This window comes from Gobio gobio (assembly GCF_949357685.1).
Source record: "Gobio gobio genome assembly, chromosome: 4".
NCBI lineage: Eukaryota > Metazoa > Chordata > Actinopteri > Cypriniformes > Gobionidae > Gobio > Gobio gobio.
In genome coordinates, this window is record NC_137100.1 from 10,045,979 (window position 1) to 10,190,157 (window position 144,179).

General features: G+C 40.1%; 3 protein-coding genes across 4 annotated transcripts; all 3 read right to left on the reverse strand.

Moving 5' to 3' along the window:
* Positions 1–41,405: 41,405 nt before the first annotated feature.
* LOC307125824 (uncharacterized protein) lies at positions 41,406–43,606 on the reverse strand. The gene is made up of 2 exons (XM_079815976.1): positions 42,764–43,606; positions 41,406–42,666 (listed from the first exon to the last, which is right to left on the reverse strand). The coding sequence occupies exons 1-2, from the start codon at positions 43,189–43,191 to the stop codon at positions 42,165–42,167; spliced, it is 930 nt and encodes a 309-aa protein (XP_079672102.1). The 5' UTR covers positions 43,192–43,606; the 3' UTR covers positions 41,406–42,164.
* An 11,600-nt stretch (positions 43,607–55,206) lies between these two features.
* LOC307126006 (interferon-induced protein with tetratricopeptide repeats 1B-like) lies at positions 55,207–112,387 on the reverse strand. Of its 2 annotated transcripts, XM_079816325.1 has the most exons (9): positions 112,273–112,352; positions 90,522–91,891; positions 88,282–88,859; positions 88,097–88,164; positions 87,799–88,013; positions 85,350–85,600; positions 85,129–85,266; positions 74,130–74,292; positions 55,207–56,169 (listed from the first exon to the last, which is right to left on the reverse strand). In XM_079816325.1, the coding sequence occupies exons 1-9, from the start codon at positions 112,275–112,277 to the stop codon at positions 55,910–55,912; spliced, it is 3,048 nt and encodes a 1,015-aa protein (XP_079672451.1). In that variant the 5' UTR covers positions 112,278–112,352; the 3' UTR covers positions 55,207–55,909. The 2 variants fall into 2 exon arrangements, with proteins under 2 accessions (XP_079672451.1, XP_079672452.1); XM_079816326.1 differs by lacking the exon at positions 74,130–74,292 and having other exon boundaries at positions 112,273–112,387.
* Positions 112,388–122,594: 10,207 nt separating this feature from the next.
* LOC307124810 (interferon-induced protein with tetratricopeptide repeats 1B-like) lies at positions 122,595–128,861 on the reverse strand (the record flags this gene model as incomplete). Its single annotated transcript, XM_079814258.1, has 6 exons — positions 122,595–122,650; positions 124,699–124,913; positions 124,997–125,064; positions 125,182–125,759; positions 127,398–128,761; positions 128,848–128,861. 6 exons carry the CDS (start codon positions 128,859–128,861, stop codon positions 122,595–122,597), a joined length of 2,295 nt encoding a protein of 764 aa, XP_079670384.1.
* Positions 128,862–144,179: the final 15,318 nt, after the last annotated feature.

The following is a 144,179-nucleotide window of genomic DNA, read 5'->3' on the forward strand; positions in this document are numbered from 1 at the left end:
TCAACATTAGAGTATAAATAAAAGCTATATCAATTCCAAGTGAACTTAAAACAATATTCACACAAACCTATTATAAAAAACGTCTGGGGGACATTTGGAACATTTCAAACTTGTGTTGGAAAAGGTTACACAAACAAGGCTTTTGTTACAGTATATTATTTTAGAAAAAAAAAATTCTACATTATTTTCTGAATTCTACATTTTGTCTTCGGTTAGTTCAATAATATAGCCTACGCATCATTGATAAACCCTTGTTATAAAAAAAATATATTAATAATTCTCTCTAATTGGACTCATTAGCAAAGCCCGCTAAAAAACACAAGACAAGCAGGGCCGTAACCACACCACCACACACAATATCAGAAAGCTTTATTAATGTTTTTACTGTAAAGTTGTGCAGTTTAAGGGGGATTTGTTTTTGTTTTTTTGCCTCTATTTAAATTATTACAAATTAATACAGTTATATAAAATGGCAACATTTTATGTAGCCTAAAATCCACTTTTAAAAAATATCTACATTTCTCATTTTCATTCATGATGATAAAGTGAACATGTGCTTTGGTTTAGTGGAGGATTGCTGCCATCTACTGGAAAACAAACACTTTTAAAATTAAAATAATACTATTTTTACCTTTATGTGTAGACATTTTAGACAATCATTATTATAACAATAGAAACGTCTCTTATCATTTTTGGGGTGCGTGGTGAGATATAAGTAGCTAAACATTTAATATTTGACAACTGTTTATGATAGATGTATTCAAGGACCCACAGTAATAATACAGTGATGTAAACTGTTCATATTTTTTTATGGAATTTCGCCATATTTAATTAAAATATGTTATAAGACACGTTTTGCACTTTTGACATAGTGAATATTGAATGTGTGCATATTTTAAATAAAATACTATAAGCAAAGAGTTTAGCCTAAATGGATTACCTCACATCTAGGCTACAATTAGACTAGAACTGCTTTTACCATTCTTATTTCTTTTTTTCCTTTATTACCTTAAATCCCTTTTAATCCTTATTTTATTTTCCAGGTATCATTACATGCTTGGCCTGTGTTTTCATTGCATTTCCAATTTTGACCAGCATGGGTCGCCATTTGTGTATGTGTTTTGTGCATATCTCGCATGCATTTCTGAATTACAGTGTGCGATTCTGGATCTGATTTCACTCGATATAACGGAAATTCAAGCTCTTTTCGGGAAAGACGGCCGGATCATTTTTAGATGACCATTTATGTATTATTATTATATTTATAGACAGGATCATTTCAGGCATGTTAACACAGCTTTATCATTTCAAAGTTTCTGTTATGGCATCTGTTAATGTTCTGAATTCTCCATGTTCAGCATAATAACCGGAGATGCGCGCAGAATCAGCGCTGCACGTTACAGAATATTGCGCAACATGCGCAGCTTACGCTCATTTAGTAGACTGAGAATATGCGTTTTTACATTCAAAAACATCATAATGAATAAGTAATAGGCTATTTTCTGCCTTGGTTTTGAGGCTCTCTGAAAAACACTCGGATTTGATGGGCGTGCCGCACTGAACACTTGGAAGTAAACGCCCACGGCTAGGATTGGATAAGATTTGCATATTTAATGAGCTTCAGTCAGTCCATATGGGTATCTTCTGGGGAAATGCTCAGAGGACTCGCAAAATATCAACAAACACAATGATTAAATCACACACACTCTCGCGGACACGGACACACACACACACACTGGAAGTTTTCAGCTCTGAAACTTACAGGTTATTCTTATATTACCATGACCTTTTATTTATCAAAAGCTCAAGGGAAAGTTGATTTCTCAGTTCAACACCCCTTTAAGGACTGATTAATGAAATATGTAATGGGCTGTATGTATGGGTCTCTTTGTGCCTTTTTAGAAAATTAGTATCAAGGCCATAGATATCCATGGCCTTAGAATTTTTTAAGCCATTGATGCTACTTCTGTTTCAGTTATTTGTGGTAAATATAAATCGGCTGTGCATAATTAATGGAGCAAATAGAATAGCTAGGTGAATTAAAAAGTTGAGTTGTTTCATAAACAGAGTCTAGAAAGAAAGAGTTCTGTTGATATGATGGTTGGATCTGTAACTAATTCAGTGTTAATTTTCAACTCTAAATCTTTATTGTTATTATTATGTTTTCTGCCAATCAGCTTGTTGATGGTTTGCCATATCTTCCTCCCATTTCCTCTTGCCTCTTCAATAGTATTGATGAAGAAGTTGGCTTTAGTTTATCTTTTTTTACTTTATTTCTTAATGAGGTACATTTTTGTCGGTCTGTTGAAAGACCTGATTTTAAAGATTGTTTCAATAATTGATCTCTTTCCTTCATAAGTTTCCTACACTCTTCATTTAGCCAGGGCAATGTGTTTTTCTTCGACTGCCTAGTGAATCGACGCACCCAGGGCACGGTTGCCACACATAGACTGTAAATAAATATGAACGTAGTGTCCGTGACATCACCCATAGGTTTCTGAAGCCTAAAGTGCGGCCGTTGCCATCTTGACAGCATGTCACTCCCGGATAACTGAAAAGGGGCTAAAGATGAGCTAACAGGTGGAGTGGGTGGAGCTAACGGACAGCAGACAAACAGCAGGGGCAATCCACCTGTCACTCGAAGTGGCCACGCCCTTAATTATGCAGAACTTTAATGCTTTATATAATGTAAACGAATGAGTTATAAAAAAATTCACCCCCCTCACAGTTGTCATGAAGGGCAAAATTAGCCGTATAGACCAAAACCACAATTTGTACCAGACTGTAAACATGTAAATCCTGCATACTTTGGCCTTGAGAATGATTTAGGTCAATCTTGAAGCTCATAGGAATAGTTTCCCAAAAACGAATAAAAAGTTCTGTCCTGAAACTCTAGATGGCGCAGGCTGATAGCTCCTTAAAGGTGCAGTAAGCGTATTTTCTGAGAAACGCTGTTGAAAGTGGATCGGACCGAGCACTAAAACACACGTGTAGCCAATCGGCGTGTCCACTCATGAGGGGGGAGGTGCTTGTGCGCCATAGCGTGTTTGTGAAGTTGGGGGTGGCGCTATCAAGATTGGGGTGTGATCCTTTTTGGTAGGGGCGTGTTTGTTTTGGTGATTTCAAATATCAACAGTGTTTCTCAAAAATCGCTTACTGCACCTTTAACTCAATCTGCTTGCAATCACATCATTCTCTTTAGAGCACATCTGATTGGTTCCTGCTGTATCAGTAGCCAATGAGCTGTCATGCTCAACCTTCAAATGCTTTGTTAGCATTTGCTGTAGTTGCAGCGCGATTTTAGAAACCCTCCACCTTTGCCAGCTCCACCTGTATTAACTGAAATCATAAAGAATTAGATTAAATCTGACATTTTTGGTAACGTTACATGTCAAATTACACATAAAACGTGTGATTTCGAGTAAAATGTTTCACTTTGTTAAACTTTGATAATCAAGTAGTCTAGCAGGAGACATGGGTTCCCGTGTATCCGCTAGGCAGTTTTTTGTAACCTGTTTTTTTTGAGACCCTAATGGTTTCTTGTTAAGAATTTTTGCCGTTGCCGAGGTCAACTAATGTCCCATGGGGTTCGTTTGGCGGCCATCTTAACTCCTAAACCACACAACATACAAAGACAAATGAACCCCCTTGCTAATATAATTCGGACACCAGGAATCAAATGGAAAGGTCCTTGACATGGTACAACCACTCTATTGGTGAAAAACAGGCAAATAACACATTTAGGCTCATAATGATGTAACTTTTGCTATTTGTGTTGAAAATTTAGCCGTATAAATCAAATTTTTTCGGTTATAACAATTGCAAGGTTATTAAATTGATCACTATTAAATGGATCAATGATCATCATGGTTGTTTATCATCAATCTCCACCTCATCCTCTTCACCCTCTCCATCATCTTCAGCAAACAGGTCGATGAGAGATGGGGCCAGAATTGGTCCACAAGACCAGACAGGCTCCAAAATCCCTCCGTCCGTCTTCTCCCACCCCTGACCCTCGTCATAGGGTTTAGGCCTCCGGAAGATCGGCTCAGCTGCCCGCTTGCCCGCTGGATGTGAGGGATGAGTGAGTCTTGGCAGTGGGGCAGGCGAGCAAAATCGACTCTCGACTTAATGCTGAGGGTCTCGTCTTCTCCCACAATCTTCTTGAGCATCTTGCTCCTGACCGGCTTGACTGATGTCTCACATGCTTGACTGTACATCACACACGTGAAGACCTCCAGCTGCTCCTGCACTTCCAACTTCACCTTCCACTCATCGCACAGCTGTCTGGAGGAAGATTGTTGGGATAATTGCTAAGTTTGCTCTCTCCAAATATTTTATTCAATACATTCAAATTCAATTGTCTAAAATTCATCCACCAACCTGAAAGCCTTTTGAAATTTGGGGTTCTTCTGGAGCTTTTTGAGCGGTGTCACCTTGCCCTTGCCTTTGAAGGTGCTGGTACAGTCCTCACCACTAAACACACAGTAGCCGAGCAGCTGCTGCAGTACGGCTGCCCAAGAGGAGTGGCCAGCTCTGGGACATTGACCAGCTGACGGTGGCGGCCCATGCCAGTGTCGAGGTAGATGACGAGGTTGATGGTGTCAGCGTGATGCAGGATGAAGAAGATGTCGGTGTCCAGGGTCCTCACTACTGCCGACTTGAATCCCAGCTTGACGGCATGATGCAGGCAGAGCACAACCGGCTGTCTATCTCCTCCTGGTCTGACTGGAGGGCATGGATCTCAATAAACTCAACCTGAAATGGCAGAAAACACCCCAATGCACGGTAGCTTATATTCTTGGCAAACAATCTGCTAACACAAGACCTCACTGAAGTTTCCTAGGTATGGATCAATCAACTTCTCCATCCGACGACATTAGCTGATGAGCTGTTCCCTCCACAATGAGAGCAGCCGCCTCGCACTTCTCCAGTTGGGATGCTTCCTCCTTACTCCCCCAGACCTTGAGCATCAACTGATAAACGACAGAAAGCGAGTTTAATTGTATCGATAAGAGCAGGGGTTTGGCAGCCCTGAGTGAGAGATATTAATATTATTAACCCTATGAAGCCTATTGTATAATATTTGATATGAACATTTCTAAGGCCTCTTTGATCATGATAAACATAATCAAAACTTTGCTGAAAAAACATCTGCACACAATCTACTGTTGTCTGATTAATAGTTTGATTATCCATACATAATGTTTTAGGAAACCCATGTTAAAATGTGAGTATCAAATATGATCCATCAGGCTTTTGAGTTTATTTGTTCATCTCTCAGTCATCAAAAACTACAGAGCATAGATTGTGAAAGCATTTCAATATAATCTTACTAAGACATTATTGGGGAATATAGAGTGACAACAGATATTTATATGCATTTTAAGACTATTATAAAGATCTCACTGACTGACATTACAAGCTATCAGAATTTCATCTAATGTTTTGACAATATAAATATCAGCAGGTGCAAAAAATTACACATTTTTGCCCAGTTTGGGCTTCTGAATAAAATTAAGGTGTTTTTTTCCCCTCTTTGAAAATGTTAATCATCGTATAATAATATCATAGTATATGTGCCATAAAAGCCTGAAGTATGAAACTCAACTAAACACAAACACACATACATAAACTTACATTTTAATACCATAAAAAAAGTTTAAATAATAAGAACTAAAAAAATTCACCATTAAACTAATACAAAGAAACATTATTTAATTTTTTTTTTATTCATATGCAATAATATAGAAAAATATAGTAAAAAAAAAAAACAAATAAATAAAAGTATTTAGCAACACATTTTGATGCATGCAGAGTAAGGAGACCAGATTTCTGAAATGGAAACTTGGACATTTCAGAAATCTCATTTGTTATTAGGCCTGTCTATTAATTAAAAACAGGGACAATATATTTTTGAATGTTTTTTGTTGTCGTTGTGGGCTGGGCTCCCTATATTATTATTAACATTAATAATTATTATGATTTAGTTTTATTATTATTACGATTTTTGGTCTGGTTTTAATACAATTCACTGCACCCGCAAAAACAAAACAAAAAAACAATCAAACAATGAAAACAGTTCATAGTAAAACCACCACTGTAAATCACAAGCCGTTCAAAACAATATTAGAACATGATTTAACAAAAACACATTACACAAATAACATAAATATGGAATAAAACTATTTAACAAATATAATTGTATTTAATACTTTCATTTTCACAAGTTTATACTGTATAAATTACTTTTTTTCTTTTACTTCAAATTTTTTGTTACGTTTGTGCTTGAAATAACTGTTACTAACTTTAATTGGTCTTGTTATTTTGCATTTTAGGCTTATTTTAAGCATGTATTTAAGTATGTGTGTATTCTGCACATGTATTTGTTGTGAGCTAGGGTAAGGTGTAATTGTTTAGTTTATATATATATATATATATATATATATATATATATATATATATATATATACACACACACACACACACACACACACACACACACACACACACACACACACACACACATATATATAGGCTAGTTAAGATGTGTGGTAATCACTGCTTTGTGACTGGAACTTTTGGGGACAAAACAATCCCGCACCCCGTTGAGGATCTGTTATAGAGCACATGCAAACAGTATTACTTTAATTTAACATGAATAGTTAGTATGTTACTACCTTGAAAGTGATAACGATGTTTCTTTTGATATTTGACGATAATGGCGCTCTGCTCTCGGTGACGTTCATCATGAAGCTGCGTGCGCGCGACCAAGTAGAGTCAGCGCAGCTCACAGCGCCATCTGCTGGTGAAAGAATCACAACACTTTTTTGCAATGTATATGCGTTGTTGTTATGTATATGTTGTTTTGAACGAGCTGTAAAACGGGGACCTCTGAAGCAATATTCTCACCAGTGTTCAATCAGCTTTGACATATTTAAATATGCATATTTGTGATATGTTTACCTTTTTATAATTTTTCGATAATCTTATTAAATATAGGCTATGCTTCAGTTTTCCTTTTATATTCTTAAATTGAATCTATAAATTAGATTAGAATAATACACTATAGGCTGTTACCAATCAAATTAAACAATTTACACTGAAAAATTACAACTGCATTAAATAATGTTATTAGATTATTTTAAATATTTTTTAATATACAAATAAGAAATGTTGGAAAGATGAGACTAAACCACCAGTAGGTGGCAGCAGGTGACCGTCTTAATGAGTGAGTCATTGAGTCGATTCAGTGAACCGGCTGATTCATTCAAGAATTAGAAAACGTCCAAATTAAGTTCATAACTATTCAATAAATATGTTCAGATCGATGCGCTGTCACGTGCTCTGCTCATATGAATGATTTGAATTTTAGTTGCTATGGCGACGCATGTTATGAACATTGTTATGAATTGATTCTGACTCATATGTGTCACATGTCTGTCCTGTCTTGTGGAGCACATGTGGTGTGTTGTTGTTTTGGGCTGTGCTCATGTCTTTGTCTGATCCCTCCCCCTTGTTATCTGATTAGTGTTTGATTTCCTCCACCTGTGTTCCCTCGTTACCTGCCTTATTTGTCCCCTTCATAAGTTCCTTTGTGTTTGCAGTCTTTGTGGTATCGTTGTAATGTCTACGTCTCCCTTCCCTGTGTTCCGCTCCCTGACTTAGTTTGGTATGTTGTTTGGTTTATTTATGTTTTCCCCCTTGTGGGTTTTTGTTTTGTGTTTCTGTTATTTTGTTAAATAAAACGTTATCTGCACTTGAGTCCTCGCACCTCAGTTTCCTTTAGACGAACGTGACAGAACGATACCACCACTAGAGGACTCAGCAGAAGATGGGTAGCTTCCTTTTTTCATCTCCCTCCAACTACCTGCAAATTGCCAAGTATGTGAGTTTCAACTACATCCGTCAGCAGGGGGCTGACGTGAGGGACTTCGCCTGCAGTCTCCTCATTAAAGTAGACCACATGACTTACACTGAGGCTGAGATTAAGGAGGTATTGAACATTTGTTTGGACATGCCTCTCAGCCCGGGGGAGATGGAAAAGCTGGGGCATCTGGGATTCTGGGACTTTGTCCACCACATCTACCATCTTGGTGAGTCGGAACATCTGCGGCTAACAGAATCCCAGCCCACTGACAGTTCCCTTCCATCGACTGTCAGTGGAGGCCCCAGTCCTCCGATGACCCGGAAACGGAGAAGGAGGAGGAAGAGCAGGTCTACCTTGTCAGACACCTCCACTGGAGAGGATCCTACTTCGGGGGTAGGAGAGCCGGTGGTCCCAGTTCCGGTGGATGGTGTTCCGGTGGATCGTGCCCCGGTGGTCCCAGTTCCGGTGGATCGTGTTCCGGTGGTCCCAGTTCCGGTGGTCCCAATTCCGGTGGTGGTCCCTGTTCCGGTGGTCCCTGTGCCGGTGGATCGTGTTCCGGTGGTCCCTGTGCCGGTGGTCCCTGTGCCGGTGGATCGTGTGCCGGTGGTCCCTGTTCCGGTGGTCCCTGTTCCGGTGGTCCCTGTTCCGGTGGTCCCTGTTCCGGTGGATCGTGTGCCGGTGGTCCCTGTTCCGGTGGTCCCTGTTCCGGTGGTCCGTGTGCCGGTGGATCGTGTTCCGGTGGTCCCTGTTCCGGTGGTCCCTGTTCCGGTGGATCGTGTTCCGGTGGTCCCTGTTCCGGTGGTCCCTGTGCCGGTGGTCCCTGTTCCGGTGGATCGTGTGCCGGTGGATCATGTTCCGGTGGTCCCTGTGCCGGTGGATCGTGTTCCGGTGGTCCCTGTTCCGGTGGTCCCTGTTCCGGTGGTCCGTGTTCCGGTGGTCCCTGTGCCGGTGGTCCCTGTGCCGGTGGTCCCTGTTCCGGTGGTCCCTGTTCCGGTGGTCCCTGTTCCGGTGGATCGTGTGCCGGTGGTCCCTGTGCCGGTGGATCGTGTGCCGGTGGATCATGTTCCGGTGGTCCCTGTTCCGGTGGTCCCTGTGCCGGTGGATCGTGTTCCGGTGGTCCCTGTTCCGGTGGTCCCTGTTCCGGTGGTCCCTGTGCCGGTGGTCCCTGTTCCGGTGGTCCCTGTTCCGGTGGTCCCTGTTCCGGTGGTCCGTGTGCCGGTGGATCGTGTTCCGGTGGATCGTGTTCCGGTGGTCCCTGTTCCGGTGGATCGTGTGCCGGTGGTCCCTGTTCCGGTGGATCGTGTGCCGGTGGTCCCTGTGCCGGTGGTCCCTGTGCCGGTGGTCCCTGTGCCGGTGGATCGTGTTCCGGTGGGTCGTGTTCCGGTGGGTCGTGTTCCGGTGGGTCGTGTTCCGGTGGTCCCTGTGCCGGTGATCCCTGTGCCGGTGGTCCCCGTGCTGGTGGTATCAGGGACGGCGGACACTGCTGTGCTGGAGGTGCCGATCGGGCGCCCCGCACCACCCCGGCGCCCTGCTCTTCCCGCGCCGCCCCGGCGCCCGGCTCTTCCCGCGCCGCCCCGGCGCCCGGCTCTTCCCGCGCCGCCCCGGCGCCCTGCTCTTCCCGCGCCGCCCCGGCGCCCGGCTCTTCCCGCGCCGCCCCGGCGCCCGGCTCTTCCCGCGCCGCCCCGGCGCCCTGCTCTTCCCGCGCCGCCCCGGCGCCCTGCTCTTCCCGCGCCGCCCCGGCGCCCTGCTCTTCCTGCGCCGCCTGAACTCTGCGGGCCGCCCTGGCCTCCCGAACTCTGCGGGCCGCCCTGGCCTCCCGAACTCTGCGGGCCGCCCTGGCCTCCCGAACTCTGCGGGCCGCCCTGGCCTCCCGAACTCTGCGGGCCGCCTGAACTCCCCGTGCCGCCCTGGCCGCCTGAACTCTGCGGGCCGCCCTGGCCTCCCGAACTCTGCGGGCCGCCCTGGCCTCCCGAACTCTGCGGGCCGCCCTGGCCTCCCGAACTCTGCGGGCCGCCCTGGCCTCCCGAACTCTGCGGGCCGCCCTGGCCTCCCGAACTCTGCGGGCCGCCCTGGCCTCCCGAACTCTGCGGGCCGCCTGAACTCCCCGTGCCGCCCTGGCCTCCCGAACTCTGCGGGCCGCCTGAACTCCCCGTGCCGCCCTGGCCGCCTGAACTCCGCGGGCCGCCCTGGTTCCTGAACTTTTTGTTTCCCCCTTCCCTCCCTGGTCTGTCTCCCCCGTCCCTCCCTGGTCTGTCCCTCCCGTCCCGCCCTAGGTCTGTCCCTCCCGTCCCACCCTGGTCTGTCCCTCCCGTCCCACCCTGGTCTGTCCCTCCCGTCCCACCCTGGTCTGTCCCTCCCGTCCCACCCTGGTCTGTCCCGCCCTGGTCCGTCCCTCCCGTCCCGCCCTGGTCCGTCCTTCCCGTCCCGCCCTGGTCCGTCCCTCCCGCCCCGCCCTGGTCTGTTCCTACCTGGTTTGTCCTCCCGGTCCCGCCCTGTTCTTGTGGAGCGTCTGGTAGCCGCTCCTTAAGGAGGGGGTAATGTCACATGTCTGTCCTGTCTTGTGGAGCACATGTGGTGTGTTGTTGTTTTGGGCTGTGCTCATGTCTTTGTCTGATCCCTCCCCCTTGTTATCTGATTAGTGTTTGATTTCCTCCACCTGTGTTCCCTCGTTACCTGCCTTATTTGTCCCCTTCATAAGTTCCTTTGTGTTTGCAGTCTTTGTGGTATCGTTGTAATGTCTACGTCTCCCTTCCCTGTGTTCCGCTCCCTGACTTAGTTTGGTATGTTGTTTGGTTTATTTATGTTTTCCCCCTTGTGGGTTTTTGTTTTGTGTTTCTGTTATTTTGTTAAATAAAACGTTATCTGCACTTGAGTCCTCGCACCTCAGTTTCCTTTAGACGAACGTGACAATATGCAGGCGCACAGATCGCGATCTGTTGTTGAGAGAGACGAGGCGAATTCAAAAACATTTGCAGAATATTTTCTGTGCTGACTGAGATTTTGAAGCTGTTCGGACGATTCCTGAGGCAAGAGTTTTATTCTGGAAGAACAACGCAGGAGATATCCTTTACACAGAGTTATATTTTTGAGTTTTAGTTCTTATTATTTCTATAGTGCTATCTTATTGTTCTTTTCTTATTTTAGGAGTTTCAAATTTTATTTCTTTTTATTTTTTATTTTTCTGGGAGGAGTATTTTTGAGGAGAGTTTATTGTATTGTGTTGTGTTGTGTTGTGTTGTGTTTTGTGTTTTGTATTGTTTTTATTCCAGATTGGAGGAGGATGTCGATGGCGAATATGATGGGTGAAACAGGAGGTGAGTGCTTTAGGTGTTTCATTTGTTTATGGGATGTTATGTTACTGAAATATTCCAGCCTCAGGCCGCTCCAAATCCAGGAGAGCCACTTTCTCTCAGACGGCTGGTCAGGAGGTTTGGAGACCCTGTTCTGTTCTGATGACCGACCCAGACACAGATGCAGGAGCTTCCTACACATTTAGCACTTCTGTCTTCTGAGTTTTGTGTTTCTGTGTCCACAGGTCAGACGGACAGGAAGAGGGAGTGGCAGAGCGGCAGCCGGGAGAGCCAGGACGATGGACGTCCATCCACTCCATCTAAACTCTTTCGCAGAGGTCAGAATAGGCGTTTATTGAAGAAGTTATTGCTCAGTTTTCAAATAATGTGTCATTGAAAATAGAAAGTTGAAAAATAAATAAATACAGTAACAATTTGATGTGACCACTGACATTGATTATTAATATGATAAGAAATATCTTCACCAAGCATCATGTCCATATCATCTTTGTCCCTCTCTGTCAATATAGTGAGGCGGTTCTCTAGAGAGTCGTTGAGCCTCAGCAGCCGAGGCACATACATAGTCGAATGGAGGTGGAGTGGCGATCGGTCGGATAGCCTAAGCGAACAGGGCAGTTCCAGCGACTGTTGTTTGTCCAGGTCCGACAGCCTCGAAGAGTGGATGTGCCCTCCGCTGCCAGGTCAAGTTCCCGTCGAGCCAACGGAGACTTCAAATGGCCTTATGGAGGCTTCACCAGTGAACAGGAGCTCAACAGGTGAGACTGAAATAAAGCTGGGCGGTGTAAAGTGTACAGATGGAGATTTTGCTATTTCATATTTCATTCTGACAGTCACAGTACAGTCACATTTAATTTCCTTTTGCTGAAATTTTCTTTCTGGATTTAAAGGGGTGGTTCCGTGTTTTTTTTCTAGGCTTGGTTGTGTTTATGGGGCGCAGTATAACATGTCTTAATACATCTTTTTTTTTAAACGCCGTATTTTTATTCTTATATTTTACCTTTATTCCACACCGCTGTCTCCACTGTCCTTTGAGCGGCTTGTTTGCTTCCTGCTTCTATGAAGCCCATCCCTCTGAAAAACGCAATGGTCTTAGATTGGTTAGATGGCCAAATGTAGTTTGTAGTTCTGCAACAGCTCTCTCTCTCTCTTTCATAATGACTGCGACGTGGCCTCGCCCACTTTGTTGCGTGTTCACGGGGGCAGTGTTTATGTTAATAGCAAGGGTTTATGATATCAACAAACCGGGAAGAAGCTTGTTGTAGTCCAAACCGGCCGTTTTTGTAGGCAATAAACTGCCATAACTTTAAAAGACAATATCTAACTTTCAGCGCTGTAACTTTGCAGATACTGTTTATGCTCAAGCAGCAACATTACACACTAACTAAAGTTAAAAAAGTGAAATCGCATGCAACCACCCCTTTAACAGTAAAATGTAAGTTATGTCATTATATCACAGCCTAATTTGGCGTCAGAGATGTTTCTAATAATTCAGTTTTGTTTTCTTCATTTCAGAAAAACCTGCCGATTGTAAGAAGAGGAAAGGAGATCGTTCTTTCTTCAGGAACGTGTGTCAGGCTATGAGGCGCTCGCTCCTCTGCTGTTGTCTCAGTGCTGAGGATGTTGTGGAGCCGTTTGTTCCTCCAGCGGATCTGGAGCCAGAGCCCGATCCTGGTCCATCATCACCTGATCCAGATCCCTCCGGCGTCCAGCCAAATAACGGTCAATCCGCAGACATTATTTCTCTTGTTTTACATTGTTGTGCCATCCTTGATATGTCTACTTAATATCTTGACGGCCAGCTAAACTTTTTCCCCACACCAAGACTCTGAAGATTAATTCTTAGTTCCACAGGTTTATTGGCGTTACAGAGAAAAGGTGAAACTGCAACATACAAAAGAGCAAGGACAAATTAGCGACATGCCAATTTAATCCAACCTCAACTCCACATGAATAAATGCTGATATACACTATTACAGTTGCATTTTGATAGTACTCACTTTAGCACTATTATATGAGAAGAAATAAATGAAAACAACGATCTGGTCATTAACAAACGACACACGTGAGCTAACATACGCGTAGCCGAAGTATATACAAACATCCTCAAATTATACTTTATAAATTTAAAAGTATTATAAACATAATGAATACTTCTAGACACTCACAAAAACAAGTTATACATACCGAAGATGCTAAGCCAGACACAAGGAGTCGACAGATACGATGAAATGCATGGATTAACAGCCTTGAACAAACCGCTGAAAACGCGCATGAAGTGCGTGAGTGTTTACTTCCCCAAACTACGGGTCGCGTAATAGGACATTTAGAACCATGCGCTCTTAAAGTGAACATGACCTAAATAGACACACATAGGAATGCATACTACAGGAACACATACCACAATGCTGACTAAATGTAAATCATGTTTATCTTCTCCAACTTTAAACTTAATGCTCATTTACATTTTCTTACTCATAACAAAACACTCCCCGCCTGACGTGGACACACGTCACCCCACAGTCCATGCACAGTCCATTTGCTAAACAGTCCATTACTGTGCCTCTGGAGGTAGAAGGAGAACTATTTCATTGACTGGCCTGAGAAAGAGGCTAGTCCCGCCTGGTTTAATGATCTTTACCTCAACCTGGCGCACTTTCCCATCTTTACTAGGGAAGGCCTGTGTAATCCGTCCAAGAGGCCATTCATTCCTAGGTGCTTGGCTGTCCTTAAGGAGAACAACGCTTCCAGACTGAATGTTTGGCTGAGTGGACTGCCATTTCTTGCGGACCTGAAGTGTTGGGAGGAATTGTTTCCTCCAGCGGTCCCAGAAGGTGTTGGACAGGTGCTGAACCTGTCGCCACTGGGACTTGTAGAGGTCTGCAACTCCAAACTCACCAGCAGGAGCAGGCAAAATGTTAGTCTTCTGTGTGAGAAGAGCAGCTGCCGTGAGTATGAACGAGTCATCAGGGTCCATAGTCACGGGAACAAGTGGCCTGGCGTTGATAATCGCTGCGACTTCTGCCATGAAAGTCACCAGCACTTCGTGGGTGAGCTTGTCTTTCAGCTGAAGGAACATTGCGTCCAGAATCCTTCTCGCCAGCCCTATCATTCTCTCCCATGAACCACCCCAATGAGATGCATGTGGGGGATTGAAGGACCAGGTGCAGCCCTTGTCTGAGAGGTAAGTCTTTACAGCAGTGTTGTCAATGTTTGAGGCTATCTTCAGTTCCTTACAGGCGCCAATGAAGTTTGTGCCGCGGTCGGAACAAATGTATTTGACCGGCCCACGCACTGAAAGGAAGCGCCGTAGCGCATTGATGAAGCTAGAGGTGTCGAGGGATTCTATGACTTCAATGTGCACAGCTCTTATGCTCATGCACGTAAAGATCACTGCCCACCTTTTACTTTGAGCGAAGCCACCTCTTGTCTTGCGTGAGGAGACATTCCACGGGCCGAACACATCAAGACCCACGCTGGAGAACGGAGGATCTGTTGAAAGACGATCGGCTGGCAGGTTAGCCATCTTCTGGAGGCTGAGTGGAGCTCTGAGCCTTCTGCATGTTATGCATTGGTGGATGATGCTGCTTACTCTTTTCTTCCCTCCAACTATCCAAAGGCCAGCTGAACGGACCGCCCCCTCTGTAAAGTGACGGCCTTGATGATGGATCTGCTCGTGGTGGTGTCTGATGAGCAAAGTGGCGATGTGATGTTGGCCAGGAATAACCAGGGGAGTCTTTTCACTCTGATCGAGACTTGAATGATGAAGACGGCCTCCAACTCTGAGAAGGCCGTGTGTGTCAATGAACGGGTCCAAATTTCTGAGAGGGCTTGTTTTTGGCATCCTTTCCTGTTTTTGAATGCACTTTATTTCTTGGCTGTAGACTTCCTGTTGAACTGCTTGGATGATTACAGCTTTGCAGTAATGCCAGCCCTTGCACGCTCGGTTCTCTCTGTGAGCTGTCTTGAAATGACAGGCTATGTGAACGAGGCGAGTGACTGCACGGGTTAACGACTTCCAGGTAGAGAACTTAGCAAAGCGTTGTGAATCCAGTTGCTTGTTTGAGGCTGAAGTGCTCAAGGCAGCCACCAGAGGGCGGATGTCTGCATCTGTACTCGGGTCAACAAGGTCATAGGTGCTCTCAGAAATGGTGGGCTCCGGCTTTGAGAGAAATTCGGGCCCCCTCAGCCAGTTGGTGTGTTTCAGTTGGCCAGCAGGAACAGAACGTGTTGCGTGATCTGCAGGGTTCAGGTCTGTTGGCACATAGCGCCACTGGTCTGGTCGGCAGGATCTACGGATGCGTAACACCCGGTTGCTGACATAGACATAAAAGCGCCTGGTCTCATTGCAAATATAGCCCAGGACTACTTTACTGTCTGAGTAGTAGGTTACGGCATCGAGCTGTAGATCTAGTTCTGCTGAGACCAGGTCTGCCAACTCAACAGCAAGGACTGCTGCACAGAGTTCAAGTCTTGGCACTGTGTGTTCAGGGCGGGGGGCCAGCTTGGCTTTGCCCATTACAAATCCAATTTGGTTGTTGCCATTACTGTCTGTTACTTTCAGGTAGCACACAGCACCGATAGCTTTGACTGAGGCATCACAGAACACACACAGTTCTCTTCTTACCGCTGCTGACGGTGAGGCTTCTGTGTAGCGCCTTGGGATGGAAAGCTCAGCGAGCTCGGACAGAGAGGCTCTCCATGACGTCCAGGCATCTTCCATGGCTGGAGGTAAGGGCGCGTCCCAGTCACCGTTCTCCGCCGTCAGCTCTCGCAGGATAGCCTTGCCTTGGACTGTGACGGGCGCAACGAATCCAAGTGGGTCGTAGATGCTATTGATTGTAGACAAGACACCCCGTCGGGTGTATGGCTTGGTCTCACTGGAGACATTAAAAAGGAAACAGTCTGTCTTGAGATTCCAGTCAAGCCCGAGGCTGCGCTGCAACGGCAGCGTGTCCGCGTCGAGGTCAAGGTCTTTGAGGTCACTCGCGTGATCACTAGATGGAAAGGCATCCATGACGTCTTTGTTGTTCGCTGCAATCTTGTGAAGTCTCAGATTCGACTTGGAGAGCACATCCTGTGTCCTTTTTAACAAGCTGATAGCAGCTTGAACTGTGGGCAGGCACTTCAGCCCATCATCGACATAGAAGTCATGCAACACGAAGTGCTGCACATCTGGGTCGACGTGGAACTCATTGCCTTGAACAGACTTGTGTAGCCCGTGAATAGCCACTGCAGGTGAAGGGCTGTTGCCGAAGACGTGGACGTTCATGCGGTAATCCACGATGGCTTTGGAGAGGTCATTGTCCTGGAACCAGAGAAAACGTAAGAAGTTACGGTCTTTTTCTCTTACCAGGAAGCAATAGAACATCTGTTCTATGTCTGCTGTGACGGCGATTGCCTCTCTTCTGAACCGAATCAGCACTCCCAGCAGTGTGTTATTCAGGTCAGGTCCCGTTAACAGCACGTTGTTGAGTGATACACCATCATATTGGGCACTGGAATCGAATACAACACGGATTTTCTTTGGTTTCTTCGGATGATACACACCAAACGTTGGTAAGTACCACCTTTCTTCATCCAGACTGAGAGGGGGGGCTAACTCTGCATGACCATTCTGAAACATGTTGCCCATGAAGGCGAGAAAGTGGTCTCTCATCTCAGGCTTTTTCTCAAAGTTACGCTTGAGAGACAGGAGACGCCTCAGTGCCTGTGGCCTGTTGTCTGGGAGCCGTGGGCGTGGGCTCTTGAAGGGTAATGGCGCCACCCAACTTTTGTTTGAGTCCTTTTGTAGTCCTTCATCCATTATCTCCATGAACGTTGTATCTTGAATGGAGGGAGCCACCTGGTTGTCATCCCTGGTCCGCCTGAACATTGTGCAGCCAAGGTGGTCGGCTTCACAGATAGTTTGTTCCTCAGGATACGCTGGAGGCTCACTGGTGGCCTGAGTGTCACTGAACCTCTCCTTCACATGGAACACGTTGGGGCATGCGTCAAAGAGAGTGGGCCGTTGCAGCTCTGTGGTATTTGTGTGGAACGTGCTAATTGTCGGTGGCCTGTGAACATTACCTAGGCACACATTTCCAACAATGACCCAGCCCAGGTCTAACTTCTGAGCATAAGGCAGGTTGTGAGGGCCATTCACCTGTTTGCGGACTTTATGCATCCTGATAATATCCCGTCCTAAGAGAAGCATAATTGGCGCTTGCGGGTCCATGTCTGGGATGAGGTGTGCCACTGACCTTAGATGAGCATGATGAAGAGCTACTTCGGGGGTTGGAATCTCCTCTCTGTTATTCGGTATGTCGTTACATTCTATGAGGCTTGGCAACGAGACACGAACAGTTCCATCCAGAGACTCCACTTCATAGCCACTGGCCCTTCTGCCTGCTGATTGCTTCACTCCAGCACATGTTCTCAGTGTGTAAGGAGCGCTTGGACTTTGGTCGTTGAACATATCAAAGAACTGCGAGCGAACCAGTGACCTGTTGCTCTGCTCGTCCATGATTGCATATAGTTTCACGGCTTTTCCTCTGTGGCCAGCTGGGAACACTTTGACGAGGCATATTTTCGAGCAGGAGCGGTCTGTGAGTTCCCCTCCGCAGATTTTTGTGCATTTGTTGTTGATCTGAGACTGCGGTGAAGCTTCATCCTCCTCCCCGCCATGCTCAGAAGCAGGGGCAGCCTCCTGCAGCCAGGGCGCGGGTCCAGGGTGAAGTGCTGTGTTATGCCTGTCGCTCTTACATTCAAAACACTTGACATTGAGCTTGCAATTCTTTGCTATGTGAGATGAGGAAGACGGACATTTAAAGCACACATTGTTTTCTTTGAGGAGTGTTTTACGCTCATCAATGGGCTTCTCTCTGAAAGCCCGGCACTTACGGAGAGGGTGTGGCTTTTTATGTAACAGACACAGTTTGTCGCCGTCGTCAGATTTTGTTGGAGGCTCGCCCGTGTCAGATGTGGCTCTGGGTGACACCTCTGTCTTGTGGACAAAGACTTCCCGCTGTCTGCTCGGCTTCCACACGGTCTTCTCTGTTCTGGGGGACATGTCTGTATTACCGATGAGGCTGAAGCTTGGGTCATTCGCAATGCATGCCTGCTGGCTGACAAAATTGGCAAAGAAGCCAAAGGGAGGATAGTTCACCTGGTTTTCACGTTTGTAGGCTGCACCAGCTATCACCCACTTGTCCTGGAGACGAGACGGGAGTTTCTGTACGATAGGGTTGACGCCTCTCGCCGTGTCAAGAAAAGCCAGGCCTGGTAAGTCTCCTTCAGCCTTAGCGGCCTGCAGTTCCATTAGAAGATCACCCAGCTTTGTCAGCTTAGGTCCATCTCGGTTTATTATTTTTGGAAAGCTGTCAATGCGTTTGAACAGAGCATTCTCTATTGCTTCAGCTGAGCCATATGTTAGCTCGAGCCTTTCCCATGCCATGGCCAGTCCTGCTTCTGGCCGATTGATGTGTATTGCTCTTATCTGCTCAATATGCTCTGCTGACTCCTTCCCGAGCCACTTTAGCAGAAGATCCATCTCCTCACTCGGTTCCAGGTTTAAGCCTCTGATGGCAGTCAAAAAGGAACACTTCCATGCTCTGTAGTTTTGGGGTTTGTCATTGAATTGAAGCAAGCCTGTTGCCACAAGCTCACGGCGGGCTAGATATCTGACAAAGTCATTTATGTATGCGCTGCCATCATTGGAGTATGGCGGTATGACATGGTGTGCGGGAGGAGGCTGGGTGTTGTGATTTTGTGTTCTGAAGTGGTGTGTAGGAGAAGCATGCTCACCGCTGGACTTGATGTGAGGCAGACGAACGTCTCCAGGCGTCATGTTGACTGGCTCGTGGCTGTCCTCAAATGTGCTGATGTAAGGCTGCTGTGGGATGAGACGATGTGGAGCAGTATTGTTGTTTCGCGGATAGAAGGGACTGGCTTCAGGTTTTAGTGGTGGAGGAGACACGTTGTGATTAGGGAGCGGCGCTGTCTTTGCTTGTGTGTCCCGGTTTCCACATGACTTAAATTCTGAATCCCTTTCTTTTAGTTGATCAAGCACATACTGCTTTGTGCGTTGTGAGGCTTCTAAAGGAACAGAGTCTATGTTAAGGTCACAACTATGTTTCTCACTCTTTACATCAGCAGCAGCTTCAAAAGCCTCTGCTTCAGCAATGGCTGCTGCAGCCTCTTTTTTATGTTTTAGCATTTCTATAGACACCTCCAACTTAGCTTGTTGTAGCCTCAGATTAGCTTCCTCTTCAGCATAGCATAGGCGTGCCTTTGCTGCTTCGGCTCTTGCTCTTGCTCTGACTGCTGCAGACCCGGCTGACGATGAAATGGATCTCACTGAACACCATGCTTGCGAGCGTGTCCTTAACGATGCACGCTGTGGGTTCTCCTGTGCTGCTGTACTTCCATGTGAACTCTCCTCTGTAGCTTGTAGCTCTGTGGCGCACGCTGCTCCAGTGGCATTTGGCTGTAGAAAATGGTCCGTTGGTCGTCCACTGGATGCGTGTGACGACATGTCGGCTAGCTTCCAACTCGATCTGTGTTACCTCGTTAGCTTGCTTGATAGCCTTCGTTTCACTGTGCCATCCTTGATATGTCTACTTAATATCTTGACGGCCAGCTAAACTTTTTCCCCACACCAAGACTCTGAAGATTAATTCTTAGTTCCACAGGTTTATTGGCGTTACAGAGAAAAGGTGAAACTGCAACATACAAAAGAGCAAGGACAAATTAGCGACATGCCAATTTAATCCAACCTCAACTCCACATGAATAAATGCTGATATACACTATTACAGTTGCATTTTGATAGTACTCACTTTAGCACTATTATATGAGAAGAAATAAATGAAAACAACGATCTGGTCATTAACAAACGACACACGTGAGCTAACATACGCGTAGCCGAAGTATATACAAACATCCTCAAATTATACTTTATAAATTTAAAAGTATTATAAACATAATGAATACTTCTAGACACTCACAAAAACAAGTTATACATACCGAAGATGCTAAGCCAGACACAAGGAGTCGACAGATACGATGAAATGCATGGATTAACAGCCTTGAACAAACCGCTGAAAACGCGCATGAAGTGCGTGAGTGTTTACTTCCCCAAACTACGGGTCGCGTAATAGGACATTTAGAACCATGCGCTCTTAAAGTGAACATGACCTAAATAGACACACATAGGAATGCATACTACAGGAACACATACCACAATGCTGACTAAATGTAAATCATGTTTATCTTCTCCAACTTTAAACTTAATGCTCATTTACATTTTCTTACTCATAACAAAACAATTGTTTTAAACAGTATTATTATTGTCTTGTTTGCACTGATATTTTAAATATAAAACAAAGGATCTAGCAAGCTCATATATTTCTCATATTTTGTTTTTCAGACTCCTTTGAGACTCTCTATAACGTGGGAGAGATGATTGGATCCGGAGGATTCGGAAGAGTGTTCAAGGGAACACGGAAATGTGATGGCAAAACGGTAAAGCAATCTTGCTGAATTGTACAAACATTTTTGCTCTTGCATGCATCAAAACATATTTAATACAGATGGGTTAATACTTAGATGCTCAAATGATAAATTTTATGTGCAAAGTCAGCGGCTTGAACACTGTTACTGTTATTGAACTGTTATTGAACATAGTTTTTTTTTGCAGGTTGCCATCAAGCAGATGCGCAAGATTAACAATGATCGTTATCTTGTTATTGTAAGTTGGTCAAAAGTTGAATGTGTATTTGTTGTTTAAGTGCTGATTACTGTAGTCAATACACCTGGAGGAAGCATTAGGTGTAAATGTAATAGCTCAATAAACCTGGAAAGGCTCTGATGATCGTATCTATAAAGATCAAAGAACAGTACATTTAAAAATGAGACGTTTTCTTCAGATTTTGACCCAGCTAACCTTCTGTCTACTACTTTTCTCTAGCCTGGACATCCCACACCTCTGGTTACGGAAGTGGCGCTGCTGCTCATGATGAGGCAAGAACCCATAAGCCCCTTCGTCATACAAATGTACGACTGGTTTGAGCATCCTCGGAGATTCAGTCTCATAATGGAGTTCCCTGACCCCTGCGAGAACTTGCTGGACTTCATCCTTCGTGATCCTCCACTGGATGAAACCACAGCTCGGGTCATCATGATACAGGCTGTGCTGGCGGTGGAAAACTGCATCGAGCATGGCGTTTTTCATAATGATGTTCATGCACAGAATTTCCTGGTGAAGGCAAACACGCTAGAGCTCAAACTGATCGACTTCGGCTGCGGTCAGCTACTTAGTGCTGATGGCTACGAGAGGAACGTATACCGTGGTGAGTATTTTTGGAGTGTGGAAACCTGGATGTAGTGACTTTTTGATTATTTGATGCTTTGAAAAGATTGCTCAACAATGTGCAAATGTCTTGCTTACAGGATTACGGGATTACTGGCCGCCTGAAGTCTTCACAGAATCTCGATTCCACGCCGTCCCAACAAATGTCTGGGCTCTAGGAGTGCTGTTCTACGAGATGATGAACGCATGCTCTCCCTTTGGCAATAGAACGGAAATCACCCAAGCCAGAGTTACATTTCAGAACCCCAACTTATCCGAAGGTGAGCGAAAAATATTGATAACATTGATAAACACACAAATAAAGCAAAGGCTCTGTTTAGAAACAGGTAAAGGTGAAGTATTTAAGATTTTTCAATGTTTTCAACATTCGTGTCACATGGTCATGACTAACCAGCCTCTCCTTAATAAAAATGTGTACAGAATGCAGAGATCTGATTAGCCAGTGCCTAGCCCGGGATCCAACGAAACGGCCGACGTTAGAGCAGATGTTACATCATGAATGGATTAGAATGGAGAAGTTCAGGAGAAGTTCAGGAGATTCACTCGATCAGTGATTTCAGGTGTGAGGAAGTGTAACAGACAGAGTAGGATTATTATCATTTATCTTCAGTTCTGGATTATTGGTAGTGAGGTTTTCAAATTTGTGTTCATTGTTATAGTCAAGTCAGCTTCATTTATACAGCGCTTTATACAATACAGATTGTTTCAGAGCGGCTTCACAGTAATAAACAGGAAAATAACACAATCAGTGATGCGATTGCAACAATTCAGTTCTGTTGTAAATCAGCTCTAAAAAAACATTCATGAGTTCACATGTTCATATAATCTTTGTATTGGATAGGATATAACACTTGGTGGAGGGCTTGAGCCGAAGCCTGAAGTTCAACCCCGACCTGCTGACAGGAACCCAAGCCGCCGCACCAGAGATCAGAGCCGGCCCACGTCTGAGCAAGAACACGAGAGACCGAAGACTGGAAAGAAGTCATCAAGTCATCACGGCCACATTTGCTTTGTTTAGTCAAGACAACTCATCTTTATTTATATAGTTGTCACAGACTGACTGTGACCTCTGACTTTTATTTTGAAGGGACTGAACACGGGCATGTGCACACAACAAACTGTTTCCACCATTACACATACACACAAACTAATGCCGCGTTCCAGGCGACCTGTGACCCCTGTTTTTCCAACCTTCTACCCGTGAAAGTGCACCGGAACGGCAGTCAAACCCGTGACTTCCCACCCGTGAACTCGTAGTAGATCGATGTACTCCCAGTTACGAGCTCTGGCGTCACATAGCCCGCGAAGCAACAATGGCAGCCCCTACGGATGCGGTGTTTATGAAAGTCGTACATTAAAACCTAGTTCTAATATCATTACACAGAGAAGAACACCAAAAATACTTTACACCATAAGAGTTTATTTCATTTCATTCAGTTATCAGTTTAACTTCAACGCTTTTCAAACAGCTAAACATCCCTTCTGGTTTACCTCTGTCGCGGAAATTCTCAATCCGTTTATCTGACTTCACCACGGACAATTCAAAACAACTCCCAGTTGTTAATATAAAACTACAGTATCTCGAGGTAATTCCCTTCTCGAATACATCGAACACAATTTCAATACTTTGAGGTAATTCCCCTCCCGAAGTAAGGTGACGGCGCCCCGTCGAGAAGCTACTATCACTAGCGTTTACTCAAACACACATGAGCACACATATGACTGCACCTTTTTGGCTAAGTCTACATGGTCTTTGACCTGAACATCCTTAGTCTGCGTTTTTCTGTAGTGTCATGCTAAATAACCCTTTGAACATTTCTGAGGCCATTATATAAAATATTTCCATCACACCTCTCACATGCCACACCAGTACACATGGAAAGTAGCCATATTTAAACTAGCATTTGCTCATCAAAGATTACTCCATCGGGTTCTGACCTCATAGGGGAGGGAGAGAGCCTGGGATGTATGTTTTGTCTTTATTGTTTTGAGCTCTGTACATGTTAATAGATGTAAATAATACATGTTGTAGAGTTGAAATGTCATGAAGGTTTGTTTGTTTATGTCTCGTCACCCGTTTGTAACTTATAGGTTTTCCCCTAAAATGATATGTTCCAAAAATAGGAGGAGCCAAAGCCTATAAAAGAGGCAGCCATTTTAGGGGCAGGGGAGGGAGTGTGGAGAGATTCAATCTCGTTTGTGTTTTTTGGTCCTGTACATCGGCATAGCCAACTTACATTCCTGTATTGCAAATGTATTTTCCTCTGTATTATATGTCTTATGTGTCTTATATATGACCTGATGACCCCTTTGAATAAAAGTATCATTTGTTTGTTGAATGCACAGCCTTGCAGAGTACACTTCTTTTATTTATTTTTATTTTATTGGTTTATTTGATAGGGATTATGCATATAAATGAACATTGTTGTATAAAAATACATCATGTAAATATGCCAGAATTAGTCAAAATTACTACTTTTCATCTGCAGTCCCTAGGCAGGTAACATAAGACTAACAAGAAGACAGCCCACAATCAAACAGCATTCATTCACTATAGAGTAAAATATACACATAATAATGACATATACATTGATAAAACAAAAAGACACATAATGGCAAAGACATTGTTCATCCACCTCTATACTGCATTCAATAAACAGTGAAAATGTATGGGTGATAAATGTGTGAGTACATGTCTGGTTTTCTAGAAGCAACTGTTTTAAGTGAGTTTTAAAGGTTTTCAATGTAGGACATTCTCTTATTGGAAGGGGCAAACTATTCCAGAGTTTTCTGCCTATTACTGACAATACGTTTTGTCCAAAAGTGGTGCGCCTAAATGGTATCACACTGTCGCCTTTCACAGAGGCCTGTGTACTCAGTGGTGGAAATGGCCGAAAGTTGTTGTTGTTGTTTTTTAGTTGCACAGTTTAAGAGGTCACAAAAACCTTCTAAATAAATTGTCCCCAGGTTAAATAAATCTGTTGAATGTTTTGGATGGTTACTGTACATCTCAGTTTAGTGCTTTGAAAATGAACAATTAAACATGTAAAGGTGAATCTAGTTGTAAGGCAGTTATATATATATCGATTAAAAAAAGTAACTAATTAATCGCACATTCAACATCTGCGTTTTTAATATTTTTTCATTGTAATAATTCCACAGTTACTCTCCAAATTTATGTAGAAACAACTTAAAGACAGTATATTTGAAATATTTGTTGTAATGGCACATTTTTGAAACTGCTACCGATGTCTTTGAATTTTTTTTTCTTCTTTTAAAACATTAATGATAGACATTCAACATTAGAGTATAAATAAAAGCTATATCAATTCCAAGTGAACTTAAAACAATATTCACACAAACCTATTATAAAAAACGTCTGGGGGACATTTGGAACATTTCAAACTTGTGTTGGAAAAGGTTACACAAACAAGGCTTTTGTTACAGTATATTATTTTAGAAAAAAAAAATTCTACATTATTTTCTGAATTCTACATTTTGTCTTCGGTTAGTTCAATAATATAGCCTACGCATCATTGATAAACCCTTGTTATAAAAAAAATATATTAATAATTCTCTCTAATTGGACTCATTAGCAAAGCCCGCTAAAAAACACAAGACAAGCAGGGCCGTAACCACACCACCACACACATTGTAATATCAGAAAGCTTTATTAATGTTTTTACTGTAAAGTTGTGCAGTTTAAGGGGGATTTGTTTTTGTTTTTTTGCCTCTATTTAAATTATTACAAATTAATACAGTTATATAAAATGGCAACATTTTATGTAGCCTAAAATCCACTTTTAAAAAATATCTACATTTCTCATTTTCATTCATGATGATAAAGTGAACATGTGCTTTGGTTTAGTGGAGGATTGCTGCCATCTACTGGAAAACAAACACTTTTAAAATTAAAATAATACTATTTTTACCTTTATGTGTAGACATTTTAGACAATCATTATTATAACAATAGAAACGTCTCTTATCATTTTTGGGGTGCGTGGTGAGATATAAGTAGCTAAACATTTAATATTTGACAACTGTTTATGATAAATGTATTCAAGGACCCACAGTAATAATACAGTGATGTAAACTGTTCATATTTTTTTATGGAATTTCGCCATATTTAATTAAAATATGTTATAAGACACGTTTTGCACTTTTGACATAGTGAATATTGAATGTGTGCATATTTTAAATAAAATACTATAAGCAAAGAGTTTAGCCTAAATGGATTACCTCACATCTAGGCTACAATTAGACTAGAACTGCTTTTACCATTCTTATTTCTTTTTTTCCTTTATTACCTTAAATCCCTTTTAATCCTTATTTTATTTTCCAGGTATCATTACATGCTTGGCCTGTGTTTTCATTGCATTTCCAATTTTGACCAGCATGGGTCGCCATTTGTGTATGTGTTTTGTGCATATCTCGCATGCATTTCTGAATTACAGTGTGCGATTCTGGATCTGATTTCACTCGATATAACGGAAATTCAAGCTCTTTTCGGGAAAGACGGCCGGATCATTTTTAGATGACCATTTATGTATTATTATTATATTTATAGACAGGATCATTTCAGGCATGTTAACACAGCTTTATCATTTCAAAGTTTCTGTTATGGCATCTGTTAATGTTCTGAATTCTCCATGTTCAGCATAATAACCGGAGATGCGCGCAGAATCAGCGCTGCACGTTACAGAATATTGCGCAACATGCGCAGCTTACGCTCATTTAGTAGACTGAGAATATGCGTTTTTACATTCAAAAACATCATAATGAATAAGTAATAGGCTATTTTCTGCCTTGGTTTTGAGGCTCTCTGAAAAACACTTGGATTTGATGGGCGTGCCGCACTGAACACTTGGAAGTAAATGCCCACGGCTAGGATTGGATAAGATTTGCATATTTAATGAGCTTCAGTCAGTCCATATGGGTATCTTCTGGGGAAATGCTCAGAGGACTCGCAAAATATCAACAAACACAATGATTAAATCACACACACTCTCGCGGACACGGACACACACACACACTGGAAGTTTTCAGCTCTGAAACTTACAGGTTATTCTTATATTACCATGACCTTTTATTTATCAAAAGCTCAAGGGAAAGTTGATTTCTCAGTTCAACACCCCTTTAAGGACTGATTAATGAAATATGTAATGGGCTGTATGTATGGGTCTCTTTGTGCCTTTTTAGAAAATTAGTATCAAGGCCATAGATATCCATGGCCTTAGAATTTTTTAAGCCATTGATGCTACTTCTGTTTCAGTTATTTGTGGTAAATATAAATCGGCTGTGCATAATTAATGGAGCAAATAGAATAGCTAGGTGAATTAAAAAGTTGAGTTGTTTCATAAACAGAGTCTAGAAAGAAAGAGTTCTGTTGATATGATGGTTGGATCTGTAACTAATTCAGTGTTAATTTTCAACTCTAAATCTTTATTGTTATTATTATGTTTTCTGCCAATCAGCTTGTTGATGGTTTGCCATATCTTCCTCCCATTTCCTCTTGCCTCTTCAATAGTATTGATGAAGAAGTTGGCTTTAGTTTATCTTTTTTTACTTTATTTCTTAATGAGGTACATTTTTGTCGGTCTGTTGAAAGACCTGATTTTAAAGATTGTTTCAATAATTGATCTCTTTCCTTCATAAGTTTCCTACACTCTTCATTTAGCCAGGGCAATGTGTTTTTCTTCGACTGCCTAGTGAATCGACGCACCCAGGGCACGGTTGCCACACATAGACTGTAAATAAATATGAACGTAGTGTCCGTGACATCACCCATAGGTTTCTGAAGCCTAAAGTGCGGCCGTTGCCATCTTGACAGCATGTCACTCCCGGATAACTGAAAAGGGGCTAAAGATGAGCTAACAGGTGGAGTGGGTGGAGCTAACGGACAGCAGACAAACAGCAGGGGCAATCCACCTGTCACTCGAAGTGGCCACGCCCTTAATTATGCAGAACTTTAATGCTTTATATAATGTAAACGAATGAGTTATAAAAAAATTCACCCCCCTCACAGTTGTCATGAAGGGCAAAATTAGCCGTATAGACCAAAACCACAATTTGTACCAGACTGTAAACATGTAAATCCTGCATACTTTGGCCTTGAGAATGATTTAGGTCAATCTTGAAGCTCATAGGAATAGTTTCCCAAAAACGAATAAAAAGTTCTGTCCTGAAACTCTAGATGGCGCAGGCTGATAGCTCCTTAAAGGTGCAGTAAGCGTATTTTCTGAGAAACGCTGTTGAAAGTGGATCGGACCGAGCACTAAAACACACGTGTAGCCAATCGGCGTGTCCACTCATGAGGGGGGAGGTGCTTGTGCGCCATAGCGTGTTTGTGAAGTTGGGGGTGGCGCTATCAAGATTGGGGTGTGATCCTTTTTGGTAGGGGCGTGTTTGTTTTGGTGATTTCAAATATCAACAGTGTTTCTCAAAAATCGCTTACTGCACCTTTAACTCAATCTGCTTGCAATCACATCATTCTCTTTAGAGCACATCTGATTGGTTCCTGCTGTATCAGTAGCCAATGAGCTGTCATGCTCAACCTTCAAATGCTTTGTTAGCATTTGCTGTAGTTGCAGCGCGATTTTAGAAACCCTCCACCTTTGCCAGCTCCACCTGTATTAACTGAAATCATAAAGAATTAGATTAAATCTGACATTTTTGGTAACGTTACATGTCAAATTACACATAAAACGTGTGATTTCGAGTAAAATGTTTCACTTTGTTAAACTTTGATAATCAAGTAGTCTAGCAGGAGACATGGGTTCCCGTGTATCCGCTAGGCAGTTTTTTGTAACCTGTTTTTTTTGAGACCCTAATGGTTTCTTGTTAAGAATTTTTGCCGTTGCCGAGGTCAACTAATGTCCCATGGGGTTCGTTTGGCGGCCATCTTAACTCCTAAACCACACAACATACAAAGACAAATGAACCCCCTTGCTAATATAATTCGGACACCAGGAATCAAATGGAAAGGTCCTTGACATGGTACAACCACTCTATTGGTGAAAAACAGGCAAATAACACATTTAGGCTCATAATGATGTAACTTTTGCTATTTGTGTTGAAAATTTAGCCGTATAAATCAAATTTTTTCGGTTATAACAATTGCAAGGTTATTAAATTGATCACTATTAAATGGATCAATGATCATCATGGTTGTTTATCATCAATCTCCACCTCATCCTCTTCACCCTCTCCATCATCTTCAGCAAACAGGTCGATGAGAGATGGGGCCAGAATTGGTCCACAAGACCAGACAGGCTCCAAAATCCCTCCGTCCGTCTTCTCCCACCCCTGACCCTCGTCATAGGGTTTAGGCCTCCGGAAGATCGGCTCAGCTGCCCGCTTGCCCGCTGGATGTGAGGGATGAGTGAGTCTTGGCAGTGGGGCAGGCGAGCAAAATCGACTCTCGACTTAATGCTGAGGGTCTCGTCTTCTCCCACAATCTTCTTGAGCATCTTGCTCCTGACCGGCTTGACTGATGTCTCACATGCTTGACTGTACATCACACACGTGAAGACCTCCAGCTGCTCCTGCACTTCCAACTTCACCTTCCACTCATCGCACAGCTGTCTGGAGGAAGATTGTTGGGATAATTGCTAAGTTTGCTCTCTCCAAATATTTTATTCAATACATTCAAATTCAATTGTCTAAAATTCATCCACCAACCTGAAAGCCTTTTGAAATTTGGGGTTCTTCTGGAGCTTTTTGAGCGGTGTCACCTTGCCCTTGCCTTTGAAGGTGCTGGTACAGTCCTCACCACTAAACACACAGTAGCCGAGCAGCTGCTGCAGTACGGCTGCCCAAGAGGAGTGGCCAGCTCTGGGACATTGACCAGCTGACGGTGGCGGCCCATGCCAGTGTCGAGGTAGATGACGAGGTTGATGGTGTCAGCGTGATGCAGGATGAAGAAGATGTCGGTGTCCAGGGTCCTCACTACTGCCGACTTGAATCCCAGCTTGACGGCATGATGCAGGCAGAGCACAACCGGCTGTCTATCTCCTCCTGGTCTGACTGGAGGGCATGGATCTCAATAAACTCAACCTGAAATGGCAGAAAACACCCCAATGCACGGTAGCTTATATTCTTGGCAAACAATCTGCTAACACAAGACCTCACTGAAGTTTCCTAGGTATGGATCAATCAACTTCTCCATCCGACGACATTAGCTGATGAGCTGTTCCCTCCACAATGAGAGCAGCCGCCTCGCACTTCTCCAGTTGGGATGCTTCCTCCTTACTCCCCCAGACCTTGAGCATCAACTGATAAACGACAGAAAGCGAGTTTAATTGTATCGATAAGAGCAGGGGTTTGGCAGCCCTGAGTGAGAGATATTAATATTATTAACCCTATGAAGCCTATTGTATAATATTTGATATGAACATTTCTAAGGCCTCTTTGATCATGATAAACATAATCAAAACTTTGCTGAAAAAACATCTGCACACAATCTACTGTTGTCTGATTAATAGTTTGATTATCCATACATAATGTTTTAGGAAACCCATGTTAAAATGTGAGTATCAAATATGATCCATCAGGCTTTTGAGTTTATTTGTTCATCTCTCAGTCATCAAAAACTACAGAGCATAGATTGTGAAAGCATTTCAATATAATCTTACTAAGACATTATTGGGGAATATAGAGTGACAACAGATATTTATATGCATTTTAAGACTATTATAAAGATCTCACTGACTGACATTACAAGCTATCAGAATTTCATCTAATGTTTTGACAATATAAATATCAGCAGGTGCAAAAAATTACACATTTTTGCCCAGTTTGGGCTTCTGAATAAAATTAAGGTGTTTTTTTCCCCTCTTTGAAAATGTTAATCATCGTATAATAATATCATAGTATATGTGCCATAAAAGCCTGAAGTATGAAACTCAACTAAACACAAACACACATACATAAACTTACATTTTAATACCATAAAAAAAGTTTAAATAATAAGAACTAAAAAAATTCACCATTAAACTAATACAAAGAAACATTATTTAATTTTTTTTTTATTCATATGCAATAATATAGAAAAATATAGTAAAAAAAAAAAACAAATAAATAAAAGTATTTAGCAACACATTTTGATGCATGCAGAGTAAGGAGACCAGATTTCTGAAATGGAAACTTGGACATTTCAGAAATCTCATTTGTTATTAGGCCTGTCTATTAATTAAAAACAGGGACAATATATTTTTGAATGTTTTTTGTTGTCGTTGTGGGCTGGGCTCCCTATATTATTATTAACATTAATAATTATTATGATTTAGTTTTATTATTATTACGATTTTTGGTCTGGTTTTAATACAATTCACTGCACCCGCAAAAACAAAACAAAAAAACAATCAAACAATGAAAACAGTTCATAGTAAAACCACCACTGTAAATCACAAGCCGTTCAAAACAATATTAGAACATGATTTAACAAAAACACATTACACAAATAACATAAATATGGAATAAAACTATTTAACAAATATAATTGTATTTAATACTTTCATTTTCACAAGTTTATATAAATTACTTTTTTTCTTTTACTTCAAATTTTTTGTTACGTTTGTGCTTGAAATAACTGTTACTAACTTTAATTGGTCTTGTTATTTTGCATTTTAGGCTTATTTTAAGCATGTATTTAAGTATGTGTGTATTCTGCACATGTATTTGTTGTGAGCTAGGGTAAGGTGTAATTGTTTAGTTTATATATAAATATATATATATATACACACACACACACACACACACACACACACACATATATATAGGCTAGTTAAGATGTGTGGTAATCACTGCTTTGTGACTGGAACTTTTGGGGACAAAACAATCCCGCACCCCGTTGAGGATCTGTTATAGAGCACATGCAAACAGTATTACTTTAATTTAACATGAATAGTTAGTATGTTACTACCTTGAAAGTGATAACGATGTTTCTTTTGATATTTGACGATAATGGCGCTCTGCTCTCGGTGACGTTCATCATGAAGCTGCGTGCGCGCGACCAAGTAGAGTCAGCGCAGCTCACAGCGCCATCTGCTGGTGAAAGAATCACAACACTTTTTTGCAATGTATATGCGTTGTTGTTATGTATATGTTGTTTTGAACGAGCTGTAAAACGGGGACCTCTGAAGCAATATTCTCACCAGTGTTCAATCAGCTTTGACATATTTAAATATGCATATTTGTGATATGTTTACCTTTTTATAATTTTTCGATAATCTTATTAAATATAGGCTATGCTTCAGTTTTCCTTTTATATTCTTAAATTGAATCTATAAATTAGATTAGAATAATACACTATAGGCTGTTACCAATCAAATTAAACAATTTACACTGAAAAATTACAACTGCATTAAATAATGTTATTAGATTATTTTAAATATTTTTTAATATACAAATAAGAAATGTTGGAAAGATGAGACTAAACCACCAGTAGGTGGCAGCAGGTGACCGTCTTAATGAGTGAGTCATTGAGTCGATTCAGTGAACCGGCTGATTCATTCAAGAATTAGAAAACGTCCAAATTAAGTTCATAACTATTCAATAAATATGTTCAGATCGATGCGCTGTCACGTGCTCTGCTCATATGAATGATTTGAATTTTAGTTGCTATGGCGACGCATGTTATGAACATTGTTATGAATTGATTCTGACTCATATGCAGGCGCACAGATCGCGATCTGTTGTTGAGAGAGACGAGGCGAATTCAAAAACATTTGCAGAATATTTTCTGTGCTGACTGAGATTTTGAAGCTGTTCGGACGATTCCTGAGGCAAGAGTTTTATTCTGGAAGAACAACGCAGGAGATATCCTTTACACAGAGTTATATTTTTGAGTTTTAGTTCTTATTATTTCTATAGTGCTATCTTATTGTTCTTTTCTTATTTTAGGAGTTTCAAATTTTATTTCTTTTTATTTTTTATTTTTCTGGGAGGAGTATTTTTGAGGAGAGTTTATTGTATTGTGTTGTGTTGTGTTGTGTTTTGTGTTTTGTATTGTTTTTATTCCAGATTGGAGGAGGATGTCGATGGCGAATATGATGGGTGAAACAGGAGGTGAGTGCTTTAGGTGTTTCATTTGTTTATGGGATGTTATGTTACTGAAATATTCCAGCCTCAGGCCGCTCCAAATCCAGGAGAGCCACTTTCTCTCAGACGGCTGGTCAGGAGGTTTGGAGACCCTGTTCTGTTCTGATGACCGACCCAGACACAGATGCAGGAGCTTCCTACACATTTAGCACTTCTGTCTTCTGAGTTTTGTGTTTCTGTGTCCACAGGTCAGACGGACAGGAAGAGGGAGTGGCAGAGCGGCAGCCGGGAGAGCCAGGACGATGGACGTCCATCCACTCCATCTAAACTCTTTCGCAGAGGTCAGAATAGGCGTTTATTGAAGAAGTTATTGCTCAGTTTTCAAATAATGTGTCATTGAAAATAGAAAGTTGAAAAATAAATAAATACAGTAACAATTTGATGTGACCACTGACATTGATTATTAATATGATAAGAAATATCTTCACCAAGCATCATGTCCATATCATCTTTGTCCCTCTCTGTCAATATAGTGAGGCGGTTCTCTAGAGAGTCGTTGAGCCTCAGCAGCCGAGGCACATACATCGTCGAATGGAGGTGGAGTGGCGATCGGTCGGATAGCCTAAGCGAACAGGGCAGTTCCAGCGACTGTTGTTTGTCCAGGTCCGACAGCCTCGAAGAGTGGATGTGCCCTCCGCTGCCAGGTCAAGTTCCCGTCGAGCCAACGGAGACTTCAAATGGCCTTATGGAGGCTTCACCAGTGAACAGGAGCTCAACAGGTGAGACTGAAATAAAGCTGGGCGGTGTAAAGTGTACAGATGGAGATTTTGCTATTTCATATTTCATTCTGACAGTCACAGTACAGTCACATTTAATTTCCTTTTGCTGAAATTTTCTTTCTGGATTTAAAGGGGTGGTTCCGTGTTTTTTTTCTAGGCTTGGTTGTGTTTATGGGGCGCAGTATAACATGTCTTAATACATCTTTTTTTTTAAACGCCGTATTTTTATTCTTATATTTTACCTTTATTCCACACCGCTGTCTCCACTGTCCTTTGAGCGGCTTGTTTGCTTCCTGCTTCTATGAAGCCCATCCCTCTGAAAAACGCAATGGTCTTAGATTGGTTAGATGGCCAAATGTAGTTTGTAGTTCTGCAACAGCTCTCTCTCTCTCTTTCATAATGACTGCGACGTGGCCTCGCCCACTTTGTTGCGTGTTCACGGGGGCAGTGTTTATGTTAATAGCAAGGGTTTATGATATCAACAAACCGGGAAGAAGCTTGTTGTAGTCCAAACCGGCCGTTTTTGTAGGCAATAAACTGCCATAACTTTAAAAGACAATATCTAACTTTCAGCGCTGTAACTTTGCAGATACTGTTTATGCTCAAGCAGCAACATTACACACTAACTAAAGTTAAAAAAGTGAAATCGCATGCAACCACCCCTTTAACAGTAAAATGTAAGTTATGTCATTATATCACAGCCTAATTTGGCGTCAGAGATGTTTCTAATAATTCAGTTTTGTTTTCTTCATTTCAGAAAAACCTGCCGATTGTAAGAAGAGGAAAGGAGATCGTTCTTTCTTCAGGAACGTGTGTCAGGCTATGAGGCGCTCGCTCCTCTGCTGTTGTCTCAGTGCTGAGGATGTTGTGGAGCCGTTTGTTCCTCCAGCGGATCTGGAGCCAGAGCCCGATCCTGGTCCATCATCACCTGATCCAGATCCCTCCGGCGTCCAGCCAAATAACGGTCAATCCGCAGACATTATTTCTCTTGTTTTACATTGTTTTAAACAGTATTATTATTGTCTTGTTTGCACTGATATTTTAAATATAAAACAAAGGATCTAGCAAGCTCATATATTTCTCATATTTTGTTTTTCAGACTCCTTTGAGACTCTCTATAACGTGGGAGAGATGATTGGATCCGGAGGATTCGGAAGAGTGTTCAAGGGAACACGGAAATGTGATGGCAAAACGGTAAAGCAATCTTGCTGAATTGTACAAACATTTTTGCTCTTGCATGCATCAAAACATATTTAATACAGATGGGTTAATACTTAGATGCTCAAATGATAAATTTTATGTGCAAAGTCAGCGGCTTGAACACTGTTACTGTTATTGAACTGTTATTGAACATAGTTTTTTTTTGCAGGTTGCCATCAAGCAGATGCGCAAGATTAACAATGATCGTTATCTTGTTATTGTAAGTTGGTCAAAAGTTGAATGTGTATTTGTTGTTTAAGTGCTGATTACTGTAGTCAATACACCTGGAGGAAGCATTAGGTGTAAATGTAATAGCTCAATAAACCTGGAAAGGCTCTGATGATCGTATCTATAAAGATCAAAGAACAGTACATTTAAAAATGAGACGTTTTCTTCAGATTTTGACCCAGCTAACCTTCTGTCTACTACTTTTCTCTAGCCTGGACATCCCACACCTCTGGTTACGGAAGTGGCGCTGCTGCTCATGATGAGGCAAGAACCCATAAGCCCCTTCGTCATACAAATGTACGACTGGTTTGAGCATCCTCGGAGATTCAGTCTCATAATGGAGTTCCCTGACCCCTGCGAGAACTTGCTGGACTTCATCCTTCGTGATCCTCCACTGGATGAAACCACAGCTCGGGTCATCATGATACAGGCTGTGCTGGCGGTGGAAAACTGCATCGAGCATGGCGTTTTTCATAATAATGTTCATGCACAGAATTTCCTGGTGAAGGCAAACACGCTAGAGCTCAAACTGATCGACTTCGGCTGCGGTCAGCTACTTAGTGCTGATGGCTACGAGAGGAACGTATACCGTGGTGAGTATTTTTGGAGTGTGGAAACCTGGATGTAGTGACTTTTTGATTATTTGATGCTTTGAAAAGATTGCTCAACAATGTGCAAATGTCTTGCTTACAGGATTACGGGATTACTGGCCGCCTGAAGTCTTCACAGAATCTCGATTCCACGCCGTCCCAACAAATGTCTGGGCTCTAGGAGTGCTGTTCTACGAGATGATGAACGCATGCTCTCCCTTTGGCAATAGAACGGAAATCACCCAAGCCAGAGTTACATTTCAGAACCCCAACTTATCCGAAGGTGAGCGAAAAATATTGATAACATTGATAAACACACAAATAAAGCAAAGGCTCTGTTTAGAAACAGGTAAAGGTGAAGTATTTAAGATTTTTCAATGTTTTCAACATTCGTGTCACATGGTCATGACTAACCAGCCTCTCCTTAATAAAAATGTGTACAGAATGCAGAGATCTGATTAGCCAGTGCCTAGCCCGGGATCCAACGAAACGGCCGACGTTAGAGCAGATGTTACATCATGAATGGATTAGAATGGAGAAGTTCAGGAGAAGTTCAGGAGATTCACTCGATCAGTGATTTCAGGTGTGAGGAAGTGTAACAGACAGAGTAGGATTATTATCATTTATCTTCAGTTCTGGATTATTGGTAGTGAGGTTTTCAAATTTGTGTTCATTGTTATAGTCAAGTCAGCTTCATTTATACAGCGCTTTATACAATACAGATTGTTTCAGAGCGGCTTCACAGTAATAAACAGGAAAATAACACAATCAGTGATGCGATTGCAACAATTCAGTTCTGTTGTAAATCAGCTCTAAAAAAACATTCATGAGTTCACATGTTCATATAATCTTTGTATTGGATAGGATATAACACTTGGTGGAGGGCTTGAGCCGAAGCCTGAAGTTCAACCCCGACCTGCTGACAGGAACCCAAGCCGCCGCACCAGAGATCAGAGCCGGCCCACGTCTGAGCAAGAACACGAGAGACCGAAGACTGGAAAGAAGTCATCAAGTCATCACGGCCACATTTGCTTTGTTTAGTCAAGACAACTCATCTTTATTTATATAGTTGTCACAGACTGACTGTGACCTCTGACTTTTATTTTGAAGGGACTGAACACGGGCATGTGCACACAACAAACTGTTTCCACCATTACACATACACACAAACTAATGCCGCGTTCCAGGCGACCTGTGACCCCTGTTTTTCCAACCTTCTACCCGTGAAAGTGCACCGGAACGGCAGTCAAACCCGTGACTTCCCACCCGTGAACTCGTAGTAGATCGATACTCCCAGTTACGAGCTCTGGCGTCACATAGCCCGCGAAGCAACAATGGCAGCCCCTACGGATGCGGTGTTTATGAAAGTCGTACATTAAAACCTAGTTCTAATATCATTACACAGAGAAGAACACCAAAAATACTTTACACCATAAGAGTTTATTTCATTTCATTCAGTTATCAGTTTAACTTCAACGCTTTTCAAACAGCTAAACATCCCTTCTGGTTTACCTCTGTCGCGGAAATTCTCAATCCGTTTATCTGACTTCACCACGGACAATTCAAAACAACTCCCAGTTGTTAATATAAAACTACAGTATCTCGAGGTAATTCCCTTCTCGAATACATCGAACACAATTTCAATACTTTGAGGTAATTCCCCTCCCGAAGTAAGGTGACGGCGCCCCGTCGAGAAGCTACTATCACTAGCGTTTACTCAAACACACATGAGCACACATATGACTGCACCTTTTTGGCTAAGTCTACATGGTCTTTGACCTGAACATCCTTAGTCTGCGTTTTTCTGTAGTGTCATGCTAAATAACCCTTTGAACATTTCTGAGGCCATTATATAAAATATTTCCATCACACCTCTCACATGCCACACCAGTACACATGGAAAGTAGCCATATTTAAACTAGCATTTGCTCATCAAAGATTACTCCATCGGGTTCTGACCTCATAGGGGAGGGAGAGAGCCTGGGATGTATGTTTTGTCTTTATTGTTTTGAGCTCTGTACATGTTAATAGATGTAAATAATACATGTTGTAGAGTTGAAATGTCATGAAGGTTTGTTTGTTTATGTCTCGTCACCCGTTTGTAACTTATAGGTTTTCCCCTAAAATGATATGTTCCAAAAATAGGAGGAGCCAAAGCCTATAAAAGAGGCAGCCATTTTAGGGGCAGGGGAGGGAGTGTGGAGAGATTCAATCTCGTTTGTGTTTTTTGGTCCTGTACATCGGCATAGCCAACTTACATTCCTGTATTGCAAATGTATTTTCCTCTGTATTATATTTGGATTATTTTTCTGTCTTCACTATTGCCACTGTATATATTAATATTTTTCCACTTTTGGAGTTTAAACCACTCTGGACTGTGCATTTTTGTCCCTGTCACTTATTTTACACCTCTGTCCGCTGGTACATCCTGACAATAGTGTCTTATATATGACCTGATGACCCCTTTGAATAAAAGTATCATTTGTTTGTTGAACGCACAGCCTTGCAGAGTACACTTCTTTTATTTATTTTTATTTTATTGGTTTATTTGATAGGGATTATGCATATAAATGAACATTGTTGTATAAAAATACATCATGTAAATATGCCAGAATTAGTCAAAATTACTACTTTTCATCTGCAGTCCCTAGGCAGGTAACATAAGACTAACAAGAAGACAGCCCACAATCAAACAGCATTCATTCACTATAGAGTAAAATATACACATAATAATGACATATACATTGATAAAACAAAAAGACACATAATGGCAAAGACATTGTTCATCCACCTCTATACTGCATTCAATAAACAGTGAAAATGTATGGGTGATAAATGTGTGAGTACATGTCTGGTTTTCTAGAAGCAACTGTTTTAAGTGAGTTTTAAAGGTTTTCAATGTAGGACATTCTCTTATTGGAAGGGGCAAACTATTCCAGAGTTTTCTGCCTATAACTGACAATACGTTTTGTCCAAAAGTGGTGCGCCTAAATGGTATCACACTGTCGCCTTTCACAGAGGCCTGTGTACTCAGTGGTGGAAATGGCCGAAAGTTGTTGCTGTTGTTTTTTAGTTGCACAGTTTAAGAGGTCACAAAAACCTTCTAAATAAATTGTCCCCAGGTTAAATAAATCTGTTGAATGTTTTGGATGGTTACTGTACATCTCAGTTTAGTGCTTTGAAAATGAACAATTAAACATGTAAAGGTGAATCTAGTTGTAAGGCAGTTATATATATATCGATTAAAAAAAGTAACTAATTAATCGCACATTCAACATCTGCGTTTTTAATATTTTTTCATTGTAATAATTCCACAGTTACTCTCCAAATTTATGTAGAAACAACTTAAAGACAGTATATTTGAAATATTTGTTGTAATGGCACATTTTTTTGAAAACTGCTGAGAAGGGGCTCGCTGCAGCCTGCGGTGGATGTCCAACCCGGTCCACATTCAAGTGTGACGTCAGAGGCCAGGCCAATGCCGCCCTGCAGCCGATTTTTAAGATTTTATTGGTCATATCAATCACAGTAGAGACTGCCTCTACACCAAACACTGATCCCTAAACCTACCCGTCACTGTAACGAATTAAGTACTGATTGCCTACACCAAACTCTTTTCCCTAAACCTAACCGTCACTGTAACGAATTAAGATTGCCTACACCAAACTCTTTTCCCTTAACCTACCCGTTACTGTAACGAATTAAGTCCTGATTGCCTACACCAAACACTGATCTCTAAACCTACCCGTAACTGTAACCAATAAAATTAGCTGCAGGGCGGGAGTTCTGACGTCACACTTGGATGTGGGCGGAGTTGGATATCCACCGCAGGCTGCAGCGAGCCCTACTTGAAACTGCTACCGATGTCTTTGAATTTTTTTTTCTTCTTTTAAAACATTAATGATAGACATTCAACATTAGAGTATAAATAAAAGCTATATCAATTCCAAGTGAACTTAAAACAATATTCACACAAACCTATTATAAAAAACGTCTGGGGGACATTTGGAACATTTCAAACTTGTGTTGGAAAAGGTTACACAAACAAGGCTTTTGTTACAGTATATTATTTTAGAAAAAAAAAATTCTACATTATTTTCTGAATTCTACATTTTGTCTTCGGTTAGTTCAATAATATAGCCTACGCATCATTGATAAACCCTTGTTATAAAAAAAAATATATTAATAATTCTCTCTAATTGGACTCATTAGCAAAGCCCGCTAAAAAACACAAGACAAGCAGGGCCGTAACCACACCACCACACACAATATCAGAAAGCTTTATTAATGTTTTTACTGTAAAGTTGTGCAGTTTAAGGGGGATTTGTTTTTGTTTTTTTGCCTCTATTTAAATTATTACAAATTAATACAGTTATATAAAATGGCAACATTTTATGTAGCCTAAAATCCACTTTTAAAAAATATCTACATTTCTCATTTTCATTCATGATGATAAAGTGAACATGTGCTTTGGTTTAGTGGAGGATTGCTGCCATCTACTGGAAAACAAACACAATCATTATTTTAGACAATCATTATTATAACAATAGAAACGTCTCTTATCATTTTTGGGGTGCGTGGTGAGATATAAGTAGCTAAACATTTAATATTTGACAACTGTTTATGATAGATGTATTCAAGGACCCACAGTAATAATACAGTGATGTAAACTGTTCATATTTTTTTATGGAATTTCGCCATATTTAATTAAAATATGTTATAAGACACGTTTTGCACTTTTGACATAGTGAATATTGAATGTGTGCATATTTTAAATAAAATACTATAAGCAAAGAGTTTAGCCTAAATGGATTACCTCACATCTAGGCTACAATTAGACTAGAACTGCTTTTACCATTCTTATTTCTTTTTTTTCTTTATTACCTTAAATCCCTTTTAATCCTTATTTTATTTTCCAGGTATCATTACATGCTTGGCCTGTGTTTTCATTGCATTTCCAATTTTGACCAGCATGGGTCGCCATTTGTGTATGTGTTTTGTGCATATCTCGCATGCATTTCTGAATTACAGTGTGCGATTCTGGATCTGATTTCACTCGATATAACGGAAATTCAAGCTCTTTTCGGGAAAGACGGCCGGATCATTTTTAGATGACCATTTATGTATTATTATTATATTTATAGACAGGATCATTTCAGGCATGTTAACACAGCTTTATCATTTCAAAGTTTCTGTTATGGCATCTGTTAATGTTCTGAATTCTCCATGTTCAGCATAATAACCGGAGATGCGCGCAGAATCAGCGCTGCACGTTACAGAATATTGCGCAACATGCGCAGCTTACGCTCATTTAGTAGACTGAGAATATGCGTTTTTACATTCAAAAACATCATAATGAATAAGTAATAGGCTATTTTCTGCCTTGGTTTTGAGGCTCTCTGAAAAACACTTGGATTTGATGGGCGTGCCGCACTGAACACTTGGAAGTAAACGTCCACGGCTAGGATTGGATAAGATTTGCATATTTAATGAGCTTCAGTCAGTCCATATGGGTATCTTCTGGGGAAATGCTCAGAGGACGGCTCATGACCCCCTCAAGTACATATTGCTCAGCCCTGGGATCGATCGAAAATGATCAAAACGGATGCTGCCATCTGGTGGTCAAAGTCCTGAAGTGTTTTTTACAGAAATTGTCATGTACAAGGCCTATTGATATCCACTAGTCTGCTGAATGTTTTGTTTATTATTTTCATAGTGTGAGTTGATGTAGCTGATGAGATTCATATAGTCAAGTAAAACAGTGTGCAATTGTTACATTTTTGGGCTGAATTAAGAAAGGGTGTAATGTATCAGTGCACTCTCACTTTGTCTGGAAGACATAAGAGCCATTCACAGAACTCATTGTTGTGACCACCCAGGGGGTAAAGTCAGTGCACAGTGGGTGTATTCACACCTCTGGTAGTGGGGGAGAAGAAACAAGGACTTCTAATTGCTTTGATGTGTTTTTTTTTTTTACACTATCCCACCCCTTTTGAAACCCAAGCATACAGAGACTACAAAATACTTGAAATACTTTTACAACTTTTATTTTTCACCCAGAATGTGTTTCATTTAAAAGGCAAAGCACGAAAACACAAGTAAACAAGATCGATTTGGTTTAAAGACATACAAACATCAGAAGGACACGCATACATAAATAACATTAATAGTAATCAAAAACACTTAACAATTAAAACATTAACAATTGGTTTGTACAGGCCAAAGCCCAAGAACAGGATTATCCAAAGACTCAGGTCACTAATCAACAAATAAAGGCTCAAGCCATTCCTGTCTGTTACATTTTTGTTGTGTGTTTTCTTTGGCAAACTTTTGTTAAACATGAAGCAGACAAAGACATACAAACATCACAAAGACATCAAGCTGACAAAGACAAACAAACAACACACATGACAAAAACACAGATTATCTGAACATGAACAACCACTAAAGGGTATGTAAACTGATTGTGTTAGATCGGAACTGATTGAGGTTAAAATGATTGGCCTTGATATTGAACATAGGCCAGAACATGTTTGTCTAAAAAAAGATACTACAAAGTGCATTTTAATAGCAGCATAAACAATAATAAAAAACAAACAAGAACATTCTTAAGTAAAACTGTAAAGTGCATTTTTTTGAACTATATACATAAATAGATTGTACTTGCTGAAGCACTTTGAAACACAAACAAACAAAAAAACACAAACACAAACAAGCCTCTTTCTCTCTCATACAGATGGCACAGGAGAAGTGGTATCACACAACTAAGATATTTACACAGTTATTTACACAGTTATTTACAGAGTTCTCCTCTTTTCCAACTCCGCATCCACCACACTTTTAAAGTGTTCAAAGCTTTCGTACACCACATTGTCAAACCCAGAGGTGGTGGATTTCCTAGTGGATGGACAGTAGGAAAATATCTTCTGGGTACTTCCAGCCACTTTGTCCTTGGAAGGTGTGTACCTCTTCCGCTGTCCACCACAATTAGGCACGTGACAAGCCCCACATGGCCGCGAGGACTTGTTCGGCATGAATGCCTTGACTGTTGGTGCAGGAGGTACAAAGGTCTGGCTGCACGATGGCCCACGAAACAGGACGGAGGGAGCCTGTGGCTGTGCGGGGAGAACCAGCAGTATGGGTGCTGCCGACACAGGTGATGGTCCATAGGTGGGCTCAGCAGGCTTTGGCAGAATGTGGGTGGGCGCAGCAGGCTTTGGCCGAGTGGAGGAGGACGATGCCGTGGGCTGAACGGGCCGGTTCACAGGAGGCACAGGCTCTGGCTCTTTAACAAATAATCTGGAAATATAAAACACACATGTAATGAGTATTGATATGACGTGCTATTTTGCTTTCCACAGCCAACAGGTGAAACAAAGTGCTTATGACAACTTACCTCCGCTTCTCACCATGCCTTTTTCCAGCCTCGTGATGAACGTGCTGGTACTGGACCTGAGGCCGGTCTGGCGGTGGGAGGGATGCTGGCAGCGCAGGAGCTTCCGGGAACGGTGCGTCCGACAGCACTTTCAGGTGAGGCGTCACCTTCGGCAGTACCGTCGCCCCGTAGTTGGCCTTTTTCTCCTCCCTGGCAGTGAAGGTCGAGATGGACTTGGCGTTCAAGTTGGGCAGTGGAATGGCGAGGCCGCCGAGGATGGGGTCGTCTCGGACTCGGTCTGCAATCCTCTTATACTGTCCCTTCAAAGAAGCCGTGACCTTGCTGGGGGAGGCGAGCTGATTGGCCGGCGCTCGGTTCTTCAGCATCTTGAGGAGGAGGTAGAGCAGGCGACTGTCCTCGGTCACCTGTGCCGCCTGAGCGTACCTCATGCAGCCAAACTTGGTCTTCTGGGCTGCTCTGGTCTCGGCAGAGTCCGCCCCAAGGCAACGACCGAACAAGGTGTAGCCCCACCTGGACTCGTACCGCTTGACGAAGCGGGCGGCGGTCTTGTCGTGGTCATGGAGAGAGCTGGCGGCGGCGGCGATCTTCTGCCTGAGGTCACTTCCTCTATACCTGGCAGATGCAGATGCCGATGGCTCGTCAGCGCGTCTTGCAAGGCAGGACTGTCCTCCTCTTCCGCCTGTTCTGCCTGGGTGAGGACGACGTGTTTCCCACAGACTCTGTCTATCGGGTCCTCCTCTGTATCAGAAGACATGCCGAGACCCTCGTCCACCGTCTCGTCGTCTCCCTGCTCAGCCGACTCCGACTCCGACGACTCCTCCTCACGTGACTGCTCTTCCTCAACTGCAAATATGTAATTGTACTAATCAAAAACGTGTCTACATTACAATAGTTTTTTTTTGCACCAGGTTTGTCATCATTGTTTAAGTGTTTGATCAAGTACTGTACCTTTCTGCACGTAGTAATCCCTGGCAGTGAAGCTGGTGGACTGGCACATGGCGTACTCAACACCAAGGAGCTCCTCCTCGTCGGGGTGCTCATACACTTCGGGGACTGGCATCGGTGCAGCAAAGTTGGGCTCCAGGACGTGCTCCTTGCCAAAGAGAACCTCGGCCTGCTGGTTGACGCGCTGGATCTGCCGTGCATCCAAGCACGACGTCTGCCGGCCATGACCACCAGCGACACGGAGCGATGCCATGCGGTGGTTCCACTGCACGGCAAAGGACACCAAGTATACCTGAAAAACATTTCCATTTTGACTGTTATTGTGTACAATGTTTACAAGTGATGACTGGAGCTGTGAAATAAAATGTATCATTGACATTTTTCTTTTTAAATTATACTGTATGATGTGCTATATGAACATGTGTCTGCAATAAAGCTTTATATATATTATGTTTTAATCACTCACTTGGAATGGCATAATCCCACATTGCTGTGAAGGAACGGCGTTGAACAGGTGGGCGTGTAACCCCTCCAGAGAGTTGCTGCCTCGCCGGCACTTGTGCTTGTTCAGTCGGACGCCGTTCATCACCACCACCTTCACAGACACATACAGCGGTATGCCAGGGGGATCCTGTAACACACAACATATTGCAAGGTTCTTATTTATTCTGGTGTCCTTTTGAAATGTTGCCATATACAAGTTTGAATGATTTTGACACACCATGACCGCAAAGACATTAACCACCTGCATGCAACTGAGGTGCTTGCTCGCAACTGCCCAGTGAGCGTCGACTGCCTCTGGCGACTTGAACAGGTGAATGCCATCGATGTCAAGGCCGGCTGGTCCCCGGAACTCATCAAGGATGGACTCTATCACCAAAGCAGTCTCCTGTAACACATAGGATATATTCTCAGCGTTGAGTGTTTAATTAACACATTCACACATACATTTATTTTTAAAGCTGGATGTGACTGATACCTTAGTCCAGTACAGTTGAATCCATATGTGATGCAATCTAGGAAAACCCGCCAGATGTTGCTCTGGTACGTTTTCAGTAAGGTCTAAAAATAGACTGAATGTCAGTCTTTTGACAAATTTAAAACAAAAATTATGTTTCTGAAAATCATAGTGATCAGATAACCATAACTTTTGTTATAGACAAACGATGAAAGAGATAAAAACAGATTTGGAAAGGTCTTGAAACCAGCTTTAATATGGTACACATGTCACCATGTGGTGTGTTTTCCCAGAGCGCATCACATATGTGAATATGAAAGCCACACTTACCACAACCCCACGGGTAATACGCCTTACATATGACCTGATCTGATGAGGCTTGAGGAAGGCCATCATCTCCTCATCAGAGTACCTGCCGTAGAGCTCTGGGTTACCGTTCCTGACCGCCTGGACCAGGAGTATCATGTCTGCCTTGTTATAGGCGAGCACGGCACCCGCCATGGCACTCATGAAAGCCCCGTACTTGGCGTGGCTCTGCTTGATCACGACGGCGTCCCAGCGGTGCAGCCAGTGGCGGATGTCCAGCCTGATGACGGTACCCCTCTTCACCCAGTCACCAAACAGATTCTCCAAGAACGACGAACCGCTGTCACTGAAAATTATATCATGACATTTTGTGTAGGTGTGTTAGATTATCCATTTCATGGAGCACTGTTTAATTTTATTTGTCTCTTATAGTATTTGCCATATTGTTTGTAATTTGCTTTTTTGCTTATTTTTAATAGCAAAGATACAATTTTATTAAATATCTGTATTGTAATTATAAAATTATATTTAAAAAATAGGAAATAACTCGTTTCATGATTTAAGATTTTTGTCATCCCAAACCTGTTCTGAATTATGAATGGTTAGCAAAAGTTAACATGATTGACAATAATATCAATGTTGCAAACATCTTTGTAAGGACGTACACACTGGCATGTAATTATTATTATTTTATTTTATAAAGGGGAAGGAATGGTCAAAAAGCAGGGCAGGAACAGAGTTTTACGTTTTTTTTGGTTTTTTTTATTAATTTATAAAACAATTAATTGTAAGTTCTGTCATATTTTTCAATTACTTTTACTGTTTTAGTTTCTTTCCCTATGGTATCGATTCAGTATCGGTATCGAGGTATTTTAGTTTGGTATCGTATCGAAGTCATCATTTTGGTATCGTGACAACACTAGTTTCAACTGCTTTTGAACTCACCGACAGCAGTTGTTGTCCGTGTACACCACCTTCGGAGCAGGAGCGTTGGCACGGCGAAAGCGGGCGACCAGACCTCTGGCCATGCGTGTGTAGCACCCCTCGGATTCGGACGCCACCACCACTGTGGTCAAGAACTGACCCCACTCATTCAGCACGCTGGTGACGTACTGCATGGTGCCCTGGCCGTCGCCGTAGATCTTCTTGAGAATCTGTAAAAACAAAGCAGAACATTCATTGCATGGTGTTTATCAACAGTCAGTCTGTTCCATATGATCACAAGTACTTTATGCTGTACAAACCTTCCTCGTGCCGTCGATACACAAGATTTCCCCAGTCGTACTGAGGATTTGGTCCCTGTACACGGGCATCTTCTCCATCTCCAGGATCAGGTGCGCACGCCTCAGGACCCGAGCAGACGGAAGGGGAGACGGGGCGATGGGAGGGGTGTAAGTGCCGGCTGCTCTGGCAAACGACAGGATGCCTCGCTGAGATGAAGACGAAGTGTGGGCATCGTACAGGAGAGTCTGGTACAGGTCCCGCCGCTCCAAGTACCACTCGTCATGGCCCTGCTGCAGCAGCCTCTGCACCTTGCTCATTGAGACAGCGTTGAGTCGGTCGCTCATCAGGGTGACCACACTCCTGTCCACAGCACGCTTGCCGCAGATGATGGCAGGGAACATGCTTCTGACGGCCGGGGCGAGGTTCATCAGAATTTTTGGACTGTACGCCAGCCAGGTGTACTGCTGCTGGGCACGGTGGGCGGCGTCCTCCTCGCCATCCGCTTGCGCCTGCCTCGGCTCCTCCCTCAGCTTGAGACAGTGTTTGCACATCAACCTCTCGGTCAGCAGGGTGTAATCGAAGTTCAAGCCGCACACTTGCCTGGCGTAGCTGCCGTATCCTCTCTTCTCCAGGTAGTACTCTGGCGGTGCGGGGCAGTTGGTGTTGTGGCAGCGGATCAATGCCTTCATCACGCCGACCGGGCGCCAGAAGAAGGCAGGGGTGGTGAAGAAGGAGAGCATGTTGGGCACAGCTCCCTTGACAGCCATAGGAGGTGGGGGCGGGTGGAACTCCATCTTCTCCTTAAAGAGCTTCCTCTCGGCCATCTCTCCCCTGACATTCTTGTACTTGGACGCCTTCTCAAACAGCCCGTAGGTCTCGTTGGTCTTCAGCCACTTGATGTTCGCGGGGGCTATACCAAGGGCTTGGGCGGATTCAGGCGGCTGCTCCCAGAACTTCTGCCAGCCCTCCAGCACGACGCCACTGGGTTCCGAGGTCTCTCGGAGGGACGAGGGTCCGGGCCTGTCGTCCTGGCACACAGAGCTGGCGAGGTCTCCCCAGGTGGTCAGCTGCGTGCTGACCGACGCCTCTGACATGTCCAGGACACTCTCTGAAGAGGAGAACACCACAAAAATGTATCAACTGCATTGCTCGATACATACTGATGAATTTCACATGGCACAAAGTTCTAGCAGCTCCACAGCATACTACAAAGTCATTTCATGTTCATTTCAGCATTATACTACTGCAGCAGCCAACAACTCGGCATCGCTGGCGTAGTTGGGGTCCTGAGAGAGGTCGGGGACGGCCGGAGGAGCCCGGTCTTGCTTCGATTGCGCTTTCTGAAGAAAATAAAACAACCATAGAATAATCTCATAAAATAATACTTTTACTAATACTGGTTACTGCTTAACATCAATTACTCAAGTCTAAAAGGTAACTGAGTTTTTACCTTCAACCTCCTGTCAAGGTGCCATGTAACAGGAGGGAACTCTCTGGCGTATTCGAGCAGTCGCTCCTTCTGCCACTTCAGCAGCTCGTTCTGCTCTCCCTGCTGGCAGTACTGGAACAGCAACCACACCAGCCAGCCGACATCGTTTTCTAGAAGCCACCTGAAGGTCTGACCGGCGTACTTCCCGAACACGATGACCAGCTGACCTTTCCACAGCTCACCCCCGGACCTCTTGGCAGCCGCCTCTGCTGTCTTGGGTTCCAGCCATGTAGGGTCAACAACGGTGCTGGGGGCCTCTGCCACAGACATTGCTGCCTCTGTACACTGAAGCCTGGCCTCTCCTTGCCGGTACAAAATGATGTTGGGGTACTGATGTTGCTGTTGATGGCTGACCAGCGATGATTTGGTGGTCAAGCTCTTCCCGCAGACATCACAGTCAAAGGTCTCCCTGGCGACGGCATGGATCTTCAGATGCCTCGTCAGGTTGGACTTTTCAGTGAAAGCCTTGTCGCACACGCTGCACCGATGTTTAGGCTTCTCCATATTTCATCTGGTAAAACATGAATAAATGGTAACACTTTACAATAAGGTTGTATTAGTTAACATTAGTTAATGCATTAGTTACCATGAACAACACCTCTGTTCAGCATTAGTTCATCTTTATTAATGTTAGTTCATACAAATCCAGCTGTTCATGGTTTGTTCATGTAGGTTCACAGTGCATTTACTAATGTTAACAAGATTTTAATAATGCATTAGTAAATGACAAAATTAACATAAAGATAAGTAAATGCTTTATAAGTGCAGTTCATTACTAGTTCATGTTAACTAATGTAGTTAACTAATGTAGTTAACTAATGTTATCTAATGAACCTTATTGTAAAGTGCTACCGAATAAATAAGTAAAACTAAAAGCAGATGAGGGCTTAAATACATTTTTAGAGAAGTGTAGCCCTCGTAAAAGTAGTAACGTTATCCAAAAACAGCCCATTCATTCATCACTTTGTTTTTAGCATGCAAATCGCGGTTGACATGTTTACACTTCTAAAGCATATTTACACATCAAATGTCAACTCCACACTGTTGTAACACCATCTCTAGGGTCTTAAGAAGTGAACTAGAGTGTCTGATCACGTTTTTGAAGAATTTCCAGGGATCTTCAGGTCATTACAGCGGCGATTGGTAGCTCATTCATTCATTTTCAATGCATTTAGCGTACTCGCGGTTGATATATTATATTATGATACATATTATCATGTAAATCCTTGAACATAAGGCATATCATCCAAAAATATATCGAGTTTCATTGATTACTTAGCACATAATTATACCAAACGTACCTGAGAGTAAATAAACAGTCCACTCGGTCATAACAGCTCGATGACGTATCCCGATCCTCGCTCAATGATTGGTCTGTTGAGCGCTGGGCTCTGCTCAGCATTGCTCAACCATTGGCTGATCGCTGCTCAGCATTGCTCAACCATTGGACGGCTGACGATCCCTTAGGTACTTGGAGGAGAATTCGCCTTTTGCTTATGGCCATACCACCCTGAGCACGCCCGATCTCGTTCCCGAAAACATTCCAAATCTTCTGAACCGAGCGGGGGTGGAGCGACCATTCCCCTGAGACAAGGTTGCTCCGGGACAGCATGTCCGCCCCTACGTTCAATACGCCCTGTATGTGCGCTGCTCTCAGCGAGAGTAGATTGCATTGAGCCTACTCTAGGAAGATTTTCACCAGAGTGAAGAGGGGTTTTGAAGAGAGGCCGCCCTGGTGATTTATGAAGGACACCACTGTCATGTTGTCTGATCTGACTAAGACGTGGTTCCCCACCAGAAGAGGATGAAAGCCCTGGAGAGCTCGACATACTGCCATCATTTCTAGGCAGTTGATATGTAGCACGCTTTCCAGGCTGCTCCAAGCCCCGAAGGCTGGGCGATTGTCGCACAGAGCTCTCCAACCTGTCTTGAAGGCGTCTGTGAAAACAAATTCTTCGTCCATAGCACCTATTGCCATGCCTTGCTTGAACCAGCAAGGGTTCGTCCAAGGGTCCAGGGCTGTGACACATGACGGCCATGGTGCCAGGCTGAGGGCAGGACCCACGGTTTTAGCCAGAACTGCAGAGGGCGCATATGAAGCAACCCCATCTGCAGGGCTGGAGATTCTGAGCTTATTAGGCCTAGCATTTTCTGAAACATTCTGAGCGGTAGAAAAACCCCGGGTGTAAATATTTTTTGAGCTGCTGGAGTGACCGTGGCCCTCAAAAGGATTGAGTCTAAAATTATCCCCAGGAATGATACACGTTGGCTAGGGGATGATGAGCTCTTTGCAAAATTGACCCGGAGACCCAAACACTCTAAAGCCGCGTTTCCACCGCAGGAACTTTCCCCCGGAACCAGGAACTTTGGGGGGGAACTCGGTGTGTTTCGACCGCAGGAACTAGGGTCTAAATGAAGTTCCGGGTAAATATTTCCCCCTCCAAACGGCCCTGCTTGCGAGGTGGTACTTTTCAAAGGTCGGGAACTTTCGGGGGTGGGACTTGGGCGCTGAACATGCTGATTGGTTGAGCTCTTGCAGCATTTTTTTCTCCACCGCCATTTTTACAAGTTTTTTGCGAGGTGGGTTCTGCGTTCAGTAAATATTTTCTTTGCAACAATGGAGTTCAACAAAAAAATTCGACCGACGACTAGGTTTAGGCTTTGAGCATATATGCGGAGGAGGACATCCAGTGGGAACTGGAAACGGCGACCCGCAATGAAAAGGTATAACGTTACCTGAAGATATCGACTCGGTTCCAGTCACACTGGAAAACAGTGCAGAGAGAAGTTAAAGAAATTAAGACAAGATTACAAGAAATTAAAGGATCATAACAACCGGAGCGGTTCCGACCGGCGCATCAACAAGTGTTATGACCGCCTGGACGCGTTGTTGGGACAGACCGTCCTTTTCTAGGGCAGCGGTAACGAAAGACTCGGCTAATGCGTTGTTGGAAACCATCCCGGAATCCGAGTGGGTTGAAGGTAAATATCTCATCTTGGTATCATCTATTAAACTCGTTGCAGTGTAACGTTGCAGTAACTTTTTTCAACGTGCTTTTCCAGACGTAACGGGTGGCCCTGATGAATTGCAGGGAACGGAGACCAGCGTGTTTTCCCCCGCGGTCACCAGTACACGTTAGCCCTCGTCCCGTGTCTCCTGCCGAAACACACACATGCCAGAGGTATAAAGCTGACAAAATGTGTATATATTTAAAAACTGATGTGTAATCCATAATGGTTTTGAGTAGTTTTGTTGTTTTTAATTGTAAACTTAAATTGCCAATGATAGAAATTGCACACTGGGCATTGTTCAAGCTGGGCAAGCAATTGTTCATTATTTGTAGTGAAAACACTAAATAATTAATTGATGGTTTCTACTGTTTCATGGTTGCCTTGTGTATTAATTTCCATGTGTTTCTGTGCAATTTTTCTACTTAGGGAAAAGGAAAAGGGACTGACTTGATGCACTGAGGGACATGGAGGATGCTAACTGGGCTGTCCTGCAGCATGGACAAGAACAGCGAGACCAATATTCAGCTGTTATTGGAGAGCCAGGCCGAGGAGAGATGAGGAGGCAAGAGTTGGCATTCCACCAGTCAGAAGCGGAAGAAAGCTGACGGCAGGGACTTTCAGACCGGGTTTCTGTCTGTTCTTGGACAGTTTGTCCAGTCGTTCAAGAAGTAGCCACAACGACCAGCCGCTTGAATGAAGCATTTGCTCTACCACACTTGTACTTTATATATTGTACGTGTTGGCACAGCTCTTGGACAGGTTCCTGAAAAATACACTTTTTTATATTGTTGTTTTCACATTTTATAATTTCATTTTATTGTTCTAGTAATTTATTTGTCTTTGCACACTTATTTTAATTTTGTAAGAACTAATCTGTCTAAAATAAAGTCAAATGTGTAAAATGTCATTGTGTCTTTTTAATTTCCACATTCTAACTATATAACCACTTTCTAATTGTAGTGTTGGAAGCAAATAAAAGGGCTGCTGCTCGCAAGTCTTTCTGAATATGCACATAAACATATCTATAAAACCCAAATATTATATTTTTAAATGTATAACTATGTGAATGTAGTATAATAACTTATAACCACAACTTAAGTGAAGCCATACGTGTGGTCCTGCTTCATTTCAAATTTGAGGAAGAAGTCTCTAAAATTATGCATTTAATGAAGCATATTGTAATACTAGTCATGTGATTTTTTTTTTTTTTTAGTGAATGCTAAGAGATGTTATTGTGATAAAAAATAAAATACTTGCAGTCTAGTACCTAATCTTTCAACCGCTTAATTCAGTCTATTGTTTTCATTCAATTAACTTTTCACACATCTGTCATGAATGACTGACCTCATTATCCTTTTATAGAAAATATTTTGGAATTGAGCTATTACAACACATTCAGATTTTGGATTGCCCATTATCCCATTTTGCATTAAAATGGTCAAACCAGGTGAAAGTGCACGTTTAAATAAGCAGTGTTGGTAGTGTATATGCAAAAGCAGCGCTGCTTGCATCTTCTCCACTTGTTGTTGCAGTCCGTCGGTGACTGGGAGGAGCAGCCGCGCGTATTCTCACGTCACCGGGCTAATTTGCCTAATCTCCCCGGTACTTTAGACCGCGGTGGAAACACAGAAAGTAGCAGGTCTGGGGGAGAAAAAGTTCCTGGGAAAAAAGTTCCTGGTACAAATAGTTCCGGGTAATTTCGGTGGAAACGCGGCTTAAGTGGTTGAGAATAACGGCTCTGTGGAATATTAGTTCCGCCTCCGACTGGGCCAGAATGAGCCAGTCGTCGAGGTAGTTTAGAATGCTTACTCCCATCTGTCTCAGAGGGGAGAGAGCCACATCCATGCCCTTCGAAAGTGCGGGGGGGCAGGGACAGGCCAAACGGCAGTACCGTATATTGATATGCCACTCCCTCGAAGGCGAATCTCAAGAACTGCCTGTGATGGGGGGGCTATCTGGATGTGAAAGTAGCATCTTTCAGTTCCAGGCTAAAGAACCAGTCTCCCAAGCGTATTTTCGGAAAGATCTGCTTCAGAGTGATAATTCTGAAAGAGCGCTTTATTAGGACCCTGTTCAGATGTCTGAAATCGAGGATGGGTCTTAGACCGCCATCCTTTTTTAGGGGCGAGAAAGTATCTGCTGTAAAAGCCTGACCCGCTCCAAGTCCACCAAACTGGCCATTGAGTGACCAATGGCCTGAGCCGTGGTCTTCGTGGCACACAGCTCTCTGAAGGTGGCAGAGTCGTGTCCGGCCTCATCCAATCTTTAGGGAGCTTCGCTTGATGGACCTGGAGAACCGCCATGGAGTGTAAAGCAGAAGCTGCCTGACCAGCCGATGTGTACGCATGTCCAGCGATGGCCGAGGAGCTGTTCAACCGCTTTGGACAGCACACGATAGAGCTCTGAGTCACTAGAAGCTCTGAAGTCAATAGGCTCCAAAAACGGCAAGGGAGCGGGGTCATGCTGTGAGCCCGACAACTCCTCGGCCTCCTCTGCTGCTAACGACATGCTGTCGTCCTGCAGCTTGTCATCAGATCCGCCGAAGTCACTTGATAACAGAGGGACGTTGGTCTGGATGGGGGAAACCTCTTCCTGTGGGAAGAGTGAGTCACGTGGGGGGTGAGCCGACGTGAGATCGCATTCGTCCAAGCGCTGAGATCCTCTGCCCTGCTGTTTTTTCCCCACGGGTGCCCGGGAGGAAGAAAACGGGAGGACGCAAGGGGCGGGATCACGTTCTGAAAAGAACGCTATCTGCGAGTGCAGAGAGGTGAGACTCATACTCTCGCAGTGAGAGTAGGTCGAATCAGCGAGCGCGGCTTCTGCATGGGACTCGCCCAGACATTGCACGCACTGCAGGGGTTCAGCACGTGCCACAATCGTGGCGAGACATTTGCAACAACGTTGCAGAAAATTAGCTCTTTCTCTTAAAGCTCTTTTTAAAAGGATACACCGAAGTGCACTCACTCGGCTGCAGACGGCTCGTGGGCGAAGCGCTGATCAGGCTGTAACACAGCGGCGCGACAACAGGGCTGCACGTGAGCTATTCACTGCTTAATTGTATAAAGGCTTCAGAATCTGAGAAAAGGGAGTTTTCCCCATAGCGTCTTACTACTCGTGTAGTATCGCAAGGGAACCAACTTCTGATGCATTACCGCCACCAACTGGACTCGAGTGTGAAGCACTAATAATAAGAGAAAGAAAAGAAAAAAACACAAAACTCTAAATTCTCCCGTCGATTCCTGTTTCTTTAATATATTTTATAATAGCACCATATATTTTTCCTTGCTCTGCTTGATCTTTCAAAAGGCTTTGCATATTAAATGATTCAATGTCCTTTCTTACTTCCTTATTTAATTTTAACCTTTCTTTTTCATCTTTTTTTTTTTTTTTTTTTTACATTTTATTAAACCATGCTTTATTGTTTCTGCCTGACGTGTTCCTATTTTAAACAAAGAGTGATTTAATCTAGTGTGCCCTATTCTGATGCGAGAAATAATTGTATCTTCTTTCCTATTCCTAAAAACTCTTCTTCCATTTCCTACTTGCTGCTGAATATTATAGGCTACATATGTCTGCCCTTACTATCACAGTTCCATATTTCTTGCCCTTCGTTGTTTATATCTTGGCCATCTTAAAGGTACACATAGTCGTACTACACAATCTTATTTTATTTATTTTTGCTCAAAAATAACAAAATGTAAACGAGCCAATACGTCATCAATACTTCTTCCAAAACGAGTTTTGTCTTACCCTGATTCTCTATGGGAAGCCTATTATAAGGGTTTAGACCAAGCGGGATGGTTTTCACGTGAAATAGCATACATACGTCATTCGCGATAGTGAGTGTCTCGTCATATCTGTTAACAAAGTTTTAAATTACTCCATAACATTTACCTTATCAAACGTTTTCTCAAGAAAAAAATTGGATCTGATTTTGACACTAAATGTTCATTTTGTCAGAACGACACTGAAACTCTTCATTTGTTTTGGTCGTGCAGTTGTACTTTTCAGCTCTGGAAAGATGTTATCTCAAGTATCTTACAAGGTTTTTCCAATGAATTTCAATTTGTTTTTTTTAAAGCGGATTCAAATGCCTGCGTTATAATAAACATAACTCTCTTTCTATGTAGATTTTATGTTCATAAATCAAAATTTTCTAATTGTAAACCTATTTTTTTGTATTCTTATACAAAATATTATTTACTTACAATTTCAATCTCGCTCAACAAAAAAGCTTTCAGAACACGGCCTACAAACTTTTCACTGTATTCAATGTGTACTCTTTATCAATTTGTGTAATGCCCTTTTCTTTCCTTCAGTTACTGTCTATCTGCTTTGAGCTATATGGTATTGGTTGTGTATGGCTTCTTATTAATTATGTTATCATTTTGTTGTGCCATAGTGTAGACTAAATGTTCAAATAAAGCATAAAAAAAAAGTAAAGTTACTCCAGCTACTGCTGCCTTCCACTAACACTGGAAATAGAGTTGTTGTTGTTGTTGTTGTTTTAATCGCATCCAAATATTGTTACAATACTACAAAAAATACATCACCTGAGAACAATTTCAAATAATCACATGCTTACGGATTATATAACAACGATTACAAAAAGGTAAGAAAAGAAAAAAAACACAAATACACAAAATACACAAATGGGTAAACCATATTTGTGTGTGTATATATATATATATATATATACACACATTAGTTATTGGCTTGAGGACCTCAGTACAGCGGGACAGTCATCAAACATCTGCATTTATAAACATCAGCATCATTTTTTTTTTTTACAAATATTTATTAATATCATTTAATTAATAAACCACATTTCACAGTGTACCACAAAATAACAGGTAGATCAGTTGTCTTTGTTTCAATTACAAATATGAATGCAAAATATCGGAACCAAATTTCTTATAAAAAACACATTCTCAGCCGTTTACACGTCATTATTTAAACTTGATATAAATATGAGTCATCAACATTTATCATTAAAAGAATCCACAGCACCTCTTATATTCAAGCCAAATAGATAAGAGATATTCTATTTCTAAATTCTATTAAGCATTACACATAAAAATATTAAAAGACGGTCACTGATCAATGACAATATAACAATTATTTGACAAATGTTAAAGCAGGAGTTTGAACATAAATTTCTACATTTTTCTGTTCAGTTTCTCTGATGTTCATCTCACATGCATTTGTTGCCTTAGTTCTTGTCTGCTGTCATTTCTTCTATAAGAGTTTTTTCGGCTTCGTAAAGCGAGTTGAAAAATATCAGTTGTGATGAAAAATCTTGTGTTTTTATGATCTCAAAGATGCTCCTCATTTTACTCTGAGGTGTTGGCATTGCTTTGATTTCACTTAACTTTTCATGTGCAATGATGTCACCAAGTTGATCTGAAATGGCATCAACATTTTTCACCTTTTGGATAAGTGCAGCTTTGTTGTTTTTCAGAAAGGAAACACCTGTAGAATGTAGTCATCAATGTATTTAATAATATAGTATATTCAAAAGATTGTGAGTTATAGAAAACTGTGAATAATCTGTTCCGTAGCAAGTCAAAAACAGCATAGGTCTACCAGGCTGATTTAAATGTAAATAAAATGGCTATAAGATTGTGTTAAATTTATGGGCTTACACTGTAAAAAATAATTCCGCATTTTAGTTATTTCAACGTAATTTTGTAAGTTAATACAACTTGCAGTTTCTGAATTTGTTAGTTCAACTTAACATGTTACGTTTTCACGGTCTCAACTAGTCTGTAAGTTGACTTAACTAGAGTATGTGTCACCTCAACTTAAGAACATAAGTAAGTATGCTAAGTAAGTTAGTATATAAGTTCTCATTATTTATCGCGAGATCACGTGAAGCGGGAAACAGGTCTCGTTCATCCATGCAGGATCGAGTTTATCAGCAGATGATATAATCCTCCCATCATCATCATCAAATCTGGTAAGTAAATATTCGTTCATATTGGTGTAATAACTTGTAAAATTACATATATGAAGTAACCATCCATGTATTGTTTACATATCAACGTTTCTATATTAAGAAGCTATATAAGCTTAACTATTAACTATCACTTTTGACCGTTTCTAACCCAGTTTGGCCATTTATGTAGTTGATAGTTATCAAACTATTGTTAAAATCTATAAAACTAGTCAATTATTACTTGTTTTCCTTTTATTTATCATGCAACATTATTTCATTTAGATGCCAAATAGGCACGTGGCAAGACGTTAAAATTTAATTCGGAGGATATTTCGATCCCCCAAATTTTTTATTTAACGTTATTCAAATGACACCGAATTCAGTTTTTTTTTTTTTGAGAAATACGTGATAGGGATGAATGGCACAACGCGCGTTCATAATCACTGTCGTGTTCAAGTTCTTTCCGCCAAATCAGCGAGTCTAACATAAATCACCATACAGGCAAAGCAGCTTCGACGCGTGAGTATGATATCAACGAGCTGACAAATATAATGTCATTTAATGTGAAACTGTGAGTGGTGCGGCAGGATTATCACGAATCCTCCGGTGTTCAAACCGGAATGCTCCATAACTGAATAGTTGTTCAGCTGTCTAGTTTCACCGTGTTTTCCCAAAAACGATGGTGAAATGCTTACGTGTCCGTGTTTCGCCAAACTACACTGTTCCCTAAAATCATGTAACGTTACTCTTATGAACGCTTCTGTGTACAAGTAGTCAAGCTTTGGGATATACGTTATAACTGCATCTTTAATGGACAGCTCTGTTGTTTAGATCCATCTGGTCCATCCTGTCACCGTTTAAACTGGCCTGTCAATCATATTATTAAAACAAATAAATGTCTCTTACCGTGAAATAAGGTTTTGGTCATATTCACCTCTACAATTTAGGATGGATAGAAAAGTATATTTTATTAATAAATTCTAATGTTGATCTATCTTAGTGCAAGTGTCTCAGACAGCCACCAAGCTAACAGTAAAAAAACTAACATTCCTCACACTCACACAAATGTAGTTTAATATGATCGTTTAGAGGAAATAAAACAGCTCTGTAACATTACATTTTTGATTTTATAAATACATGTCAATAAATATATATCAAGAAATTTTGTGAGACACTATTACTGTAGTTCTATTACTCTAATCTTGATTTGTGTACTCTGTTTATTAAATGTTGGTTGACATAATTTTTCTTTTCTTCATAGAATTACTTAAGGCAGTGCCGCAAGCTCGACCAATGAAGTGGAGCTGCAAGTTCTGCCATTTCACAACAACCAATCAACGCATTTTCATAAGGCACTACAAGGTGAAGCACTGCCATCACGCAAGTAATTGTCCACTTCCCTGCATCTATAAAGACTGTGTGTGTTCATTTAGAACTGAGTTTGCTCTAAAAAAAACATTTGGCCAGGAACCATAAACAATCTGTCCGACTCTCTGCTGCGGCATTCACGTTGAACTGTATAATTTGTCCAGCATAATTTTTGTTGCAAATATTGAAGTTAATTTGTTAATGCAGAAGTATTCAAAGGATTAGTTCACCCAAAAATGAATATTGCCCCATGATTTTCCCCCATTTACTCACCCTCAAGTCATCCTAGGTGTATATGACAATCTTCTTTCAGACGAACACAATCAGAGTTGTATTAAAAAACACCCTGATGCTTCCGGACTTTATAATGGCAGTTAATTACAACCATCAGTTATAAGCTTAAAAAAGTAAATACATCCATCAACTGCTCCACACGGCTCTGGTGGGTTAATAAAGGCCTTCAGAAGCAAAGCGATGAGTTTTGTATAAGAAAAATATCCATATTTAATAACTAGCTTCCGGCCAAACAAACATATTTACATTTACTCTTTATGCATTTGGCAGACGCTTTTTATCCAAAGCGACTTACATTGCATTCAAGGTACACATTTTACATTTAATCAGTTCTTGCTTTCCCTGGGAATCGAACCCATGACCTTGGCGTTGCTAGCACCATGCTCTACTGTTTGAGCTACAGGAAAACATATGGATTTGACTTAAGTCTAAAGCGCAACTTATGCGAGTAATGCGACATACTGCTGATATTTAGTCTACGCCATAACGCACTACGCTACTTCCGACGTCACAAATTGCATAAGTTTTATGTGCAAGTAGAATTAATTATGGATATTTTTCTTACACAAACGCATCGCTTTGCTTTAGAAGGCCTTTATTAACCCCCGAGCCGTGTGGAGCACTTTTATGAGCTTATAACTGTTGGTTGCAGTTCACTGCCATTATAAAGCTTGTAAGCATCAGAGTGTTTATTAATATAACTCTGATTGTGTTCGTCTGAAAGAAAAATGTCATATACCCCTAGGATGACTTATTTATTTATTTATTTATTTATTTATAGTTTATTTAATAGGGACAGATACAGTAAACATAGATTATCTTCATGACTTGAGTAAATCATGAGGTAATCTTCATTTTAAAGTGATCTAATCATTTAAAATATTGTAGCTTGATTGTAACTTTTTATACCCTTGCTTCATTTAGTGTACAGTACTATGAATATGCAAAATTCCTCCATTTATTCACAGTGTATAGTATTTGACTTAATTCTATCAGTTTAAAGGAATAGTTCATCCAAAAATTAATGTTCTGCCAATAATTACTCACTCTCATGTCGTTCCAAACCTGCAAGACCTTTTTCGGAACACAAATTAAGATATTTGGATTGAAATCCACAACCTTTCAGACCCTTCATAGACAGCAATGTAATTAGCAAGTTTCAAGGCCCAGAAAGGTATTATGGACATCTATAAAATAGTCTGTGTGGCATCAGTGGTTCAACCGTAACTTAATGAAGCTACAAGAATACTGTATGTGTGAAAATAAAACAAAAATATTGACTTTATTCAACCATTTCTTCTTTTCCGTGTCAGACGACGTGCGCTCACAAGAGTACCACAAAATGAAGTAGAACCCAGATGTGCTGCACCTTGTTTACAAGCAGAGGAATGTACACACATGCGTTGTGGCACTCTTGTATCTGTGTGTCTAAGACTGATATGGAAGAGCAAACATTTTTGAACAGAGTCATTATTTTTGTTTTCTTTGCGCACAAAAATTATTCTTGTGGCTTCACAACATTACACTTGAACTACTGGTGTCACATGGACTCAATTAACGATGTCCTTAGTACCTTTATGGGCCTTGAATGTAGTAGTTCGTAGTTGGGTCAGAAAGCTCTCTGCTTTCATCAAAAATATCTTAATTTGTGTCCTGAAGAAGAACGAAGGAAAAACACTGAAACTGGCTTCAATGAAACAGGTCTCAGATCAGTAAATCAACTTCTAACAACAGTTATAAGTAAACATTTTTTTCTTTAGGGGGAGGCATCAAATCAACGAAAGAGGGTTGCAGTACTGCAGGGGCTGCCATGGTTCATGCGTGAAAATCCATCACAATTCATAAAGATCTGTGAGGTATGTGGAAAGTAAGGAGGCACGCTGGAGGCAGTTGAGTAGTTGAAGTTAATGTATTATTTCTAAGTATGTGGATGGAGAATGTGTGAAAAATATACAAAAATATATGATTTGTTGACTTATGGTAATTAAGATTTGGTGTACTAATGTTGTGTTAAAGTCTTTGAATGTGAAAGCACATTTTGAAGTTTGTCATTTTTTAATACAGCACACAGATTCTGAGGAACATGATCAGGGGCATGACTCTTGGAATCATCACAGTGGTGGAAGATGTGACGGATCCCATTCCCTGCAACCCCAGTGATGTGTCCCTTGTCATCGAGGAAGCAGTTGTTCTGCGAGGACTTGGTGACGTACCAAATGCGTATATGAATATGATGGGATTGCTTTATGCTCTCAACATAAACTACCCAAAAAACCTCAGATACACTTTTGAGGTGATTCAGAGGCTGTTGATGGACATTGGAGCACCTGCAGTGCAAGAGTGCACTCCCTTAAAAATACACTGTTGAATCGAAGATGTTGTGGAGGTAAGGTGTTATGTTTTTCTACCAAGAGCCTGTGTTTGCATTTTACAGTTCTCTGCATCAATGGCCTGACATCCATTTTCATTGTTTTTTCAAGATGTTATGCGTTTTAAAGTTATTTTACAGTTAAAGGGGTATTATTAATGTGAAAAGTGTTAGTTTACCGAAAAAAAAAGTTTTTGTTAATCCTTGAATTATAAAGGAAGATATTTTTAATGAAATCTGTGAGCTTTCTGTCCCTTCTTTGACAGTCTATGGAACTAGCACATTCAAGGTCTGCAAAGATAGTAAAAAAATATCTTAAAGTAATCCAAGTGACTCCGGTGGTTTATATATTTACATGCAACAGTGTCTGCATTCGCGTACACACAAGAAGCATGTGCTGTTATGCTCTTGTTAACATGCAATGAAACACTCACAATGCTTAATAAAACTGAGGTTAAACCACTGAAATCACTTAGATTACTTTAAGTATGTCTTTTCAGTACCTTGAATGTGCTAGTTGCGTAGGCTGTTAAAGAAGGGACAGAAAGCTCACAGATTTCATTAAACATATTTAAAAAAATTTTCCAACAAAAGAAAACCTTAAAGGGTTAGTTCACCCAAAAATGAAAATTCTGTCATTAATTACTCACCCTCATGTCGTTCGAGACCCGTAAGTCCTCCGTTCATATTCGGAACACAAATGAAGATATTTTAGTGTAAAGCTGATGCTGAGAAAGGCTTCAGATAGGCCTCCATTAGCATTCAGTACATTTACACTCTCAAGACCCATAAAAGGCACTAAAAACATCGTTACAAAGTCCATCTCACCACAGTGACTCTACAATAATCTTACGATGCGACGACAATAGTTTTTGTGCGCAAAAAAAATCAAAATAACACCTTTATCCAACTTGTTACTGCCTTCCGTGTGTGTCTCCACGACGCATGCGCGAGAATATGACGCAGATCCGGCGTTCGGACAGATGACCCAGAAGCGATTTGTTTACAATCAGAGGAAGACGCGCGTGTCTCAGCTGTTGAATTCTACATTGATCGTGCTTTAGGTCTCGGCGTAGTTCTCAAAATGGGGCTAAAGTGTGCATTTCATGGATTCCCAAACGCCGGCGCTACGTCATATTCTCGCGCATGCGTCGTGGAGACACACACGGAAGGCAATAACAAGCTGGATAAAGGTGTTATTTTGATTTTTTTTTTGCGCACAAAAACTATTGTCGTCGCATCGTAAGATTATTGTAGAGTCACTGTGGTGAGATGGACTTTGTAACGACATTTTAAGTGCCTTTTATGGGTCTTGGGAGTGTAAATGTACTGAATGCCAATGGAGGCCAATCTGAAGCCTTTCTCAGCCATCAGCTTTCAACTAAAATATCTTCATTTGTGTTCCGAATATGAACGGAGGTCTTACGGGTGTCGAACGACATAAACTCACCCTTATGTCGTTCGACACCCGTAAGACCTCCGTTCAAAGGGTTCCTTTGAATGGATCCTTTAAAGGGTTAGTTCACCCAAAAATGAAAATTCTGTCATTAATGACTCACCCTAATGTCGTTCCAAACCCGTAAGACCTCCGTTCATCTCCGGAACACAGTTTAAGATATTTTCGATTTAGTCCGAGAGCTTTCTGTCCTTCCATTGAAAGTGTATGCACACTCTACAGTCCGTGTCCAGAAAGGTAAGAAGAAAGGTATGAAAAACATCATCAAAGTAGTCCATGTGACATCAGTGGGTTAGTTAGACTCTTTTGAAGCATCGGCCATACATTTTAGTCCAAAAATAACAAAAACTATGACTTTATCCAGCATTGTCTTCTCTTCCGCGTTTGTTTGAATCCGCGTTCACGAGTCCACAGCGTCTTACGTCAGCAGCGGGATTCAATATGTCAAAATGTATTGCCGATGCTTCAAAAGAGTCTAACTAACCCACTGATGTCACATGGACTACTTTGATGATGTTTTTCATACCTTTCTTCTTACCTTTCTGGACACGGACTGTAGAGTGTGCATACACTTTCAATGGAAGGACAGAAAGTTCTCGAAAATATCTTAAACTGTGTTCTGGAGATGAACGGAGGTCTTATGGGTTTGGAACGACATTAGGGTGAGTCATTAATGACAGAATTTTCATTTTTGGGGGAACTAACCCTTTAAGCCAGTTTTTGGATGACATAAGGGTGAATAATGGTATTTGAATTTTTGTGTGAACTGACACTTAATGTTTTTTTTCACATGAATAACCTACGCATTCCATTCATTCAAATAAATGTTCACCTTTAAAACGCAATTGCAATATTATTGAATTTTATTTGACAGATTCATTATTTGTTTTATTTGAGAGAAAAAAATGTCTGTAATTTATTTCTCTCATTTCTATATTCTAGTTTTTAGTTTGTATTTACAAATATTCAGAAAATTCATTTTTCTGTTTCATTCTGTTTTTTTATTTTATTTTATTCTAATCCTTTGAATATGTTAATGTTGTCCATGTATTGATTTGTAAGGGACAATAAAATATAAAATATGTTTATATGGAAAATGTGTTTGTTTATTTATTTGGTTGAATGAGCTATTACAAGTTGAGAAAATATACCAAATTAAGTTCAATGAACAAAAAGTTTAGTACAGATAACTTGAAAATGTAAGTTTTCATATTTCAACTAAACTTTGCAAGTACAAGTTACTTGAAATAAGTTGTTGGGTCAACTATTTTACCTATATCAACTAAACTTTTTAAGTTGAAAATACTTTGTAGATTAAGTTAATAAAACTTAACTGAGTCAAAGCAAAAAGATAACTAAAAAATGTAAGTTGAGTGAACAAATTTTTTTTTACAGTGTACGCTGCTTATCGGTTGAGAGGTCTGCTGTATAGTCTGTAATAAAAAAAAGTTGGTAATTTCTTAATTTTCAACTTTTTAGAGATTCAATTCATACAGAGATTTTACACTGTGCAGTGCTCATATTGTTGGAGCAGGTATTGAACATTTAAAGAGTAAACAATTTATTTGATGGTAATTACTGTCATGTCAGTTATTTACTTTCTAAACCTTTCTACAATTCCAGACACACACACACACACACCACACACACACCACACACACCACACACCACACACACCACACACACCACACACACCACACACACCACACACACCACACACACCACACACACCACACACACCACACACACACACACACACACATACACGTCTATATTACCAACAGGGGACCATCACTCCACACTGACCAAGAGGGGACCTGTGTTTCTAGTCATTTTGAAGAAACAAAACTTAGATACAAAATTTTGTTTTAAGGTCTTTTTTCATAATATAACTTCAAATAAGCATTTATTTTTTTATTTTTAAACATGCCAAGAGGGGACCTGACCGATGTCTACCTATCCAACAGGGGACCTCCATAGCCTGCAATGGAGCTGTGTGTGTGAAAGGGAAGAGAGCTGGCAGTCAAGTCTGTCTTCATTATTTAATATATATATATAATTATAATTATATAATGTTCACACAGGCATCAGGGAACACAATGAGCACACAACGGAGAAAAAGCCATGTTGTGGACATTACAGAAAAGAATTTAAGAAATAAAAAAAATCTTAAAATTAAGAGTTATCTTTAAGAAATTCATTCTCTGTTGTGTCTTCATACTTACAGTATATGATCCGTCCACATCTCTCATTTAAGCTTATTTTCAAGAACACCAACACTGTAAAAAAAAATCAGGTCTCCAATTGAAAATTTTCTAGTGACCGATCACATCTAAATTTTTTAGTTGGCCAAATTGAATTTCTTGAATTTTAACTGAATTAAAGTGCATCAATTTACAGAAAATTTTCAATTGGAGACCCACATTTTTTTTACAGTAAAGGTATTTCAATGTGTGACTTATTTTTGAATAAAACATAGTTTCTGCTCTCTAAAATCCCAAATAATGTCCTTTGTTTTTGAGATTTTTAGAGTGAGATTTGATTTCTTGCACCAATAAAAAATATATATATATATAGGACTGGACAAGCAGAAATTGTTCTTTAAGGTAATAATCACAGGTCATCACTTTATATAGTAAATAATGATTATGTTAAACACAATGACTCGGTCCCCTGTTAGATAGTAAATCACGACACCAGTGTGTTTAATTTTTCATTTCTTGCCATAAACACACTGTAGATATTTAGAGTTTTTATAGCAATAACTGAGTTTTAAGAGTTAAATCAAGCAGAAATATTTCTCTAATGTATTAATTGCAGATCATCTTTGAATAATGATTATGTTAAACACAATGACTCTGTCCCCTGTTAGATAGTAAATCACGACACCAGTGTGTTTGCGTTGTCATTTCTTGCCATCATAAACACACTGTGGAGATTTAGAGTTTTTATAGCAATAACTGAGTTTTAAGAGTTAAATCAAGCAGAAATAGTTCTCTAATGTATAAATTGCAGATCATCTTTGAATAATGATTATGTTAAACACAATGACTCGGTCCACTGTTAGATAGTAAATCACGACACCAGTGTGTTTGCGTTGTCATTTCTTGCCATCATAAACACACTGTGGAGATTTAGAGTTTTTATAGCAATAACTGAGTTTTAAGAGTTAAATCAAGCAGAAATAGTTCTCTAATGTATAAATTTCAGATCCTCTTTGAATAATGATTATGTTAAACACAATGACTCGGTCCCCTGTGAGATAGTAAATCACGACACCAGTGTGTTTGCGTTGTCATTTCTTGCCATAAACACACTGTAGAGATTTCGAGTTTTTATAGCAATAACTGAGTTTTAAGAGTTAAATCAAGCAGAAATATTTCTATAATGTATTAATTGCAGATCCTCTTTGAATAATGATTATGTTAAACACAATGACTCGGTCCCCTGTTAGATAGTAAATCACGACACCAGTGTGTTTGCGTTGTCATTTCTTCATCTCAAACACACTGTGGAGATTTAGAGTTTTTATAGCAATAACTGAGTTTTAAGAGTTAAATCAAGCAGAAATATTTCTCTAATGTATTAATTGCAGATCCTCTTTGAATAATGATTATGTTAAACACAATGACTCGGTCCCCTGTTAGATAGTAAATCATGACACCAGTGTGTTTAATTTGTCATTTCTTGCCATCATAAACACACTGTAGAGATTTAGAGTTTTTATAGCAATAACTGAGTTTTAAGAGTTAAATCAAGCAGAAATATTTCTCTAATGTATTAATTGCAGATCATCTTTGAATAATGATTATGTTAAACACAATGACTCGGTCCCCTGTTAGATAGTAAATCACGACACCAGTGTGTTTGCGTTGTCATTTCTTCATCTCAAACACACTGTAGATATTCACTGTATATATTGAGATAACTCAATTTTATGGTGACTTGCATTAAAATGTTTATCCGTCTCAATTAAATTATGTGAACTGAATGACTTTTAACATTGACACTTTAGTTATTTAACCAACTGATGATTTTCAAGTCAGCAATCAACACACAACTGAGTTTTGACCTCCAAAATCTTATTATAGTGTATTTTTATGGTAAGTATTGGTGTTTTATGTTTTAAATCAAGCAGAAATCACTCTTTAAGGAAACAATTGCAGGTCACACTTTATACAGTGAACATGATTTCCTTAAATTGACTTAAGTCCCCTGTTGGATGGTAAAACACGACACCTGTTTGATTGCTTTGCCATTTCTTGCCATCACAAACACACTGTAGAGATTTTGAAGGTCAGAACTAAATTTTTTGGTGACTTGCATGAAAATCTTCATCCGTCTCAATTAAATTATGTGAACTGAATGTCTTTTAACATTGACACTTTAGTCGAAGATTTTCAACTCAACAATCAACACACAACTGAGTTTTGACCTCCAAAATCATTATACAGTGTATATTAAATTTAAATAAAAAATATAAAATTTATTTACAAAACAGTTTGACTCAAGTTTGACTCTCTACTGCTTATTCATTATTGTTTATGTTACATGGTCCATGTTTACATTACAGTATAAAATTGTTCCTAAGTTTTCCCCTTTTATATAGATGGTAATGACTAAATATCCTCGCACACCGAAATTTTCACACGTTAAAAAAAAGATCAAGCACGTTTACACACAGCCTCTGAAACTTTCCTTCCTTCATCATAAAAAAAAATCTGATCAGGTTCAGTTTTCTGCATTTTTCGCATCCATAGCAAGCATTTAAAGAGGGGTTTCAAATTTCTGTGTTATTCATTTTTGTGTTAAAATTTTGAACATAAGTTGAACAGTTTAAAAAAGAAAGTGTGAACCTTCAAATTAGCCATTATAGTTCATAAAGTTTTGCTGGCGTTTGTATCTAATTGAGAAAAGAATGAATGTAAATTGAAAGATGTCGTCATTGAACGCATTTTGTGCCAAAGCAAATAAATGATCCACAGTTTAGCCACATAGGCTGATGTGATCCCTGAGTGAAGAGTTTTGAAAAAGTGATGAGTATTCAGAAATGTGTCCTAGCAGATGTTTAAAAAACCCTGTAATATCACTATAAGTAAGGGATCACTGTATAATATCAGTCTTTAAATGTGAGATATTTAAAGTGAACCTAAAGTATACTTGCAATAGTGTGATTTTAGCACAATTAAATATACTTAATGGATGTTTCGCAAAAGCGTTGTTTAGTGATATTGCGTCCTTGTGTTTCTGCTGTACGTCATCAGCAACTGTCTAAGTTCAATTACAATACTCAAGAACACATGTACAGAGGATGCACAAAAGTACCCGGATGTTATAAGATATATGAGTATAAATAACTCCATACAGATCTATTGTTTTACAAAAATAATCTATTGTTTACAAAAGGAGAAAACGTGTGTACTTTAATGAAAACTTGGACCATGTGACATAAACTGAAGTTAACAGCAAAAAAATATACTATAATGCTGACTGTTGTTAGTGTTTTTTGTTGTATGAGTTAAAAGTGTATATGTTGGGTGAATCCTCATTGTGTTCTGGAAGAATGAGTTGATTTAAGACATCAATGAAGTGTTTTGGTAGTTTTAGCACATTTTGAACGTGAAATTAACTGCTTTGCTTTGAAAGGTGTCCTAGCGATTGTAGCTGAGAGATAGACGTCAAACAGACTCAAACAAAGACCCAGAATTCTGTGGTGTTACAGCACTGTGGCTGCTGTAAATGGCTGCTGTACGGTTTCTTTATGAAATAACAGGCACAATGGCAAAGATATTTCTGCAAAAACTCCAAAGTAATGTTCGGTTGCAGTGAGAAAGTCACAAGAGACAACTAAAAAAACTCATGCGTGTATTTAGCCTAGTGTAGATCTGTTTGCTTACACATCCCCCCAAACTCCATTTACATATGAATACAGGAAAGGCCAAAGCCATTGTCTCACAGGTGAGGAACAGGCCTAACAGAGCTGTTACACCCATGTCACAGACACAAACTTCTCATCCAAACTAGAGAAAACGCTGGGATTTACCTGGGAAAATTAAATCAATGTACACTTTTTCCAATCCCTACGACACATTTTTCAATACTTGGGTCACTTTTTTAAAACTCTTCACACACTTTTTCACACAAATTCACACAACTGAATTTCAGCTTGGCACAGCAGTTATTTTAGTGTTCAAAATGCACTAAAACTACCAAAAAGGACCCAACAAACACACTTTTTCAATCATAAAACACAGACCTAAAACACATGATCATTACACAATGTTTTCTTCTGTAAAATTTTCTTTTCAAAAAAAGACTTACACTATAATTCACTGCAGTTTATGTTACATGGTCCTTGGTCCAGTACAGTATAACATTATTCCTAAATTTTTCCCTTTTGAATGGATGGCAATGCAATTTAAAAACTAACACCAGCTAAAGCAGGAATTATACTGAAATATAAAATCTTAAAATCCAAAGGGACCCACTTTATATTAGGTGGCCTTAACTACTATGTACTAACATTTTAATTATCCATTTGATACAATGCACTTATTGTGTACATACATGTCTTTACATTGTACTTACATTTTTAAATATACCTGCATGTAATTACATCTGTAATTAATTTATGTAGTTACATTTGTAATTACACTGTTGACACTTCCCTTACATCTAACCCTACCTTTAAACTTACCAATACAACCACACCTGACCCTACCCGTATCCCACCTCAATATCAGCAAAAGTGTTTTGCAATACAATATGAACACAATAAGTACATTGTACCTATTTAAGTACATAGTAGTTAAGGCCCCCTAATATAAAGTGGGGCCATCTAAAGTCATAATTTATCATTGATTTGGCATAAAATACATTCAATGGCGACATCTTTCGATTTATAAGAATTATTTTCTTACTTCAACACAAACACCACCAAAACATTATGAACTGTATAGGCCAATTTGAAAATTTTTTGATTCTCTTTTCAAAACTCCCTAACTTATGTTCAAAACTTAACTAAAATTAATTAAAAAAAAACAAAACAATTTGCTACATTTAGGCAGTATTACCATATTGAAATATTGGGTGATTCTTTTGAATCCTCAGAATCCTTTTTGGTAGTTTTAGTGCATTTTGAACACTAAAATAACTGCTGTGCCAAGCTGAAATTCAGTTGTGTGAATTTGTGTGAAAAAGTGTGAGAAGAGTTTTAAAAAAGTGACCCAAGTATTGAAAAATGTGTCGTAGGGATTGGAAAAAGTGTACATTGATTTAATTTTCCCAGGTAAATCCCAGCGTTTTCTCTAGTTTGGATGAGAAGTTTGTGTCTGTGACATGGGTGTAACAGCTCTGTTAGGCCTGTTCCTCACCTGTGAGACAATGGCTTTGGCCTTTCCTGTATTCATATGTAAATGGAGTTTGGGGGGATGTGTAAGCAAACAGATCTACACTAGGCTAAATACACGCATGAGTTTTTTTAGTTGTCTCTTGTGACTTTCTCACTGCAACCGAACATTACTTTGGAGTTTTTGCAGAAATATCTTTGCCATTGTGCCTGTTATTTCATAAAGAAACCGTACAGCAGCCATTTACAGCAGCCACAGTGCTGTAACACCACAGAATTCTGGGTCTTTGTTTGAGTCTGTTTGACGTCTATCTCTTAGCTACAATCGCTAGGACACCTTTCAAAGCAAAGCAGTTAATTTCACGTTCAAAATGTGCTAAAACTACCAAAACACTTCATTGATGTCTTAAATCAACTCATTCTTCCAGAACACAATGAGGATTCACCCAACATATACACTTTTAACTCATACAACAAAAAACACTAACAACAGTCAGCATTATAGTATATTTTTTTGCTGTTAACTTCAGTTTATGTCACATGGTCCAAGTTTTCATTAAAGTACACACGTTTTCTCCTTTTGTAAACAATAGATTATTTTTGTAAAACAATAGATCTGTATGGAGTTATTTATACTCATATATCTTATAACATCCGGGTACTTTTGTGCATCCTCTGTACATGTGTTCTTGAGTATTGTAATTGAACTTAGACAGTTGCTGATGACGTACAGCAGAAACACAAGGACGCAATATCACTAAACAACGCTTTTGCGAAACATCCATTAAGTATATTTAATTGTGCTAAAATCACACTATTGCAAGTATACTTTAGGTTCACTTTAAATATCTCACATTTAAAGACTGATATTATACAGTGATCCCTTACTTATAGTGATATTACAGGGTTTTTTAAACATCTGCTAGGACACATTTCTGAATACTCATCACTTTTTCAAAACTCTTCACTCAGGGATCACATCAGCCTATGTGGCTAAACTGTGGATCATTTATTTGCTTTGGCACAAAATGCGTTCAATGACGACATCTTTCAATTTACATTCATTCTTTTCTCAATTAGATACAAACGCCAGCAAAACTTTATGAACTATAATGGCTAATTTGAAGGTTCACACTTTCTTTTTTAAACTGTTCAACTTATGTTCAAAATTTTAACACAAAAATGAATAACACAGAAATTTGAAACCCCTCTTTAAATGCTTGCTATGGATGCGAAAAATGCAGAAAACTGAACCTGATCAGATTTTTTTTTATGATGAAGGAAGGAAAGTTTCAGAGGCTGTGTGTAAACGTGCTTGATCTTTTTTTTAACGTGTGAAAATTTCGGTGTGCGAGGATATTTAGTCATTACCATCTATATAAAAGGGGAAAACTTAGGAACAATTTTATACTGTAATGTAAACATGGACCATGTAACATAAACAATAATGAATAAGCAGTAGAGAGTCAAACTTGAGTCAAACTGTTTTGTAAATAAATTTTATATTTTTTATTTAAATTTAATATACACTGTATAATGATTTTGGAGGTCAAAACTCAGTTGTGTGTTGATTGTTGAGTTGAAAATCTTCGACTAAAGTGTCAATGTTAAAAGACATTCAGTTCACATAATTTAATTGAGACGGATGAAGATTTTCATGCAAGTCACCAAAAAATTTAGTTCTGACCTTCAAAATCTCTACAGTGTGTTTGTGATGGCAAGAAATGGCAAAGCAATCAAACAGGTGTCGTGTTTTACCATCCAACAGGGGACTTAAGTCAATTTAAGGAAATCATGTTCACTGTATAAAGTGTGACCTGCAATTGTTTCCTTAAAGAGTGATTTCTGCTTGATTTAAAACATAAAACACCAATACTTACCATAAAAATACACTATAATAAGATTTTGGAGGTCAAAACTCAGTTGTGTGTTGATTGCTGACTTGAAAATCATCAGTTGGTTAAATAACTAAAGTGTCAATGTTAAAAGTCATTCAGTTCACATAATTTAATTGAGACGGATAAACATTTTAATGCAAGTCACCATAAAATTGAGTTATCTCAATATATACAGTGAATATCTACAGTGTGTTTGAGATGAAGAAATGACAACGCAAACACACTGGTGTCGTGATTTACTATCTAACAGGGGACCGAGTCATTGTGTTTAACATAATCATTATTCAAAGAGGATCTGCAATTAATACATTAGAGAAATATTTCTGCTTGATTTAACTCTTAAAACTCAGTTATTGCTATAAAAACTCTAAATCTCTACAGTGTGTTTGAGATGAAGAAATGACAACGCAAACACACTGGTGTCGTGATTTACTATCTCACAGGGGACCGAGTCATTGTGTTTAACATAATCATTATTCAAAGAGGATCTGCAATTAATACATTAGAGAAATATTTCTGCTTGATTTAACTCTTAAAACTCAGTTATTGCTATAAAAACTCTAAATATCTACAGTGTGTTTATGGCAAGAAATGACAACGCAAACACACTGGTGTCGTGATTTACTATCTAACAGTGGACCGAGTCATTGTGTTTAACATAATCATTATTCAAAGAGGATCTGCAATTAATACATTAGAGAAATATTTCTGCTTGATTTAACTCTTAAAACTCAGTTATTGCTATAAAAACTCTAAATCTCCACAGTGTGTTTATGATGGCAAGAAATGACAAAGCAAACACACTGGTGTCGTGATTTACTATCTAACAGGGGACCGAGTCATTGTGTTTAACATAATCATTATTCAAAGAGGATCTGCAATTAATACATTATAGAAATATTTCTGCTTGATTTAACTCTTAAAACTCAGTTATTGCTATAAAAACTCTAAATCTCTACAGTGTGTTTATGGCAAGAAATGACAATGCAAACACACTGGTGTCGTGATTTACTATCTAACAGGGGACCGAGTCATTGTGTTTAACATAATCATTATTCAAAGATGATCTGCAATTAATACATTAGAGAAATATTTCTGCTTGATTTAACTCTTAAAACTCAGTTATTGCTATAAAAACTCTAAATCTCTACAGTGTGTTTATGGCAAGAAATGACAACGCAAACACACTGGTGTCGTGATTTACTATCTAACAGGGGACCGAGTCATTGTGTTTAACATAATCATTATTCAAAGAGGATCTGAAATTTATACATTAGAGAACTATTTCTGCTTGATTTAACTCTTAAAACTCAGTTATTGCTATAAAAACTCTAAATCTCCACAGTGTGTTTATGATGGCAAGAAATGACAACGCAAACACACTGGTGTCGTGATTTACTATCTAACAGGGGACCGAGTCATTGTGTAAATCATAAATAAATCAAAAGTGGTTTGTTTAAAAAAACTCATAAATGTATAAGGTGGTAAGGTGGGCCTTTTACACCCCATTTTACATGGGGCAAAAGTCACACATTATTTATACAAATACTTGAGCTAAAATGTTTTTTTTTTAATAATGTCTTAACACTTGTTTAAAAGAATAGTAAAGTTTGTACTATTTTCTGTTTATTTTGATAAATACAATAATATTCAATGAATATAGGCTACTGTCATTAAAATATGTTAAAATAAAAAATACAAAAACAAAACTTCTAATTACATTCTGGTTGTTTAGATTTTTAAATCCTTTTTTCTTGGATTCTGTGTAGAATTTAATTGTAATGTAATGCAAAGTTTGAAACTAGTCAGGGTATCTAGTAAAGAGATGTAATGCTTGTTCCTTTAGTAAGCAGCCTGTTAAACAGCAGAGTCTCTCTGGGACAGCAGGCCATTCAAACAATAGAGGAGTGTGTGTGAACGACGTGTGTTTAAGAGCCCTTACAGTTCCTGCTCCAGCCTACAGGGGAGCTGCTGAGTATGACCTTAAACACACACACACACTTAGGTCCCCACTTGGTCATAAGTTGAAAAAAAATTACCAGAGTGTTTTTACTTAATTTTCACATGATTTAAACACACACACTTGTAGGTCCCCACTTGGTCAAAAGTAAAAAAAAATCACCAGAGTGTTTTTTTAGTGTTTTTACTTGATTTTAACATGATTTAAAGCATGACCAACAGGGGACCTGAAAAATGTCCCCTCTTGGCTCAGAGGTCCCCTGTTAGTGAGTGTGTTACGACACCAAGGTCCCCTGTTAGATAGGTAGACAAGTACACACACACACACACACACACACACACACACACACACACACACACACACACACACACACACACACACACACACACACACACACACACACACACACACACACACACACACACACACACACACACACACACACACACACACACACACACACACACACACACACACACACACACACACACACACACACACACACACACACACACACACACACACACACACACACACACACACACACACACACACACACACACACACACACACACACACACACACACACACACACACACACACACACACACACACACACACACACACACACACACACACACACACACACACACACACACACACACACACACACACACACACACACACACACACACACACACACACACACACACACACACACACACACACACACACACACACACACACACACACACACACACACACACACACACACACACACACAGTAAAGGGTCTTATTTACCTGCCAGTGGTATGTTGTCAAGACTCCACTCAACTTTAACCTCTCCTTCCTTGTCTTTTTTCTTTTTGAGGCATAATCCCACATTCATCACGTCTTTTGGTAACTTTATATCAAATGTCGGATAGAAATGTTTCCACTTCTTAACGTGATGCAATTTTTTGAACTTACAAAGGAAAAAGAGGGATAATAATTTTAGATTAATTTGCACTAGTCACAAATCAGTAAGACTCAATGTTGTAAAAACTGTTTGTTATTGCTAAATGTATGATTTGATTCTTTGAATTGACATACAGACTTTTAAAAACATTTGTCAGTTTTAAAGGAGCAGGTGGTCATTTCTCACAGATACCTTTTGACATAAACAGACATTTGCTTAAATGTTTTAGCCCAATATAAACTGTGCCTACAAATCAATTTCAAAACTAAACTCGATGAACCGGACTGAATAGAGAAGGAAAAAACATGTCTGAACACCCACAGTACTGTTTAAAAGCATCCCAGGATGCTGTAAATTTCCATCCATTTAGCCCAAAAACCGAAAAACTAATGGCTTGGTCAAAAGGAATTCTGTGTGTAAGCCTTTTCAGCATTTTGGTGAAGTTCTCTTAATTTATATATCTCATTTTAAATCTGACTCCATTAATAATTTTATCTGACTCCAATTCTAAGTGACTCCATAAAGTGTGCTACATTTAGAGTTTATCAGCTGATTTTACGATTAGTTGCGATTTAATTTAGATCGTTGATTTTCTTTGTATCTTCCTAGTTTTCATATTCGTTCATCGAGAGGCCCAATATCTCAGAGAGACAGACGCGTCCGGTTCGCGCGCTCACGGGCACAAAATGATTACTTCTGTAATTAGTCAGAGGATGCAGAGTGAATATTTTACCTTTAAGTGGTTGCACATGCTCACTCAACAAAAAGTGTAATTTTAGTAATATTCACGGACTACAATTTGCCAATCCAGCGATAGTCAGGAATCGGAATATCGCGCACGCTGCGCCCCATGCTTCAGTCGTGGCGTCATCGGTGTGATCTATCATAACCCTAGATTTTGCGGTAATAAAGGAGTATACATCGATCCATACTAGAATAATGATTTCAGAATCATACAAGATAAATCAAGATTAACATTTATTTTGGCCAGACAGGAACAGTAAATAAGTAAACAAGAATCCATGGTACACAACTGATCAGCGTAAAAACATAAAACACAATTGCAAAGCAATATGAAAATAATTTAAAAGAGTCATCATGTCTGGAACACTACATGCAGTTTGCACCACACGGGGGGTTCTGACTACAGAATATTCCCCCTGAGAGTTAGATTATCCAGCCTTAAATACTTCAACTAGAACAAAAGGGTTGTAAATATTTGCAACACCCCCACCTGGTTTTGGGGGAGTGGATCAGATATCTTTGAAGAAATTCCTCAAAAGGAGGACTGAATTCTCATTAGTTTTCCAATCTTTCTAATACTACCAGTGACTGCAGTGAAACTGAGACCATTTTACCATTCGCACTGAGACCTTTAAAAAGACACCAAACATGAAAGGGATAAAACAATAGATTCACAAGATACATGTTACAAAGGACCCTTTATTAAGCACTGGAAGTAATAGATTTATATTAGAAGGTTCTATTACAGTGAGTTATTCAATGACTATGGACCGTTAATGCCCCCTTGTGGAATAACAGTGTAATTCGACTGTGTTGGAAGCAGAGATGTATAAAGTACTAGAGACACATACTTGAGTAAAAGTACAAGTTCCTTATCAAAAAAGTGACTTGAGTAGAAGTTGAAGTGCTCTTTAAGCACCACACTTAAGTAGAAGTACTAAAGTATTCAAGTAGTTTATGCAAGTAGTTTATTTTACAATGTACTACTCAAGTACTGAAAGTAAAAGTACAAGTATTGTGTTATGTAGTTATTAAAGAAAGTAGTCAAAAGTTTTTATTATTTCAAATGATTAAGCTAAAGGACAATCACAATGTTGGTAGGTAATTTTTCTACATATTGTCATATAAATTACCTGAAAATACTGTAGTTCGTTAAGATGAAATCTTACTATAACCACTCTTACTAAAAAAAAAATGGGGTAAGCACACTTATATTCTCATTTCAAGAGATGTTCTGAGTAAATGATTTGTTTGTAACACTTTACAATATGGTTTGATTTGTTAACATTACATTAGTTAATATATACCATTAGTTAATATATTAATTAGACTAATAACTAGCATGAACTAACCATGATCAATACATGTGTTACTGTATTTATTAATCTTTGTAAATCTTAGTTAATAAAAATACAGCTGTTCATTGTTTGTATATGTTACTTCACAGTGCACATTAACTATGTAAACAAATAGAGAGCAATTTGAGCGCAAGACGCTCGAGACAGTGAATGCGTGCTCGCGGGGCTCTCTCGCGCGCTCTCTCTCTCGCGCTCTGTCTCTCTCTCTCTCTCTCGCACACTCGCGCGCGCGCTCTCTCTCTCTTGCGGCCGCGGCGAGTATAAACAAGGCTTCATGCGCGGTAATGTGGGTTTGGAATGGAATGATTCGTAACATCGTAACAACGAGTAACGATGCAGCACATTAAAAAAATATCGGAGTAAAAGTATTAAACTCATCGAAAATATGTACTGAATTAAAAGTGGAAGTAGGAGAAAAAAATAATACTCTAGTAAAGTACAGATACTGCCTTTTAGTACTTAAGTACAATAGTGAAGTAGTTCTACTTCGTTACTATACATCTCTGGTTGGAAGTGCGTCATTCAGTTGTTATGATCTCCGTAGAGTGTGGACTGCGAAACGCACGAGAGTTGCCTCATGTCATAAAAGTGGTGCTATTAATCGTGTGCGTGCATCTAAAAGTAAGTTTCTATGTTTAGTGAGTTTATTTCTCTTGTTCTTTATGGAATATCACCATAATCCTGTTTGTTACATTCAATAGGACTAATTTTGCATACGGCCGATCAACCTGCCTATATTATCATACTGCATGCATATAACGACATTTCTACATTTTTTCTTTGTTTATATCAAGCGTAAGTGTAATTGCCTCTTCATTGTGTATATTTATATAATTTGTTGTAATTATCGTATACGCTAGAAAATGCTAGTCATTCTGTTATGCACGCGCTGTCTATGTGACGTCATTGACGCTACGGCCGCGGGTTCGATCGGGTCTGACCAAGGTTAAGATAAGATGACAAAGTGAATAATATTACTTCTGGATATGCTCTAATGTCTTCCTAAGTATTTAAATTGTTTATCTTTGTTATTGAGTATTGTTTGTTATGCTATTATTTTTATTAATGTTAAGTATTGATATATTGGTTTCTATTTGTGTTATAGAACCACACACACACATGCACCCAATAAATCCTCAACAAACCCGATAAGCATCTTCATTGCGTCCTGACCAGACGTACCACAGTGATTCATTTAACCCGATCCACATTGGTTGCTACAAAACAATACATCACTGGTATATCTGCATTTGGTGACTTGAAACCAGGGCAAGGGGAGGGCAAAATGGGGAGGGGGGAGGAACGTTTGTCAGGGTGTTGTCACACAGTTTCTGTGAGATCTTTCTCTCAAGATTAGTGACTTTTATTGTTCAATTGCTGAGGTGTGTATCTCAGCTTTTGTCTTAGCACCAAAACTGATCCTTACAATGCACCTTGTGAAGTTGAGTGAGAAAAGCAGAGTGTGCAGAACTGGGATCTTTACTATGTGAAAGTCTGTACAAGATAGTAGGCCTAATAATAAAGAATCAGTAAGTGAAACTAAACTTTTACTGGTAGTGTATAAGTGACATTGATAAGCCAAAATTAAAGTAAAACAAACGGACAAATGTTTGCTTTTATGTATTTGCGAGCTTGAAATGGGAATCTCTTTCAGTGAGAATGAGAAGTTTAAAGCTTGCAGGCTCCCGTACATCGACTGCCTGCAGCATCTTCTGGGATTTTTAAAGTGCTCCTATTATGGATTTTGAAAAAAAAATCTTTCATGTAGTGTAACAGTTCTAAGTGAATGAAAACATCCTGCAAAGTTTTAAATCTGAAAGTGCAGCGTATATAAAGTTATTGTCTCTCAAAAGTAAGAGTCGACTCTGAGTCAATTAAACAAATAGATATTTGAACGAGTCGCAAGCTGTTTCGTTGCGATGTCAGTGATGAAGATTTGTTTTGCAAACTTTAATGTTACATCAGTCATTCACGTAAGTGCTCAGCTCGGCCATATGTGCACCGCAATAAATTAGAAACACACACACACACACACGGGTTTGTTGATGGACGCACTTGTTAATGCTGATGGTGAGGAATTACAGTTGAAACATCTCATAATGTACCTCAAACTGACTAGCGTTTATCACTGAGAAACGTCCTGCTCAAGGTTTCGGGTTGAATAAATAGTTATTCCATTTTGTTATCATCGATTCGGACTCGCACTGGGATTGGTGTAAAATCGACGTCATTGATACTGTGTTTAGTGTGTAGAGTTGCTGAGCTTTATGAAGCCTCCGGACGGAGCTGGAGTTGAGTTATTCCTGGACTTCCTGCTTCGCTACGGTTCGGACGCTCTTGCTTACTGCTCCGCGCTTTGCTCTATCGCTTCTATATTTTACAACTTCAGCAAATCAGCACATTGCTCAAACGACAAAGCTTGACTCCAATGATAAAATTAGAAACTCTGGTGACTGAATTCCTAAACAAAAAGCGGAATATTTCAACCGACCAGCCTCCCACTGCCTCCAGCTTACATTCCGGAGAAGGGAAAACACAGCTGCCTACATTCAAAAGGATAAGAAAATGCCTCTTCTAGAATCTACTTGCTGCACAAACTGCCACAGACTTTTACAAAGGATTGCAGTTCTTGAAACAAAGTTATTTGCGGAACCATCCAACCAGACGAATCACACAGCAGAGCTTCATCATGATCGCCCTCTGCACACTGCCGGTGAGTCCCATAAATGTAGTGCTACTCAACATGTAGAGAAACAAGTAACTGATCAACACACTAATCAATGGAACAAACAGGGAGCAAGACCCAAAGGCACTTGAGACATCAGATTGTCACGAGCATCACATATTGCCGCAGTAGCATGCTCTACCCCAGACACAAGGATTGCAAACACTAGTTTTCTACCACCAAATATACATCTTGAAAACAGATTTGAAGTGCTAATGAATGTGGGTGAGGAATCCCCAAATGTGATGAATATGACCGAACACAGATTGAATCAGCCCGCAGCTAACACTGATGCTAACAGGCGCTCAAGGTTGAGCAGACAGCGGCCCTCAGCTCAGAGCGCAGCCGAGCCCAGGATTCTCATAGTGGGGGACTCAACAATCAGAAACATTAGCAGCAGGGATACAACTACATGCTGCCTTCCACAAGCAACAGTCTCTGATGTAAACAGGGAACTTAAGAACATTCTGATGAAACATAAGACTGCAAATCGACTTATCATTCATGTGGGAAAGAACGATATTCAGAGAGAGGAGTCAGAACTTCTAAAGAGGGATTTTAATGAACTTTTTGAAACACTTAGAAAACTGAAAGTTCAGCCGTTCATCAGTGGACCACTTCCAGCAAGAGGAACAAATAGGTTCTCACGGCTACTTGGGCTTAATACATGGCTGCAAAAAACCTGCAACATGAAGGGAGTGAACTTTATCGACAACTTTAATCTCTTCTGGAGTCAGAGACAACTGTTTACATCAAATGGCCTCCACCCAAACAAACTCGGTGCAAGAGTGCTAAAGGACAATATTTATTTTTCCCTTCATCATCCTTCAGCTGTGTGTGCTAACCCACTCAACCTGGATAGCACACACACACCAGTAAAGTACGATCACAGGACTTCATTTCAGCATCTGAATGGACATGCGGTTGATACACCCCACAAGGACAATGATAACACCACGCAGCCACAACAACCACTTCTCATGGACACACTCCCAGCTGAACCCCGCCCTCAGAGCTCACCACAGATAGACTGTGATGGATTAGAACAGCTCGAAGTGACACAGATCGAGCCACTAAACAGTAACATCTCAGCCCATACTGTGGAGTCTGTGGAGGCACTGGTAAAAATGGGGACCATCAGGAGTGACACTGGTGAACTTTTAAAACTTATATGTAATATAAGCAATAGGCTGGAAGAAAAGTCAATCCTTGAACCGGACGATAACATATTGCAGTTTCCGGTAACACCAGAGAAACAGCCCCCCTCACCAGACATGTTATCCCGCTCTACAGCATCCCCGCCTCTGAGCTTCACAGAGAAAATGGATTTTGTTTATACTGGAAACAGACAATCATACTCGATCACTGCGAGCCCCCAGATATCAACCAAAGAGCGTCGAGCCCCACAACCACCAAAGACTGTGGGCCCAGCTCGCTCTGCCCCTCCTCCTGTGAGATTTCTTCGGTCACAACGCCAGGGCACACACCCTCCTCCATCTGCACCAAAAGCAACTGATACCAGCTCTCAGTGACGTGTTCTGGGTCCTCGCAACGTCAACAGCAATCTTATCAAATGTTTACAAAACATGCGTGAATCCAGTGTGCCTCTATCTTTCTCTATTTCTGTTCTGTTACGTGATAGAAAGTCCAAGGCTTTCTCAGGCCGTATGGCAAACCCATCTAATCTGCTGCCTGTTAATTGTCAAACTAAGATTACTATGGGGGAAAAAATTAAAATTAATACTGTTAAGTTAGCACTCTTAAACATCCGTTCACTTAAAAACAAATCATTTCTAGTCAACGACTTAATATCCACAAACAACCTAGATTTTTTGCTGCTAAATGAAACGTGGCTAGAAGACAGCTGCAGTGCAACAGTCCTCAATGAAACAGCCCCTCCTAACTTTACTTTTATGAGTGTCTGCAGACCAGTCAGAAGGGGCGGGGGGGTCGCAGCACTATTTAAAGATGTCTATCAATGTAAGCAAGTATCATTTGGTGACTATTTGTCTCTAGAATATCTGGGCATTGTGCTAAAAGGTGCTCCACGCATCCTGCTTATCATTATTTATAGGCCTCCGAAATATTCTCCGGCCTTTATTGATGACTTTACAGAGCTGTTATCAGCAATCTCATCTGAGTATGACTGTTTTACTATTGCTGGGGATTTTAACATTCACATTGACAATGCTGAATCCAGTACAACAAAAGATCTCATGACTGTTCTTAACACTTTTGATTTGACACAACATGTTCACGGACCCACACATGATCGTGGACACACTCTAGATTTACTTATCAGTAAGGGGCTAAACATTTCATCAATAGTTATTAAGGATGTGGCAATGTCTGATCATTTCTGTATTTTCTTTGATATATCAATCTCTCCTGCCATTGAAACCAGATCTGTCTCTATCAAAAAGAGATGCTTAAATGAGAACACTAGTGTGCTGTTTATGAAGGCTATATCTCTAACACCAAGCATATCTGCAGACTCTGTTGATTTTCTCCTTGACTCTTTTAACTCAAAAGTTAAGGGTGTAATTGATGATATTGCTCCTGTAAAAGCCAGGAAAAAGAGTGGCAAACAAAAAGCACCTTGGAGAAACTCAACAGAAGTGCAATTAATGAAAAGACAATGCAGGAAATCGGAACGCATGTGGCGAAAGACAAAACTTGTAGTCCATTATAAGATCTATAAAGACAGTCTTCGTGCTTTCAATGTGGAACTAGGCAAAGCTAGACAGACCTTCTTTTCAAATATTATAAACAGAAACATAAACAACACGCGCACTCTTTTTGCTACTGTAGAGAGACTAACAAACCCCCCGAGTCACATTCCCAGTGAAATGCTCTCAGACAGCAAATGCAGTGAGTTTGCTTCCTTCTTCTCCGAGAAAATCATTAATATCAGAAATGCGATCAGCACATCGTTTAGTTGCTCTGAGGTGAATCAGATCAGACCACAGCCTCAGAAAGTTACTATGACTGATTTCGAAGCAATTGATGGTAAAATTTTAGAAGAAACAGTACAGCACCTTAAAACATCAACCTGCGCCCTTGACACACTCCCCACTTCTTTTTTCAAAAGTGTGTTTAACTGTTTAGAAGCAGATCTCCTAGAAGTGGTAAACGCCTCACTTCTTTCTGGGACTTTTCCAAACTCCCTTAAAACCGCAGTAGTTAAGCCTCTCCTGAAAAAGAGAAATCTGGATAACTCCATATTGAGCAACTACAGACCAATCTCAAATCTCCCCTTCATAGGCAAGATCATTGAAAAAGTTGTTTTCAGTCAGCTGAACAAATTCTTAAGCTCAAACGGATACTTTGACAATTTTCAATCTGGTTTCCGACCGCATCACAGCACAGAGACGGCGCTCATAAAGATTATAAATGATATTCGCCTCAATACAGATACAGGCAAAACATCAATTCTGGTACTACTGGACCTCAGTGCTGCATTCGACACTGTTGACCACAAAATACTTCTTGACAGGCTAGAAAATTGGGTTGGGCTTTCTGGAATGGTCCTCAAATGGTTCAGGTCATACTTAGAAGGGAGAGGTTATTATGTGAGTATAGGTGACCATAAGTCTGAGTGGACATCCATGACATGCGGAGTCCCACAAGGGTCAATTCTTGCACCACTCCTATTCAACCTGTACATGCTGCCACTCAGCCAAATAATGAAAAATAACAAAATGGCTTACCACAGCTATGCTGACGACACCCAGATCTACTTAGCCCTATCACCTAATGACTACAGCCCCATTGACTCTCTATGTAAATGCATTGATGAAGTTAACAGTTGGATGTGCCAAAACTTTCTTCAGTTAAACAAAGACAAAACTGAAATTACTACATTTGGAAACAAAGATGAAATTCTGAAGGTGAACGCATATCTTGAGGCTAAAGGCCTGAAATCAAAAAATCAAGTCAGGAATCTTGGTGTGATTTTGGAGTCAGACCTGAGTTTCAATAGTCATGTCAAAGCAATAACTAAATCCGCTTACTATCATCTCAAAAATATATCAAGAATTAGATGCTTTGTTTCCAGGCAAGACTTAGAGAAACTCGTTCATGCTTTTATTACCAGTAGGGTGGACTATTGTAATGGTCTTCTCACCGGCCTTCCCAAAAAGACCATTAGACAGCTGCAGCTCATACAGAACGCTGCTGCCAGGATCCTGAGCCGAACCAGAAAATATGACCATATCACACCAGTCCTCAGATCTTTACACTGGCTTCCAGTTACATTTAGGATCGATTTTAAAGTGCTATTACTTGTATATAAATCACTCAATGACCTAGGACCTCAATACATTGCAGATATGCTGATTAAATACAAACCCAACAGATCACTCAGATCATAAGGATCAAGTCAATTAGAAATACCAAGGGTTCACTCAAAGCAAGGAGAGTCTGCTTTTAGCTATTATGCCAGCCGTAGCTGGAACCAGCTTCCTGAACAGATCAGATGTGCTCCAACAGTAGCCACTTTCAAATCCAGACTCAAAACACATCTGTTTAGCTGTGCATTTACTGAATGAGCTGTGCCACTGTACGTGCTTTGTCCGAACTGCTTGCATTTTAATTTATATGCTTAAATTTAACCCTGTTTTTATTTTTATTTTTAATTATACTCTTTATTTTTATCTTTCAATATTTTCTTTATTTTTTATTTCTTTAAATTCCTATTATAACTGTAATATTTTTATTTCATTTCTGTGTAAAGCACTTTGAATTGCCACTGTGTATGAAATGTGCTATACAAATAAACTTGCCTTGCCTTGCCTTATGGTAATGGCCGTTTGTTTCTGAAATATGCGCGGTAGACCATTCACAACAGACTGGACCATCTGACCAATCAGAGCAGAGTAGGCTCGTGAAAAAGAGGGATTTAGAGAGACTGATTCATCCGTCGAATGATTCGAGTCGTTTGAGAATCATTGAACATTGTGGTGATGATGTACAATGTATATTATGAGAAAATTAAACAGTTTTTTTAACCTTTGATGCATATAAACTTGTTGTTGGAGACCGCCAAAACTAAATTAGGAAACTTTAAAGTAGCATAATTGGGGCACTTTAACAGTTCGATTCTCTCAAGTCTGCATTTGATGCATAAGTACTAAGTACTAGTATAAGTACTAGCCAGTACAAGTACTAATCACTATCATTCTGGTTCGATTATAAGTGCAGACTGGTGAAGTTATTTTCTCTGATAAAGTCCCCTTTCGACTGTCTGGAGATTGTCTGGAGAAGAAAAGGTGAATACTACCATTAGTCCTATATCGTGTCAACAGGGAAGCTTCCTGAGACCATCCAGTGTAAATTTGCTTTTCATCCAAGGGAGTGGGCTCTCTCAAGTCTGCCCAAAAACACTTCCTTGAATAAAGAACGGTATCAAAACCTCCAGCCAAAACAACTTATCCCAACAACCTGAGAGCAATTTGGTGATTCTCTGTTCATTTTCCAGCATGATGGAGCACCATGTCACAAGGCATGGTAATGGCAATAATAATATAATGAAGTGGCTCGGAGATCATTACATTGAAATTTTGGATCCGTGGCCAGGCAACTCCCTGGATCTTAATCCCATAGAGAACCTGTGGTCAGTCCTCAAAAGGAGAAGTCCACAAATTGTGATAAATGCTGATTACTAACAAGGCAAGAATGTATCGCCATCAGTCAGGATTTGGCCCAGAAGCTGATATCCAGCATGCCAGAGAGCAAATTGCAGAGGTTATGAAGAAGGTTCAACAATACTGACTCTTTGAATATATTGAATGTTTTTTGCCAGTAAAAAAAAGAAAAGTATATATGTATATATATATATTTCAAGAACTTTATGAGAAAAAAACATAAAAGGTAGATAAACTAAATATAAACTATTTGATACATAATTCCCCAATGATTCCTAAATTAAAAAATGTTCAAATAAGAGAAATCTTGTATCAGTTAAAATCTTTGTCATATTGACTAAGCCTTGTTCTTATTCTAAACCATACTGACCGGTGTTTGTATCATTGGCCTCTCTGAAAGTTCATGTTCCTCAACAGGATCACAGGACATGCTGTACTCACAATTATATGTGAGCTTGCATTCACAAGCTGTTTGGATTTGTGTAAAATCTTTTTTACATTTTCTCACCTGAAAAAAAAAAAACCCCAGGGAAAATGTGATGTAAATAAAAGTCAGTCAAAACAAGGTGAAAAATGAACACAAAAACATACTTCTTCGGGGTCCACATTGCGTGGTTGTAGAAACACATGCAGCCTATGTGATTCCTTTATGTAGAACAGCATCACTTGGCCAAATGTCTCATTCCAATCATCTGTAAACCAGTTTTGTAGTTTCGTAAGTAAAAACTTTGATGTTCCTGGGATGCTCACTGTAACATGTGTGCTTGTGATAGTCTTAGGCTTCAGAATATCAATAATCTCATTAGAGTAATGTATAACGGACATGAAGTGGTAGGCATCCTCTGAAAAAAAAAAAAAAAAAGATTTTTACAAAACAAATGGGTTTTTTTGCACTTAATTCAGTATCTCTCATAATGTTCATACGATTCAGGGTTCCCACGCGTCCTGGAAAACCTGGAAAACGAAAGACCAATTTTCCAGTCCTGGAAAACACATGGAAAATGGGAAAAAAAAGTAAAATGTCCTGGAAACGTTTGCGTTGTCCTGGAAAATAATTGTCCCTCCTTGTGGATGAACACAAACGGGTTAAACATTTTACGCATGAATGTCTGTTTTCAAGCAAGTACGCAATTTGACATCTCCGTAAGCTGGTACTTGCCCCTCTAAACTACGGACGTTGTGAGTTCTGTGGCAAATGTGCACGTGCGGTAGGCTACTCCTGTCTGACAACCAGTGTTAATTTCGTTAACGAAAATTATGATGAAAAATGTTCGTTGACGACCTTTTTTTCCCTGACTAAGACAAGACGATGAGAGACGACACCCACGTCATTAAACGATAACTGTGACTAATAACACATGCAATATCGTTGACAAAATAAGACGAGACTGAAATGTGTATAAACATTTTTTTAAACTTGAACAAAACCACTTGTTTTGCTGAATAAATGAGACAACACATTACATTCTGTTTTTACCAGATTTAAATAATGAATCCTCTCTAAACAGTTGAAGCGCGGGTGATCAGAAAACAGAGACAAGCAAGCTGGAGTTCAGTGATCTTCATTTGAGATTTTAAATTAAAGTGTCATTCAGTCGGTCTGTGTTCTGTCACGAGCCGCTTGCGCTGTTTGTGCGATTAAATCTGCGATCAAAATGCAGGCTGATACAGCAGTGTTTTTAATGTTGATCATATTATACAAGCAAGAATGCAATGTTTCCCGAATATCCACGATTTCAAACGTGACATTTTATACAACAGTTCAACAAGCTAAGGGTAACTTTTGTTAAGTGATGATGTAACGTCTACATTTAAAACAGTATTGTCAGTAGCCGATCATTGCTCTATTTTGCAACGAAAGCCACAGCAGAACTGCAGCACACAGTGGTGATTCGTGAACGAATCTGTGGCTTAGTATGAACGAATCGTGAGATTTAATGATCCGTTCATAAATACAGCCACTTGCTTCGTTACTGAATGAATGAATGACTCGTTGACTGACTCACTCACTCACTCATAAAGACAGTGACTTACCACCACCTACTGGCAATTTTAATTTAATACAACAACAATTGAACAAGTGTGTGTGTGTGTGTGTGTGTGTGTGTGTGTGTGTGTGTTTTGCGGACTGTCGACGCCATGTGGAGGGCAAAAAACATTTAAAGATTGTGGCCAGTACAGTACAAAATGTCTATATTTTGTAATCAAAAATATAGGTTTTATTGTTTTTTTTTTATAACCATTTTCTAGCCGGTGAATGGGGAAATTACTGCGTGCAAAGTAATGGAGTTACAAAAGTCTGAAAAAAAAGCTGCACAACACAAGTGGTACTCAAAATATTTTGACGAAGTTGGCAGGTCTGGTGACGCTACCAACCAATCAAATTGCACATTTCCTTAGAACCGTTCTGCTTCCCAGTGTTTTCATCTGTCTTTGTTGCTAGATTTATCGGTTTTTCATACCCAAGTAAGGATTTATTTATCCAAAGAAGGGCCAAAGCTAGCGACTTTCTGTTAAAGAGTGTTGCTGTATCGTAGTATATCGAGTGAGAGGTTTTTCTCCCTCTCTCTGTTGAGTGACAGAGGAGCAGTGGAAAGCTGTGGGCGTGTCGTCACTCATACCTTTGCATGAAATATATTTTTGGTTTTAGTGGAGCCGTAGCGAGCACGACGCCAGCTTCGAGACAGCGACGGGTAACAGGTAGTCTTACCGGGCCATGTTCCACTCAGTATTTCATACTTATTCTATTGTCCGACAGCAGAAACAAAAAACATGTAAGTAAGCAAGTAGAGGAAAGCAGGTGGCATTGTGAAAGACAACAATCTTTGCACAACTATAATACAGATATAACGGTATAGGTACAATATCACATCGGTTTCAAAATATGTCTCGATGTGATAATATCGGTATATCGCCCCGGTCTTAGTTGTGATAACTTGACTCGCACTGTAGCAGCTGGAAAAAGTCTTAAAAATGTCCTGGAAAAGTCCTGGAAAATAATTTCAAGAAAAGAGTGGGAACCCTGCGATTGCCAACTCACCAATGGAGGTCTCGCAGTGAGGTAGGCTGAGTTGAGACAGCTCACCCTGAACACATTTGATATCATACAGGGGTCCTGCTTGGTAATGGTTGGCAGGGACTGGACAGTCGATGTCCTGAAGAACAGAGCTGTACAGCACCTCCCCGTCCCCCTTCATGTTAAAACCAAGCTTTGTAATCTCACAATGGAACCAGCCTGCATGGCTGCTCTGTAACCTATTTCAAAGAAATATCAAATATTAATGCAAACTGATACACTCAATAGCTTACTTCACCTGTTTGTTAATATAGTACAGTACCTGTATTTGCTTTGCCCCTCCTGTAAGAAGACCTCAGGAGTGAACAAATCATCTTTTACATCTAGCTTCTGTGTAAAAAAAAGTGTTTTAAGTGCATTGTAATTGTATTGTCAAATTAGACACAAGTAATTATAATACTGCATTTGCAAAGAGATCATTTTAAAAGAAATGAATCAATGACTTACCCTTAAAATGTCTGAAGGGGACTGAGAATCTCCATCTGAGATTTCTGGTAATACCAGATGCATTGAATTATTTCCCCGGATCATCCTCTGTATCCTCTCAGAAAGCTCTATCCTTTCTGTAGTTGGTTCAGAGCCACAGATGTAGGTTTTGTGTCCACATTTTTCATGAAGCCACTCCAATACACTTCTCTGAGCTCCAGTGTATGTATTTATACTACAGTCTCCCTCTGTAAATACTACAATGACATGATTCCAAAATTTCTCTCCAAGAAACTCAAAATTTTCAAGAATCTCTTTGGTCTGGTCTGTGAATTGGCCATCATGCAGACAAATTGCAAGCAGAATGGCATGAGGCCCAGGAGTCAGTCTTTCCCATCGAAGAATCCTCTTGGCATTGCAAATATCAATATCAACCAAGTGCACAATCTTCTTGTTCATTGAACCTTTGAAAATCTTAAGCCTACCACTGCCAATTTCCTCATAACTTCCTCCATCAAAAATCAGGTTTAGAACAGACTTTTCTGTTTCACTGAATCTTATGAGACAAATCCTTGTCTCTCTAAGAAGACAGCTTTCACCTATTTAAGAAAAACATACATTAAAAAAATGTATATTAATTCCACATCTAGGAGATATGACCACTGACAAACAACTACATATGGTATCATAAAACATGACACTGTTAATGTAAATGCCTAAATTACAATAAATTGGTATAGAAGAGTTAAAAGAGTGAAAATGCTTTGTTTATTTGAAAACATTTCTTTTGTTTTTTGTTTGCATTAATGACTCCTAAAATGTAATAAAATTAATGAATTAATAATGAATAACTCATTAATATAGGTCGATCTTATTAAACATGTATTTTACAGTGCCTTTGTTTTCTATGGAGCTTGAATAAATTGATTTAGCAATAATAAATACTGATTCAGAACAATGTTCTTCGTGAGATCACATCTCACAATACGTGTTGTTCTGTTTCCTGTGTTTTGGTTTCCAGATAGCCTGAAGAAGTGCAACAGAGTTTGTTTCCATTAAAAATGTGTGCACATAGACCCAGCTCTTATTTCTGCCATTTTCAACCCCTTGCTGACAGATTTGACCTGGACAAAGTTTATTTTTTTTAATTTATGTAAATGGTCTTTTTGTGCCTTTATTAGACAGGACAGTGCAAATGAGACAGCAAAGCATGGGCGGAGAGAGAGGGGAATAGGATCGGCAAAGGACAACAAAAGCTTGAACAAAAAAAGTTTGAAAATCAAACTCAGGTCGCCAGATGCCAAACTGCGCTATATGTCGTCATGCTACCCACAAGGCTATTGGCACCGGTCCTGGACAAAGTTTAAAGGGGGAATGAGAAAATAGTTTTTGTAAATGTATGCAGTGTTTTTCTGAAGCAGGGATAGGCAAGTTTAGTCCTAGAGACACACTGTCCTGCAAAGTTCAGCTCCAATCCTTTAACAAAGAAAACACAGCTTTAGTAATCATGAAGACATTGATTAGCTTGTTCAGGTGTGTTTGATTAGGTTTGGAGCTAAACTCTGCAGGACAGCGGCTCTCTAGGACAGAACTTGCCTACCCCTGGTCTGAAGAAATCACTGCATACAACAAAACCTTTTTGAGGAACCAATAAATTCCGCAAAAGAGGGTGTAGTCTATGATCAGAAACAGAAACATATAAGATGGATGTAACAAGAGTTTCCATATTTTAGAATCACCAGGTCAAAGTCCTGACATAAATATCAAAATGTTGTGATGTGCCAGGACTTTCAAGAATATTTGTTTAAACCATAATTTTTTTTCAATAAATATAACACTATACACTGAGCGTGTCATCTGCAGATTTCAGTTTAGAAGTCAGTCAATTTTGGATGCCATCAACCAGTTAAACATTTTACAACAGGAAGACTGTGATCATGCACCTACTGGTAGCCAAAATTGGGAAAACATCTGCACATTTAAAAAATGTCAAAATGGTTGTCAAAATAATTAAAACATTCATATCACACTTGACAACATTCTTAATCAATAGTTTTTAGATTATAAGAATTTTAACTCCAAGATTATCTTGAAATTATGACAAAAGTATATGAAAAAATTTACATACTGTAGTACATTTTTGTACTTTTGGGGATTTTCTTTTAAGAAATTAAACTTTAAATTTTGCAGACCAGTGTATTTCAAGTAATCCAACCCCTAAATATAAAAAAGTATAAAAATGTATAAAATAAAATATTTACCGAAATCAAGCCCATTTGTTAGGGCTCTCTCATAAAACTCTTCAGCCTTGAGTTTTTCACCCTTCACTTCATGAATGAATCCTTGTATAGCACACGCCTCGCTGTCATTCGGGTTTTTCACACTTTCAATGCGATGTTTAATCACCTTCTTCAGGTTCTTCTCACACAACCAGCCTTGAACTGATTCCGGCTGCAGCCTCAGACCTTGCATGAAATGATAGATGGCCTGTTGTTCAGATCTTTTGGTGTAGAGCTGGTATTGGCCATAGAAACAATGAACTGCCGGTAGGTTTTGTTTTTCATTATTAGCTATTTTAAATGCTTCTTCAAAAAGTCTCTCAGCTTTGAAGCTGTCAAGTTGTCCGTAATGTAGTGCTAGATCTGCCATGGCAAGAACGAAAGTGGGCTTTAGGGAAATCGCCTTCTCCAGATGATCGATGCACTTTTGCAGGTATTGCTGTATTTCGTATGACTTGCCAGTTGTCCTATATTTTGTTTTGTAACACATTGCAAACTGATGGTGTATAAAGGCTGAGTTTGGGGTAGCCTGCAGGGCTTCTTTCAGGAGAGAAATGGCTTCGTCCATGTTTCCTAATTGGCGGAAAAACTTTGCTGCGTATCTTATGACATGTGGGTTTTCAGGAGACATCACCAGCGCCATAATCACCTTATCCTTTGCAGTTTCGAGCATATTTTTATAATCTCTGTTATAACGCATTCTCAGTGCTAGCAACACTAATAGTACAGCATCATCTGGATCAAGCTCTATAGCTCTGTTGAGTTGTTTTATTGTTGGCGAGTCTGAAGGGTCGGAGGTCTCATTGGTCGTGCGGAACAGGGCAATAGCATAGCCTGTATTTAAATCACTGTCATCAGGGTTCATTTCAAGGGCCTGTCTAAAGCATTCCTTTGCGGCATTGTAGTAATTGGAAGAGAATTTAAGAAAAACCCAAGCCTTTTCTCTGAGTACCTCTATAGTATGAGTGACTCCTTCAGAGAATTTCCTATGGATACTCTCTAACTGTTTCAAGTACTCTTGACATGTAGAAAAATCTTTCATATGATAGTGCCACCAGGCAAGGTCTCCATAGGTAACAATAAGAACTTGATCGCTGTCTTTGTAGTGTTCCTTTGCGAGCTGCACTGATTTCTGCAGATTTGCGAGTGCTTCCTGATGATTGCCATAGAGATACTGAACAAATCCAAAGCTGCTGTACGCTCGTGTTACTCTCGCCTCGGCAGATTCCAACTGAACCTGTTCCTCCAGACGATTCAGTAAATCACAGAGAACAAAGTCTTCTTCTTCTCTTAGAGACCAAGTAAAATGGCACTCCTGCTGAAGCAGCTTGGTTTTTAAAACACCTTCAAGACTGAAAAAGAAGGAAAGCGGAGACAAATTACTTAAATACATTTGATTTATATGAGTCATGTGCTCTAGCAGTATGTCTCAGTATACACACAGTGTGAACCATGTCACTGATTCTTGAGATAAGGGACAAAACATGTCCTACACACAAAAGCCCACTTTATGTTAAAAATAAAGAAATACATCGTAATAAAAATCTACATCGAAAGGAAATCTGGATACTTAGGACATGCATTGCTTTTATTTTTAAATCATTGTTAGTATTATTTTAAATGCATGCTCTGTACTTGGAAAATACAGGTCATTGAACCTTGTCACGCTTTTCTACTGACGAGGCAAGTTGTTGGACCCTAGTGCAGTTTAATCAAAAACATCAAAACATAAAACAAAAACTTGGCAATACTCAAAACAAAGACTTGACATGGCTAAACATAAACCTCACCTACACAGCAGGTAACAACATCAATAACAGACAAGGACACACGGCAAACATGAGGGCTTAAATACACAGACTAATGACAAGACAAGTGACACCTATGAACAGTGATTAAACAATGAACCAATGACAGAACACAACAAGATGACATGAGGGCATGGGAATCACGTGACAAAACCAGGAAGCAAGACAGTGAACATGACACTCAAACATAACATGAACATAATCAACTTAAAACATGAACAAGGAACAATGAACATGAACCAACACCAAAACACCCTGTGACAAACCTGTCCTTCGAAAGAGGTTAAAATGTAAAACTGCCAAAGAGTTTAGAAATGCAACAAATCCATAAATATACATTTAAATGAAATGCAGAGATTTGTAATATATCAATACAAAAAGTAAATCCTGAATTATATATTTTAAAAAATCCATAAAAAAGGTTTCAGGTTTTATGACTGACAGAGTTGACTTTTAAGCTGATGGAGTTGAAGTGCTCACAAAACTCTTTATATAGTGATATTATATGTGACCCTGGACCACAAAACCAGTCATAAGGGTACATTTTTGGAAATTGAGATTTATACATCATCTGAATAAATAAGCTTTCCATTGATATATGGTTTGTAAGGATAGGACAATATTTGGCTGAGATACAACTATGAAAATCTGGAATCTGAGGGAGCAAAAAAAATCTAAATATTGAGAAAATGTCTTGAAAGTTGTCCAAATGAAGTCCTTAGCAATGTATATTACTACATTTATATATTTACGGTAGGACAGAGCGGTAGCAGCAACATAATAATGCTTACCATTACATTCAACCTAACATAAGCTTCTTGTATTCTCTGAGCTACAGGAGACCCAGAATGAGGCGCACTGTACCGCTAAAAGGAGAAAAACAAATGACTGGAAGGACTGTTGCATTAAATTAAATATTAGTTTAAAAATTGGTTTGCCTAGTAGTTGTCTTAATTTGTTGTCTTGCACCGTAAAAACAAAATTGTTCAGTTTACTTAATTAAATTATGCAAACTCGTTGCCTTAATTCAATTAAACCGTTTAATTTCAACTTAATTATATTTGTGATGCAGGTAGCACCTATATAGCACCTTAGTCAAAGAACCGGTGAAGAACCGCTGAAGAACCAAAATTGGTGCTATATAGCACTAAAAAAGGTTAACCTATGATTACGAGCCAAGAACCATTTTTGGTGCCATATAGAACCTTTTTTTTTTTTTTTTTTGAGTGTAAGTGTTAGCAAAAAAATGTAAAACGATAATTATTTGACATGAAATATAGTTATGTTATACATCACTAATTCACAAATATTATATATATATATGTACAGTGAGGAAAATAATATTTGAACACCCTGCTATTTTGCAAGTTCTCCTACTTAGAAATCATGGAGGGGTCTGAAATTGTCATCGTAGGTGCTTGTCCACTGTGAGAGACATAATCTAAAAAAAAAAATCCAGAAATCCCAATGTATGATTTTTTAACTATTTATTTGTAAGATACAGCTGCAAATAAGTATTTGAACACCTGAGAAAATCAATTTTAATATTTGGTACAGTAGCCTTTGTTTGCAATTACAGAGGTCAAACGTTTCCTGTAGTTTTTCACCAGGTTTGCACACACTGCAGGAGGGATTTTAGCCCACTCCTCCACAGAGATCTTCTCTAGATCAGTCAGGTTTCTGGCCTGTCGCTGAGAAACACAGAGTTTGAGCTCCCTCCAAAGATTCTCTATTGGGTTTAGGTCTGGAGACTGGCTAGGCCACGCCAGAACCTTGATATGCTTCTTACAGAGCCAATCCTTGGTTATCCTGGCTGTGTGCTTCGGGTCATTGTCATGTTGGAAGACCCAGCCTCGACCCATCTTCAATGCTCTAACTGAGGGAAGGAGGTTGTTCTCCAAAATCTCGCAATATATGGCCCAGGTCATCCTCTCCTTAATACAGGGCAGTCGCCCTGTCCCATGTGCAGAAAAACACCCCCAAAGCATGATGCTACCACCCCCATGCTTCACAGTAGGGATGGTGTTCTTGGGATGGTACTCATCATTCTTCTTCCTCCAAACACGTCTAGTTGAATTATGACCAAAAAGTTCTATTTTGGTCTGATCTGACCACATGACTTTCTCCCATGACTCCTCTGGATTATCCAAATGGTCATTGGCAAACTTAAGACGGGCCTGGACATGTGCTGGTTTAAGCAGGGGAACCTTCCGTGCCATGCATGATTTCAAACCATGACGTCTTAGTGTATTACCAACAGTAACCTTGGAAACGGTGGTCCCAGCTCTTTTCAGGTCATTGACCAGCTCCTCCCGTGTAGTTCTGGGCTGATTTCTCACCTTTCTTAGGATCATTGAGACCCCACGAGGTGAGATCTTGCATGGAGCCCCAGTCCAAGGGAGATTGACAGTCATGTTTAGCTTCTTCCATTTTTTAATGATTGCTTCAACAGTGGACCTTTTTTCACCAAGCTGCTTGGCAATTTCCCCGTAGCCCTTTCCAGCCTTGTGGAGGTGTACAATTTTGTCTCTAGTGTCTTTGGACAGCTCTTTGGTCTTGGCCATGTTAGTAGTTGGATTCTTACTGATTGTATGGGGTGGACAGGTGTCTTCTAATTTAGGATAACAAATGGAGTGGAGGTGGACATTTTAAAGGCAGACTAACAGGTCTTTGAGGGTCAGAATTCTAGCTGATAGACAGGTGTTCAAATTATTTGCAGCTGTATCATACAAATAAATAGTTTAAAAATCATATATTGTGATTTCTGGATTTTTTTTTTGATTATGTCTCTCACAGTGGACATGCATTGCACCTACGATGACAATTTCAGACCCCTCCATGATTTCCAAGTGGGAGAACTTGCAAAATAGCAGGGTGTTCAAATGCTTATTTTCCTCACTGTATATATATATATATTGTATTAAAGGCTCATTCAGTTGGGACTTTTATTATGACACTGAAGTTGCAGTAATATTCCACCAGTGAACAGCATCGTTAGTTGAGTTGCCGCTGTCTGCTGTGTGTGTGTGTGTGTGTGATCGGTGTGAGCTGTCAGCTGTTGAAGAGGTTCATTCCTGTTCGTTCATGGCGATTTCTGCTGATGTCACATCAGGATGTTAGTTACTGATCTCAAAGTAAGCTTATTCGCTTATATTTATATTAACAGTGATTTGAACAGTGTTAACGTTATATGCATCCGTGCATGCCCAGACATGTCCTGTAGCGATCGTTCTGTGTTATTCCAATATGCGCCAACAGGATATCCATATATGGTCACTGTATGTTGTTCATGGCAAATGATCGCTTATGGCTTGTATTTCCTGTAAAATATACCTTGTTTCTATTATGTAACAGTGAACGCTTATTATTGTTTATATGTTTTTGTTTATTCATTATCTTTATTGTACTTATTATTTTCCAGACTATGTACATCATTGAATATTCATCTGTGGTCCATCTATCTACCTCCAATACACAGTGTTAAGCTGATCACCTGTCTCCTCATTATTGGTGCTCTGACCGGCACCCAGGGGGGTTTACACATCCATTAGCCAATCAGAACCTTACAGTCCAAAACCTCTCCAACAAATTGGTCCTTCGAGCCGGAGTGAGTATTCCCCTCTGACATTATGGACTCTGATGAGGAGTTTATTGGAGGAGCTCGTCCGAAGCGCCATGTTCGTCCTCCAGCTTACCTGCAGCAGTATAAGGTACAATATACTCAAAGGAGACCTGTCGCTGAGCATGTTGCGCCGCGCACCTGGGAGGTACCTGTCCACCGGACTCGTCCTGCATCCTTCCAGCCTTTCACTACCCCTCCTGGTGGTGACCTGGTATGTTCTGATGACTCACATCTCATGTCCTTGAGTTATAAGCCTTCACAGCATGCTGCATTCACCCAGCCATCGTTCTCTTCACCTCAAGCAGCTGATTTCACTACCTCTGCACACGACAGTGAGCTGCGCCGTGAGCATGCACAACTAATGCAGACCTATCAGGCTTTCCAGGCGGACTTAAAGGAGTTGAGAGAAGTTTGTGCAGAAGTCAGAGAATTAGTTCAAGTGGCTCAGTCCCTTCGAGCTGACTTCAGTCAAGCCAGAGCACAAAACCAGCCGTCAGCTTCGCAGTTATCCAGTCCCCCCATAAGACAGTATGAATCCATAACTTTAGCTGAAAATGAAAACTTAGCTGAGCTTCCCCCACCGCCGTGGCCTGAACCTGACGTTGACCTGAGGACACGGGTGGGCGCCCTTGCACTATCTGACATGGGTGTCACAACTTACCGACCTGTGATGCCAGGGACTAGGAAGCATCCTTTTGTTTTTGCAACTACTCAATCATGCCCTCCTCAGCCTTATGCTCCTGATGCTTTTGGCCTTCCTCCTCCTCCTACTCCTAAAGAGCTTCAAGAGTTACTAATACCTGCGGCCATGCCCTTACCTGCCAACCGCACAACAGTGCCTATCTCTCCATGATTCAGCTCGGTGCCCGATTATCCGAGCTTTAGCCCCTAAGGCAGAACCCAATCTACGACCTGTAGCACCTTATTCTGGGTCTGAATATGTGTACAGAGGACCTGCTCCTACGATCCCTAAGTTCAGCCGGCCTGATCCAGGAGTGTTTGCCCGACTCCGGATAGCTTTGGAGAACCTGCTTCCTCCAGACAGGACTGAACTTTTCAAGTACCAGATCTTAGTTGATCATCTTAAGCTTGAGGAGGCTAGAATGATAGCGGATACTTATTTGAACTCTCCTACCCCATTCAGTGATACAATGGCTGCACTTCATGAAAAATTTGGCCAACTGCATCAGCTAGCCTTAAGGAGGATTGCCATGGTCCTTGAGAGTCCTGACATCAAGCGAGGTGACATCTCCGCCTTTCAGAGGTTCGCTCTCCAGGTGCAGTGACTAGTGGGCCTACTGAGAACCCTGGGACATGACGGTGAACTAGAGTTGAGATGTGGGTCCCATGTTGCACGCCTTCTGTGTAAGCTTCCCCCTGAGCAGCGGGCTGAGTTCAGACGCCATATGTTCCGCCAACCTGGCACAACCCCTAATCTAGTTGACCTTTCGAACTGGCTCCGCTACGAAACCTGGTGCCACAGCTACGATGCTGAACCAATGTCTAAAGTCTCGCATATCAAGTCAGACTCTGGGAAGAGAACTGTGACCATCCTGCATGGTGTTGGAGAATCCCAGGGTGGGAATACCGTCTCCGTTCCACAAACCAAGCCTCCTAAAGGGAAATGCTTTTGTCCTTTCTGTGACCAGACTGAGCATTACCTGAGCCAGTGTGCATCCTTTGCTAAGCTTACCTCTGACCAGGTCAGGACCTGGATTCGTAGTAACAACCGTTGTTGGCGCTGCGCCAGGGCACACCATGCCGCTCAATGTGATCTGAAGAAGCCCTGCAACCTCTGCCAAGGTACCCATCTCCGACCTCTTCATGAGGTGAATGTTAGTCCATCCCAGAGGGAGGATTCAGCTAATGTGGAGAAGAGCTGCCTGACTAATTCATCTCCAGATCGGTTCTTCCTGGATAAACCCTCTGTCGGAGGTCGAGTTATGCTCAAAGTGGTTCCTGTAAATCTGTATTATGAAGATCGCACCTTGGACACATTCGCTCTTCTTGATGACGGCTCAGAGAGGACTATTCTGCTCTCTACTGCAGTTAAGGCTTTGGGCATCCGGGGTGTCCCTTAAGATCTTCCATTGCGGACAGTAAAAGATGATACTCAGGTCCTTCATGGTTCCTCCATATTCTTCTGGATCTCTCCCCTCTGTAAACCACAAACCAGTTATAAGATCCAACATGCCTTTACCTCAGACCGTCTTAACCTGTCACGCCAGTCTTACCCTGTCGAACGGCTACAACATAAGTATAGACATCTGCGGGGTCTCCCTATCCCGACACTTGCGGAAGTCCAGCCTTTACTTCTCATCGGTTCCGATCAGCCCCATCTCATAACTCCAACAGAGCCTGTTCGATGGGGCCTGGGTGCGCCAGCTGCAATTCATACGTGCCTAGGATGGACGCTTCAGGGCCCCATACCTACCATGGGGCTGCCTCTTGCCGCATGGCAATGTCTGTTAACCTCCATGGCTCCAATCCAGGATGAACTCTTGCAGAATGTTCAACGACTGTGGCAGTTGGATACGGTTCCTCAGTGGGAGGGCAAAGAGGTAACTCGCTCCAAGCAGGATCAGGAGGCTCTTCGGCTGCTTGAAATTAAGACTCTCACCTTAGAAACGGAGGGAATCCACCGGCTGGCTACTCCCCTACTACGGCGAAAGGACATGCCATTGTTGAATGCGCCTAAAGAGTCAGTCCTACCCACCCTTCGCAGTGTTGAGAGGCGCTTACTTAAAGACCCTGAAAAGGCTGAGGTCTATAAAGAGGAAATGAGGAAACTCATTGAGACAGCAGCAGTTCGGGAAGTGTCTGACCCTTTACCTGATTCGGCTGAATGCTGGTACATTCCTCACCACATTGTTAGCCACAATGGAAAGTTCCGTGTTGTCTTTAACTGTTCTCATCAGTACCAAGGACAAAGCCTCAATCAGTACCTGTTGCCTGGGCCCACCCTTGGGGCTTCGCTGTTGGGCGTCCTTATCCGCTTTAGAGAGCATCCTGTGGCAGTGAGTGGGGATATCAGAGCGATGTTCCACTAGGTACGTCTTCTCCCTGAAGACCGTCCTCTACTCCGTTTCCTTTGGCGGGACCTGAAGACGGATGAGGCACCCAAGACACTCGAATGGCAGGTATTACCTTTCGGCACGACCTCTAGTCCATGCTGTGCTACCTACGCACTGCAATGCCAGGTACAACACCACCCCCAGACATATGAGGCGATTCGGTTTTCAGTGGAGAGATGTTTTTATGTCGATAACTGCCTGCAGAGCCTGCCCACTGCTGCCGCAGCACGAAGCTTGATTGATCGACTACGGAATATCCTTTCTGTTGCTGGATTTGATATTCGCCAGTGGGCCTGTAATGATCCTAATGTGGTGAGTCACCTACCAACCAATGCCCGATCTGCGAGTGTGGAACTGTGGTTGACGCAAGAGAAGTCAGACATCCCTGAGTCAACGCTGGGTCTGAGCTGGAACTGGCAGTCAGACACGTTGTCATACAAACATCGACCTGTGGTATATAACGCTCCTACTTTGAGGAACATCTATAAGGTCCTAGCTACCCAATATGACCCGCTGGGATGGCTTCTACCTTATACGACACGAGCGAAGGTCATCATTAAGCAACTGTGGCACAAACAGAGAGGGTGGGATGACCCCAACCTTCCACCCGAGCTCCTCCAGTCTTGGAATGCATGGGAGGAGGAACTACGATACCTTCCTTGTATCACCTTTCCCCGGCCTTATGTACCTCCTGAAGTGATGGGGATGGAAGGAACTACTCATGAGGTACTTATCTTCTCAGATGCCTCTGAGCAGGCATATGGAGCGGTTGCTTACCTCCGGACTACTGACCAGGATGGTCGGACATACCTGTCCTTCATTATAGCACGCTCCCGTGTCACTCCTAAACGAGTTCACTCTATTCCTAGACTGGAACTCTGCGGAAGTCTAGTCGCTGCACAGTTGGCTAAGTTACTGGAGAACGAGTTGACCCTGTGTATCAAGTCTGTTTCCTTGTGGACCGATTCTACCACTGTCCTTCAGTGGTTGAATTCGGAGTCCTGTCGATACAAAGTCTTCGTGGGAAACAGAATCGCCGAGATCCAGGAGCTGACAGATAAGTGTTCTTGGCATTATGTAAGCTCTGCAGACAACCCTGCTGACGATCTCACAAAGGGGAAACCTCTCCAATACCTTACGGCCTCGAATCGATGGTCTCAAGGACCCTCTTTTCTCCTCCAGGATCCCAAGGAGTGGCCTGTAATACGAAGAGTGAAACCATGGCAGACAAGGTCAAACTGCGGAAATCTGCCTTCTGTGGGATCAATACCTTACCTACCTCTTCTGGCAACACTATTGGATGGAACTACAACACCTGGCAGGAATTATTGGATGTGACGGCCCAAGAACTTACCCTTGCTCCAGGCGCTTCTCCACAGGCTGAGGACTACCGCCAGGCTGAGCTCCATATCCTCAAACGGGTGCAGCAGGGATCCTTCCCTGAGGATTACAAACAGTTAATGGCTGGAAAGTCAGTCAGGTCTGGAAGTCGACTGATTACCCTAGCCCCTGAAATGGACCCGTCCAGTGGTCTGATCAGGGTAGGAGGTCGTTTGAGGAGAGTGGCAGGCATTGAGGACTCAGTTTTACATCCTCTGGTCCTAGATCCTAATCATCCAGTCACCCGTTTAATCATTCACCATTATGACCATCAGTTACATCATTCTGGATCAGAACGACTGTTCGCGGAAATACGGCGATACTACTGAGTTCTACGTGGCCGAGAAGCTGTTCGCCGATTCCAACATAGCTGCCCAGAATGTCAACGGTGGAGGGCCCAGCCAACAATCCCTAAGATGGCGGATCTACCCTCTGCTTGCCTTCGACTCTACAAACCTCCCTTCCATTCCTGTGGAGTGGACTGTTTTGGACCCCTACTAGTCAAAATTGGAAGGCGCACAGAGAAGCGTTGGGGTATCCTCTTTAAATGTTTGACCACGAGAGCCGTCCATTTAGACTTACTCCCCAGCATGAGTACAGACTCCTTCCTCATGGCTCTTAGAAGGTTTGTCGCGAGGAGAGGAACACCAGCAGAGTTATGGTCGGATCGAGGTACGAACTTCCGCGGTGGTGAAAGGGAGTTACGGGAAGCTTATGCCGCCTTGGTTCCTGACATACAGCGTCAGCTTGCCCGCCAGAGGATCCACTTCCACTTTAATCCCCCATCGGCCCCCCACTTCGGTGGAGTTTGGGAGAGAGAGGTGAGATCCTTCAAATCAGCCCTGTACACTGTTTTGAGTTCACAGTCAGTTCCAGAGGAAGTCTTAATGACAGTCTTGCTAGAAGTAGAGGCAATCTTGAACTCGAAGCCCTTGGGATATGTGTCGACAGACGTGGCAGACCCTGACCCAGTGACGCCAAATAGTCTCCTCATGGGGCGGCCAGATGGATCTCTGCCTCAAGTAATTTACCCCGAATCAGAGATGTTGAGTCGTCGGCCCTGGAGACATTCCCAGGTCTTAGCGGGCCGATTCTGGGCCAGGTTCATAAGGGACTATCTTCCTAGCCTTCAAACTCGGCAGAAATGGCAAGCCTCTCCACCTGACTTGAAGGAGAAAACATTTGTCCTGATCGTAGATCCCCAACTTCCTCGGAGCTTATGGCCTGTGGGACAAGTCATCAAGACCCACCTTAGCCTGGATGGTCATATCCGGTCCGCTGATGTGGAGATAAAGGGCCAAGTTTACACTAGACCAGTAGCCCGCCTGGTCATTCTGCCGGCCTTACCAAAAGATGGACCTAATGCTCCCAGCCCTGATTAGTTCTGTCGCCTTTCATAGAAGCAAAGATGCTCCACATCTTTGGGGGCGGCTGTATTAAAGGCTCATTCAGTTGGGACTTTTATTATGACACTGAAGTTGCAGTAATATTCCACCAGTGAACAGCATCGTTAGTTGAGTTGCCGCTGTCTGCTGTGTGTGTGTGTGTGTGTGTGTGTGTGATCGGTGTGAGCTGTCAGCTGTTGAAGAGGTTCATTCCTGTTCGTTCATGGCGATTTCTGCTGATGTCACATCAGGATGTTAGTTACTGATCTCAAAGTAAGCTTATTCGCTTATATTTATATTAACAGTGATTTGAAAAGTGTTATATGCATCCGTGCATGCCCAGACATGTCCTGTAGCGATCGTTCTGTTATTCCAATATGCGCCAACAGGATATCCATATATGGTCACTGTATGTTGTTCATGGCAAATGATCGCTTATGGCTTGTATTTCCTGTAAAATATACCTTGTTTCTATTATGTAACAGTGAACGCTTATTATTGTTTATATGTTTTTGTTTATTCATTATCTTTATTTTACTTATTATTTTCCAGACTATGTACATCATTGAATATTCATCTGTGGTCCATCTATCTACCTCCAATACACAGTGTTAAGCTGATCACCTGTCTCCTCATTATTGGTACTCTGACCGGCACCCAGGGGGGTTTACACATCCATTAGCCAATCAGAACCTTACAGTCCAAAACCTCTCCAACATATATACTATATATATATATATATATATATATATAATATTTATTACTTCCCTTCCTTTGAAATCAGATAACTGTGATTTCTTGTTGCATTGCTGTATCAATAGGAAGAGAATGACAATAATGTGAATGAAGTTCCAAGTGCCCAAAGGGAACACTCATCAAAATAATGGTGAGGAAGTGGAGGAAATGAGTGAAAAGTCTATTAAAACTGCCCCGCCTCAAAAAACTTTTGCTTTGTCAAAATGGTACTCAAAACAGTCAAGTAATGTTTACTTGGATTCTCTAAGTAATGAAGGCATATCATGCAAATAGTTCAGATTACTAAATTGTTTTAAGTAAGTTCAACAAATTATTGGACATTAAATAAAGTTTACTAAAAACTCTTAATATAAGAACAACTGTTGGATTTTCAATCAGTTGTTGTAACCTCAGTTGGACTTTTGTCAACTCCCTCAGAATTGAACATCAGATGAAGGTTTCTGTTAATTTTGAAATAAATATCTTATTATTTTTTTCCATTTATTGCGTTAAAATATTATACTGAATTACATGATATTATGTCTTATTAACCTAAGAACATAGGTTATATATGTTTAATATTAAAAAGCAGGGTAGAAAATTAAGGAATTTAGGAACATTGATTGTTCATAATAAATCAAATTCATCCCTAACACAGAATAATTTTTTTTTAACTGGAACAGCAGTTGATTTTAATGGATTTAATCAGCACTGCTGCACTGTCCAAAACCCGCGCGGTGAATCGCGCTGGTCACGTAACTCTCGTGACACTTCGGATCTTCACGTTTCTTAAAGGGCCAGCGTAACTTTCATCGGTGCATGCATGACAAAAGCACTAAAATACGTGATTTATGCAACCAACTTAACATTACAAAACCAGTCTCAGTCCGAACAGTGACTTTTTACTTGGTTACACTACACACATATATATATTGTTAACTTACACACACACGTTCAGATTCAAATTCGAAAGTAAAAAGACTGTGAGAAAATAAAGACAGCTTCAGACAACAGCTTCAGCTTGTGTAACCACTTAGGCTATAGGAAATATAAAAAGAATCAAAACACATTCATAATTACACCATGAGCAATAATTTCAGTCCCTCGGATCGTCTGAAAATCACGTTTGACAATTCATTTTGTGCTTGTTTCCATAATGCATTGCATAGGCTACCATTCCTAAAACATATAATTCAACATTAATACAACAAACAAACCCACCTCATTGTGTGCCCATCTTCAGTATAAGCATCAAATCATGAAAATACCAATGGAGCGGGACGTTTTGGAGGAGTGTTATCAAATAAATTTAAAGCTTCTTCCTCTTAGGGCCGGTGAGATTAAACCTGTACTGTAAAAAGTGAACATGGGTGTAAATTGGATTACTAGAACTATCTGAGTCTATTTACTTCGTATTTCTGCTTTCCTAATTGTAATTGGTTATTGTACACTCATTCAACTTGAACGCATAGACATTCATAGACACACAAATATCTCACTTTCACTTTCAATTTCCCTTTAAGGACCCTCGCGTCAGACGTTTTATTCTGACATCATGACACACGAGCCTGTCTTGAACGGTCTTGAACTTCTGCTCAACCGCCATTTTCTTTTCCTCTCGGGACACGGATGAAAAAGGTAGGTTGGAAGTTTGTTCTAATTAATATACCCGAAAATGCAACCTTTGGAAATGGGGTTTAGTTGTTTATGAGCTAATTAATGTTGTTTGTGAACATGAATACAAACGAAATCGTAAATTATGCTGCCTTCACGTGCTATCGGAAATTTGGTCATTCCGACTACTGACGTCGTGATTACGAGCTCATTGCATTCAAGTTTAAAAATGTGAGGGCGTTCATGTGCAATTTTTACCTAGGAAACTCGTATTTACGATAATTCCGAGAGCACGTGAAGGCAGCATTAAAGCAGCACTAGGTAGTTTTTGCTCTCGGGGTCCCCCTACAGTTGGGAAACAGTATTGTCCTCTACTACTGTCGTAAACTGTCATTCTACATCAGTGGATGCATCGCACGTGCATTTGTTGACATGACAACTATGATAGCCCTGAACACTGCAGGAGTTCACATGCAGGTGTTCTGCTTGCGTCGCATGTGAAATGTCTTCATCCCAGGTACAGTGGCATATGTTTCAGCATGTCATATGAATATAATTTCATGTTTTTTTTTTGAATGAAAATCGCCAAATGATCGCGATGCTCACGTTTACAAGCCAGCGTCATTATAGTAGCCTAGTCTATTGGTTACCGTTTTACAGAATCTATATGATACTTCAATTCAATGTTTGAGAGGTAATAACCATATATCGTCAATATTATAATATCAAGCTACCCTAGATGAATCTGCAATTTTGAAAAATCGATTTGCATTATAGCTTGAGGCAAGACAAATAAACCAATATCACAGACATGTTAGGTATCCTAAAATATGATTTTGTACGTCTTATCATATGTATTTACTTGCAAGAATGTAGCCCCTCCTTCTCCAGCTCACGCCAACGAGCAAGCGCTGGCCCAATGTTGATCCTCGTCCTGCCTTTAATCCGATCACTTTCTCGTTTCCTCTTTTTGCTTTCCTCCGACAAAACCTTTGCTTTCTTATTTTTCTGTGCTGCTTCGGCCATGACTATAACATTCGGCAAACAAATGATAGTTTGGCTCGCACGTCCAAATTTAAGGAAGTGGGGGTGGAAGTGACATATATGCCGTAAAGCAGTCGAATTTTGTAGTTCTTTTTTTTCTCGGGTTACTACCCGAAACCCGAAGTTTAAAAGTACGATACAAAACGATACAGACCCCGTCAGGCTATGGCAGACGTGTCATTCAACCTATTGTAAGTCGATGTACCATCACAAGAGGTTTGAAAATATATTATAAAGGTTGAAAAGTTACCTAGTGCTGCTTTAATCGAGTTTTTGAACGTATGTTTGTGATATAGCGTTACTGAATATGTTCTATGTAACTTTATACAAGATGTTGTATTTAACGTTACTCGTTTGTTTTATAAAAATGTGTTCCGTTTGGATCTTGGGAGTAACGTTATGTGTATAAAATTGAAAAATTGATGCCGTCTGTGCCGAGCGAGATATTGGAAAAGTTTTGGGCGGGAAGTGCTCGGGGAGTGGGACAAAGTGCTCGAATTTGAATTCCTGCAGTATAATATTGAGTTTGCTTTTAAAGTAATGTTTATCTGTTTTATTTTTCTTGAAACGTTAGCTCTAACGTTAATTTATTCATCGGCTGAATCCGAAGTCGCCCCCTAAACCCTCATTCACTATTCCCTACTTTAATCCACTAATACAGTTCACTTGAAGGAGTGAATGATAACGAGTGAGTGAATTCGGACAGTGAGTGTTCATCGGTACAACGAGTGCACTCAACATTCACTATGGTGAACGACTACACTTAAAGGAGTGAATGATAACGGGTGAGTGAATTCGGACAGCCACTGTGTGTAGATCGGCTGTACACGTTATTGCGGTGCAATGTGGGATTGAATGAGTGCAATCAATAACGTCCACTATGGTTTCGGACACCACTACAAATGGCTGTCCCCTCAAATAATGCCCTATTTGAGGATATAGTGGGCGATTTCGGATTCAGCCGAGGTGTTTCATCTAGGAAAAAATGTCAGGGTTTTCTTAAGTATTTTTTTAAATATTTTTTTTGTAGAAATAGTAGTATTTTCAACTAATTAATGCTGCCTTCACGTGCTATCGGAATTATCGTAAATACGAGTTTCCTAGGTAAAAATTGCATGTGAACGCCCTCTGATGTCGTGCTTACCACTGGGAAGTTTCGGAAATATGCTGCCTTCACGTGCTATCGGAAATTTGATAATTCCGACTTCTGAAGTCGTGATTACGAGCGCATTGCATTCAAGTTTCAAAATGTGAGGGCGTTCATGTGCAATGTTTACCTAGGAAACTCGTATTTACGATCATTCCGAGAGCACGTGAAGGTAGCAATAATGTGGGCGTGTCATAAGCTTTAAACATGGTGTCGGGGAGAACTAGACTGCTGTGGCAGGTGTGGTTTTATTGTTTTTTTCCCTCAAAACAGCTAGGTCGTCTTGTCTTTGACATTAATGTAGTACATATTTACATGTAAGAGTAATCATATGAAGCATATTGTATGTTTGGTACACAGCGAAAATAGCCTACATTTGACTGAAATTACAGAATCAGCAGAAAGCGGACTGTCTGACTGGAATGTTTATATGGTTATCGGTGATGGGAGACTGCATATGATGTTGGTTTTAATAAGATTTTCCCAATAAATAGGCAAGAATAACCTGGTGTCCTCCATGATTCCTGTTCACTCCGACAACAAAGCACTTGAATGCAACAAGCTCGTAATCACGACTTCAAAAGTGGGAATTAGGAAATTTCCGATAGCACGTGAAGGCAGCATAATTACTTGACCTGTAGCACGAAGCGTTATGAATCAGTGAGCCGAATGATGATTCGGGTCGCGTGTCAAACCGCCAAACTGCTGAATTTTGGCGATTCAAACCGCTGATTCGACTCGCTGATTCATAACGCTTCGAAGCTTCATGATGCCTTGTTTTGAAATCGTCATCACTATGTAAGTCGTTATTTAGGGTTTTTTTGCGCACAAAAACTATTATGGCCGATTCATAAAGTTATTTTAGAACCACTGTAGTGAGATGGACTTTGTAACGACGTCTTTAGTACCTTTTAAGGGTCTTGAGAATGAACCGTGAGTCCTTTCAGAGCCATCAGATTTCAACTAAAATATCTTCATTTCTTACGGGTGTCGAACGACATGAGGGTAAGTAATTAATGACAGAATTTTCATTTTTGGGTGAACTAACCCTTTAATGTTAATTAATCATTTATGGAACTGTCATATGATATCAGTGTCAAATTTTCTAATGTGATGGTATTCAGCACTCTTGATCGTGTGATGTTGCTTAACTGTATCATAAGTTATAAAAATAAAAACTCCACAATTTTTACAGTGGTATGATAACAGTTTCTCTGTGTGAGCGGCGCTCATTTGTTATGATTTCTCCTAGAGAGGCTGCACGTGTGTCAACAGCTCAACGTTGTTACCGTCAATTCATTATACATTATATATTATCATCCACTTACACTAAATTAATGCAGAATCATTCTCGCATTTTGGTGATTTCCTAGTTATTTTCTGTTATTGACGTTTCAATCAGGCTACTTGTCCGGTCGGACAAGTACAATTCTCTTTCACTTGTCCCTTCAAAAAATCCACTTGTGTTAATGTCGAGCCCTGTACTGTATGGAAGGATATCCCGGACAATTTTCAAAAGGAATTGCAAATTGTATTTGAAAATGAAAGGGTTGTCAAGGAGAAAATGGCTCTCACCTTTGCTTACAGACGGCAGGAGGTAGTGAACCAGGAGCCCAGTGTCAGGGATTTCAAGGCGAGGTGGCCTGCACTTTTCAGACAGTACGAGGTATTGAAAAGAGAATTTAAAGTTCTAGTTTTACTGGCTCAATACTTTATTTGAGTTGATATACAATTTTGCATGTGCAGTTTGACTGTTGTTGACATTTTTTTCTTTTCTTTCTGATTTCAGATCAATGCAGTTCCATAGGCTTATGGCTGTTCCACTAGAAGACACGTTCCTTGCCCAGTTAGATGTGTACTTGATTCATCTAATCAGAGTAATCCGTTCAAAAGGAGGAGCAACCCATGAGAAAACTGCTGCAATTTTTCAAATTTTGGTTCAGGTACGTCTGTGTGTTTTTCATTAATATCAACTACATCATCTTATTTTAGTCAAAGTATTTTTAACAGTAACATTTAATTGTTAAATACTTGTTTGAAATCGTCATCACCACCCAATCAAAATGGACAATTTAAATAAAATAAAAAATGCTGTTAATTTACTTACCCTCAGGCCATCCAAGTTGTACGTGACTTTTTTTTCTTCAGCAGAACAGTAAAGAAGTTTTTTCTTTTTTTTTTTTGCTGAAACTGGTCCATGGTGGTTCATATAATGCCATTTTTTATAAAGTCAAAGAGTCAATACAGGAAAAAAAAAAAAAAAATGTTTCTTGCACAGACTGATCGTTTCAATTCATAAGACCTCAATGTATTGTTACAGGGGCCACGGGTATTCATTTTTTTTGTTTGCATGTTTGGTTTTGTTTTATTTACTTTTAAAGTGATGGTAGCCATTAACTTACATTATATGAATCACAGAGAACTACGGTTTCAGCTAAAAAACTGCTATACTGAAGAAAAAAAGTCACCTACATACATCTTAGATGGCCTGTAAAGTAACAGCAAATTAGAATTTTTGTTGAACTATCCCTTTAATCAAGAATGATTAAATATATTAGGGTGTAAAGCTAATAAATTATTTGTTGATGCATGTTTTATTTTCAGACTAAATTATAAATGCAACCAATGACTGATTCAGATGTAGTTCATAAAGAATTACGACACTTTACAATTTTTTTTTTGATATTTTACCCACCCCCATGTCATCCAAGATTTCTTTGTTACTTCAATTGAAAAGAAATTAAGGTTTTTGAAAAACATTCCAGGATTTTTCTCTATATAGTGAACTTCACTGGGGTTCAACAGGTTGAAGGTCCTAATTGCTGTTTCAGTGCAGCTTCAAATGGCTCTACGTAATCCCAGACGAGGAATTAAAGGATTAGTTCACCTCAAAATGAAGTTTTTTGAGGAAATCATTCCAGGATTTTTCTCCATACCATTGACTTCCATGACAACCAAAATGTTGAAGGTCCAAATCAATGAAGTTTCAAAGGAAGGGCTTCAGAGGCTCTGCACGATCTTAGAATAGGGTCTTATCTAGTGAAACCATCGGTCATAAAAAAAATAAATAAAAAAAAATTAACAATAAAATGAATATACTTTTTAACCTAAATAGCTCATCTTGAACTGCTCTGCGGCTCTCAGTGATTGCACAATCACGGCGAAAACGTCACACTAGACGGAGGCGGAAGTACCGCCCCAAGTGAACATGCGAGGACGAATACAAACTCCCGTAACCAAAAAACACTCCATCTTCAACAATCTTTTTTTTTGTTGCTAAAGGACGTTTGTATTAGTCTTTGCATGTGCGCTTTGTAAACACTGGGGCGGTACTTCCGCCTACGACCAGTGTGACGTTTTTCGACGTGATTGCACAATCACTGCTGAGCGTAGAGCAGCGCAAGATGAGCAATTTAGGTTCAAAATAGTTCAAAAAATATTCTTTTTTATTTAATTTTTTAAATGACCGATCGTTTCACTAGATAAGACCCTATTCCTCGTCTGGGATCACGCAGAGCCTCTGAAGCCCTTTGAAACTGCATTGAATTGGACATTCAACATTTTGGTTGTCATGGAAGTCAATGGTGTGAAGACATTTTTTTTGTTTGAAAATTACAGATTGTTTCACTAGATAAGACCCTTATTCCTCATCTAGGATTGTGTCGAGCTCTTTGAAGCTGCACTAAGTTGAAGTCCACTATATAGAGAAAAATCCTGAAATGTTTTCCTCAAAAACCTTAATTTCTTTTCAACTGAAGAAAGAAAGACATTAATATCTTGGATGACATGCGGGTCAGTAAACTTGAATTCTGAAGTGAAGTAATCCTTTAAAGGATTAGTTCACCTAAAAATTAGATTTCTATAATTTATTACTCACCCTCACAATTATCCGTTAAAAATAAATCACAATTGCTTTATCACAGACTGAAAACATTCACATGAAAAGAGAGTGTGTCCTGAAGGCCCTCATCGTTTTCCTTGGGGAAAATCCACAAGACCTTATCAAGGAGTACCTTGTGAGTTGAAAGTCTGCATATTCTATTTTTATTTTATTTTTCAGAAAAAGTTTAAATTTGTGTTTTGTAGTTATGAATGCAAAATGTTTTTATTTTGAAAACATTTATTATGTACATTACTTTAGGTGAACCATTGCGAGGGTGAGCTGGAGCAGTGGATGTTATTCGTAGGGAGGCGGGAGAACATCACGAACCCCCGGCTGACATGGGTGTCGTCATCGAGGGTGTTACAGTTTTGAATGAACTGCCTTCGTTCACATCAGCTTGTGCCTTGCTTCTCGGGATGATATACATCATGAATCTGGCCTATCCAAAACCACTTCGCTTTACATTCGAGGTATTCCAGAAAGTTCTCTTGCAGCTCGATCAGCACAAGATGTCACCAAAAGTTCAAAGTCTGTTCAGTAGACTACAGTGAACCTAAGGTAATGTTTGAATGTCTGTGTTTAAAAGAGGGTCTCAGTTTTAGTTGGATGTTTCATTTGTTTTCTTATGTTTGTAAGACTATCCATTTGTTCATTCATATGTCTAGTATGAATGTGTAGTTCGAATCTGTAGTTGATTGGTTCACTTTAAATTGGTGAAAGTGTAATTACATATAAACATTTTCCATGATCTGTTTGATGTTGGGGTTATTTTTTTTAATCATTGTTTTTTATAAAAACATGGCTCAGTTTAGGGCATTACCTGTAAGTGGTTCTAAAGCACTTCTCATAATACACTTATATGGTTAGGGATAGTTCACCCAAAAATGGTTCAAGTTGTTCCAAACCTGTTTGAGTTTCTTTCTTCTGCTGAACACAAAAGATGATGTGTTGAAGAATGTTGGTAACCAGGCAGTTGTCGGTAGCCATTGATTTCCAGATTTTCCTGCTATGGAAGTCGATGGGTACCGTCAACTGTCTGGATACCAACATTCTTCAACACATCATCTTTTGTGTTCAGCAGAAGAAAGAAACTCAAACAGGTTTGGAACAACTTGAAGAATTCTTTGGTGAACTATCCCTTTAATTGTTTTTAGGTGGCTCTTTTATGGGCATATGCATTGTTTTTATATTTCTTTTAATAAATATATTAGTGGCTCAGTTTTGAGCATAATACAGTGCAAAGACAACTTGCAAAAAGACTGTTTGGATGTTAAGTGTGTCAGTAAATGACTGGAATGGATGTTAAAAGTCAGTAAATGTAAATTTCATTTGCACAACAAATGTGAGCAGTTTGTAATGATTTCAAACTAAGTTTGTAATATGGAAAATGAATAAATGTTAATAAATATTTCTAAAGCAATTTGTGTCTTGTACAATTGACCTAGTGAAATTAAGTTGATAAAATGTAATAATTTAATTTGAGAAAACATAATTTTTTAGGTGTTACCAATTGAAGTAATTTTAAGTTGATCCAACTAGGAAAAATTCATACATTTTAAGTTGGAATGCAGTAAAATTAAGTTAGACTAATGTAAATAATAGGATTGAATGAACTCAAATAATATAAGTGTGATTGACCTAGTGAAATTAAGTTGATAAAACGTGATATTTTAAGCTGAGAACTTAATTTGTTTAGGTGTTACCAATTGAAGTAATTTTTTTTAAGTTGATCCAACTGTTCACTTTTTACAGTGTTGTTACACACACACACGTTCAGATTCAAATTCGAAAGTAAAAAGACTGTGAGAAAATAAAGACATGTCGCACACAACAGCTTCAGCTTGTGTAACCACTTAGGCTATAGGAAATATAAAAATAATCAAAACGCATTCATAATTACACCATGAGCAATAATTTCAGTCCCTCGGATCGTCTGAAAATCACGTTTGACAATTCATTTTGTGCTTGTTTCTATGATGCATTGCATAGGCTACCATTCCTAAAACATATAATTCAACATTAATACAACAAACAAACCCACCTCATTGTGTGCCCATCTTCAGCATAAGCATCAAATCATGAAAATACCAATGGAGCGGGACGTTTTGGAGGAGTGTTATCAAATAAATGTGAAGCTTCTTCCTCTTAGGTCCGGTGAGATTAAACCTGTAGGACTAGTTGAGTAACTGCTTAGGGTGGAGTTGAGAACAATGGGGATTGGCCATCTTCTCCTTCTTCTAAATATTAATAATATCTTCTAAAATTTTCAGTTGGCCAAATTGAATTTCTGTGAATTGATGCAATATAATTCACTGAAATTCAATTGGGCCAACTAAAAAAATTAGATGTGATCAGTCACTAGAACATTTTCAATTGGAGACCTGATTTTTTTTTTTTTTTTTTGACAGTGTTGGAATTATAATAAATTCATATTTAATTGATTAATAGGAAATTCTATTCTGCTTATTTAAATCTATTTAAATAAAAGTCTCCAGGTCCAGGAGAGTGTATTTCTTTGCCATACTGCCACAGAATGAACTGTGTGCAGGACACCAAAGACCCTCTTTTATACCTTTCGTGTGGGAACAATTTCTTTGTTTTCAAAACAAAGTTGCAGCTCTTAGATCTCAGAGTAAACTTTCTCAAAGTTGAACAGGTTAGTTGCCTTTCATCTCTCCCTTGCTCTCTCTGCATGTGTGTGTGTGTGCATGCAATGGGTGTCACTGATTCACTCACATGTGTTCTACATTTGATAGCTGATTTCATTTGACAAATGATTTCATTTGCTGATTTCTGATTTCATTTGTTGAACTCCATACAGATGCCCTTTGTGACAGTCACACCTGTCTCTCTCTCTCTCTCTCTCTCTCTCTCTCTCTCTCTGTGTGTGTGCGCGCGCGCCCATGTGTGTGTGCATTAGGTCTCACCCCTTTTATCTTAGTTCTGCATTTGTGGCTGATTTTATTTGGCTGTGGCAGTCATACCTGTTTTTGTGTGTGCGTGTGTGTGTTTTTGAGTGAGCATGTCTTTTCTACTTTGCATTTTTGCTCTATACCAGGCCTTCCTTTCTGTGTGGAAAATTTCAGATTTATGCTGGAATTATTGATTTTATATGTCAATTTAAAAAAAAATGCTTTCAATTGGAGTCACACCTGTGTGTGTGTTTGTGTGCGTGAGCATGTGTGTGTGCAAGTTATCATGTTCGTTCCACATTACATTTGTGCTATAGTACCAGGACTTCATTGTGGTATGGACATTTTCAGATTTATTCTGGATCTATAGATTTTTTTTGACAAAAGAAAAATAAAAAACATTTTTTTTTTCGATTTTTCCATTCATTTCAATGTGGGGTCATATTGACCCAAAGGTCATGAGTGTGACTTTTTTTTGTACATACCTTTAGAACAACCGAATCAAGCCCAGTTTTTTTTTGTGTGTGTGTATGGTTAGATAACTTAGAAAAAGTCACAAGATTTCATTCCACTGAGATATAGGGAACCATTATTTTTAACTAAAGAAAAGTCGATTGGGGTCATATTGACCCCAAAGCACAATTGAGGCTTAAAAAAAGTAGGTAGCCTACACACATAGGTCCATAGTGAACACAAATATCTGTGTCAAAAAAGTCATACAAATTTGAAGCTTGTGAGTGCAGATTTAAGAAGTTATTTTTAAAGAAGACCCATGGCAGATTATTGTTGAAATAAAAAAAAAAAGTAATAGAGGTTTAAATGTATGATTTATGAACATAACTTTATATTAAATATATATTTTATGAAACATGTTGAACTCTAAAACTGCTTGAAAATCGTTGTTCCAAATTTAAGGTTGATATCTCAAATTAGATTTCAGCTAGCATATAAATAAGGGTTTACTTTAGATCAAGAGGGATGGTTTTCACGTGAAATAGCATAGGCTACGTCATTCGCTAGTGAGTGTCTCGTCATATCTGTAAACAAAGTTTTAAATTACTCCATAACATTTACCTTGTCAAACGTTTTCTTAAGAAAAAATTGGATCTGATTTTGACACTTAATGTTCATTTTATTCAGAACGACACTGTAACTCTTCATTTGTTTTGGTCGTGCAGGTGTACTTTTCAGCTCTGGAAATGTTATTTTATCTCAAGTATCTTACAAGGTTTTTTAATTTTTTTATGCGGATTCAAATGCCTGCGTTATAATAAACATAACTCTCTTCTATGTATTTTCAAAATTTTCTAATTGTAAACCTATTTTTGTAGTATTCTTATCTACAAGAGATTATTTACTTACAAGTTTAATCTCGCTCAACAAAAAAGCTTTCAGAACACGGACTACAAACTTTTCACTATATATATATATTTGTTACACACACACGTTGAGATTCAAATTCGAAAGTAAAAAGACTGTGAGAAAATAAAGACGTCGCACACAACATCTTGTGTAACCACTTAGGCTACAGGAAATATAAAAAGAATCAAAACGCATTCATAATTACACCATGAGCAATAATTTCAGTCCCTCAGATCGTCTGAAAATCACGTTTGACAATTCATTTTGCGCTTGTTTCCATGATGCATTGCATAGGCTACCATTCCTAAAACATATACGTCATTATTTAAACTTGATATACATATGAGTCATCAACATTTATCATTAAAAGAATCCACAGCACCTCTTATATTCAAGCCAAATAGATAAGAGATATTCTATTTCTAAATTCTATTAAGCATTACACATAACAAATATTAAAAGACGGTCACTGATCAATGACAATATAACAATCATTTGACAAATGTTAAAGCAGGAGTTTGAACATAAATTTCTACATTTTTCTGTTCAGTTTCTCTGATGTTCATCTCACATGCATTTGTTGCCTTAGTTCTTGTCTGCTGTCATTTCTTCTATAAGAGTTTTTTCGGCTTCGTAAAGCGAGTTGAAAAATATCAGTTGTGCCGAAAAATCTTGTGTTTCTATGATCTCAAAGATGCTCCTCATTTTACTCTGAGGTGTTGGCATTGCTTTGATTTCACTTAACTTTTCATGTGCAATGACGTCACCAAGTTGATCTGAAATGGCATCAACATTTTTCACCCTTTGGATAAGTGCAGCTTTGTTGTTTTTCAGAAAGGAAACACCTGTAGAATGTAGTCATCAATGTATTTAATAATATAGTATATTCAAAAGATTGTGAGTTATAGAAAACTGTGAATAATCTGTTCCGTAGCAAGTCAAAAACAGCATACTACCAGGCTGATTTAAATGTAAATAAAATGGCTATAAGATTGTGTTAAATGTATGGGCTTACGCTGCTTATCGGTTGAGAGGTCTGCTGTATAGTCTGTAATAAAAAAAGTTGGTAATTTCTTAATTTTCAACTTTTTAGAGATTCAATTCATGCAAAGATTTTACACTGTGCAGTGCTCATATTGTTGGAGCAGGTATTGAACATATAAAGAGTAAACAATTTATTTGATGGTAATTACTGTCATGTCAGTTATTTACTTTCTAAACCTACAATTCCAGTAACACACACACAGTAAAGGGTCTTATTTACCTGCCAGTGGTATGTTGTCAAGAGTCCACTCAACTTTAACCTCTCCTTCCTTGTCTTTTTTCTTTTTGAGGCATAATCCCACATTCATCACGTCTTTTGGTAACTTTATATCAAATGTCGGATAGAAATGTTTCCACTTCTTAACGTGATGCAATTTTTTGAATTTACAAAGGAAAAAGAGGGATAATAATTTTAGATTAATTTGCACTAGTCACAAATCAGTAAGACTCAATGTTGTAAAAACTGTTTGTTATTGCTAATTGTATGATTTGATTCTTTGAATTGACATACAATACATAGACTTTTAAAAACATTTGTCGAATTGAAAATGAGGTTTTAAAGGAGCAGGTGGTCATTTCTCACAGATACCTTTTGACATAAACAGACATTTGCTTAAATGTTTTAGCCCAATATAAACTGTGCCTACAAATCAATTTCAAAACTAAACTCGATGAACCGGACTGAGAAGGAAAAAACATGTCTGAACACCCACAGTACTGTTTAAAAGCATCCCAGGATGCTGTAAATTTACATCCATTTAGCCCAAAAACCGAAAAACTAATGGCTTGGTCAAAAGGAATTCTGCGTGTAAGCCTTTTCAGCATTTTGGTGAAGTTCTCTTAATTTATTGATATCTCATTTTAAATCTGACTCCATTAATAATTTTATCTGACTCCAATTCTAAGTGACTCCATAAAGTGTGCTACATTTAGAGTTTATCAGCTGATTTTACGATTAGTTGCGATTTAATTTAGATCGTTGATTTTCTTTGTATCTTCCTAGTTTTCATATTCGTTCATTGAGAGGCCCAATATCTCAGAGAGACAGACGCGTCCGGTTCGCGCGCTCACGGGCACAAAATGATTACTTCTGTAATTAGTCAGAGGATGCAGAGTGAATATTTTACCTTTAAGTGGTTGCACATGCTCACTCAACAAAAAGTGTAATTTTAGTAATATTCACGGACTACAATTTGCCAATCCAGCGATAGTCAGGAATCGGAATATCGCGCACGCTGCGCCCCATGCTTCAGTCGTGGCGTCATCGGTGTGATCTATCATAACCCTAGATTTTGCGGTAATAAAGGAGTATACATCGATCCATACTAGAATAATGATTTCAGAATCATACAAGATAAATCAAGATTAACATTTATTTTGGCCAGACAGGAACAGTAAATAAGTAAACAAGAATCCATGGTACACAACTGATCAGCGTAAAAACATAAAACACAATTGCAAAGCAATATGAAAATAATTTAAAAGAGTCATCATGTCTGGAACACTACATGCAGTTTGCACCACACGGGGGGTTCTGACTACAGAATATTCCCCCTGAGAGTTAGATTATCCAGCCTTAAATACTTCAACTAGAACAAAAGGGTTGTAAATATTTGCAACACCCCCACCTGGTTTTGGGGGAGTGGATCAGATATCTTTGAAGAAATTCCTCAAAAGGAGGACTGAATTCTCATTAGTTTTCCAATCTTTCTAATACTACCAGTGACTGCAGTGAAACTGAGACCATTTTACCATTCGCACTGAGACCTTTAAAAAGACACCAAACATGAAAGGGATAAAACAATAGATTCACAAGATACATGTTACAAAGGACCCTTTATTAAGCACTGGAAGTAATAGATTTATATTAGAAGGTTCTATTACACTTACAGTGAGTTATTCAATGACTATGGACCGTTAATGCCCCCTTGTGGAATAACAGTGTAATTCGACTGTGTTGGAAGTGCGTCATTCAGTTGTTATGAATCCGTAGAGTGTGGACTGCGAAACGCACGAGAGTTGCCTCATGTCATAAAAGTGGTGCTATTATTCGTGTGCGTGCATCTAAAAGTAAGTTTCTATGTTTAGTGAGTTTATTTCTCTTGTTCTTTATGGAATATCACCATAATCCTGTTTGTTACATTCAATAGGCCTAATTTTGCATACGGCCGATCAACCTGCCTATATTATCATACTGCATGCATATAACGACATTTCTACATTTCTTCTTTGTTTATATCAAGCGTAAGTGTAATTTCCTCTTCATTGTGTATATTTATATAATTTGTTGTAATTATCGCATACGCTAGAAAATGCTAGTCATTCTGTTATGCACGCGCTGTCTATGTGACGTCATTGACGCTACGGCCGCAGGTTCGATCCCGGGTCTGACCAAGGTTAAGATAAGATGACAAAGTGAATAATATTACTTCTGGATATGCTCTAATGTCTTCCTAAGTATTTAAATTGTTTATCTTTGTTATTGAGTATTGTTTGTTATGCTATTATTTTTATTAATGTTAAGTATTGATATAATGGCTTCTATTTGTGTTATAGAACCACACACACATGCACCCAATAAATCCTCAACAAACCCGATAAGCATCTTCATTGCGTCCTGACCAGACGTACCACAGTGATTCATTTAACCCGATCCACATTGGTTGCTACAAAACAATACATCATCACTGGTATATCTGCATTTGGTGACTTGAAACCAGGGCAAGGGGAGGGCAAAATGGGGAGGGGGGAGGAACGTTTGTCAGGGTGTTGTCACACAGTTTCTGTGAGATCTTTCTCTCAAGATTAGTGACTTTTATTGTTCAATTGCTGAGGTGTGTATCTCAGCTTTTGTCTTAGCACCAAAACCGATCCTTACAATGCACCTTGTGAAGTTGAGTGAGAAAAGCAGAGTGTGCAGAACTGGGATCTTTACTATGTGAAAGTCTGTACAAGATAGTAGGCCTAATAATAAAGAATCAGTAAGTGAAACTAAACTTTTACTGGTAGTGTGACATTGATAAGCCAAAATTAAAGGAACTGTATGTAAGAAATGTATTTCAATTAATCATAAAATGGCCCTGATATGTCACTAGACATTAAGAAATCATGTTAATTTCAAATATTTATATCACTGACAACGGTTGTCCGGCCAAGATATTGTCATTTTAAAAGTGAAGTTGCAGCCCTCAACTGATGTTGATGTTGACATGTTGTGTCATGCCTGAAGCGCCACCCTCCACCTATCTACCAATCACGAAGTCAGTAGTGTTTCTGCATTCGGGTTGCCCGCTCTGCTCTAGTTACCACAGCTGCAGCTACAAACTTTTTGGATAAACAATGTCTAACTTTACGAAACCTAAACAACCTCGTTATGAATCAGAAAAACGTTGTGACAGTGTCCGAAATAAAACAAGGATTTGGGATGCCTTTGAAAGATAGAGACGGCTGAAAACGGAGAATAATTTGAAGACAGATGCCAACGTTGCTAATTTTCTCCTGGACAGGTAAGGTTCATCTAAGTTTGGCTAACTTGTACTTAATGTAAATGGACATTTCAAATATTTATGACAGTCGAACAAAGATATGCATGTTCGTGCAAAGTAACGTTAGGTTAGCGCAGATGGAGGAGGTGGGTCATTGAATTGAAAAGGTAACGTTAAGGAATTGTTTGGTAAATAAAAACGGCGAGTCGTCATTGCTAACAGTAATGCATTATCAGAGCCCGTTTCTCTGTCATTATGCTGGGACGCTGAGGAAAACAACATTAGCACGCCTATTAGCACTGTGTAAACGTATTTGAGACAGTAGCCTAACGTTACCTCAGTAAAAATGATTCCTCATTCGTTCTTCGCATATATAGTGGACAAAACATGCTGCAAGTTGACCTGTATGACCATTGCTAATGTTATTTAGCTTTGCTGTAATTTTACTATAGTATTTTTTCATGTGGGAATGTACTGTCACATACGAGCGTTCATATTTACGATTATATTTGGCTAATCGCCATTAGTACATTTTTGCGATTCATAATTACTTCACAAAACATCGCTCTTGAAGCATAAACATAATTAACAGAAAGAAATTTTTTTTACTGTGTACGACTCGTCACTTGCCATTGAAAGCTCCGTGTAACGTTAGCAGCCTACCTTCCTGCTCCTGCAGCCTATCTGGCAACCTCGAGTCAGGGGGAGGGGGAGAGGGGATACACCGCTCTACAGTAATTTGAAAGTGATTGCAGTACCAGTTTTGGCCACAGTCCTACATACAGCTCCTTTAAAGTAAAACAAACGGACAAATGTTTGCTTTTATGTATTTGCGAGCTTGAAATGGGAATCTCTTTCAGTGAGAATGAGAAGTTTAAAGCTTGCAGGCTCCCGTACATCGACTGCCTGCAGCATCTTCTGGGATTTTTTAAGTGCTCCTATTATGGATTTTGAAAAAAAAATCTTTCATGTAGTGTAACAGTTCTAAGTGAATGAAAACATCCTGCAAAGTTTTAAATCTGAAAGTGCAGCGTATATAAAGTTATTGTCTCTCAAAAGTAAGAGTCGACTCTGAGTCAATTAAACAAATAGATATTTGAACGAGTCGCAAGCCGTTTCGTTGTGATGTCACTACGAAACATTAGCATAATGCTCTTCCACTTATTGCGCGTGCAGAAACCAGGGAAAACTTGAACACCCTCAAATCCTGCAGCTGATTCCTGTGGATTATGCATAGCATCATGTCGAGAAGACGCTGTGCTCTACAATGTGTTTATTGTGTTTCATATTGTGTAGGTATCTGGCTAACTGACGTTATTACTGTGTTACTGAAATACTACTGTAATTCAGCTGTGGACTGCAGTATTACCCAAAACTGTCTAGTAATGCAGATTGTCTGTCATTCTTACTACTTTGAGTAAAGATAAGGGATGGAGCAAGATTTGTTTTGCAAACAAGTGCTCAGCTCGGCCATATGTGCACCGCAATAAATTAGAAACACACACACACACACATGGGTTTGTTGATGGACGCACTTGTTAATGCTGATGGTGAGGAATTACAGTTGAAACATCTCATAATGTACCTCAAACTGAGTAGCGTTTATCACTGAGAAACGTCCTGCTCAAGGTTTCGGGTTGAATAAATAGTTATTCCATTTTGTTATCATCGATTCGGACTCGCACTGGGATTGGTGTAAAATCGACGTCATTGATACTGTGTTTAGTGTGTAGAGTTGCTGAGCTTTATGAAGCCTCCGGACGGAGCTGGAGTTGAGTTATGGTAATGGCCGTTTGTTTCTGAAATATGCGCGGTAGACCATTCACAACAGACTGGACCATCTGACCAATCAGAGCAGAGTAGGCTCGTGAAAAAGATTGATTTAGAGAGACTGATTCATCCGTCGAATGACTCGAGTCGTTTGAGAATCATTGAACATTGTGGTGATGATGTACAATGTATATTATGAGAAAATGAAACAGTTTTTTTAACCTTTGATGCATATAAACTTGTTGTTGGAGACCGCCAAAACTAAATTAGGAAACTTTAAAGTAGCATAAATGGGGCACTTTAACAGTTCGATTCTCTCAAGTCTGCATTTGATGCATAAGTACTAAGTACTGAGTACTAGTATAAGTACTAGCCAGTACAAGTACTAATCACTATCATTCTGGTTCGATTATAAGTGCAGACTGGTGAAGTTATTTTCTCTGATAAAGTCCCCTTTCGACTGTCTGGAGATTGTCTGGAGAAGAAAAGGTGAATACTACCATTAGTCCTATATCGTGTCAACAGTGAAGCTTCCTGAGACCATCCAGTGTAAATTTGCTTTTCATCCAAGGGAGTGGGCTCTCTCAAGTCTGCCCAAAAAGACTTCCTTGAATAAAGAACGGTATCAAAACCTCCAGCCAAAACAACTTATCCCAACAACCTGAGAGCAATTTGGTGATTCTCTGTTCATTTTCCAGCATGATGGAGCACCATGTCACAAGGCATGGTAATGGCAATAATAATATAATGAAGTGGCTCGGAGATCATTACATTGAAATTTTGGATCCGTGGCCAGGCAACTCCCTGGATCTTAATCCCATAGAGAACCTGTGGTCAGTCCTCAAAAGGAGAAGTCCACAAATTGTGATAAATGCTGATTACTAACAAGGCAAGAATGTATCGCCATCAGTCAGGATTTGGCCCAGAAGCTGATATCCAGCATGCCAGAGCAAATTGCAGAGGTTATGAAGAAGGTTCAACAATACTGACTCTTTGAATATATTGAATGTTTTTTGCCAGTAAAAAAAAAAGAATATATGTATATATATATATTTCAAGAACTTTATGAGAAAAAAACATAAAGGTAGATAAACTAAATATAAACTATTTGATACATAATTCCCCAATAATTCCTAAATTCAAAAATTTACAAGTGAGAGAAATCTCGTATTAGTTGACCATAAAATCTTTGTCATATTGACTAAGCCTTGTTCTTATTCTAAACCATACTGACCGGTGTTTGTATCATTGGCCTCTCTGAAAGTTCATGTTCCTCAACAGGATCACAGGACATGCTGTACTCACAATTATATGTGAGCTTGCATTCACTAGCTGATTGGATTTGTGTAAAATCTTTTTTACATTTTCTCACCTGAAAAAAAAAAAAAACCCCAGGGAAAATGTGATGTAAATAAAAGTCAGTCAAAACAAGGTGAAAAATGAACACAAAAACATACTTCTTCGGGGTCCACATTGCGTGGTTGTAGAAACACATGCAGCCTATGTGATTCCTTTATGTACAGCATAACTTGGCCAAATGTCTCATTCCAATCATCCGTAAACCAGTTTTGTAGTTTCGTAAGTAAAAACTTTGATGTTCCTGGGATGCTCACTGTAACATGTGAGCTTGTGATAGTCTTAGGCTTCAGAATATCAATAATCTCATTAGAGTAATGTATAACGGACATGAAGTGGTAGGCATCCTCTGAAAAAAAAAAAAAAAAAGATTTTTACAAAACAAATGGGTTTTTTTGCACTTAATTCAGTATCTCTCATAATGTTCATACGATTCAGGGTTCCCACGCGTCCTGGAAAACCTGGAAAACGAAAGACCAATTTTCCAGTCCTGGAAAACACATGGAAAATGGGAAAAAAAAGTAAAATGTCCTGGAAACGTTTGCGTTGTCCTGGAAAATAATTGTCCCTCCTTGTGGATGAACACAAACGGGTTAAACATTTTACGCATGAATGTCTGTTTTCAAGCAAGTACGCAATTTGACATCTCCGTAAGCTGGTACTTGCCCCTCTAAACTACGGACGTTGTGAGTTCTGTGGCAAATGTGCACGTGCGGTAGGCTACTCCTGTCTGACAACCAGTGTTAATTTCGTTAACGAAAACTTGATGAAAAATGTTCGTTGACGACCTTTTTTTCCCTGACTAAGACAAGACGATGAGAGACGACACCCACGTCATTAAACGATAACTGTGACTAATAACACATGCAATGTCGTTGACAAAATAAGACGAGACTGAAATGTGTATAAAAATTTTTTAAACTTGAACAAAACCACTTGTTTTGCTGAATAAATGAGACAACACATTACATTCTGTTTTTACCAGATTTAAATAATGAATCCTCTCTAAACTGTTGAAGCGCGGGTGATCAGAAAACACAGACAAGCAAGCTGGAGTTCAGTGATCTTCATTTGAGATTTTAAATTAAAGTGTCATTCACTCGGTCTGTGTTCTGTCACGAGCCGCTTGCGCTGTTTGTGCGATTAAATCTGCGATCAAAATGCAGGCTGATACAGCAGTGTTTTTAATGTTGATCATATTATACAAGCAAGAATGCAATGTTTCCCGAATATCCACTATTTCAAACGTGACATTTTATACAACAGTTCAACAAGCTAAGGGTAACTTTTGTTAAGTGATGATGTAACATTACTACATTTAAAACAGTATTGTCAGTAGCCGATCATTGCTCTATTTTGCAACGAAAGCCACAGCAGAACTGCAGCACACAGTGGTGATTCGTGAACGAATCTGTGGCTTAGTATGAACGAATCGTGAGATTTAATGATCCGTTCATAAATACAGCCACTTGCTTCGTTACTGAATGAATGAATGACTCGTTGACTGACTCACTCACTCACTCATAAAGACAGTGACTTACCACCACCTACTGGCAATTTTAATTTAATACAACAACAAGTGAACAAGTGTGTGTGTGTGTGTGTGTGTGTGTGTGTGTGTGTTTTGCGGACTGTCGACGCCATGTGGAGGGCAAAAAACATTTAAAGATTGTGGCCAGTACAGTACAAAATGTCTATATTTTGTAATCAAAAATATAGGTTTTATTGTTTTTTTTTTTATAACCATTTTCTAGCCGGTGAATGGGGAAATTACTGCGTGCAAAGTAATGGAGTTACAAAAGTCTGAAAAAAAAGCTGCACAAAACAAGTGGTACTCAAAATATTTTGACGAAGTTGGCAGGTCTGGTGACGCTACCAACCAATCAAATTGCACATTTCCTTAGAACCGTTCTGCTTCCCAGTGTTTTCATCTGTCTTTGTTGCTAGATTTATCGGTTTTTCGTACCCAAGTAAGGATTTATTTATCCAAAGAAGGGCCAAAGCTAGCGACTTTCTGTTAAAGAGTGTTGCTGTATCGTAGTATATCGAGTGAGAGGTTTTTCTTCCTCTCTCTGTTGAGTGACAGAGGAGCAGTGGAAAGCTGTGTCGTCACTCATACCTTTACATGAAATATATTTTTGGTTTTAGTGGAGCCGTAGCGAGCACGACGCCAACTTCGAGACAGCGACGGGTAACAGGTAGTCTTAGCGGGCCATGTTCCACTCAGTATTTCATACTTATTCTATTGTCCGACAGCAGAAACAAAAAACATGCAAGTAAGCAAGTAGAGGAAAGCAGGTGGCATTGTGAAAGACAACAATCTTTGCACAACTATAATACAGATATAACGGTATAGGTACAATATCACATCGGTTTCAAAATATGTCTCGATGTGATAATATCGGTATATCGCCCCGGTCTTAGTTGTGATAACTTGACTCGCACTGTAGCAGCTGGAAAAAGTCTTGAAAATGTCCTGGAAAAGTCCTGGAAAATAATTTCAAGAAAAGAGTGGGAACCCTGCGATTGCCAACTCACCAATGGAGGTCTCGCAGTGAGGTAGGCTGAGTTGAGACAGCTCACCCTGAACACATTTGATATCATACAGGGGTCCTGCTTGGTAATGGTTGGCAGGGACTGGACAGTCGATGTCCTGAAGAACAGAGCTGTACAACACCTCCCCGTCCCCCTTCATGTTAAAACCAAGCTTTGTAATCTCACAATGGAACCAGCCTGCATGGCTGCTCTGTAACCTATTTCAAAGAAATATCAAATATTAATGCAAACTGATACACTCAATAGCTTACTTCACCTGTTTGTTGATATAGTACAGTACCTGTATTTGCTTTGCCCCTCCTGTAAGATGACCTCAGGAGTGAACAAATCATCTTTTACATCTAGCTTCTGTGTAAAAAAAAGTGTTTTAAGTGCATTGTAATTGTATTGTCAAATTAGACACAAGTAATTATAATACTGCATTTGCAAAGAGATAATTTTAAAAGAAATGAAGCAATGACTTGCCCTTAAAATGTCTGAAGGGGACTGAGAATCTCCATCTGAGATTTCTGGTAATACCAGATGCATTGAATTATTTCCCCGGATCATCCTCTGTATCCTCTCAGAAAGCTCTATCCTTTCTGTAGTTGGTTCAGAGCCACAGATGTAGGTTTTGTGTCCACATTTTTCATGAAGCCACTCCAATACACTTCTCTGAGCTCCAGTGTATGTATTTATGCTACAGTCTCCCTCTGTAAATACTACAATGACATGATTCCAAAATTTCTCTCCAAGAAACTCAAAATTTTCAAGAATCTCTTTGGTCTGGTCTGTGAATTGGCCATCATGCAGACAAATTGCAAGCAGAATGGCATGAGGCCCAGGAGTCAGTCTTTCCCATCGAAGAATCCTCTTGGCATTGCAAATATCAATATCAACCAAGTGCACAATCTTCTTGTTCATTGAACCTTTGAAAATCTTAAGCCTACCACTGCCAATTTCCTCACAACTTCCTCCATCAAAAATCAGGTTTAGAACAGATTTTTCTGTTTCACTGAATCTTATGAGACAAATCCTTGTCTCTCTAAGAAGACAGCTTTCACCTATTTAAGAAAAACATCCATTAAAAAAATGTATATTAATTCCACATCTAGGAGATATGACCACTGACAAACAACTACATATGGTATCATAAAACATGACACTGTTAATGTAAATGCCTAAATTACAATAAATTGGTATAGAAGAGTTAAAAGAGTGAAAATGCTTTGTTTATTTGAAAACATTTCTTTTGTTTTTTTGTTTGCATTAATGACTCCTAAAATGTAATAAAATTAATGAATTAATAATGAATAACTCATTAATATAGGTCGATCTTATTAAACATGTATTTTACAGTGCCTTTGTTTTCTATGGAGCTTGAATAAATTGATTTAGTAATAATAAATACTGATTCAGAACAATGTTCTTCGTGAGATCACATCTCACAATACGTGTTGTTCTGTTTCCTGTGTTTTGGTTTCCAGATAGCCTGAAGAAGTGCAACAGAGTTTGTTTCCATTAAAACTGTGTGTACATAGACCCAGCTCTTATTTCTGCCATTTTCAACCCCTTGCTGACAGATTTGACCTGGACAAAGTTTTTTTTAAATTTATGTAAATGGTCTTTTTGTGCCTTTATTAGACAGGACAGTGCAAATGAGACAGCAAAGCATGGGCGGAGAGAGAGGGGAATAGGATCGGCAAAGGACAACAAAAGGTTGAACAAAAAAGTTTGAAAATCAAACTCAGGTCGCCAGATGCCCAACTGCGCTATATGTCGTCATGCTACCCACAAGGCTATTGGCACCGGTCCTGGACAAAGTTTAAAGGGGGAATGAGAAAATAGTTTTTGTAAATGTATGTAGTGTTTGTCTGAAGCAGGGATAGGCAAGTTTAGTCCTAGAGACACACTGTCCTGCAAAGTTCAGCTCCAATCCTTTAACAAAGAAAACACAGCTTTAGTAATCATGAAGACATTGATTAGCTTGTTCAGGTGTGTTTGATTAGGTTTGGAGCTAAACTCTGCAGGACAGCGGCTCTCTAGGACAGAACTTGCCTACCCCTGGTCTGAAGAAATCACTGCATACAACAAAACCTTTTTGAGGAACCAATAAATTCCGCAAAAGAGGGTGTAGTCTATATCAGTAATTATGATCAGAAACAGAAACATATATGATGGATGAAACAGAAGAGTTTCACCAGGTCAAAGTCCTGACATAAATAACAAAATGTTGTGATGTGCCAGGACTTTCAAGAATATTTGTTTAAACCATAATTTTTTTTCAATAAATATAACACTATACACTGAGCGTGTCATCTGCAGATTTCAATTTTGGATGGCATCAACCAGTTAAACATTTTACAACAGGAAGACTGATCATGCACCAAATAGCCAAAATTGGGAAAACATCTGCACATTTAAAAAATGTCAAAATGGTTGTCAAATTAATTAAAACATTCATATCACACTTGACAACATTCTTAATCAATAGTTTTTAGATTATAAGAATTTGAACTCCAAGATTATCTTGAAATTATGACAAAAGTATATGAAAAAATGTACATACTGTAGCACATTTTTGTACTTTTGGGGATTTTCTTTTAAGAAATTAAACTTTTAATTTTGCAGACCAGTGTATTTCAAGTAATCCAACCCCTAAATATAAAAAAGTATGAAAATATATAAAATAAAATATTTACCGAAATCAAGCCCATTTGTCAGGGCTCTCTCATAAAACTCTTCAGCCTTCAGTTTTTCGCCCTTCACTTCATGAATGAATCCTTGTATAGCACACGCCTCGCTGTCATTCAGGGTTTTCACCCTTTCAATGCGACGTTTAATCACCTCCTTCAGGTTCTTCTCACACAACCAGCCTGATTCCGGCTGCAGCCTCAGACCTTGCATGAAATGATAGATGGCCAGTTGTTCAGATCTTTTGGTGTAGAGCTGGTATTCGCCATAGAAACAATGAACTACCGGTAGGTTTTGTTTTTCATTATTAGCTATTTTAAATGCTTCTTCAAAAAGTCTCTCAGCTTTGGAGCTGTCAAGTTGTCCGTAAAGCAGTGCTAGATCTGCCATGGCAATAACGAAAGTGGGCTTTAGGGAAATCGCCTTCTCCAGATGATCGATGCACTTTTGCCGGTATTGCTGTATTTCGTATGACTTGCCAGTTGTCCTATATTTCGTTTTGTAACACATTGCAAACTGATGGTGTATAAAGGCTGAGTTTGGGGTAGCCTGCAGGGCTTCTTTCAGGAGAGAAATGGCTTCGTCCATGTTTCCTAATTGGCGGAAAAACTTTGCTGCGTATCTTATGACATGTGGGTTTTCAGGAGACATCACCAGCGCCGTAATCACCTTATCCTTTGCAGTTTTGAGCATCTTTTTATAATCTCTGTTATAACGCATTCTCAGTGCTAGCAACACTAATAGTACAGCATCATCTGGATCAAGCTCTATAGCTCTGTTGAGTTGTTTTATTGTTGGCGAGTCTGAAAAGTCAAGGGTCTCATTGGTCGTGCGGTACAGGGCAATAGCATAGCCTGTATTTAAATCGCTGTCATCAGGGTTCATTTCAAGGGCCTGTCTAAAGCATTCCTTTGCGGCATTGTAGTAATTGGAAGAGAATTTAAGAAAAACCCAAGCCTTTTCTCTGAGTACCTCGATAGTATGAGTGACTCCTTCAGAGAATTTCCTATGGATACTCTCTAACTGTTTCAAGTACTCTTGACATGTAGAAAAATCTTTCATATGATAGTGCAACCAGGCAAGGTCTCCATAGGTAACAATAAGAACTTGATCACTGTCTTTGTAGTGTTCCTTTGCAAGCTGCACTGATTTCTGCAGATTTGCGAGTGCTTCCTGATGATTGCCATAGAGATACTGAACAAATCCAAAGCTGCTGTACGCTCGTGTTACTCTCGCCTCGGCAGATTCCAACTGAATCTGTTCCTCCAGACGATTCAGCAAATCACAGAGAACAAAGTCTTTTTCTTCTCTTAGAGACCACGTAAAATGGCACTCCTGCTGCAGCAGTTTGGTTTTTAAAACACCTTCAAGACTGAAAAAGAAGGAAAGCTGAGGCAAATTACTTAAACAAATTTTATTTATATGAGTCATGTGCTCTAGCAGTATGTCACAGTGTACACAGTGTGAACCATGTCACTGATTCGTGAGATAAGGGACAAAACATGTCCTACACACAAAAGCCCACTTTATGTTAAAAATAAAGATATTCTTCAAAATAAAAATACTTTAAAAGTTACATCTAAAGGAAATCTGGATACTCAGGACATTCATTGATTTTATTTTTAAATCATTTTGTTAGTATCATTTTAAATACATGCTCTGTACTTGGAAAACACGTGTAATTTAACCTGTCCTTCGAAAGTGGTCAAAATGTAAAACTGCCAAAGAGTTTAGAAATGCAACTAATTAAAAAATATACATTTAAATTGAAAATCAGATCTATATATATATATTAAACAACACAAACTAGATATTTAATTATATATATAAAAAATCCATAAAAAAGTTATTTATGTCTGACAGAGTTGACTTGTAAGCTGATGGAGTTGACAAGTGCTCACAAAACTCTTTATTTGGTGATATTGCATTTAAACACTTTATTTTAAGGTGACGTAGTTCCATGCAACTACCATGGTAACTACATGTACATATTATAGTAATAACAGTAAATTATGCATTTACTAACTCTAAACCAACCCCTAACAGTAACTCTACAGTCAGAACATGTAGTTAATTAATATTACCCAGTACAATGAAACTAAATTACCTTAAAATAAAGTGCAAACATTATATATATATATATATATATATATATATATATATATATATATATATATATATATATATATATATATATATAAATATATATATATATATATATATATATATATATATATATATATATATATATATATATATATATATATATATATATATATTAGTGTTGTCAAAAGATTAATCGCGATTAATCGCATCCAAAATAAAAGTTTGTGTTTGCATAATATGTGTGTATATATATATATATATATATATATATATATATATATATATATATATATATATATATATATATATATATATATATATATATATTGCATATAGGGAATTATTCTAGTTATTTCATGATTTTATTTATATATACACTCTAAAAAAAAAAAGGTTCTATATTGCACCAAAAATGGTTCTTGGCTCGTAATCATAGGGGAACCTTTTTTAGTGCTATATAGCACCAATTTTGGTGCTTCAGTGGTTCTTCAGCGGTTCTTCAGAGGTTCTTCAGTGGTTCTTCAGAGGTTCTTCACCGGTTCTTTGACTAAGGTGCTATATAGCACCTCTGAAGAACCACTGAAGCACCAAAATTGGTGCTATATAGCACTAAAAAAGGTTCCCCTATGATTACGAGCCTTTTTTTTTAGAGTGTATTTGGCCTGATTTACATGCCTTTTAGCATACGCATACACACACACACACACACACACACACACGTACGTGTGTGTATAACCATTTATATATTTTATATAATGTTGCCATACTATTCAAATTCGAAAGTAAAATGAAGAAAATTAAGACATGTCGCACACAACAGATTCAAAACGAATTCATAATTACACCATGAGAAATAATGTCAGTCCCTCAGATCGTCTGAAAATCACGTTTGACAAATCATTTTGCGCTTGTTTCCATGATGCATACTATTCCTTAAACATATAATTCAACATTAATACAACAAACAAACCCACCTCATTTTGAGCCCATCTTCAGTATAAGCATCAAATCATGAAAATACCAATGGAGCAAGACATTTTCGTGGAGTGTTATCCATAGAAATACATTTGAAGCTACTTCCGCTTAGGGCAGGGTAGGGCAGTTCAGGTGAGATTAAACCTGTATCTACGACCTGTACACATAGGAATAGTCGAGTAACTTTGCCTAGGTGGAGTCAAGCCTGCCGCACTCCTGTAACTGAAGCTTACCCGCCTCGATCGCCCCCAGGTTGTTGGTCCCAGTATATTATCAGGGAGCCAAAGTCTCAAAAAGGGGTTGAACCATAGGGTTGAACCCTATGGAGGACAAATGACTTAAGTATAAATTAATAAATTAATAAATACTTAAATGCAGAATTAAACAAATAAATAAATAAATACATAAATGTAGAAATACATAAATAAATGAATGAATTAATAAATATATGAAGAAATAAATATATAAATACATAAATGAATGAATAAATAAAAAAATAAATATATAAATAAATAAATGAATAAATAAATAATTAAAGGCTGAAATAAAAAAATAAATGAATAAATAAATATATAAATAATTAAATGCTGAAATAAATAAATACATGTATAAATAAATAAATATATTAAGAAATAAATATAGAAATACATAAATAAATGAATAAATAATTAAATGTTCAAATAAATAAATAAATGCAGAAATAAATGTCTGAATAAATAAATAATTTTGTCAAAAGTATAATTTTGATTTGTACTATTTTTGTATAATTTGTGTTATACTATACTTTTTATACATTTATTTATGTATTTCTACATTTATTTATTTTTACATTTATTTATACGTACGTATGTTAATACGGTAGGCGGTCTTAACCTCTCTCAATGCAGGATTGGTTAAACAGGATCGTCCTGTCTTTTACTGTCTATGGGTGCGTCTCAATCAGCCCCTAGCTCAGTAGTCAGGGCACTGATCAGGACATAAGTCAATGGGCTGACTCCCTGATCAGTGCCCTGACTACTGAGCTAGGGAGCTGATTGAAACGCACCTATGCGTCGGCTACGGCTGTTTTACTGTGGATGCTAGTTTTGTCAAATATGGCGGGTTTTTTAAGTAGCCTACCATTGCTAATGATTTGCGTTTGATAGCAAATTATATAGATCATGTGGTGTGTACCAGTCAGTGCCAAAACCTCTCTACCAAGAAATGAAAAACTACCTGCATGATCTCATTGCACAAGGATGGGCACAGAAATCAAACTCACCATATGCCTCACCTGTTGTGTGCGTCCGGAAAAAAGACGGCAGTTTACGTCTGTGCATTGATTGCAGACTGCTAACTCAAACTCATCCTAATCGACAACCCATTCCCCGGGTGCAAGACATAATGGACAGTTTGGGGGGGAACTCCTGGTTTTCGCTTCTTGACCAAGGAAAAGCATATCATCAGGGCTTCATGGCTAAGGAGAGTCGACCATTAACAGCCTTTGTAACACCGTGGGGCTTGTATGAGTGGGTCAGGATACCTTTTGGCCTGATGAATGCGCCTTCGGCTTTTCAGCGCTGCAAGGAGTGCTTGGATGAGATAAGGGATAACATCTGTGTTCCCTATCTGGATGACACGTTAGTTTTCAGTAACACCTTTGAAATTCACGTAGAGGATGTGAGAAAAGTCTTGCAAAGATTGAGGCAGTATGGAATAAAGTTTAAGCCTAGTAAATGTGACCTATTCAAGCGTGAAGTGAGGTACCTTGGGAGAATTGTGTCTGCAGAAGGGAGTAAGATGGATCCGGCCGATACAGCTGCTGTGACAGACCTGAAAGAGAAGAGACCTAGTACAGTTGGGCAACTGAGGGCAGTCATGGGCCTGTTGAGTTACTATCGACAGTATATAAAAGATTTCTCCCGAATTGTGGGACCCTTTTACGACTTGCTGAAACAAACTGAGATAAACAAAGAGGAGTGCAAAGAGACAAAGAATCGACAGTGCAAAGGAAAGAAAAGGGGAGTGCGTTCTCAGACACCAATCGTGTGGACGGACAAGTCTGGTTGAGCCACCTGTTCTAGCATTTCCTGAATTCTCACAGCCATTCGTACTTCATACCGATGCTTCAAATCAGGGACTTGGAGCTGTTTTGTATCAAAAACAAGACGGAAAGCTTAGAGTCATCGCGTATGGGTCCCGGACATTGACAGCTGCAGAAAAGAAGTACCACCTCCACTCGGGCAAACTGGAGTTTCTTGCCTTGAAGTGGGCTGTCACCGAAAAATGTAAGGATTATCTGTACTATGCCCCCACATTCACCGTGTTTACTGATCATCCGCTCACTTATGTCCTGACCAGTGCAAAGTTAAATGCGACAGGATGTAGATGGGTGGCAGAACTTGCAGATTTTAATTTTAACATCAAATACAGGCCTTTGGAGGAGATCAGACAAGCACAGCGAAATGATGACCACATTGGACCCGTTTTACAGTTTAAGCTGTCCGACAAAAAGTCAACAGGACATCTGTTCAAGACTTTGAGTGCACAAAGTAAATGTTTACTGTACAGTTGGGACAAACTTTTCGTTGGAGACGATGGCATCTTCCACAGAAAGACGAACACCCGAACACAGCTGATCTTACCTGCGAAGTATAAGCAACATGTGCTGACAGAATTACATGACAACATGGGTCATCAAGGCCTAGATCGGACAATGTCATTAATCAGAGAAAGGTTCTATTGGCCACGAATGAATTATGATGTTGATCATTATGTGACCAAAAGTTGTGTTTGCCTGAAACAAAAGAAACCATGTAAAGAGACCAGAGCACCTCTCCAAAACATTGTCACTACTCACCCATTTGAGCTTGTTTCCATTGACTTCTTACACCTGGATAAATCTAAAGGAGGGTATGAGTATATCTTAATCGTAGTTGATCACTTCACACGATTCGCACAAGCCTACGCAACTACCTCAAAATCAGCTAAAACTGTTGTTGACAAGTTGTTTAATGACTACGCTCTGAAGTTTGGGTTCCAGCAAAGAATTCACCATGACCAACGAGCAGAGTTTGAAAACCAGCTGGTTGCACAGTTGAAGAAAAGTTTAGGAGATGCTGGATGTTGTCCAACACCAGCAACCTGTGGAAGAAAACAGTGAGTCACATAACACATACTTACCAGTTGTCCAGCCCAGCGAACCTGAAAAGGAAAGAAAATAAATTGATCCAGAGATGATGACAAATGATTGTGAAACGACAGCCCAAGTGGAAAGGGAAGGTGTATCTCAACAGGAAGTAGATGTGACGGGCTGGAGCAACCTGTAGCAGAATTTGACAATTCGGCAGATATACATGCAGCCCCAAGTGAAATTAACAGTGAAGATTGACAGGGGTACAGATGGCCTAGGAGAGAAAGGAGAGTACCGAAAACATTCACGTATGATTATCTAGGTACTCCAGCATGCTATAACATACAGCAACCAAACACAATATCAATTCACCCCACACCATTTGAAATGCAGAACCTTACATCATGGACTTACCCAGTGTCGCAGTACCAGCCAGTATATTTATATGCATCCTAACCAGAGTTGAAATAGAGTGAAAAAAAGGGGTCACAGTTAAAAAAAATAAAAGACTAACGACTATGTTAATGTCCAGTATATTCATTTATTGAAGAATAGAAATTCCAGTTAATCTGCAGTGCATACGTAAATTAAAAGTTTCACCCTAAAAAAAAAAAAAAGGTTAAGAAACACGAAACAGAGTCATTTCGGGACGACATTTATTTTCGAAGGGGAGAGTGTGGTGGTTACAAAAAAATAAGTAAATAAATATGTGAAAAGACAAGAGAATGTATTTATAAAATGTTTTTTACATTGGATATTAAGTTTTCCGTGACGATTGATTTTCCCTGCTCAGCCTTGATCGTTCGATCTATCGATTATTTGATTGTTTTTCCCTTGGGAGTGTTTACCTGCAGGGGGAGGGGGGGGGGGGGCTGCTCAGACAATACACAGACTCTGATGTATGCTGATCTGATCTAAGAAGTAGCAGCAGCTCCGTGTCCTGTGTTTGATTCATATTTATATCTCCCCTCATCAGGTATGAAACACTCAAATGCAATAAGAGTATGTTCATGACATGTCAGAGTTATGATGTATGTAAATTACATCATTTAAAGAGTTAATGAGTTACTTTTGCTGAAGGTGTAAAAGTTTTCTTCGAGTTTTGTCTGTATATTGCGTGTGCTAGTTATGCATCTCATGCTAATGATGGAGACCATGTGGTCTCAGAAAATGCGTAATAGAGTGAAATGACAAATGTGATGTGTTTTGGGTAAATAAGGCAACAGTTATGAGTTGCAGTTTACTGTGCTTTCAAAGGAGATGCAATTCTCATTCAAGTGTAAAACATGGGAAAACGTTTATGATATGCATGTTATATATTAAAATGTTATAAATGTATATTGTATTATATATGTTAATTTGTGGACAATAGTCAAGGTAAACGTGTATAAGTGATTATTTTTTTGTACATTGTGACTTGATGCTCTGTCATTCAGTGACATAAAAACATACTTGAACTCTTTTGAATGTTTATAGAGACAATACACAGACTCTGATGTTGAAGTAGCAGCAGCTCCGTGTCCTGTGTTTGATTCATAGTTATATCCCCCCTCATCAGGCGGTTAGGGTACTACACATGCACCAAGCGTCTACCTTCTGTTTCGTTTGGAACGTGTAGCCGATGATTTAGTTCAGCTCAGTGCTGATATCATGGATCTAGACTTGGATCGAGAAGGGTCTGACTGCAGAGCCGCAGTCTATGGTTTAATGCTGCCTTCACGTGCTATCGGAAATGTCCTACTTCCCACTTCTGAAATTGTGATTATGAGCTCATTACATTAAAACTTTGACTTGAGAGGGCGTCCATGTCCCATCTTTTAACTATAAACTCAGGGTTTTTCCTGGGTCAAAAATGGTCTTCGGTGGTGGCTGACAGACATGGTCATCCATACACACACACACGCACAGTAAAAAAGTACCCTACCCACGTGATCTGCAAGCGCAATACTGACAATACATTTTAAATAAATTCAAAGAAAGTTTGTAATTTTTGCTTTTCTTATTTTGATACCTTATTTTTACACTATTAAAAGATAATTGTTTTGGTATATAATCTTATCAATATTTTTTTTTTAAATGAACAAATAATTTTTTTGCCATATACAATTTCATAAAATTATCAGCTAGCTAATAACAATTTTGTTCTGGGTTCACCTCACTCCAGTCTAAACTAAATGATTTACAGGCTATTTATTTTACTGCACATTGTGAACATAAATAAGCTGAAAGACTGTGGATAATTAAAACTAACTCTTACACCCACTCTTGCTAAATTGGGTAAGCACACTTGTGTTCTCATTTCAGATGTGTTCAGAGTAAATGATTAAACTGATTTGTGAGTTCAGTGTTGGACAGATCAGTTGTTTCTAACCAGTCTTTAAAATGACTCGGTTCAAAGGAGTCATTAGGTCACGAATCGGACATTAGCAGACGCGTTGTGTGCGAATCCCGTCTGTTAGAACATTGCGAAAGATTTGTCAACACACAGAAAACACTTCATAACCGGATAGGATTTGTTTCCCGTTTATTGAAAGTATGGTTTATGTCAGCTGGTCAGAGAAGAGTCAACATTTTTTGAGCGCAATTCACACCCAGCAGTAATTTAAAGGAAAACATCGTCTGATAGCGCCACGTGCAACATGGATGCAGTCTTCCGACATTTTGATTAACGTCCATCCATCCATCATCTTCCGCTTATCCTGGGCCGGGTCGGCTCACTCATGAACAAGACCCCAAGATACCTGAACTCCTCCACTTGTGGCAGGAACTCTCCACCAACCTGAAGTGGGCAATCCACCCTTTTCCGACTGAGAACCATGGCCTTGGACTTTGAGGTGCTGATTCTCATCCCAGCCGCTTCACACTCGGCTGCAAACTGTCCCAGTGCATGCTGAAGGTCCTGGTCTGAGGAGGCCAACATGATAACATCATCCGCAAAAAGCAGCAACGAAATTGATTGGTCCCCAAACCGGACACTCTCCGGCCCTTGGCTGTGCCTAGAAATTCTTTCCATAAAAATTATGAACAGAACCGGTGACAAAGGGCAGCCCTGCCGGAGTCCAACATGCACCGGGAACAGGTCTGACTTACTGCCGGCAATGCGAACCAAGCTCCTGCTCTGGTCGTACAGGGACCGAACAGCCCTAAGCAGGGGGCCGCCGACCCCATACTCCCAGAGCACCCTCCACAGGATGCCACGAGGAACACGGTCGAATGCCTTCTCCAAATCCACAAAACACATGTGGACTGGTTGGGCAAACTCCCATGAACCCCCCAGCACCCTGGAAAGGGTATAGAGCTGGTCCAGTGTTCCACGACTGGGACGAAAACCACACTGCTCCTCCTGAATCCGAGGTTCCACTATCGGCCGAATTCTCCTCTCCAGTACTCTGGCATAGACTTTCCCGGGGAGGCTGAGAAGTGTGATCCCCCTATAGTTGGAACACACTCTCCGGTCCCCCTTCTTGAAAAGAGGGACCACCACCCCGGTCTGCCAGTCCAGAGGTACTGTCCCCAACCGCCATGCGATGTTGCAGAGGCGTGTCAGCCAAGAGAGCCCCACAACATCCAGAGACTTGAGGTACCCAGGTCGGATCTCATCCACCCCCTGTGCCACAGAGGAGCTTTTCGGGGATTGCCGCCTCGACAGGCACCGGAGAACTTAAATCCACAGCTTTGAGCGGCCGCAGCGACAATGGAGGTGGAGAACATGGTCCACTCGGACTCAATATCTCCAGACTCCCTTGGGATCCGGTTGAAGCTCTGCCGGAGGTGGGAGTTGAAGATCTCTCTGACAGGGGGCTCGGCCAAACGTTCCCAACAGACCCTCACAGTACGTTTGGGTCTGCTGAGTCTGTCCAGCTTCCTCCCCCGCCATCGGACCCAACTCACCACCAGGTGGTGATCAGTTGACAGCTCCGCCCCTCTCTTCACCCAAGTGTCCAAGACATATGGCCGAAGGTCTGATGACACGACCACAAAGTCGATCATCGACCTCCGGCCTAGGGTGTCCTGGTGCCACGTGCACTGATGGACACCCTTATGCTTGAACATGGTGTTCGTTATGGACAAACCGTGGCTAGCACAGAAATCCAATAACAGAACACCGCTCGGGTTCAGATCAGGGGGGACTTTCCTCCCAATCCCGCCCCTCCAGGTGTCACTGTCACTGCCCACGTGGGCGTTGAAGTCCCCCAGTAGAACGACGGAGTCTCCAGTCGGAGCACTTTCCAGTAGAGGTGTGCGATACCGCTAGATTTGGTATCGATCCGATACCAAGTAAATACAGGGCCAGTATCGCCGATACCGATACCAATATCGATACTTTTTAATAATTAAGGTGGATGTGTCTTCAACCTAAATCTAAATGAATTTTCATGACTTTTAATTTGTTTTTGTGATTTGCATTTTGGGTTATTAATCAGTACTACAAAAGCTTTTGTTCAGAAACAACTTTTGGTTACTTCTGTTTTATTTAAATAAACACAGTTACAAAATGATTACTTCACAAATATAAAAAATGTAAAAACAAATTCTCTTTTCAAGTAGCATGTTAACAAAAAATGTTTCTCCTCTTTAGTGCACTTCTTTTCAGGATTTTTTTCTTAAATAAACAAAGTCACAAAGTTTTACATACAACGCTCCTCTTTCTCTCTGCTGCCATTCTCCGCCTCTGACTGACTGCTGTTAGAAATGCGGGCTGAGCGGCGCGCGCGCCTGACTGCTGGTTGTAGCGCTAGTGGTGAGTCACGTGACGGTACAACACAGGAGAGGGGAAGGAGAGCAGTGTCGAGCACGAGCAGCTTGAGAGCTTGCTCTGCTCTGTGACAGCAGCAGCATTTTGACAAACACGGCCAGATGCAAAACGAGAGAAACTGAAACTTAAGTATCGATATTTTCACGTTGGTATCAATCAATACCGATACCAACGTTGGTATTGATATTATCGATATTAGTATCGATCTGCCCACCTCTACTTTCCAGCACCCCTCCCAGAGACTCCAAGAGGGCCGGGTACTCCGCACTGCCGTTCGGGCCGTAGGCACAAACGACAGTGAGAGACCTATCCCCGACTCGAAGGCGCAGGGAAGCGACCCTCACGTTCACCGGGGTGAACTCCAACACATGGCGGCTGAACTGGGGGGCTATAAGCAAACCTACTCCAGCCCTCCGCCTCTCAACATGGGCAACTCCAGAGTGGTAGAGAGTCCAGCCTCTCTCAAGAAGTGTGGTTCCAGAGCCCAAGCTGTGCGTGGAGGTGAGCCCGACTATCTCTAGTCGGTACCTCTCGACCTCCCGCACAAGCTCAGGCTCCTTACCCGCCAACGAGGTGACATTCCACGTCCCTAAAGCCAGATTCCGTGTCCAGAGATCGGGTCGTTGGGGGCCTCGTCCACGACTGTCGCCCGATCCACTATGCACCGGCCCCTTACGCTCCCTCCTGCAGGTGGTGAGCCCACAGGAGGACGGCTCCACGTGACTCCTTCGGGCTGAGCCGGGCCTGGCTCCAGGGTGGGGCCCCGGCTGCGCCATGCCAGGCGATGTCACGGACCTTGCTGTAGTTGTCATCATAAGGGTTTGTGTGTTTTGATTAACGTAATATGTGAAATATTACAAAGCTAAGACTGCTTATTTTGAAGACAGAGAGCGTGCGAGCGGGGGAGGAGCGGCCGCCAAAAAAATTTCAATGTAGGAAAAACCCTGTAAACTAGTATTACGATGATTCCGATAGCATGGGAAGTCAGCATTACCCCATAGTTTTGCCCGCACATGCACATTCCGTCGTGAGAGTTTTATGTCATCGCGATACGTGTTTTACGGCACTGGAAGGGAATAATTTCATGATTTACCATAGCTTATCAGGATTTACTATAGTTTATCACGATTTACCACGTTCTGATGTACCATGATTATAGCATGATTTACCATAGTTTACCATGATTTACCACATTCACGATTTACCACGTTCTAGCTTGATTTACCATGATTTAGTCAAAAAAGAAGGCTAACTATCTCGTCTTCGTTCCTAAGAAACGGTTCTGACTGGTTTGCCTAATTGACCAATCCTGCCTTGAGAGAGGTTAGGCCCGCCTACCGTATTACCATACCTACACATAAATAAATTTAGAAATGCATAAATAAATGTAAAAATAAATAAATGTTGAAATACATAAATAAATGAGATAAAATAAAAATTATAGTTTAACACAAATGATACAAAAATAGCACAATTCAAAATTATACTTTTGACAAAATTATTTATTCATTCATTTATTTCTGCATTTATTTATATATTTATTTCAGCATTTAATTATTTCGTCATTTATTTATGTATTTCTATATTTCTTCATATATTTATTTATTTATACATTTATTTAGTTATACATTTATTTATTTATTTCAGCATGTAATTATTCATTTATTTATTTATTTCAGCAATTAATTGTTTATTTATTTATTTATACATTTATTTATTTATTTCAGCATTTGATTATTTATTTATTAATTTATACATTTATTTATTTATATATTTATTTATTTCAGCATTTAATTATTTATTTATTTATTTATTCATTCATTCATTTATGTATTTCTATATGTATTTATTCATATATTTATTAATTAATTTATTTATTTATTTATGTATTTCTACATTTATTTATTTATTTAATTCTGCATTTACGTATTTATTAATTAATTAATTTATTTATTCTGTGGTCATCTTCACAGAAGTCCCTGTTCATCGTGGAACTAACTGTACCATGGGAGGCTGCAATAGGAGAAGCGTATGAACGGAAAAAGCTGAAGTACACTGAGATAGCTTTGGAGGCAAAACAACTAGGCTGGTGTACACAGGTACTTCCGGTAGAGGTTGGTTGCAGAGGATTTGTGGCCACATCCATAGCCAGGCTCCTGAATAGAGTGGGAGTTTGGGGACAGGCCTTCAGGAAAGCCATCAGATCAATGTCGGAGGCAGCAGAGCGAAGCAGCAGGTGGATATGGATAAAGAGGAAGGATCCTAACTGGGCTGCAAAGAACAACAAGGAGGGGTAAAAGCAGAAGGGGGCTCACCTGGGACGCCAGGTGTTGCCGTTGAGCCCTCTGGAGGTGTCGTGGGCCTTTCAACGAAACACCGGTGAAGGAGGGTGCCCACCTGAAGACCCTGATGACGTTCTTACCCCTCTCCCCACTTAAAAACTAGGAAGTGCTGATTACAAGGGATATTAACATCAAGTCCTATGAGCTGAACTTTATACTTAATTAATTTCTCGTCCTCCATATGGACCTCTGCCATACTTTTTATTTGTGTTTTTTTTCTGTTAACGTTGACCCTAAGAACCAATTGGAGTGTCTGTGTAGTGCCCTCACCGCCTGATGAGGGGAGTATAGGGGAGAAATCAAACTCAATAAAGACGAGACACACGGAGCTGCTGCTTCAAATTCTCAGTCTGTATATTGTTTTTGATTAATGCAATTATTTCAACATTTTTACATACTGATAACTGTTTAACATGAAACATCTCGTTCAGAAGAAAAACCACAATGTACATGTAAATACAGAATTACTCACATACAGTTTTTTCATCAGGTTCTGTTTTCATCAGGTTCACATTTAGATGACTGTGTACATGACGTTATAGCACTCAATACTCACGTTTGACATTCTGCCTAGCCATTTAAAACATATATACAATGTTCCATGTCAAAACTCTTTAACTAACGTTACTTAAATAAACTCTGGATGCATTTGAAGTATCTACACTGTACACTGTACTTTGATACTTAACTGTTACATTGGCTATCAAAAGCACAAATCAGACAACGTTATGAAAATTCACCGTTTTCAGATTAGCATTAACACGTGCTACACACACACTGTTAACTTGAACCGAACTTTTAAACATACATCTTCAAATTATTTAAACATTTCACAGACATTTATCAACTTCACAATCTCATCATTTGAGTTTCTGTGACAATTTAAACATTTTATACCTGATGAGGGGAGAAATCAAACTCAATAAAGACGAGACACACGGAGCTGCTGCTTCAAATTCTCAGTCTGTATATTGTTTGAGCAGCGCGCGGCGCGGCCCCTCTCCCAACAGATGAACGAGACCAAGGCAAAAGTAATCAAGAATCGATCACCCATACCACTCTAGGCAAGATAAATCGTCATCAACAAATTCATATAGTAGTTATTCATTAATCACATTTTCTTATTGACAAAACAATATTGTTTGATAACACTACTGTCACAGGTCGGGGCGGGCCAAACCAGACTGCACCCACCCCTGGAAACCCGGGAACCACCTCGAGGAACGTGTCAAGGACCAGACAGACAAGGGAATAAAATAATACAGTTTATTTATTATAGTTAAAAGGTCAATGAATTGGATAAGTCCTAATTAAAATCTTCTTCTTGCCACCAGGACAGTTCAAGAGTCTACCGACCTCCCGGGACGGGAGGGGAGGGACGTTCGTGGCGGACCGGAGGCTCGTCGGAGGGGAATCAGGGGGGAATCCCCGCGCCGTCCAGGTAGGTCACTGGGTAAGTACTCCTCTACGGGACTCAAGAGGGGAGGCCGTGGTCATACAAATCCCATTCAGGCTGGAACCAGGTAAGTATGCAGATGCGGGGGCAAAGCGAGTCACTGGGGTTACTCCGGAGGGAGGTACTCAGAGGTGGGGGCAAGCAAGCCACTCTCTCCTTCTTCTGAGCAAGGTAAATGTTTCCAAATAGGGCGTGTGGGGACACCAGGCGGGGGGGACACTTTGAGCGGGGCGCTCACGTCAGCGGAACACTGGACAGACACAGCACAGTTTCAACGGTTCAACAGTATGTGAAGCCTTTCAACTGATATACCTTCTCTCCTTTCGAACAGGGTCAAGGCTTCCGATAGGGGCGGGTGGAGACCACCAGGCGGGAAGGACACTTTGGGCAGAACGCTCCACTTCAGCTGAGCACTGGAACAGTACAGCAAGATCTCAACGGTTCAACAGTACGTGAAGCTTTTCAACTGATATACCTTCTCTCCTTTCGAACAGGGTCCAGGCTTCCAATAAGGGCGGGTGGAGACCACCAGGCGGGGAGGACACTTTGGGCAGAACGCTCCACTTCAGCTGAGCACTGGAACAGTACAGTAAGGTCTCAACGGTTCAACAGTGTGTGAGCTTTCCAACTGATATACCTTCTCTCCTTTGAACAGGGTCAAGGCTTCCAATAAGGGCGTGTGGAGACCACCAGGCGGGGATGATACTTTGGACAGAACGCTCCACTTCAGCTGAGCACTGGAACAGTACAGCAAGATCTCAACGGTTCAACAGTATGTGAAGCTTTTCAACTGATATACCTTCTCTCCTTTGAACAGGGTCAAGGCTTCCAAGAAGGGCGTGTGGAGACCACCAGGCGGGGAGGACACTTTGAGCGGGGCGCTCACGTCGGCTGAACACTGGGATAGACACCGCACAGTTTCAACGGTTCAACAGTACATGAAGCTTGCAACTGATATACCTTTCCTTCTTCTGAACAAGGCAAAGGCTTCCAATAGGGGCGTGTGGAGACCACCAGGCGGGGAGGACACTTTGAGCGGGACGCTCACTTCGGCTGAACACTGGGATAGACACAGCACAGTTTCAACGGCTCAACAGTACATGAAGCTTGCAACTGATATACCTTTTCTTCTTCTGAACAGGGCAAAGGCTTCCAATAGGGGTGTGTGGAGACCACCAGGCGGGGAGGACACTTAGAGCGGGACGCTCACTTCGGCTGAGCACTAGAACAGACACAGCACAGTTTCAACAGTACAGGATATAAGAAGCACTCAGCACTAGCGGGGCCGGGTCTTTTCAAGCCGGAAGTTGGGCAGTTGCTTTATCAAGACCCTTCGTTAGAGACAGCGGGTGGAAGACTGTAGGAGAGGAGTGCACGGCAGACTTCTATGGCCATTTTAGTGTATGCACCATAGACTGTAAAAATATATGCAGTTAAAACCCAAGATGATTTCTTTCACCTGAATGCACAATATTTCCCATTTGCAGATTTGGTTCTGATGTTATTGTGTTTGCTGTGGAGGAAAAGTTGGTGAGGAGAAGGCAGCAGAGGATTGGAAAGGACAGTAAAGAGAAGTGGAGAGGAGAGGAGAGGAGAGGAGAGGAGAGGAGAGGAGAGGAGAGGAGAGGAGAGGAGAGGAGAGGAGAGTGGAGGATTGGACAGAAGAGAAGAGTGGAATGAGGAGAGAAGAGTGAAGAGGACAGCGGTGGACTGAACAAGAGAGAAGAATAGTGGAGGAAAAAAGAGGAGTGAATTGACCAGGAAAGAAGAGTGGAGTGGAGAGGTTTGGAGAGGATTTGATTGAATCGGAGAGAAGAAGAGGGAAGAGGAGAATAGTGGAGAGGAAAGGAGAGGAGAGGAGTGGATTGAACAAGAGAAAAGAGTGGAGAGGAGTGGAGTGGTTGGAATAGGATACAATAGGAGTTGAGAATGGAGAAGAGAAGAGGAGAGGCGTGGAGGAGAAAGGAGTGGAGGAGAGGGGAGAGGAGTGAACTGAACAGGAGATGATAAGAGTGACAAGGAGAGAACAGGAGAGGACCAAGC

Excerpts from the sequence above, each read along its gene's own strand:
- LOC307125824 (XM_079815976.1), bottom strand. The coding sequence starts at position 43,191 with ATGAGGTACGCTCAGGCGGCACAGGTGACCGAGGACAGTCGCCTGCTC. Across the intron at positions 42,667-42,763 it reads AGGCATGGTGAGAAGCGGAG|ATTATTTGTTAAAGAGCCAG; the intron begins GTAAGTTGTCAT and ends TTATATTTCCAG.
- LOC307126006 (XM_079816325.1), bottom strand. Across the intron at positions 88,860-90,521 it reads AACAAATGGGCTTGATTTCG|GTGAAAGCTGTCTTCTTAGA; the intron begins GTAAATATTTTA and ends TTTCTTAAATAG. Across the intron at positions 88,014-88,096 it reads GAGGGGCAAAGCAAATACAG|GTTACAGAGCAGCCATGCAG; the intron begins GTACTGTACTAT and ends TCTTTGAAATAG.